Source organism: Buteo buteo, chromosome 10 (genome assembly GCF_964188355.1).
Source record: "Buteo buteo chromosome 10, bButBut1.hap1.1, whole genome shotgun sequence".
NCBI classification, from domain to species: Eukaryota; Metazoa; Chordata; class Aves; order Accipitriformes; family Accipitridae; genus Buteo; species Buteo buteo.
In genome coordinates this window covers 13009003-13153181 of record NC_134180.1, presented here as the reverse complement: position 1 = coordinate 13153181, position 144179 = coordinate 13009003, and the positions used below count along the sequence as shown (strand labels likewise).

The 144179-nt window shown below is 39.1% G+C and overlaps 3 protein-coding genes across 8 annotated transcripts; 2 read left to right on the top strand and 1 right to left on the bottom strand.

The window, feature by feature from the left end:
• The first annotated feature begins 70514 nt into the window (after positions 1-70514).
• On the top strand, positions 70515-74028 carry PDC (phosducin). Its single transcript, XM_075038707.1, has 3 exons — positions 70515-70790; positions 72563-72723; positions 73427-74028. Exons 1-3 carry the CDS (start codon positions 70733-70735, stop codon positions 73958-73960), a joined length of 753 nt encoding a protein of 250 aa, XP_074894808.1. The 5' UTR covers positions 70515-70732; the 3' UTR covers positions 73961-74028.
• Positions 74029-77774: 3746 nt separating this feature from the next.
• Positions 77775-96022, bottom strand: ODR4 (odr-4 GPCR localization factor homolog). Of its 4 annotated transcripts, none has more exons than XM_075038704.1 (14): positions 95621-96022; positions 94676-94810; positions 94107-94238; positions 93572-93667; positions 92320-92426; positions 91561-91597; positions 91297-91437; positions 90580-90675; positions 89991-90056; positions 88494-88622; positions 87718-87808; positions 85908-86093; positions 80788-80880; positions 77775-79585 (listed from the first exon to the last, which is right to left on the bottom strand). In XM_075038704.1, exons 2-14 carry the CDS (start codon positions 94772-94774, stop codon positions 79518-79520), a joined length of 1341 nt encoding a protein of 446 aa, XP_074894805.1. In that variant the 5' UTR covers positions 94775-94810; positions 95621-96022; the 3' UTR covers positions 77775-79517. The 4 variants fall into 4 exon arrangements, with proteins under 4 accessions (XP_074894805.1, XP_074894803.1, XP_074894806.1 ...); XM_075038702.1 differs by having other exon boundaries at positions 95657-96022; XM_075038705.1 differs by having other exon boundaries at positions 95525-95641.
• Positions 96023-96173: 151 nt separating this feature from the next.
• Positions 96174-142127, top strand: TPR (translocated promoter region, nuclear basket protein). 3 transcript variants are annotated; one of them, XM_075038701.1, is made up of 51 exons: positions 96174-96384; positions 98105-98209; positions 98666-98739; positions 101254-101350; positions 101709-101812; positions 102465-102629; positions 103363-103455; positions 103578-103658; positions 105108-105195; positions 105699-105839; positions 106852-106943; positions 108335-108532; positions 109062-109169; positions 109716-109942; positions 110655-110818; positions 111215-111354; positions 111436-111584; positions 111884-112046; positions 112473-112607; positions 113403-113543; positions 113713-113881; positions 114377-114543; positions 115507-115659; positions 116349-116465; positions 117562-117765; positions 117855-118039; positions 118530-118677; positions 119073-119210; positions 119915-120046; positions 120310-120440; positions 120812-121022; positions 121395-121541; positions 121970-122168; positions 122857-123062; positions 123768-123829; positions 124765-124973; positions 125284-125556; positions 126373-126515; positions 127387-127470; positions 129308-129508; positions 130892-131023; positions 131549-131639; positions 132114-132298; positions 133141-133209; positions 134373-134467; positions 135776-135882; positions 136651-136746; positions 136951-137107; positions 138681-138799; positions 139346-139444; positions 140410-142127. In XM_075038701.1, the coding sequence occupies exons 1-51, from the start codon at positions 96234-96236 to the stop codon at positions 140463-140465; spliced, it is 7101 nt and encodes a 2366-aa protein (XP_074894802.1). In that variant the 5' UTR covers positions 96174-96233; the 3' UTR covers positions 140466-142127. The 3 variants fall into 3 exon arrangements, with proteins under 3 accessions (XP_074894802.1, XP_074894801.1, XP_074894800.1); XM_075038700.1 differs by having other exon boundaries at positions 126367-126515; positions 134376-134467; XM_075038699.1 differs by having other exon boundaries at positions 126367-126515.
• The last annotated feature ends 2052 nt before the right edge of the window (positions 142128-144179 follow it).

The window sequence follows — 144179 nt, the reverse complement described above, 5'->3', positions numbered from 1 at the left end:
GGAAGGTGCTTGTCAGCAAGTTGGATACCTCTAGCACTACTGAGTTTGTCACCAAGCCACTCACCATACGGACCAGAAGCAGTCAGAGCTCAGCTGTGCTGAGACCCCGGATACGCTCTTTGGAAATTTTCCATGCTTTGGAGAATTGTCTCCTGAAGGCTGATGCAGCTGAAGTGGTGTTCTTTGTGAGTCAATCAAGATGAAGCCTTTTGCATTGGCTCAGTTGAAAAGTCGTCAGGAAGAGGTGTGCCGAGCCCCTTTCTCCCCCCCTGGGAATGGGGGACTCCAAATGGCATCTGCTCATCGCCTTGTATAGGCACCATGGGAACAGTCTGCGCTGGGGACATGAAGTTTCACTCTTTTTTCCCCAATTTGCAAACATTTTTCCTAGGAGAAAAATTCTCGTGCATGACTGTCACCACAAAACTTCGTATAAGATATTGATGTTGTAATCCTTAAGTTTAACCCAAAATTCCTGGAAGTTTACTGTAAATACAGTAGTGGGGAAGTGGAAACACCTTAGCTGACATGTTGCCAAGACAAAGGGGAAAACCACTATTAGCAAGTGGAGGATAATTGTTGGGAACTGCCACAGTTCATGCAAATTTTTTCCAATAGGAAGATCCCTTTATAAGAAAGGTCTTTTAAAACATTCACTGAGGCAGGTCACCCCACAGTTTCTCTACATCTGGGTCCACCCCTGTCATCCTGTCTTTCCAGGAGCTCTCTTCACTGAGATAAAAGATGTTTTTCTCAAGGAAAATGTGAGTTATCCTGCTGTGAACATGCAGTGAAAGTGAAAATAAGGTGTGTAAAGGTAATGATTAATAAACATTAAAAAAAACACAAAGACAACCATTTAACTGGGATGCTGCCTTTTTGGTAAAATTCAGACTAAAAGCTAGATTGAGAACTTTTCAATGGTAACTAAAGTAAAGATATTTTGAATCAATGCATGTTTTTATTGTAGAGGTTTGCTTGCTGTGATTTCTAATGTGTAGGCTTTTTACCTCCCATCTGAGCTTAGATCACACACAAATACACATGCATGTGTATCAACAAGTGACAACACATTAAGCACATCAGGGAAGCATTTAACTCAAAAGTTTACAGCCAAATGTGGATTTCAACCAACAACAGCTCCCCATTGTTGATACCTACAATGGTTGGGGGAGGAAGTTATTAAACCAAAGAAAGATCTTTGGGCTTCTGCATCAGTTTGCCTTCAAGCTCCTTATTCAAACTGTTTCAAAGTTAAAGAATGTGAACCAATCAAATCAAAAAAGGGTTTGCACATTTATGGGGCACTATGCAAAAAGAAATTTGTTACTATGTAATACCAACTGTTGAATAGGACCATTGCATTGCCAATCACCCATGACAAGTGCTGCACAGATTTTCATGTCTCCTGGACTCACCAGGAAAAAAAATCTGGCAGTCAAAATAATTCCATTTACATTCCTATTATCCTCCTCACCTGGAATCAGGTGAAGAAGAAAGTCACCTTCTAGTGCCTTTTACTTTCCAATACCACCAGCAATCTGGGTTGTCTTTGTCTAACATTGTATGTCTGAAACGGCCTCAGCTCCTCAGGCAGATGCCCTCACAGGTCAAACCGATTTCTACTCATTTTCACCCTCTCAGAGAAGAGAAAAAGCTTCCTTCCATCGGTGCCTCTACATGCACCTGCAAATGAAGTTATCCCTCACTGCAAGCATTTGTGGAGCTAAGACTGTTATCCCTACAGGCCTAGTTGACTATTTAATGATGGGGGGGGGGGGGGGGAGTGTTAAATCTTTTAAATTCAGTCCTTCATTCTAAAGCTCAAACTTGGAGGCATGGAGCTATATGATGACTCCAAAGCCATAGGGAAAAAAACCCAAGATATATAGTAAAGTTATTTGTAGACCCAAACTGCTCAGGGTGGGATTTATGGTCATAATTTTTCAGAACAAGACTGAACATCTGAAGTCCTGAACTCCCTTTCACAGAGTGTTGGCTTTGGTGTAAAATGCTCAGGCATAGCGGTCACACACCCACCAACCTTGTGATTTATCCTGCAACCTCCATCCTCCAGTTAGCTGGCCTTCTTGCAGTTATCAACATCTTCCAGCCATGCTGAAATAGAATACAATAAATATCAGGTAGCATGACCCAATTTCCTAACAGCTGGCATAGACAAGTGGCCAGAGCAATGAAAACCTGAAGACCTCTCTAATTATGTGATTTGATTCATATACTACATGTGCAGTGTGTGCTGAAGAAAAAACTTCTGTGCTTCTGAGACATTCATCCATCATATACCTGTTAATCCAAACAGGATTGTCAGGATGTACCAACTGCACTTCCGTGGTCTTAAATTGCTCAAGTTGTGCTAGATTTAAACAGTGACTCAAAATGTAGACAATGACTTCTTAGGTACTGAAAATGCAAATGGGGAGATGTCAAATGATCCTACACCTGAGTGCTCTTATCTGGCTGTGGGTAGGGTGGCTTAACCTGGCAAAGCCTCAAAACAGCAAGGTAGTTTGGATGGGTAGAGCATGGAAAAGGCTTGTGGGAGATGAAACACCAGTCACACCTACACAGATACTGAGTTGTCACAAGCCTTTGTTGTCCAAATTGATCCAAAGTTTCCTGCACCAAACTTTTCAGGGACTCTAAACTCCCTGGTCTTGGAAAGCCATGGACAGGAACAAGACCACCTAATAGTTTTCAACCACCAATACTAGCTTTCTTCTGAGAACTGGACACCCTCTCTGTCCAGTTCTACCTCTCTTCTGAGAACTGGACACCCTAACTGGTCAGACTGGAAAGCAGAATGGTTCCAGCCTCCAAGTCATTGCCATGACAGCTTTCCCAAAACCACAGGCTCTGGTCATTGGGATTCCCGGTGGCTCCCTCTCCCAAGGGCAGGTAACCAGGCAGGTTTATACCAAAACCCTGGCTGCTTTGGCCATGAGTCTCTCAGAAATTACATCTTTTCCCGAATTATTTTGCATGTCAGGAGCTTAACATCATGCCTTCCTTCTCCATTATGGATTTCTTCAGTTGAGATGCGTCATGGATGCCTGCCTCCTTTCTTTGACAGGAGTCTTCAAAATTTTTCTAGCTTTCACCCCCCAGATTTTTCCCTTGAAAGTGGACATACCGTTTCTGAAGATACTCCTATATTCCATACTTATATGCCATAGAAAAGGGATTGTTTCTACATCTCCCTTGTGCTGAATGAGAACCAAAATCAGAGAGGAAGAAGCTGCATGACCTGCAATAGGCAATCTGTGTTGAATAGCTTTGCAGAGTCCAAAAAGAAGCTTGTAACAGCCCAGCTTGTATTTCTGGCCGATAAGAAAGAAGATAAACCTGGGCAGGATGTGGTTTCTCTTCACCTCCTCTCAGAAGATACAAACTTTGTAAAACATAACCCAGAAAAATATCCAAAAGCCCCAAGAAATCTAAGGGAACCCACAAGGAAACAAATGAAGGAATTAACTTTTTTCTTAATAAGACATTTGATTAGCAAGTTGTGTGCAACACCCCCACCATATCTGTCTCTGACTATGTCTGACCCAGAGGCACTTAACTGTATCAGAGGATTAAGATATGCCTGCCCACATAAAAATGAAATAGAGAAGTCTGCTTCAGTGTCCATCACTTATTTTAGTAACAACCACAGTGAAATAATGCTGCAGATGCTAAAATGCTCTTTGACTAGCATTACCTCAAATTTGTCATGGGAAAGGAACAAACCAATGTGAACCATAATCTCATTTACTACCTGTTACCTTTCCTTATTCAATTCAGAGCAGGGTTAATCTTCTCATCTGTATATATTTAACATGCAGTATGAATGTAAAAATACCAATAATCTAATGTAACCTAGGTCAAAAAATATTTTGTAAGGATGGATGATTTTACATTTTACACCTTGTCCTGGTTAAACCACAACACACCTACAAGCATAACTTCAACCCAGTAGAGTGAAACCATGCATCATGACCAAAAGCCAACATCAAAACCAAAATCTGCAGCCTGGTCAGTGCTGTATCTGGTTGGAGAAGACCTTATTCTCCTCTTCCTGGGATTTTAGAGTGCTCTGGAAACAAATAAGTATAAAATCAAGTACAAATTATTTCAGGTGTCTCATTCAACTTCAGAGTGCTAATAAAAATGCAGGAGGGAGGAGAATTACATGCTATACTAGTTCTGCTTTCAGGTGATCTAGGAATAGCATGACTGACTATGATCAGGAAAATGGACAAAAGGTCAAATCCTTCATTACACTTAATGGTTTTAGGATCAACCTTTTACAAAAAAAGGAAGTTGTTGGGGTTTTTTAATGAAACCACCTTTTTCTACTGTATTGCTGGCGTTTTCTGTTTCCTGAAAGTGATTTTTGCCAATTAAACTAAAGGGTAAAATGATGGAGGGAAGATGAGGAAGACAGACACTGAAACGGGCATAAGGAACACTTGAAATTTCCAACTATTTCACATACTTGGAAAAGTATTTTTTTAAAATCGTCCCCTGCCACAATTCCACCTTAAATAAGTCCAGCTAGTTTGATAATAACTTCAAATAAATAAATCATCTTCCTCTCCTAGAAAAATCTGAGGTCAAGCTATCATTTGCCATTTTACGGTATCCTGACAACCTTAACCTTTACGCGTAAGAGTTCAGGGAAAAAAAAAAAGAAAATTAATCAAAATATAGAGCATCCAGAAGGAGGAAGCTATTTTTCAATGCTCATCATATTAAGTATTAGTCTTAATAGCATACACAGAAGAGGAAATCTGGGAGCTGAAATTGCACTTTAGTATTTCAAACTGATATACTTCAAGCTTCTGTTTCAGAATCACTGGGTTTGGCGGATTCCACACCCCCTAAACTGAAGGTAGAAGTTATGGAGTTTGCTTTATTTGTGGGTTTGGGTTAATTTTAAAGCAAGTATTTAAATATAATTATGGACCAAAACAACTTGCTACAAATCAAACTGATTTTGGTAGATCCAGAAATAGATATTAATTTTATTTTGTGTAGCTGCTAGGACACAGAAGTACGACCCACCCAACCCTACTTTAAAAAAGCACAAATAGCAGAGCTTCAACAAGATGGCTCAATGTGATCTAGATCAGGGCTGTAGAAACAAGCAGGTTTGCTTGGACGGCTCCAGAGGCATTGGGAGTCTAAGAACACAGATCAGCTTGTAGGATCTATACAGGAGAGCCTGTCCAAACTCGACAAAAAATACTATATAAATACAAGCTGTAACAACCTTACAAAGTTCAGATTTACCAAAGAGGGCTAATTATATCACTTTATTTCTCAACTACTAGGGAAACATATGATTTGCATATGAGACAGTCCTTGCATCATTGTTAGCCAGTGGGGTCAGAGAAGGACCTTCCTTCACTCTCACAGCCCCACCAAAAATAATGTAGCTGAGGCTTCATTTTGTTCTCCATAAAGACTCATTCCATTTTTATTCCCAGCCCATGGCTGCAGTCTCTACCCACAGCACAAATCAACGGGAGGCGCACACATCTGAGGAGGTGCCAGAGGTGTTAAGGGAAGGCAGGGCCATAGGATGGGACAGAGCTGGTGGCATAAACTGCATCATCTGGGACTTCCTCAGCTCCCTGCGGCATCCCACAGGAGCATCACCCCAAACTGGTGGAGGGCCACTCTCCACCAGCCACTGGCAGGGGGGAGAAAAGATGCCACCAGAGCAGTGGAAATTAATTAGACACAAGCTTCACTGAACATTGAAGGTCTGACAGTTTGCTGAGTTGATGCCTCCCATGTCAGCCTCTTGGCCCTAGGGGCAAGTATGAAGGGAAGGGCTGTGGCTTTTGGCAAATGGTGTGGGGCCAGGCAGCGGGAGGAAGGTGGCTGATCAAGGACCCTTTGTCTTAGTTCTATTAACAATTAGTTAAGCCATATTTATTGTGTCATTATATTCAGGTGCACATGGTATATCCCATTTAATGTGCGTGATATGAAAGCAAGCTTTTTAAAGGTTAGCAGCATCTCTGATATTTTATCTGCATTAGAAACTGTTATACACATAGCAACTTCGGTTTACTCTGTGCCTCGAACAGTATTTTCTTCGGAGAGTGAGAAAGTTAATTAAAAAGCAATTTAAATGGTAGGGAATGGAGACAGCTAATTTAACCCATTACAAAGTCAGCCTTCAACCCACAAAAGAGGGAGAGCTCAAACAGCGAGATGTTAAGCTTTACCATGCCTGACTCCAGTGTTTCAGCCCACATGTAAAATGAGAAAAGTTTGTATCTCTGTTTCGCAGATGCATGCCCAGTGTCTCCCTAGATGACAGATATTCAGCATGCAGTTTTCCTACTGTCCCTCTCTCCTTCCTTCCCCCAGTTTCAAACAGAAACACCTCAAACCATCTGCTTTCCTAAATGTCCTCTGGCCAGAGAGGCAAAAAGCACAGGCTTTCCACCAGTCTTGAATTAAAAGCATTGAGCTTCTTGCCAGAAGGAGCCCCACAGACAGCGAGATGGATTTCTGCATGGAGAAAGATGTGAAGTTCAAGCCCTGGGGCAAAACAGATGTTTTTGTTCCAATGAGCCAAGTTTAGTTAATATAGGCTGCCTTAAATTGTAAGGAAAGTGCAGCTCTGTAATGACAGTTTTGAGAGGGTCTCTTTGCAAAGAACTCAAAGCAGCTCTCTGTCAAGCAGAAGTGGCTCCAGTGCTCAGTGCACACTAGAAGATATCCAAACATGTAGAAGAAATGCACTGTTAGTGCACATGTTGGGTGAGATTCAGCTCACCTAACTTTATCAGTGCAAAAGTTAAACAATTTGGTCATCCAGGCTCCATCTATGGTCAATAGATAAGAGAAGGATGTGTTCAGAGGATGAGTCATCCCTCTCAAAGACAGATATTCAAGATGTGTGGTACGAGCCTCGTTTAGACAAGACTTTCTTTCAGATGGCTAAATTTAGACTAAATCAATTCTACCCAACCATTATCTCACCCCAAACCTGTGAAGTCTTGCCCTTCTTACATTAAGACTGCAGAAGATTTGCTCATATTCAGATGTTAGCATTTCATCATCACTGAATAATCTGCTCAAAATCCAGTCTTAATTCCATTCATGCCACATGCCATTTACCATTGGTGAATTAGTCATGCTGAAGATTTCTGAGGCAAACACCAAATTCCCCTTTTCTACACCAGCATGCACCAAACTGAACTTGATTTCCAGGAATATTGACTATCTTAATGACTCTAGATTAAGATCTTTAGCAAGCACATAATTTGTTCAATTCTGGAATTATCACACATGCTAAAAAACGTAATAACCACCAGCTGGATCACCCAGGACCCACCATCACTTTCCTCTGATAAAAAACTGCTGGAGGAGCAGGCCATTTTCAGGACTAAGGCTGGGTGAATATTTTCATCTGGATTCCTGGCCCAGTCAACAGTGATAAGGGCTTGGTATTCTCCTCACTATCTCAGCAAACAATACATCCTTTTATTGAACCCAACCCTTTCATGAAAATGGTTCATTTCAGTGAACAGCCCCCAAAGCAAACCCAGCCCAGGGACCCTCACAGCTTTGAAGCCCCATGACTGAGCACACAGCTCACCGTCTTCAAAATGAAAAAGAAGAGGAACAACTTGGGGGGAAAGGAGGAACTTTCATTGTTTTCTAGTCTGTATCTGATTAATAAAAATGTCTTTTTCAAAGAGCTCAAGGTTTCCATGGAAGACAATGGCTGAGTTTTAACCCACTCTCATGGGCACTTTGATGTGCGAGTGCCTGAGGTGCTCCAGCCTAGCCAGGTACTCCTCTTGCAGTGAGTTGCTTGAGGGGATGTGAGGTTTCACCTTTGTTTCATTATAAAATTGAGTTTCTTTAGTGCAATTGATTTAATATAGCACTGAGAAAACACCAGAGCTTATTATTTCTTTTAACCACTAAATACTTTATAGAAGGCCTCCCAGGAGAAGAAAGCAAGTCTTCAGTGAGAATAAGTGACAGATGATTTCTTTCTTTCCATTCCTTCAGAGGCCTCTGCCAAGTTGCACAATTAGGGTAAGAAATGCCGCTGAGAAGAGCAGGGGCTGTTGAACAGAGGCTCCCTGCACACTGACACAAAAGGAGGGTGGTTTTCCCCATCAAAAGACGATTCTTGGCAGTGGGGCTATGTACTGCAGTGCCACATGCAGAAAACCAGAATTAAAACTCTTCCTGACATGGCTTGCACCTACCCTTTCCTGCCCCAAGCTATCCAGCAGTCTCTTTGGATTTGTGGACACTGTGCCACTAGGAAGCAGCTTTTTCTAACCCCCTCAGTTAAAAGTTGGGTCCAGGTCATCACACCAAGAATGCTGAGAACCAGAGCTGCGTCTTGAATCCGTGATGGATCATGCTGAGCACCGAAGAGAAAGTGCTCCCACCCATCCCCGGGGTGCGGTCGGGGCAAATGCACAATATCACACAAAGATCAAATCCATTTCAATAAGTTATCACCTCTACTTAGCATATCAGCCTTTGAAAGGTCTGCTGACTCCGGTGCTCAGCCAGAATCTGGCTGGTGGTGATGACTGCAATTTCTCATCTGAGCACGTAGAAGAATCTGGCTGGTAACTGGGAAATTGTTTCAGTGAACAGACAGCAAAATCTTATTGTAATTTTGCTCAGAGCAATTAAGGAAATGGGTTAATTGTATAAAATTAATTACTAGTGCTTGAATCATTAAAATCCATGTTGGGAATATCAATATAGCTATGAGATATATTGTATTTCGCATCCTTTCATTGCTTCCCTCTCTGGGGAAAAAAAAGGAAAATTAAGTATGATACAAATGGCCAAAAAAAGAAACTATCTAGTGTCAGAAAAATCCAGTTCTGGAACTGTTTTGGAGGGAAGTCATCTGAGGAAAAGTTATCTTGAGTCAGCTTTGACAATAAGAATAGGCAGTAACAGGAAGGTGCTGCGCTGCTGAACTTGAGGGTTACTCTGACTTTCCCAGCTCTGTTGTTTGTTTGCTCAAATTACAATCCTGTCAAAACCAAAGCACACTCGTGTCGACACATTCATCTGTACCTCTTCAAAGTATTTTTTTTCCTTCTCCCTTTCCCTCCATCTTTTCATGGCCTCAAGCTCCAAGCAACATGCTGTTTATTCTGGCATTCCACCACCTCCTTTCCTGTTTAATTTTTTTCCCCTTAAAAGAATGTGTGCGGGCTGAGAAACAGACTTTCTCGGATGAGTTTTACAGAGTTTAGTCTCTGCCAGGGGCTGGATCCTGCCAGTTTAAGAGGAATTTTCTCCTACTCATTTTCCCATCAGCTGGTCCGCGAGTAACTTGATGACCGAAACACCCACTGCCAGAGGAATCAAGGGGAGAACTCCTATTTTATCATCTCCCTTGTTAAAACAAACAAACAAACACACACACGCATCGGTGAGCTGTAGGTTAAAACTGGTCAGACCCAGTTTGCTTCCCCTGTGAGACCAGTGCTGTTGGAGTCATAAGGTTTCCGCACAGACAGCAGTGCACGTACGATATGCCTGCCTGCTCTGCCTTCCCACAACCACATCATACCCCCTCCCTGGGCGTGGAGGCTCTCGCGTTGCCCATACGAGCAATGAATTAAGGAAACCCCAAGTTTCCCCTGCAGCACATGTTGCTGTGCACTAAGGACACATTCCCCCCATCACTAGGATTAAATAAACGTAGCCCCCTTCCCTAAATTCATACGCTATGCCAGAGCTTCCCGGGGGTCTCTGGGCATCTTGCAGTTTAAGAAATAAAACTTTACAGTCAGGGGACCACACTGAGAAAAGACGAGGAAAAAAGGGCAAAGGGATGACAACTTTCTCTTAGGTAAATGTCCCCTTAAGGAAACAGTTTTCTGCTAAGCTAAAGGTACTCAGATCTATAAAGCACACATGAGCAGCCAAATATTTGCTTGTTCCCCCAACAGAGATGCTGAGCCTAGGTTGGGGGCTCTGAAGTTCACTGCCTCTTCTGTTCTCACATAAAGTCCTTACAGCAGACCTAAGGGGCAAGGAAGGGAGGTTTTTCCTCATGTCAAAACACAACAGGTTTTTTGTTAGTTGGTTTTTTTTATTTATTACCTTAGCATGAATTTACTTATATCACATGTTTTGTGGCAAGGACAGGCTCTTTGGAAAAGTGGTGAACTGAGTAGGTTCCCATACTTGTGGGTGACTGCCACACACAGTAGGAGCACTCATCCTGTTTTCTTGCAGTGACTGTGAAAGCAAGCACCCATTTTTCAGCAGTTAACATAGAAATACATCCAGCAGAAGCAGCAGCTCATTTCACTGTAAACAAAAAACACACAATGCATCAATATATGCTTAATTGTGAGGCCCCAAATGAGCAGGCACAGCAGAACTTGCCTGATCGAGTGGAGGCTGAAAAACACCTCTTCGGACACAGGATGAGTCTGGTGGATCTCATCCATCTCCTGTGAGATATTTAGAAAGAACTGGTGAATGGCAAGCTCTTCTCTACTTCTGGATGTATCCCCCAAGCTATCAAAATTGCCAGCATCATCAGTCCCAACTCTACAAATCACTCAATTGCTGTAACAGTATTAATGCCTGCAGTTGATTATGGTACACCAACTAGCAATAACTTCACACTACAGCCTCTTACAGGCTTGAAACCTACCAACTATGAATGCTCCTGGCAAAGAAATGTATCCCCTCCTTCTGGACACAACCGCAGACACGAAGAACTCCCAAGATTTGGTTCAAGTGTTTTAAAAAGTCATTGTACACTTTGAACTAAAAAAATGGGAACAGCATTTAGAAGCCAGGGTTTTTATTCTATTGCAACTATAATCATAGGGAAATTTCCTATCATAGGTCCTGTGGTTGCTAATAAACCAGTTTCTGATGAGGGGCAAGCACAGATGAAATACAAAAACCAGCACGAAACCCAAAACAGATGGACTTTGCCAAAATTTCATGCATGGAGGAGAGCAAGGAGTTGGCAAGAGCTATCCTCACTGAAAGTGAGAAACCAGATGCATAAGGGAAAGGAATGGTGCTTATTTCCTAAGTGACACTCAGCTCCAAGAAAGCTAGACATGGTCCCTCCTGCTGCCCCAAGCCATGATCGATTTGACCCAAATAATTTGACAGATGCTGGTCCAACCTACTCTTAAACACATCAGCAGTGGAGATACCACACCCTCAGACCCATGCTTTGCTTTCATCAGAGAAAGGCAGTGGAGTTTCCTATTGGAAATTAAACCCACAACTTCTTGTTCTATTGCCTGTGGCCAGGAAGAAACAGCTCATTCCTTTAATCCCTGCAAGAGACTTTTTCAGACTAGAGGATGTCCTTCTTTCCTCCAGATTCCAGAAGCCTGTCCTCCATAAAACACAACTTAAAACTAAGTCTACAGAACAAAGTCCATAAAATAGAACTTGGAAAAGCAGGACTATAGTTACAGGACTCATGATCCTCCATATCCATTGAAAAAATTCTTGGTTCAAAAAAATTTAAAAGCAGGATGTAGACTAATCCATGTTTCCATTTTTCTTTGGTGATCAAAGTTCTCCAGACACTGCTCATTCTTGACAACATCCTCTCCACTTTAAGTGAGCCAGACCTTCTTAGGATCACTGGGCCAAAACACCCTGAGCACCCCAAACACAAAAGGCCCTATCCACCAGTGAACACCTAACACAGCACCAGGAGCCAGCCAAGAAGCCCCTTTGGGAGACAGCTCAGGAAATCAGCCAGCAGGGCCAGGGAAGGGGTCCGACAGTGCCACCGCAGCAAAGGATGTACCTCTCCACAATAGGGCTTCATAATCCTTTTTTCTTCTCCAGTCTTTACCCCAGAAACACATGATTTTTCAGATCTCAACTAATTGGCACACCTAGGATCAAACTCGAATCAGAACTGACGCTCCAGGGCTGAGATTAAACGGAGCCCTGGGGCCATGGGCAGGAGTGCAGGAGGACCCAGCTGAGGCCACCCAGCGCCCTGACACACATCACCTGTGAACATATTTATTAGCTGTTAAATTCAGCTTTTACAGGTATTTCCATCTTTCTTGGTATCTGGGGTTTATTAATTTAAATATCCCATCTGTGTTACTTATTATAGCACCCTATAAAATCTTTCTTTTCTTGAAAGCATTTGCTACACCCACAAACATATTTTTAATTTTATTTGGCCTGTCTATTAAAATTCATCAATGTTAATGCTTAAATCATAAAATAACAGTCACGGATGAAGAGCTGCACTTAAGCTGAAATGAAGCTTTCAGGAAACAAAGTGTTTCCATTTAAGAAATGTTTAAAAGAAGAGCACTGGGAACAGCAAGCTTAATAATGTGCTTTGCTGTACTATTATTTATTGTGCTTTAGTCTCACAGGCGGTTTTACTGGCTGACTTGTCTTCAAAGTCTGAGCTAGTCTGAACTCACCCTTCTAATGGGCTCATAAAACTTGAAGCCAGCAGGTTCGTATTCCATAAAAATCAAACTGCCTTTGAAGTACTGTAGGACCATGTCTTCTTCTTCATCCTTCACCTGCTTGTGTCCCAGGCTGGCAGCACCCATCCTGTTAGAATGGGTACTTAAAAACTCCTTTTGATAAATGGAGGTCTGCAGCTCTAGGAGAGCCACAATAAATCACATGCATACAGTGGCTTTCCTTGGAGGAAATACTCCAAAGCAGTGATCAAGGCCGTTCTCCACAACTATTTATGTGTGTGGTGACACCAATGGAAATGTTGAGGCTGGTGGTCTGGGGTCCTCTCCCTTAATGAGGAGATCTTGGTGGACCCCAGGACATTTCTGAACACAGCCTCAAAGTGAGATCAGGTTGCTGTGAGCCTTCCCAGTCCAGCTTTTAAGATCTCCACAGATGGAAATTGCATGGTCTCCAGTGCTAAACTATTTTCGCTATGAAAAACTTTCCCCTTGTGCCCAGCTTTCCCCTGTTGCAGTGTGTGCCCATTGCCTTTTGCCACCATGCTGCACAGACCTGAGGACAGCAAGGAGTTTCTCTTTGACATGACCCTCTGCACACCCTGCGAGAGGCTGGCATCCCAATCTGAGATGCCTTCTGCTCCCCAATGGATGAGGATTCCAGCCACAGCAAAGATCTCGGAGTGAAATGAATGGGACAAGAGGAATGTGCTGAGCAGTGCTGAAAGAGACACTGGCAGCTATTACCACACAAAGACAAAGAAGGAATATTTTCCAAGTTATTTTCTCTGTGTGTCATCTTTCTCTCCCAGACAGCCAGGGCATTTTCCTATTCTTTTGCACCATCTACGAATTTGGTGTCTCCAGTCACACTCTGCCACATGGCTTACTCTGGTCATCTCTTCCTCTGCCCTTTATACCTTTTTTTTTGCCTTTCCTGAGCTATCTCTGGCCTTCACTGAGGGAATCTCTCTGAAGCATCAAGAAGCTTGCTGAAAATTTCAGGTCCATAGGTGTGACATCACTGTAAGACACAACCACACAGGGAAGGCTCCAGACTTACTCAAGAGTCTCCCATCTGAATTCAGCTTTTGGCTTATACTGCTGACAATAAGGTTTTAATGTATCTTATTTTATATACCCTGCAGAGTGAACAGGTCTGGGTAGACTGAATTTGCAGTAAAGGAGAGTCCAGCCCAGTTACCTACATCCAACTGGACACCAGTAACAAGAATAGTATTGGTACAGAGTCTAGATACAGTCTTAAAACCTGTATTTTTGTTAAAAATCACCTGGTGGTGTAAAGGAATGTTTAAAGCCTGCTTTAAAAGAAGTTTTACTGAAATATGAAATGAAACTGTCTTTAGCAGAAAAGGTGGCTGCATCCTGTATCTATCTGGAAACAAGCAGTGGATCAGCTAATACTTCCCATGAGTATTGGGGCATCCTTGCTACAGCTCAATCCTCTTGCAACTATTTGTAACTCGATGTTGCCCATCCAATGTGTATGTTTTATTCAGAGCTGTGTATATGAGGCTGAATGTGTGTGTCTGACTCTGAATCATTTGTTTAATACTGCATTTATTGAGGTAGTCTCACACAAGCTAAACAGTGCCACAGGTGTGAGAGGGATTTTCTGGAAACCGATGATTCAACTGGAGTTCATGCGTGCATATGGAAATGTAACTTGTGGGCAGTTTCTCAGCTTTTACTAACAAAGCTCAAACAGGCACAAAATAAACTGATGCTTCCAAAGACCCTGCTAAAAAATACGCTGTCCACTGGCTGCTCAGTGCAGTACCTGCCCAACAGTGTTTGGGCTTGAATCCACTGAATGGCTATGTTTGTCTTCTTTAAAGATCCATTTCAAGCAAAAAAAGACATCAGCAGGAAAATAAAATCTCTTTTGAGCACATAAAACAAAGAATTAAATCTTTCATTCATTTTTTCACTGTTTCAGCAGCTATTTTTCCCTCTCATTTTTAAAATCAAATGCAATAAACCCCTTCAAACTCAGGTTTTGTTTAGCTTGATGAAACAGCTAAGGAAAAAAAAATTGATCATTAAAGCTGCAAGGCAGGGCTGGGCAGAATAATCATCTTTAAATATTTAAAGACTTATTTAGATAAACACTTGAATTACTTAAAAAATGGATTAGAATTATGCTGCATAAGGAGAAGCAGTGGGAACAAGCTGGAATATCAAATGATTCTTTAGCAATTTACTAAATATTTTACTTTAGCTTAGTGTTAGATTCATCTACATTCAAGACAAATATCATGATGACCCTGGAAATCAGTCAGGAAAATAAACAGGATGCTAGCAAAATACAGGTAGCTAGCCATGTACAGAAGGCTTGGGGGCCAAGGTATCGCCCAAAAAAAAAAAGGTCCTGTGATGAAAGCATGATCCAACATTTGGACTAGGTAGGCTTCAGAAAGGAAAGGGAAAATGTTACCTACAATTAAATCTACATGTAAATTAGTTGATGTCAGTCATAAATCTAAACCAATACTGTATGCTGAAAGGCATGCAAAAGAGAGCAAGCTCAGAGACCAGGCACAGAGTCTGGATTGCCCCCAGTGAAATAGCTGCTAGATTAGAAATAAAGCTGGCTGAAGAACAGGGATTTTGTCTTGTGACAATAATACAAGGTTTTGACATTCTGTGTGAGCATGCCTGCACGTGTACATGTGCGTGTCCAGCTCTATTTGCATGTGTGCCAGGCTAGCTGCCCCTCCCCAAAAAGACAATGAACCCACTGCTGTGGGCACCTCCCAGTTGAGGTTCTCCATCGGGTTGTTGGGAGGTCGCTCTTCCTTTTGATTGGGAGTGGGGATGTGAATCTCTGTCTCTTCTACGTGCCAAGGGAATCAAATGCAGCTTCCAGTTGCCGGCAATTGCATGTTATTGAAAAATATATCTTTTTTTTCCTATTCCTACATGAACTTGCCACATCCCCCAGCCCACATGGTCCATCAGGAGCCACACTGGCTCCTCCCTGCCCGTGCATGCGTTTTCTTTCGGAGGAAGGCTTCCCCATTCCCGCCCTGGCTGCTCATGGAGAAAGACGCTGCATGGCCCTGAAAACCCCATCCAGCCACCACGCACATCTAGGGAGAAGGGCTGGATCTCACCTGCATCGCAGGGAGCATGCAGAGTCATGGTCTCCCCATGGCACGACCATGGGGTTCGTCCCGCTTTTGAGGCAATTCTGAGGAGGTTGCAAAGGACACGTTTACGAACATGTCATTACGTGTCATTGAAAAAGAATCCCGCATTTTTTTTTCTCCAGAAGCAATGTGCTGCCTGCTTAGCTGTGCTCCACAAACAGCTGCTTGCCAATATGTGGACAAATATTCAGGTGAAAGAGAGAAAGAGGAACTTCTCCAGCTTGCTTGAGTTGAGCACAGTGATTATTGTAAAAAAGGTGAATTTCTTGAACGATGAAAAAGCTTCCTATACCTAAGTTCTGAGAAGTGGTTATGAAGAAAACCTTTCTCAGAAAGATTTCCAGAGCAGTACTGCATTCTGGAGAAGCTAGAGTAGGGTCCAGGGGTACATGAAGGTTCTGTGCTCCAAAACCTCCCTAAGACCCCAAAAGCCAGGATTGCTTTCCTGGCCTTAGCACTGCTCTGCAGTGTAAACCCCCACAAATCACTGCACCTTCATTTCTCGGCTTCCAAGTTGTAACAGGGAGCAACACTGGACTTCCTCGTGAACCCATGGGGACCTATGTACCGGTGGTACTCCAGTGCCACCACGCGAAGCTGTATGGGTAGATGGATGGAAACAGCTCTTGCAATTTCTGTAGGCCATGATGACATTACACCATTCAGAAGATATTAGGGGGGAAATAAAACTCAAAAAATCAGTTTTCCACACAAAAACTCATTTGGAGTTGTTCACCTTGTGTTGTGGACTGTTCAAAATGGCAGGGGCAGGCAGGTTAAATGAAGGGGAACCCAACACAGACTCCACGCTCAGAGCTGTTTTGGAAGAGTTTAATTTGTTTTTGTGGTTTTTTCCTCAAAATCTTCCATCTGAAGCGCAGCTGATCTGCAACAACTTTATTCTGCTTTGCTGGCCCCTTCTCCCAGAGGGAACAGCACCGGATATTGCTCTGATTAAATCCATTCCACTTGGTATAAGACTCTGGAGGTTATAACTGAAAGTATAACTTTCAGTTGTACTTTCAGCCTTCTGGCTAGTTAAGAGATTTATTTAAGTCTGGTTTTAACCATAGCTCTACCTGACTTTGCTGTTGACTTTACCATGTCATGGTGAAAACAGGGTTTTGCACTGAGACACCCTCTTGATGTGAGAATTGTTAAAGCAATGGTCTGGAGGCCAAAGGCTGGTGTTTAATTTATATAGTGCAAGGAATACAAGTGCTGCAACCCTCCTGTATCCCTCATCCTTAGCAGAGATACTGCGACCAGCACTGGGGCGAGGTGAATTTTTTCTGTTCCCAGTCATCACCTCCAAGTTACGATTGCCCAAACTCTCCATCACTCTGCAGCACTACGACTTGCACCATTCGTGCTGCCCAGAGGAACACACCTTATATAAAAGGGATCTTTCATTAGCCTAATAAAAATTCTCCAAGTCTAATTGCAGAGTTACTGTTCATCCTGTTACAACAATGCTAACGCTTATGGCATCTCCCGTCCTGCGCCGGCTCTCCTCTGCCTGGGTCACTGAATAACCAAATAACCCCTTGCTGTCACTACCTGCCCACTAAGAAATACGGCCACGTGACATCACAGTGCATTGCAAAGCTGGACAAAAGCTACAACAATGCAAAAAGTATTCACCTGGTCCATGGAAACTGGCTTTTTTAACAGGCTGAAATCGAGCTCCGGGCAGGCCACAGTGGACCTGGATGAGGTTGAGAGGTCGGTCAGTGCTTAGCACAAAGCCTGTTACGAGCGGAGATGACCGCACATTTAACTGGGCCATGAGAGCTCGTAAGAGCAGAAAGGCCCTTGCAGGAAACTGCCAATTAAAAATTCCCTCACTGACTCATTACCCGATGCTGTATTTGAAGTCCAAAGGGGAAAGGGGCTGGGGCTGTTCCTGTCAGGCTTCATCTGCAATCAACAGAGGTCCTAAGAATTTCTGTTTCAGAGAAAAGACATTCTTTTGCCCTTTCCAATTCAGAATAACAGAGACCCATTAAATACAGGCATTATGTGGTTTGTTGTGTTCTGTGTTTTAGTATTTTATTATTTTTATCTTAATGATGCGTGCTGAGTAGTGTGTGATATACCAGATCAGTCGAAGACACAAAGAGAAGCTCTTCAGATAGCAAAGATGCTCCAGTCTGCACTATTGGCTGCCTTCCTTTGTAAAATCTAACTAGGTGAAAAAGGAAGGCATTAAAACACATGATCATAATAATGAGAAAAATAAAATTTCATTGCTGCCACCGACACATCATACAGAAAATAAAAAATATGAACATGAAGAATGACTAAATTGAACTCCACCTTTTCAGTCTTACATGAGTTATCTAAAACTTTTTTTCCCTTTGCAAATATTTTCCCCGAGGAAAAATGCAAAAAATTTGCAATTTCACGCAAAAAATAAAAAAGGAAAAATTAATCAAGACAGCATTTAACAAACCAATTATTTCAGTAGTAACTTCTCGGCTGGGTTTCGAAGTGGGATTGTTAGCAGCCCGAGCATTGCCCTGCTGGCAGGTGCACCCTGACGCTTTGCCATGGCCGTCCCGCGCCCTCCCCCGTAATGCCCCGCGCCACAGCTGATGCACGCCAGCCCTGGCTCTTCGGCCTCGCCAGCAGGATGGTGCTAGCAGGGCGCAGGGAAGAGTCAAGCTCCAGACCACCCCGCTACTAGACATCTTCCTTCTCGCGCACCCGCCCCGCTCCGTGGCCTCCCTCCCTCCAGTGACTACGTCCCTGCCTGGGATGCGAGCCCTGCCAGAAAGCTGCGGGAGGGCAGGGTTAGCATCAGAGGCTATAATTAAACTTCAGAGCTCCGTGACACCACGCTCCAAGCATGTCCGACAAGAACGCTGCTGCGGGTCCTCCAGCACAGAGTGGCTGGAGACAGATATTTCCGACGGCACCTCACAGCGGGACGAGGTTGCGCTGCAGAGAGCCCCAATGACGTATGTGGCTCTTCAGCGAACTACTGTCATTATGGGCTGCCAAGACTGTGAAGTCAGTGCAATGCTGCAGGGGATTTATTTTATTTATTTATCTTATTATTTTAATTCTTTTTTCTTTTTTTTTTTTTTTCAAATGGAGAGTGTGAGTCTGTCAGGGAACAAGGGGTATGTTTTGCAAGCACGGAGCAAGGGAGGTTGGGCAACCCAATTTAGCCTGGGACATGCCTCAAAACGGTTTGCAGAGATGTATGAGGCCACTCACTTGTAATTATGTTTCCTGCATTTACGTTTAGGTTCCTTGTGGCGCTCTGGTATTTTTACACGTCTTGGCCCAGATGGGCAGGTGGATGTAGCTCTTTGTATGCACAGCACAAGGAAAATGCCAGACTTCGGGGGATATAAATAAACGTCAGAGCTGGGCTTTGGTGTTTCTGATGCTCACCTGAAATACTAGGAGGAGAAAAAAGGTGTCTGTCATCACGTTTCATTCATAAATGGCTCTTTTACTGGAGAGAGGTGGCAGAGGAGTGAAACAGGTTTGTGAAAACCAGCACATATATCAGTTTCTTCACTTTCTTCCACATATCAAAGAAATTTTATGCATTGCTGTATTTTGACCCATTTCTAGTGCTTCTCCAAGCCTACACAGTTCTTCCTGGTCAACCTGAATCAACCAGGAAATCTTGTTGAAAAATACCCATCCCCTGAAAGGTCTCAGCATTTCCCACATTACACTGAACAAATATCATCTCGCCCCGGTGCTTCTCACGCCATCCCCCTTCACAGCCCCAGCAACAAGGAGGAGCCTGTGAAAATGCAAATAAGGCCATCAGGAAAGATAATTTGTTTTCAGATCATGTTTTGGGTGAAGTTTGCAGTTTAAAGCTATCCGATTTCTTCCTCTTTTATGTGCTACTCCACTGAAATTTGGAAATTATAATGTGCAATCATTTCTAAGGGAGATAAAAATCACACATAAAGGAGGTACTTTTTAGTAACGTAAGTGAAACGGAGGCAGGAGAGTGAGAGAAGATATCCACAAGAAAAAAATCTATCTCAGTAGTTTTATTCTAGATTGAGATGGTCTAAATACCAGCCTAAGTACCTGGTGGCCTCAGAGGGTAGAGGTAACTGGACAACACAAGAAATAAAAACCCCGCTGCAAATGCTGTGCCTCTCCACACCATGCGGTCTGCAACCACTTGTACACACACCATATAGTCAGCACATCATCATCCCACCATTAAGGTACTTTTCCCTGTATCCCTGTGGCCACACCACGCTATTTGGAAAGGCGGGCATCAGCGTGACGGCCAGGCGCGCCGTGGTGTCTTTGGGCCGGATACTCCACATGGGGCAATGGCATTTCCCTCAAACCACAGGCTGGAGTCCAAGGGGACGATTGTGAAAATGTTTTGTCATCTCCAGCTCTGCCCCAGGCTGGGAATAGCCCGCATTACAGAATTCAAAGCGGACGATGAAAAAAAAAATCATCAATAACATTTTATCATTCTTAGCAGGAAGACTGTATTTTCAAAACAGCCTACTGCCCCTAGCAATTGAGGCTCAGACTGAATAACTCCCATGACAGCTTATCTCATCCCACCCGTCCTGTTTTTGCTGGGCAGGTTGCCTGCAGGACACAGGCATCCCGGAGAACCAAGGCAAGCATACAAACTAGGAGCTGCCACGCACTAACCAGTCTAGAGACCTGAAAAAGCTGATAATGAAATGAGACATTTTCTACTTCATTTTTTTTGTTAACTTCTCTGGAGGACCATTCACATTCTACCAAGTAGCACAAACTGACCAGAGAAGACAGAAGCTTCAGGATGCTGAAAAGCCAGTTTCCTAGAAACCAGGTGAACGAGTATCTCCCTTTTTATATAGTGACCACAGAAGAGAAATTGTCTGGACAATGTTTTAGGGAAAGAAATGCCTCAGACTATGCAAGCCTCATAAGATTTTGGATAGATTGTGCTACAGAGGCAGTACCACACTCCTCAGGGAGGTGTATTTTTCCGCAGAGACGAGCAATTCTGGCTGCGATGTTCCACCTGCCCCCTCTTCTCCCTTCTCTTCCATACTTCAGCAACCATCATCTCCACCTCATCCTCTGTCTTTCTCTCACTTGGGATACACCAGCTCTTGAACTGTCTCATCTCTTGATACCTGCCCCCAGCGTAGCCTTTATATGCACCCATTAAATCAAGAAAACTAGCCCTGGAGCAGACTAGGAAGTTTCAGAAATCCCTGTTTCTATATGATTAGTCAAGAATCTGTAGCAAAAGAGTGAACTTGTTGCTATCATCACCTAATTCTGCATTTGCTGAGCCTATGGTACATGGTATGAACAGATTTTCGAGACCAGATCCAGGTAGAAGCTGGAGGTCCACCTGGGTAAGGAACGTGGATGAAAGAAGACCCCTGTGTCTCATAGGCATACGTAGAACGTATATGTGTCTCAGACTCCAGCTCACTTCTCCCTACACCACTGTTCCTGTTCCCAAATAAACAGGAAAGCATATATGAATGCTGTCTATTTGGAGACACCGTAAGTCAGGCGAGTTGTTTCTCTGCTTTCTCTTCTTGCTCAAAAAAGGCTCTTGGCTTCTTGCCCACCTCTCTTTCCTATTTCTTTATGCTTTATGTTGCTCTGTACAATGAAGGGGGTGAAGAGCTCCCTGATTTCACTGTTCCTGAACAACTAAGAATAGAGTATTTCTGTCCTTGATATGAGCAAGAACCCGTTAAATCACATATATTTGAGTATTACAGTTGCAGAATCTGGCATCCATTTACTAGGAAGGCAGGAAGCCTTTTTTTTAAAGCCTTCCAACATTTTAACTGTTAAACAGGAGAATGCTACTCTTGAATCACGCTGGAGTTGAGGCAAAATAAACAATCTCTTACATAAAGTAAGAAAGTCCAGAGGGAAAGCTAGCGTGAGTAGAAAGTAAACTTCCTTGTTATGCAATTCATCTTGCCTAACTTTTTCAAGAAATCTTAAGAGCTGAAGCTAAAACGGCAAATGCAGAATGATCTTATTTCCTGTTGAACATTTACTCTCTCCAGCCACACAAGGGCTGTGTGCAGCTGATCATCGACACAGACTGCTCTGGCTTGCAAAGCAGCTCTAAGGAATAGCTGTGGCTGGTTCACATCACAAATGGAGGCACTTCATGCATGAACAGCACGCGTTCGCATACAGCCATGTCAACATTAATTTAATTGTGTCACCATTTTAATGCCTTTTTCTTCTCTCCTCCTGGAAAGTTGAATAATTCCACTTTTTTTTCCTAAGTGCAGTACATTGCTTGCACACATCTCAGCAAACCATTCGAGCAAATCCACTTACAAAGATAGCATCACTGCATCGAGTGTGAAGAGTGAAAGTCTCTTTTCAAAGCCATTCAGTCCACGTCCATGCACCAGGTTTCTCACAAGCATGCACGTGCCAGCAGGCACCGCTCACTGACTACCAGAGCAGAGCCAGCACCCCCAGTACAGACTGCCAAAAATAGACTGCAAGCACATTTTGAGTACCACATGGCAGAGCTGGATTAAAGTCAGGAGTAGTGTGGTTTTCCTCTTTATACAGGGTCTGTGAGAAGCAGGGCTGGGGAGATACCGTCCTGCTCCGAAGGAAGGTGCTACCCGTGAAGTGCCTGGAAGCATCTTACCTGTTTGGGATGGAGCATCTCCCTGTCTCTGCTGAATTTCCAGCAGCATGCTTAGCATCTAATTTGAGAAAGGAAAAATACAGTCTGGCATGCCACCCTTGAAATACAGCCCACCCATCTATTATGCCAAAGCTAGTGTTTATAGTTTCCCACAAAAAAAGATCACCGAGTACTACACAGTACTACATAGCGTGGGACTGTGTATCCACATGGGATGTCAGAAAACTCAATAAAATGGGAACTTAGTTCTATGCAGAAGAACCATATTTCTGCAACTCACATAACCTTCCTTAAAGCTACGGATTTCCTCCTTCTTATATTAAGCAATCATAGAAGTCCTCTAGATCTCCCATGATGTCCTCTACAACCCAACTACCCTACTGAAGCCTGTGAATCATAACAAAGTCAAATGAAGCACTTGTGATGTACTGACTTTAAAAAGCAACATGAAGAGCAAATTTTCTAGAACCACTTGAAAACAGACTTCCCTGGTATTTTAATACCTGTACAACTACAGCAAGAAACACAAAGACTGCAGGCTATGTGTATGGCCTCACAAGCTAGCTGAAAAAAGTTGATGTTTAATATTAAAAAATTTAAAGCCTTGAATTTGAACAGTGAAAATGGAAACAGTAATTTGCTAAAACAGTTAAAAATTTCAATTTGGAAAATGCAACTTGCCTTTCAATGTGACTAAAAAAAAGATATTTGGATATACTTCTCCACAAGGCTTTCATCACTGTGCAAAATGTTCATCATCATCATCTTCACTTTTTGCCTGTAGCAAGTCAAGGTATGGAGTCGCCCCATCCGGCTAGCCCAGAAAGCACTTCTCCATTAAAAGCCTTGGTCCAAGCCATTAAAACCCTTGGTCCAAGCCATTAAAATGCATGAAAGTCAAGCTCTATCTCAGACCATGTTTTATTGTCCATAGATTGAATGAAAACTGGCCTTGGACTAGATAACAGAAATGGTGGTAAGACCCCACCACACTTCCTACAACATCTGGGTCTTGTTGGGATCATGATGGAGCTCAGCCTCATGTTCCCCAGCTCTTTGGGGGACAGAAATGGCATGGGCTGCCTACACTGAAGTTTCTCAAATACTTCCCAACTCCTGCAGACCTTTGCCCACCTATGCCCCCCACACTGGGCCATGCGACCAGCCCCCAGGAAGAATGGTCATTTCCCATTTCATCTTGCTTAGAGAGTCCCTTTTCAATTAAATGACAGGGTTTTTTCAGTCCCTGCCATCAATCAGGCCCTTTTACTTTGAGAAGCGAGGTCAGGAGAGGAGAAGGGCTCCCAGCCACAACTCCCCATTTCCGACATACTTGAATGGTTTGTGGGTTCTTTGGTTCCCCTGGCAGAAAATCACTGTAATTAAGTGTTAGGAGTTTGATGAGGAAACCTTTCCTCACACCAGAGGCAGGTGTCTTCACCGGCCTCTTTCTCTCACTTTTTGACAATGCACCAAAGTCACAACATAAAAAGCCTTGGAATTTTCCAACATTTCTGTTTCCTTTAAAGGCAAGAAAAGAGCTTTTTAGGAAAAAAAAAAAAATTACTTTAGTCCCCAGACATTCAAAATGCAGCTGGAGGAATAATTTTTACCAGTTTCCCTCCAGCAAGCAACTTGTGTCAATGGAATTTTTGGAGGAAGAAGGAGCACAAAAGAATAAAAGATATTAATTGAGATTAAATAGGTATTAGCTGTTGTAACACAGGAAACCCAACCTTATCTTGCTGCCTCTCGGCTGTCTGATTTATCACACATATTTAGGCAATAATGCTGGGAAAAGTGGCTGAGGGAGGGGGGTTGCTTTCTGCTTTCTTTGGTGTTTGGTTTTGGGGTTTTTTTCTCACTTTGGAGGCATTACCAGAGCTTTTTCTCAGCAACTGGGAATGGGTTCCCAAACCTTTGGAAGGGAAAATGTGGATGAGGGCATGCGTAATTCATGGATGCCAGGAGTAACAGTTCTTCACACATGGTGCCTTTTGTAGACAACTGTCTACCTGAAGAAACCCATAATTTTGCACCCCAACTTGTCACAACCCCCTTTCATTTCGCAGGACCCACGACAGAGCAGCATGATGAACCAGGCTGTCACCAGCTCCTCAGCAACGAGAAAACTTCCTGTGAAATTTTTTAGCAGCTCTTAGAAATACATCCCTTCTGTGGTTTCTCTTCTGCCTTTTGAAGTTCCTTTCCTCGGTCTGAAAATTCAAGTTCATGTCAAGTTCACTTTTTATTTCAATATATTGACCTCAAGCCAGGAAGTGTGGCAGGGAGGATGGACAGTGCTATAGCACCACAACACTTAAATTTTCCACATTTGGTGCAAAAGTGTAAAGAAGAGAAGACTGCTTACAATCTCTTACACCCTTGCTGCCATACACAACTTAATCTTCAACTGTAATCTTCATATGAATTTGACAGAAGGTCCAACAAAAATTCATGAATATGAACATACAAATAATTGGAACATGTTTAAAATTTCCCAGCAGTTCCAATAGAAAAGCAACTTATCAAAAGCAGTCTTTTCACCAAAATGTGCAAATCTTGGGGGAAAAAAAAAATCAGTTCTAACTTAGCATTTATGGTCAAAAAACTTCCCCACCAGCTAGCAGCAGCCAGGTCTTAGGTATTCTCCTGTCAGTCTATCCCAAGCTTTCTGCAGGAGCTGTTCCAAGATGTTTCAATAATTAAGCATTCTGTGAAGCAAGAATTTATACTTTCTGTATTCCATGTAAGGACTGTAACCAATAGGCTGTGCACTCAGCTTTCCTTTAATCCAGCCACCTCACCACAGACAGAGCCACATTAGAAGTAGAAATGACCCAAAAGCTAGAGCACATGTTTAGGATACAGAGATTTGAGATTCAAGTCCACACCTACATAACACGGGAAAGCTCCAAAAATGTTTGTTGCATCCCTAGATGAAGGATGAAATTTTTCAAATGCAAAAATTTGCAAGAGATGGGAAAATGGATACCTCTCCACTGAATCTTTATGACCAGACACAGACAACTATAGATTCAGTAATCTCCTCCATCTGAAATACAACATACACAAATGACAAGCCCGAGAGAACAAAAACTTAGCGTTTCCACCTCAGGTCATAGCTCAATTTGATAATGAACACCATGTTTGCACCCAGGGACTCTCTCCCACTCTGCAGCCTTTCCTGTGTGATTCATTATCCCATACAATTGACAGTGTCTTTACAGTCCTTATTTTACCATGAAATATCTTTTACCTTTAATCATGCATTGGCATGGAGCATATGCTACTGAGTACAAATTGGGCTGTATTTAATAGGCATGCAAACACCTGTTTGTTTTTGGTGAAACACAATGAACTTCCAGCCCCATCTATTGGTGTAAGAGATGTTATTTAAGTGAAATTTAAGAGCCGCCATAAATGCCAAGAATGGAAGAACTCATAGTGAAGAAATACATGATCATCTCAGCGACCATCTCTGTAATTCTTCAAATTGATCAAAACTTTTACCATCAAACAAAATCATGAGAATTGTGGTTTGTTTTGAGGGAGAAAAGAGAGGAAAGGATGGCTTTTGGTTGGGTATTTACAGCCAAAGATGATGCTCCTAAGCAAACATTTGTCTGAAGTTATACATGCCCAGATTTTACATGTAAAGGGAACACAAATGTAGATGAGTAGAATGAGAAACATTCATCAATGTACAGAAAGGAAAAGGCAGCTACGGTGCTGAGCAGAAGTGGCTCCTGGAGAGAATTAGGGAAAAATGTAGACTTTCTTTCTGGTTCTTCACCTGGTGAAATCAGGAAAAACGTTTATTTGAGGTATTTATAAGAAGTTAAATGGAACCTTGAGTTAGCTTCAAGTATGTTCACTTGCTTGGATATTCATTTTTTTTCAGATGAAACAGAAATTTTAAAGAATCTATGAAAAAGAAACACCTTCCACTAGACCAGGTTGCTCAAAGCCCCATCCAACCTGACCTTGAACACTGCCAGGGATGGGGCATCCACAACCTCTCTGGGCAACCTGTGCCAGTGTCTCACCACCCTCACAGTGAAGTTCTTCCTTATATCTAATCTGAATCTACCCTCTTTCATTTTAAAGCCATTACCCGTGTCCTATCACTACATGCCTTTGTAAAAAGTAAAAAAATATTTTGCTCCTATTTTATAAAGGTGGAAAACAGGGAACAGAAGCATAAGAGGTATTTTAAGATTTTCCCAAAGTCCAAAAGTGACAAAACAGAAGAGTTAAGACAACTAGGTAGAAATTGTAGAAGTTCAGTCCCACCATACTGATTCAATGATCCAAGCACTTCAGCAGTCCATTCTGTTCAGTGACCACAATGTACTTGTATTAAGCATCAGAAAATTTCTGAGAAATAAATATCTTTTACCCCTAAGACATTTTTCAAAGATGTCAAGCAGTTCACCCAAGGATGGAGCAGCGGATGTGAACAAAACTAAGCTCCACAGAAAACCAGCAGATCATTTCCCTGGACTTTGCAAAGAAAACAGCAGGACAATTGGTCTCAGGGGAGCAAGGGAGACATACAGACTGACATAGTCATGGACTAGTTATGACAGGCTGTTTTAAAAAGAACTGTTCCACTAAGATTGTATTTTATGGATTAAAGCTGCATTTATTATTTACAAGTACAGAAAAAAGATCAAAGTCAGGCTGCACACCACTAGTACCTCAGTTGTGGTGTCCATTACCCAGAGATGATGTTGACCATGTTAATTTTCAGTATGAATTCGAGTTCTAATAATAAAATCAGGTACCTTATAAACTGATAGTCTAGAGATTGCTTAGCTCTTATACCAGATAAACTAAACTACTTGTAGAAAAAAGGAAGCCCTGGCTGCAGTTGGTTAGGAACACTCGATAAAGCAAATTAGATCCAGGCTTCATATAGAGGTGGTAGACACCCCATCCCTGGAAACATTCAAGGTCAGGTTGGACGGGGCTCTGAGCAACCCAATCTAGTTGAAGATGTCCCTGTTCATTGCAGGGGGGTTGGACTAGATGATCTTTAAAGGTCCCCTCCAACTCAAACCATTCTATGATTCTATGATTCTATAGATTTTCTTAATCTTTTTCTAAAATACCCATTTCCACACATGACACTTTTATCTTGCTCCTGAGGTGTACGGGAGAGCACCAGACTCTTTGATGCCTTCTTGTCACAGCGATCCATTATCCTGGAGGGCAGCAGAGGCCACACCGTGGAAAGAATGTCAAAGCTGACATACACACATATCCTGACATAATTTTGTAGTATTTCTAGCTCTTTCTCCTCAGAGACACTTCAAGAGTACCAGCTCCTACTGCCATTCAAATAAAGTTGTCCTCTGAAAGGTCTTACATTATATTTATCCTCCAGATATCCATCTGGAAGCAGCACTCTGCCTTTGACTTATTGACTTAATTTCATCACTATCAAACAACTTCTGTTTTGCATTTTCAAAGCAGACGTTCATCCCAATGGAAATTAGAAGTTCTTCAGGGGAAACTGCTCAAAGTAACTTCTCCCTTGCAAAATGACCTGCCCAAGATTTAATCTTCCTCTATTACAATTACGTCTGTTTCATGAGAAAAAACTCATAAAATTGTTATAATTGATGCTAGCTCAAACCACACATTAATTAAGAAATGAAGGAATATTTCTATTAATACTGCTTTTGTAATGCAATGTCTGTCTCCTGAAATGAACTGCAAGCAGCTAAAAATAGCAAAACTAAAAACCTTTGGGGCAAGTATTGCCTCTGAAGTATAAACAGCTTCAGATTTTTATTCAGCACACAAAATTCCTCTGCTCTAACCCCCTTCTGTTTATAGGCAAGGAGCCAATAAGAAACAGATTTGTAATTAAAATCCTTAGATTTTATGCAGTCAAGTTATTTATTAATATCATCATTTTTAGACATTCAGTTAGCACAAGGACACCACTGTTCAAGCTTTATCACCATATCTTTTAATTCTTCTGTATGCATTTAGCTTTTCCAACCATTTCCAAATTTATAAGCTAATGAAAATTGTTTTATTAGTGGAGAATGAAGGTGCCCACACAAATATTTTGTTTTAAAGAGTCTAATTTTTTTTCATACTTCTCAAGAGTTTCTTTTTTTTCCTAAGCCATTTCTTTTATGTGTGGCAATTACACAATTGCTTATTCAGTTTATTATTTTACTTTTCTTGGAATTCTCATAAAAAAACCAGCCTTTTCCAATAAAGACTTTATTTTTCTTTTCCTTTTTATTAAGAGATTTCCAACCAACTTGGAATCAATATACCAATAGATTGTTAACAAAGAAGAACTGTTTGCAGCTGTAAATACTAGCTAGAAATGCATAACAGAAATGTAACTGCACAAATGAAAAGAGAAAGTCATAAAATATAAAACTTTTCACAACAGATAAAAATTAAGTTGAAATGGAGTTAAGGTGGATATTCCAATGCTCTAACTTTGTGTGAAAGATGTTACCCCAAAAGTAAGCAAAATCAAATAAAGAAATATAAACTAACTAGCTAAAATAAATAAATAAAATTTCTTGATTATAAAGAAACAAAGAAATTTGTAGTCCATTTTAACACAAAATTCACACATCGTAAGGCATAAAAAAAGAATATATGTACTCACAATTATACTCATGCCTGTGTTTGAGGCACAAAACCTCAGTCCCAAATCTCATAGACATATATGAAGTATTTTTCCACATTTTCCCCTCCTACAGTATCCTTCCAAGGCAGCTTTGGGTTGTTTTGGTGTACAGACTTCACCCTTCCTGGGAACAAGACATGAGGAAGAAAATTTCTCTAAGAATTTTACAGACTACAGAAAAGAGGTTTTGGTTTATGAAGAATTATGGCTAGAAAATCATAATTTTAATAATGTTTTAAAACTTAAGTTAGGCAAAGGATTGCCATAAATTGGACAGGAAATTTGAACAGTATCTTCATTACTCCACCAAAAAAATTGGCTTGATATCAGTAACTGAATTTCACAAAGCACTTTCTTTTTAATAAGTTTTAACAAAGAAAAATGGGCTTTCCTATGAACATGTGGAAAACTGAATAAACTCTGAAAGATGAAATGCTGTAATTTTGATCACAATACACTATCTCACTTAAAGAAAATGAGGTTATCTCATCTCTATTTCCCACAAAGAACTGCTTTAACTATGGAGCAGAATCAGCATAACCACAGCACAGTCCTCCAGCAGCACTTGGTCAGGATTAACCTCCTCTGATGAATAAGGTCAGAGTGAGTCCATCCAAAGTACTTCAGCAATCAAAGGCAAAATACAAAATAAAAACCAAGAGACAATGTTCATTTCTGCTTACTGTTGAGTATAATTCACGCTCATGTGTGTGAATGTATAGTGGGATCCCTACCATGGAAAACTTGCCAAAAGGTTGATTCAAGAGAAAAGATTGTAACTTAGGAGAGTTAAAAAAGAAAACATTGTTCTCTTCTCTTACCCAGTAAAACAATGAAACAAAAGACTTGTTTCAGCAGATTTTGTTAAGAAATGCCATATTGAATCATATCAATAGTCCTTTAGAAAATTTTAGAATGATTATTGGTAAAGGAAGTTGATTCTTAATTTCTTCTGTTAAAGAACTCCAACCTCAGTCTTCATAGTGAAGCTACTAATAGCTATCCAACCTTCGAGTAAGTACTTCCAACAAATTTCCATCAGTTTCAACGAAGCAGACAAGAAATGTTCTACCAAAGAAGAAAATTGGAAAATTTTACTGCTATATGTTCAAGATGTTATTGATACCCTATATAAACATCGTACAGCAATGGCAGAAACATATGTAAAAAAAAAAAAATCTACTGTTAAAAATGTTCTTTAACTTAAGACAACAACAAATAGATTAGCAGCAAGTGAATCAAAATTTGATCCCAGTTCTCTATGCTTTACAAGTCTGAATAACATTTGGCATTAAAGAATTCACATTGAAACCAAAGGAGGAATAAAGGCAGCTGTAGTGAAACTGCTGCTCTCGGTGATGCCCGGGGATGGCCCTGGGTCAGACTTTTGAGAAGAAAATCACCTCCTTGTTTCTCTCTAGACTTCCTTCAAAATCAATTTCTGCATGTCTGTAGGGAGGATAATAATATCCCTCTGAAATTTTATCAGGAAATTATCAAAACAAACACAAATACTTCTCAATGTTGTTTTCTCAGTGGTGTTTCTAAACAAAGAAAAGATGCTCAAGCTGGCCTCATTAAGCGGCTGCTTCAGGCCTGTGAGATCTTTACCATATATATGTGCCCAGGCCGTAAAGAAGGAAAAGAGTCATGGAGAAACAACTGATGAAATACAGGGTAGGGCGGTTCATTTTAGGTTACATTGCCAGGAAACTGAGACAAGATTAAATATATATGGATTATGACAGAAGGAGGGTCCTGCTCAGGTAAGCTGGTATCTACAGGTCGCCAGATCTTAAGGACATGGCAGATTTGCTGGCTCTACAAAGGGACCCCAGCAGGTACAGGTGTCCCAAATACCTACAAACAAAATACCTACTGCAAACAGCAGCAGACAGAGTAACATCAGTTGCGGACATCAGCTCTCTAACACCTGAAAAAAGATTTGTGACTACGATGTTAAATATCTATAGTAAGATAGACATTAAAATAAATATTCGGGGAAACAGATTTACAGCCAGAGTAGCATAAATGCACTGTGCAATCTTTCTTTACTGAAAAATGTAATTGGAGTCCTTTGGTCTCATACTAAAATGGGATTTGCTACATTTCAGGGAAGGGTTTAGAGTATAAATCCTAACTTACACAGCGACATGAACACTGAATACATCACACTGCTTTATTCATGTCTTTTCCCACATTTCTTCTCTTTCTAGTTCTTCTAATTTGAGTTTCAGAGTCAAATAGCTGCAATTATGGAACAATTCGATCACAGGATGAGGAAAAGAAAAAAAAAAAACCACCAAAACGTGGTTTGGCAGGGCATGTTCTGTCTTTAAACAAGGATTAAAATGAGAAGGATTGTTCAAAATCACATAAATTTATGCAAACAATTAGTGCAAATTCCTATAATCCTGGATTATTTCTCTTTGTTACTATTCAGTTGCAACAGGCTAGTCAGAACAGGAATTTTCCTTTTTATGGGTGTTGTTCAAGACATCCGTACAGACACCTAAAAAACTCACTCATCACAGTTACCAAAGTTGCATCAGGCTGAAGTTTAGACTGAGAACCAATCTTAAAACCAGCAAGAAGGCTACTTTACTAGTTCTCTTGTGCGAAGTTGAGTGCACATTAGAAGAATTTCAAGAAATGAAATCTGATGCAGACTGAAATTATTAGGAAAAAGAGATTTATCTTCATCTTGTTTTCATAATAGCAAACAACCCTCTGACTGACATTTTAGAAAATTCAGCCCGTAGTCTCAAATTCTTAGAGACATTGTGGAAAAAAGAGTGATTAAATTCAGGTTTCCCATGTGAGTAGGAACCATTCAATCAGGACTGCAGTGCAGGGATTTCCAGGCATAGGCCACTCAGATCAGAAACGCTGCCCCTCCAGCTTACTCACCTTGAGTAAAACATCAGGGGGCCAATATGATCCAGAAAGCTGATGCAGAGCTACCTATAGAAGATCCCTGAAGATGCTACCATGTTATCAGATTCCCTTGCCCTGCATGCAGGAGGAGGCAGTAGTACACCCACAGGACATTTGCACATCACCCATCTACTGATACCAAGACGGATTGACAGTTCATGTAATTTGGGGACCTTTCAGCCTCACAGCTGAAAGCTGGAATCTAGAAGAGGGTTAAAACTATGCCTGCATAATGTTTTCTAAATCAGGTACAGACACCCCAGCAGCAGTGAAGAATTACTATTTCATTTGGTTTCAGACATATTACCTTAGCTTTTGGTAAAGGGTAATCAAAGGTTAGTCTTGGCAGTTAATTATTTGTTTGGAAGTATTCTATTAAATTAGTGTGAATTGTTTCAAATAGGTTACACTCATAATGCATAAAATACATTAATACAGAACAGGTAGAAGGTAACAAAAGGGAACCTGGCACCTTGCGTTTAAGATTTCATTTGCTGAAGGTGTTACTGTAAGCCATGATTGAGGTCAGGTTTCAGGTTAGGAACACAGTGTCAGAAAAGAAGAACAGAAGCACCTGCATTATGTCTGTAATCCTCCTGATGACAACTGTGATGACTGATGGACCTTGTTCAGCCTGCCTTGACTACGAACAAACACCCACCCCCCAAAACAAAAAAGAGGTCTGAAATCAAAAGAAATAAATAAGTGAAATTTTATTAATAACTTAAGTTTTATTAAGGAGTAGCTCACCTAGCTATGCTCAAAGCTAAGACTAAAGTTAGACCTGGAAGTCCTAAGGGACCTCTATTAGCCATTAAGGCTTACATTGCAAAAGCCAGAAAGTCATTGGGCCACCGGAGATACAACTAGGAAGCATCAGAGATTACCCAGTTGCATCCCGGTGGGACTAACAAGGCTAGAACTTGGCACTGTGAAACATCTCTCTGGGCAATCAGAAATCTGATCATAAAAATGTTAAAGCACACATGGATTAAAATTAGTTTCATCAAACATTTCGTAACAGATTTTCCCCTGCCTCTCCACCAGTTACCCTTCTACTATCACTTTTTTATAAGTTTGGGGTTTTTTAATAACATCACTTGCCAGGTAATTTATAAAGCAAAATGAGCAACAGTAAAACATTTACTAGAACTATTGCTGAACAGGGAACAAATTATCTGCTGTGCCACGGTAAGACAAACAAGTTGGACTGAGTAGTCCATACATAAACGTTAATGATTGCATTAACTCAATCTATTTTATTAATCACTACTACAGTAAAGTCCACGTGCTTGTTATGTCCTCTTCTGCCTCTGGATATACTGTTCCTCTGAAAATAATGAGTTCAAAGCTATCCTCTTTAAAACCTGTTAGTGGTCGCCACCTGGCTTGCTCACACTAGATTCTTTTGAAAATTTGGAGAGATACTTTACGTATCACCCTACTAATTCCATGAATTCAAATAAGTCCCCATTCTCTGAAAATAAGTCATCAGTATTAGGTCCACCATCACTGTTTCCAGTCAAAACATTTGAAAAGGAAATTACAGAAGCCAAGATAATCAAGCATTGAGTTCTTGGGATGGATATTTTGACACCTTAAATTTTACCATGGAAATTTGTTCTGCTTGAATGAATCAGTAACCTGGAAAAAAACCAAAATGAGTAAAAAAATACTACAATAGATTATGATTCATTTTTTCACTGTTAAGTAGCTACATGCATTCTTATCATGCTGAAGGACACACTGTGAAGAAAAGCACTGCAGCTAGCAAGGAGAAGAAACCAAAACTAGCATATGTATCAGCAAATGAGTGTGACACATCTACCAGGTTTCAGAGCTCCGTCACTGAAGTGGTGCTTTGACACCGTAATGATGAGTCCAGGAGGAAAATAAGGGGACAAAGGAAGAAAGAACAGCTGAAGTAGCCATCTTTTCACCACAGGAATCTCTTCCTAGACATTAGGCAACATGTTTTAAGGGTGACGCTAAGTATTAAACGTAGTGAACAACAGGGCCTAGAGTTTTTGCAAGCCCCATTTGGCACTTAAAATGGTAAATCCTTTCATTTCAAGCCTGGAACAGAGTACAGGTAGACATTGACTTATCAACGTGGAGCAACTTTGTACTGGCCAGCAAGATGCAGGGAAGTGAAGAGGCACGCTGTTGGTAGAGACGGCATAGCTAACTAATGGCACCTATGTCTGAAGCAAAAGGATTTACCATTTTCCCTATTAATAGCAATGATATCATAGTAGGTAAGGAGAATTTAGAGAATCACTTTTGCTGGAGACAAGCAATCACTCTAAAAGTGCTTTGCTTATACCATTTTGAACCCACATATTTTAAAGTGCCTACTTGTGCAACAGAGGTTGGTTGTTTTGTATCATGACATGAAAGCACGGATCATCCTTTACTACATGATGTAATTCAACAACAGTTGGCAGCCAGCTCTTGCAAATATCCATCTGCCAAAACATCAAGGTAATCACGTCAATCACTGGCTGCATATGAACAAGTTCATGGCTGGTGGTAGTGAGGTCTGATGACGGTCATGAACTAGTTTACTTATGAGACAGTGTCTCTTAGTCTATGGACTACAGTCACATCCCTTGCAAATCTGTATAATTTCATTGATCTCATCAAAATTCCATCTATTTGGGGCTGAATTGGACCTGCAGTGAGGCTCATGCAGCACAGGGAGATGCGGTGCTCACGGTTGAACCATCAGACATCCAGAAGATCTGCCTTCTGGGCACACAGTGCACACCTATATGTGTCCCTCCTGCTTCCCCGTGCCCCTTAGGCACAGCAGCCAGCAGGTCTCCTTGGAGAAGGTCAGACCTCAAATGTCAGACCGAATTAAAAGGAAGTCAATACAGAATACGTTGGGCCAAAAAACATTTGTAGACTGTACGCACAGCAACATGAATTCCACCTCCTCAGTTTTCCCCAAGGAACAAAATATAAAATAACTTTAGAGTGAGGCGAGGATTTAAAAATGCTCAGAATTTTGGGTTTATTTGTTAATTATATTCACTTGGTGGGGGAAAGTAGTTAGAAAGTTCAAAGCCATTTGGACATTTTTAACTGAAAAGTTTCACTTCAAACACAGCAAAATCTTTAAGAATTTTTTTTAAAGTAGTTAAAATTAAAAGTTTATCCAAGGGCATCAGTAATTTCAAAATTAAATAAGACATCTTCATGTGGCACAGAGTTAAGCCAAAATCACTTTTTAATGTTTTCATTTCAACAAAAAGCATTGAACTTTTAACTCAGAAAAAGCTCTTTTTGCAAGTTTCAGTTACCTTGCTGAACCACGTCACTCTTCTGCCCAACTCTACGGAAACAGGACCTGTAAAGTCCATACAGCATATAGATTGGAGCAACTAATGTAGCGAGCATGGACTGGATTAGGGGTTTTCCAGCAGGAAAAACAGAAGTGTTGCTTCAATTTCAGAAGTTCACAATCAGCCTTCTATAAGGGGGAGAGAATAGACAATTAAATCTCCTTATTTTAACAAATTATATGTTCATAATGTTTCTTCAGGGATCCATCTGGCATGCAAGACTGGATTCATAGCTAAAATGGTTGCACTGAATTTTCTGAAGATACTAAATTTTACATACGCTCTGATGCAGGATGTTTTTCTGAGTACAATGGCGTTGCTGTTTCTTTGCCCGATTGTTTGCTGATCAGTGGTGGATGGGGGGGTTCTGTATGTTGCAAAATGTGTGAGAAATTGCTTTTGGATGACCTTGCAGTTTCTAGACCATCCCTGATGAGCCCCCACTGAAGAAGATAAGGACTTTAACCCTTTTAGGTAACTTAGTTTAGAAGTATCCATGTGAGTTATGTCAAAATGTAAGCATAGATAATAGAAGCACTAACGAGCATTCTTTAGGATAAGATATATCAAACATGCAGAAGATCACACCACCCAGAATCATCCAAGAAGGGTCAGGTAGCGGACAAGTGAGGAAGACTATGGAAAACCACCAGAGGACTCCTGAAGACCACCAGAGACCTTCAATGAGCCTGTGTAAAGGACATTTGCATATGCTAATAGTTTCCCAGAAAACTAATGAATATGCATAACATTTCTCAGAAATCTAGTGAATATGTATGTAGAAAATGTACTTAACCTGCACAATTAGGCCTGACGGTGTGCACGATAGGTGGAGCGATCCCCTGTGCACCCAGCGCTGCAATAAAGAATGCCTGCTTTCTAAAACTCCAAAATTGAGTCTTAGAGAGTTTCTTCAGCTTTTTTGGTATCAGCTCAGGTAACCTAGGACATTAAAGTACTATTTCTTCAAAAAGAAAACCAAACCAAACCAAACCAAACCAAAACAAAACAAAAGATGTTTTCAGAGCACAAGTGTTTCTTTTATTTCAGAGACTGAAGTCATAGCAGGTCAGTAAGAAGACAAACAAAAATAGAAATCTCTATTTTTCCTCAGACTGGAATCCTAAACCACTGTGCTGAGGCTTTACAAGTGAGCGAAAGAGAAAGTTTCTTTATTGGGGTACTCTTCAGCTGTAAGTATGAAGTTACATTATCAGCCTTTATTGATCATTGGCAATATCTGCTCCAACGTTCATGTGCAAGGATTGCAGGACTAACTGTTTCTAATTTTCTTATCTGGAAAGTAGCTCTTCTCCACAGAGTTTATAATAGTTCAGGCAATTTTAAACCCTTCGACAGGCTCAGCTGGGAGGGCTGTCCAGGGAAAGATGCTGCAGACATGGCCATGCCACTCCTCGTCCCCACGCTCTCCGTTACTAACAGCAGCCTGATGCATCACAGCCAGGCAGACAAGCCACGCAGGCATGACTGTACTGTGATGTGCTCTAAGGTACTCACATTTTTCTGTATGCATGTGGTACAGAAAGGCAAGGAAAAAACATTCTGGCGTTTGACATTTTGAGGAGTGGGGAGGAAGGACTGCGGTTTCGCGGGTTTCCTCCCACCCCTTCTCCATCAGCCCCCCGCAGTCTGACACCAAGCCTGTTTTCCTACCGTCTGGATATCAGGACGGCAGACATGAGCTCCAGACTGGTTTATGTTTTGCCTAGCAATTATCTTCTATCTTTCGATAACATGCTGTACCTTCCTCTTTTGCAGTCAAGCACTGTCCTGACACAGACATTCTCTGAAGCAGCTCTGGAAACTGCTATCCACTCCAGCTTGGGGTTTCCGTCCTTTTTCTTTAAATATTTATATTGGAACAACCTGTTGAAATATGCAAGTGTATACAGAAAAAGCCTTGAAACTGGAGAAGACAGCCAGTTCTACTTCCTTCATCTACTTGTTTTCTTGCTGGAGTAGAGAGAAGCCAAAATACAGGGCTGGAAGGAGATCGGACTTAAACCACTGGAACATGGTAATGAGTTTTTTCCACTACTAGATAGAGTTTTATGTATCGGTTTGGGAAACATTCTCAAACCCTGCCAGTGAGAGGTTAGGGGAAGGTCAGTAAAAATGAGAGAAAGCCTCCTTCCAACAAGCCCCTGCTTCAACTATTTCATTTTATGACACTACACAACAAACTCTAAAGACAGAAAAAAATACAGGAAAAGATAATGACCTCTATCTTCAGTAACAGCTGTGGGACGTATTTAACTTGGAGAGGGGTAATGACATAGAAGAAGCTTTAAGCCATCTTCGTGGTCCCCTAAGCTCAGGCCAGATGTGCCTGTTCAGCTGTGTAACATAACTCACAGCATCCTGCTATAATTTAAACCAGTTACTAATGACCCCAGGGGCTGCTGGAGATCATTGCAAGCAGCAGGTGTTCCCTTGCAGCATCACTCTCTCTACCTGTTGCCAAGATGCAAAGAGAATGGAGGAGGAAGATGATGTCTTTTTAAAGCATTTACTCTATTTTCAATCTCTTGTAAACCTGTGATTTTTTATTACATCTGGAAAGAGCAAGATACATTCATTTCACCGTAAGCCTTCATTTCCCTTTCATCCTCCTTTGAGGTACTTGCATCAGCTGCACAGTATTTCCTCATTAGCTACCTTTCACTTGCTACTTAGAAGTCCCATTCCTTGTAAGGACTACATCTCTGCAGCATAATTTCATTGATATTTGTCTTGAGATAAAAATGATCACTGTCTCATATAAACCAAAAGTTTACACAGTTTTCTCTCTCCTTCAATAAAACATTTGCAGGCGCTCAGCACACCCAATCCAAGGTGATGCTGATACCTCCCGTTCAGCTGATACACTCTTTTGAAGCCCTTTGATCGTTAACTGTGAAAGCAGCTAAAATCTGACTTGACACTTTCCTCTTGCTCCTGTTAGAAGTGCAGTAAAGGAACAGTGCGACATTAAACTCCTACCTCGCTGGACTTCTCCCTTCAGAGCACCACAGCATGACTGTACAATGTTTTACATATTCAACTTCTTCACACACAAAAGTACATGTGCATATCCTGGTGAGATTTCTCTGAATGTATTTACTTTACTTAGGGTACTCTGGAGTTCAGCTGTACTGCATGAATCACTATTTCTTATAAGAGATCAATGATGTGAAGCATTAAGCATGTTCCTCTCTCATCTAGCAGCTAATGATGATGATGAACTTCTAATTCATCCATTTGATTACATAGACTGGGATTTCTCAAAGGAGGCTAAGAGAGTTAGGTGGCAAGATCAGTGGATTTTGATGGGCAGTCAGCACCAATATTACACACACATCTTATATTCTTTGGTATGTCCTAACCAGACTGCCATTTTAGAAGCAAATTCCTATTGCTTACATCATATGCTTCAGGTTCTCAACTTACGAACAACACACAACAGCCACATAGATCATACACAGCACAGAAATTTAAAAGGGCAACTCCTCTTAATATCTAAATCTTGAGGTGGGCAAGGGTCCAACTTTTCCTGAGCAAGCCAGCTTCAGATGAAAGGTTGCCAAAATAGACAACGCCATCACACTTGGGGATCCTACTCCAAGCTAAAAGAGAGTCTTGACCATGTATGTCCTTCTGTCTTGTCTATTTTTATTTTAAACTGTCTGGGCAAGAGATCTGCATATCTGATCCAACCCGGCAAGATCAGATCCACAGAAATATAAGCAAAAAGTATATAAGTGTATATGAAAAGCAAAGCGCTCCAGACCCTTTCCTTCATGCTGAATGGTAAGCATCTTTTTTTGTGGAAGAGAAACTGAGATTGAAATACTCAGGGTGATTAGCCAAGCAATCACATTTGATAAAATTATAATGACCACAGCAATATTTCTCAGCATTTCCTTGGTTAATGGAAGAAATAGTGCCAAGACTGATTCCAAGCTGCATTTCTACAACCTCTTCAGAAAATCGTGTTAGAAGGACCCCTGTCAGATATTGACAGGTGCATTTATAAAAATCTATAAAACATTCTTGATATGCATGACCTTAGCTTTTTAAATAAGATAGGTAACCAGGGCTATGTTCAGAAATTTACTTCAAATCATTCTCTTTCCTCAGATCCAGCATGTAACCATTCATCTAAATAAGATGTCTTGATATATTCTGCAGCTGAACACAGCCTGCTGCAATGGCTCAGGGGAGGATTTCTGAGCAGAGGAGCATGCCACTCCCACTGTTCCCACTGTTCAGGAAATAAAACTTTGTGAGAGACATTCACAAACATGAATTCTCACATAGAAATGTAAGTGTCCTCCACAGCCAGTGAAAATAAAGTAGCTGGGTTTGTATTATTTAACATAGAAGTTTTTAGAATGACAATATTGTAAAACATAATTTTGATTAGGCTGCAGTGCTGGTATAGAAAAGATCCAAACCAAACCCTTAGAGGCTTATGGAAAAAGGAAAGAGCCTTCAGCACAGACATGTTAACATCACATAAATCAGGCAAGAATGGGAGCCAACACAAGTATGATTTAAGAAATGCATTCGTTCAAATAACAGAGAAAGTGAAAGCCCCAGGACACAGAAAGCAATCTCTTCCCCTTAAAATTCAGAATCTGCCAGATTATAGTGCTTTTAGGGCTCAGTGCCATTAACACCATGCCAGACTAGGCAAGAATCCTCCTCCTCAGGCAATGATTGGCAGGTTCAATAAAGGCACTCTTTCAAAAGTCAAATGAGGTAATACAAATACCCAAAGAAATCAGAAAAGGCCAGGGGACTATGTATAGCCCGTTCATATCTTTTTAAGTTTGTGAATCTGACATACCAGTGAGTCAAATGAAGTCAGTTAGCCCATTACATTAGTAGTACCAGAGCAAAGCCAAAAACTATGCTGAGATTGCTTGGACTGATCAAAATCGTAGTGTTATCTCTTGATCAATTATTGTGCTCTCTACAAAGAACCACGCACTTTGAATTCCCAAAGCAAAACTTAATTATATCTTGCCTCCTTTTCTCTTAGATTAAATGCAATACATTTATACAAGATAACATCCAGCACATGTGGGTTTTGTACCAATTTCTCATTCTAATTGAAATAACCTCTTGTGTTCCAACATTTCATGAATAAAATCCCAAAATTGTCTTCTCCTAACACAAATTTGCCCTATAGTTTTTGCTATTATGAAAAAAGGAGACATTGCATATCCATGAAAAGGGGTTAGTAAAAGGAATATCCAAGACCCTTGTGAAGGAGAGAAAAGCTACCCAGAAGACAGCCACTCTGATGAGAAACAATTCACCCCAAGAAAGTCCGTAAGAAGTTTTCACTCAGAAAAGAGCGGAGCCACAATGCAGCAACTAGAACATGAAAATGATTGTCTGCTGCAACAAAGAGAGCACAAAGCAGAGATGATTGGGTTCTGCTGCCTAGAGTAGCAGTAGAGGGCTGACAGGGTACTGAGCCCAGGCAGGTAGTAAGACCAGACCAAGAACTCAGGAGCTGCCATCATAGTAACATCAAACCAAGTCCTCAAAAAAGGCTACAGATGCCTGGATGCTAGTGCAAAGGCTATCAGCCAAGCCTCTTCTCCATCTCTGGCTCTGTCATTATACCAAAACTTAATAGATGCCAAGAGTTCCCTTGGGTGGTACAGGAATGGGAATTTGGACACCGACGTGCTACAGGAAGGGAAAACGGAACACAAATGAAGGAAACTTAACTTGAAGTTAAGCTTGAAGCTTAAGTTTATAGCATGGAACCTCATGATCTGTTCTTTATCCTTAAAAAGCAAACTTAGCACATCATCTTACTCCAGACTGTCTTTGTACTGTCATGTCTTGAGCTACAACTACTTTTAAACCTCAGTCTTGTGGGAGAATCTGGTATGGGTGACCTCAACACCTACAGAAGGGCTTAAGCATCTGGCTTAAGCCAGAGATGATAACTAAGAACTGAAAAAAAAAATTCCTTTTGCAAGGAGGGAAAGGTGACTTAAGCAAAACAAGATAAGAGCTTATTGATGTGAGCAGAAGATTATCATTAACACATTACCAAGATTATAATAAATGACTTGCGCAGTCCTCATGGTAGTTGAGCCTCTCATGTGATTGTCTGCAGTTGAGAGAGCTGTAGACGTCCCATAATACCACAGCACAGCACTAATCCATTTGCAGCTTCAAGATGGAAAATACACATTCAGTTTAGCATAAAATGGACAAGTGCAAGTCAACACCAGGCCTAGCAATTCTTATTTTACAACACTGCTTAGGTTCAATAATATATCTGTGAAAATTCTCTCTTCTTCCTCAGCTTTTACACAGAAAAAAAAAAATTTTCCTCATATTTACTACATTTTCCATTACATTTTTAAAATTTATATAATATATTTTATATTGTTTTCTCACAATTCATGTAGGAAAGTATTTGCACGACCTAAGACTGAAGTCTGATTTGCTGATGTCACAAATCACTTTTTAGCAGGATGGTTGTCACTAACCAAGGGTTCAGAAACATCCTTGGCAACATTGGATCAGACTGTGAGCTGGTGTAAGTGGTAACCCAGACTAAGTTAGACCCAGTGACTACCAAACACTTATTTTCAAATATGTCTCATAAACAGCACATAATACTTCTCATTATGTATCTTAATGGTTCCATCATCCTAAGTCCCACCTCTTCACCAACATGAGACAAGTATAGCTCAGAGGAAATGATAATGAGCCTGAAGCCACACAAATATTTGTAAAAGGTATATATAATAAAGCACTAGCATAAATCTCATGCCTTGTGTGCAGAACACCCTCTCTTACATTACCCACTTCAGTCTGTTCAAACTCAGGTGAATTCTGCTTGATTCCATAGACTCCCTCAGACGCCTCGCCATGGACTGCAATGACAGCAGGAGTGATCTGTTAACCTCACTCACAGTACGGCTGGCAGATACAGAGAGATGCAAACTCCTTTCTTTGACCATACGATATATAGGACTTGTGCCCAAGTTAACCTGAGCAGGTTCAAACTTACTCATTCTGAGCAAATTCAGAGATATTATTGTCTGTGTAGATACACCTTTATTTTCTACTCTCCAGTTGATAGGGACAGCATCCTACTACTGCTTTTTAAAACCTTCTAAATAGAAAAATAAGACCTAGAAGCCAAGAGCCAGTAATAGATTTTGCAGATGAAAGTGTTGATTTTATTCTAATGTCATTTCACAAAATGTCCAAGAAATGCTGTAAATCAATCCAACTGCCATCACTAGCCCAGAAGCATCATGAAATGTTACTGTCATTGCTAAGAAAGCCTAGTTGACACAGTCAAGTTTAAAAGTATTTTGAGGAGATCCCCATCTATTCATGAGAACATAGTGTATTAAAAAAGAAAGATTTTTTTAAATTACATTTCTTAAGATGTTTTGGTTTTAAGTTCTTCTCTGTTGAGACAATGAAAAATTAATTGATAAACCAATGCACTTAGCTTTAATTTTTAAAGTCTTTATGCTCTAAGGCTTCTGTTTTCATCATAGTGTGGGGAAAAAGCACTTAAAACACTTGCTTCTGTTGAATGCAATAGATCAATTGATCACTATTATCTTGAAAAGATATAGAAAAACATAATTTGGAAAGTATGATTCGGGGCCAGAGTTTATTTTTAATATCCACTCAATCTGCACTAATTTCATAGCGCAGAAGCAGAGGACTTAAGTACACAGAAAAATGCCTGGCATTTGCCGTAACAGATTTAAAAATCCAGAAGAGAGGTATGGTTATTTGAACTAAGAAAAATGACTGGTTTGAACATGGTTATTCTGAGTGTCCTTCACAGCAGACCCTCGTGGAGCATACTTAGTTGGAAAGCTTTGTGTGTCTTTTCTCTGTTTCTATGCATAGAAGAAGAGTTGTACCAGCATCACGATGTTGGGCCCAGGTGATGCCTCACTACACTCCCAGTTGCCAGAAGTTTGCTGGCATTAGCCAGTGAACATACCCTGTGCTGTGTCTTCCTAATGGGGAACTTATGCAAATCAAAGAGGAATCAGATTTGTTTACTCAATCACATCCGCAAAAAAGAAATTTGAATCTCAAATACCCAAAGCAAAGTGTGCACAAAGGATGTAAAATCACAAAAATTCTTTGCAAAATCTTATCTAGGAACACACATGAATAAGGCACAGTCTGTTCAGATAATTCACTGCACCAAAAGGACAAATATTGATTGGAAAAGTAATCTTCAATGGATTAAACTTTTTCTGTAATTTTTCACTTCCTCCAAGGAAGCAGAAACAACTCAAGAACTCACAATCTGCCATGTTTAAATGTGTGTGGAACATGAACATATACAGGTGACATATATATATATATATATGTTTTATGTTGCCGAATATATATATAAGTATATACGCATCTGAGACAGAGCTTGCTTAGTAAAAGGCTAAGACAGAAAAAGCACAGAATTTCAACTCCCGGAGGACATTTTCCAGGACTCCTGTTCAGGAAACAAAATTACAAGTTTACTTATCCACTGAAAATACTTAGGGGAAAGTTACTGAGAAGTGGTAACCATGGAGCCCAAATTATGTCATTTTTTACTGTCATTTTCCAGAGTTCAACAACATTACGCTACAGTGCTTTTGTTTCTAATACATGGACAGTGCAGCAAAGCTGCCAAGAAACATCTTCGCTGGACATAATGACTACTTGGCCTCCATCTGAGGAGGAGTGGCTTAGCATAATTAAACTCTTCCATGACGCAGGGGAGTAAACCTGATGACCAATGAAGGGTTCCTTCCAAATATCTTTCTGTGATATGCTGATTAAATACCTGTGTGCATTGCCAGCTTATTTCACCATTTTGCTCCAAATTCATTGGATCTGCATCACTTTATGACGTCCAGTATTATATCAGAACCTATGAATAACTGCCCACCTCCTTTGTGTGTCTGTCCTGGTCACTTCTGCTTTTTTTTTTTTTCCTTCCCCCTGGTTTCATAATAATTTACTATTTCCGTGTTATAACTGTAGCCCTTGTGCACAGACCTCCCACCCAGCCCCTGTATGCAGAAAGCCAGCACAAGCAGTTTGACATTCCTGTGGTATATTCTTGGAAGATCTGCCAAAAAGATGCCCTTGATAAACTGCAGAAAACTCACAATATTATCACAGGCAATTAGAGTTTCACTGCTGCCCAGGACATTCAACTTTAAATAAACTTTGGAGGAGCAGCTGGCCATTGGAGAGAAATCTGAGAAGGAGCTTAAGGAGACCAGCAAGCACTGCATTTCTCTCGCTGTTAGAAACATTTTGTTTGGGTTTTCTTCAAAACAGGCAAATAGGAGAGAGGTCTGAAAGACCTTTTCTGGGGTCCCAGTGACATTGCTCAGCGGGTGACTTACTGTACAGCCAGTGTGGCTCTCCACCGTATGAGCCATGCATGCTCTGATTCTTGAAGACGTCGTCCAAAGTAAGGGGAGCCAGGTAGCCTGGCACTAGGAAACAGCTGTTTCACTTGCAAACTCTTTGGACTGGGAACTCTGATATCCTGTATTCAGACACCCACTTACTTACTGCCTGCAGCTTGCTGTCATCTTAACAATTGTCTACATGGTAAGTCAACAGCTGCATGAGATCACCTGCGTTGCCTGGATTCTGCTAGAGGAAAACTTCCTACTTGCTTTTAAAGCCTTCACTGAACCCTGCATGAAGATCTGGTTAATCCCTGGGAAGGAAAACAAACACATGCAAGCTGTCTGCACTTGACTGCTGAAAGCTTTTGAATAATGGGGTGACTGATGGGTCAGTTGACTCAATTCAGTTTTAAACCTGACCCCTTTCTCCGTCAAAATATTTTAATCATGTTACGCATGTTTACAACAGATTTCTGTAATCCATCCTCTACACCTAGCCCATGGCAAACACAGTGGGACTCCCAAGTTGGTAACATCCTAGATGATACCATATTGATCAGGTTCAAGACCATCTGAAGAACATGGACATACACAAGTCCATGGGACCTGATGAGATGCATCCCAGGATCCTGAGGAAACTGGCAGATGTAGTCACTAAGTTACTCTCCATCGTATTTGAAAAGTCATGGCAGTCAGGCAAATTCCCCAGTGCTTGGAGAAAGAGAAACACCACCCCAATTTTTAAAAAGAGTAAAAAGGACTCTGGGAACTACCGGCCACTAAGCCTTACTTCTATGCCTGGTAAGATCACAGAACCAATCCTCCTGGAAGATATGTCAAGGCATATGGAAGGCAGGGAGGTGATTAGAGACAGCCAACATGGCTTCATCAAGGGCAAATCGTGCCTGACTAATCGGATGGTCTTTTACAATGGAGTGACTGTATTGCTGAGTAAGGGAAGAGTAGCTGATGTGATCTATCTTGACTTCTGCAAGGCCTTTGACACGGGCCCACACAACATCCTCCTCTCTATATTGGAAAGATAGGGGGTTGATGAAATGACTATTTGATGGATAAAGAATTGGCTGGATGGCCGCATCCGGAGAGTTGCAGTCAATGGCTCAATGTCCAAATAGAAACCAGTAACAAGTGATGTCCCTCAAGGGTCCATACTGGGACCAGTACTATTTAATATCTTCATCAACAACACAAACAGTGGGATTGAGTGCACCCTCAGCAAGTTTGTGGGTAACACCAAGCTGAGTGGTGCAGATGATTTGCTCGAGGGAAGGGATGCCATCCAGAGGGACCTTGACAGGCTTCAGGAGTGGGCCTCTGCAAACCTCATGAAGTTCAACAATGCCAAGTGCAAGGTCCTGCACCTGGATTGGGCAATCCCCAATGTCAATATGGGCTGGGGCATGAAGGGATTGAGAGTGGAGAAGGACGTGGGGGTACTGGTGGGTGGCAAATTGCACATGAGCTGGCAATATGCACTTGCAGCCCAGAAAGCCAAATGTGTGCTGGGCTGCATCAAAAGCAGCATGGACAGCAGGTTGAGGGAGTTGTTCTGGTGAGATCCCACCTGGAGTACTGCATCCAGCTCTGGGGTCCCCAGTACAAGAAGGACATGGACCTGTTGGAGCAAGCCCAGAAAAGACCACAAAAATGGTCAGAGGGCTGGAACACCTGTCCTATGAAGAAAGGTTGAGAGAGTTGGGGTTGCTTGGCCTCGAGAAGAGAAGGATTTGGGGAGACCTTATTGCAGCCTTTCAATAATTAAAGGAGGCTTAGAAGAAAGATGGAGAGAGATTTTTACCAGGGCTTGTGGTGACAGGACAAGGGCTAATGGTTTTAAGCTGAAAGAGGGTAGACTTAGATTAGATATTAGGAAGAAATTCTTAACTGTGAGTGTGGTCAGACACAGGAACAGGTCACCCAGAGTAGTTGTGGATGTCCCATCCCTGTAAGTATTCAAGATCAGGTTGGATGAGGGTTTGAGCAACCTGATCTAGTGAAAGATGTCCCTGCCCATGGCAGGAAAGGTGGAACTAGATGATCTTTAAGGTCCCTTCCAACTGAAACCACTCTATGATCATGTTGAGGAATGGCAATATGAGGGACATGTATCACTGTTTTGGAAAAACATATATGGCAAATCCCTACGAGAAGACAATAGGAGAATTGTTTCATCTTACTCTGAATTGCCATTCAATTTTAGCAAGCAAAGGCTACCACCAATATTGAAAGAGACAGAAAAGTTTTACTACGTGGCAGCAAATTAGTATAGAGACTGCAAGTGTGTTGTTAAACAGATCCTAGACTCACCCTTTACCCATTGTTCTGGTGAAAGAATTTGCTGCCTACATACACCAAGCCAGCAGAAACTAAGGGGTGAGGGGAACACTACTATGCCTTAGGTAAGAGTGCTCCCTTCTGGCTATAGGACTGAAAGAAGAAAATCTGAAAAGAAGGAATCTTCGTTTGGCTAGACATAAATTGAGAAAGTCATGCATCACATTGTCCTATGTGCTTAATTTAAAAAAAACCCCAAAGTTGGGACACACACACCTGGGTGCAAATGGAGAGGGAAAACACTTTTTAAGGAGGGAAAAAGAATATCGGAACAGATGTATAAGCACTTTCAGCTGAACATTTCCACTAATACATTTCCAAAAGCACTAGTTGCACCATGCTTTCTGCAAACATTTCATTAATAATCTATCATTCATGTAAACTTCACAATGAATGGAATACTAAGTACTATCAAATTAAATCAATTGTTTTGATTTTTGTAGAAGAATGGTCACTCTTCAAAGAGGGATTAGGGCAAATTAATTAGAAGAACACACAGAACTATTAATGGTAGTTTTTCTTTTATCAACAGGCATGAAACACAAGAATTCAGACTATTTTGCAGCCAGGCATACTGCTCAAAATCATTCCTAACCGTCACACCTGATGAAGCTAAGAAATGCTTATTTTAGTAAACAAAGTTTCCATGTCTTGATATTATAATCTAAGAATTTTATCCAACCAGTAAATTCATTTAACAGTTCTGCTTAAAAAGCATTTAGACAGTTAAGTAAACTGCAGTGCACACAACCTAGGGGTAGTTAACAAATACAGTCGAGATGAAAATGAAGCATGGTGCAATCCATGTGATTCTTACCTCACTTTCCATGTGAAAACATAGAGAATCTAATTCAAAGTAATATTTTTTAAACATGTTTAGGTAACATTAGCTACAGTTCATGTAAAGAACATTTGAGAAGACAGTCCTTGCAAAATACAACCTTCAGTCATTGTTTTTTGAGTGACTGTTTTTATACTTTCCTCATCCAGAGCTCACTCAAAACCACTCTACAGACTTTATTTCCCAAAGTATCTTCCATAATCTCAGGCAACTAATTCACGTAATTACTCTCATACAGCCACAACTGTTACTACCATTGACAAATAATGGTAGATGGGTCTCAGGATAAAGAGGGAGGGTTTCATTCTACAAGCACATCACTGAAAACATTTCATGTTTTCAGCCAGAAAATGACTGCATAAAATATACGTAAGATGATAACTACAGATACAGTTCTCACTCTGAATCATCCTCTATTCCTCTTTCAGCTATGGAAATATTTTATGAAATGTCAGGTTGTCGGGGTTTTTTTAAATACCACGTTTGATCTTTTAAAATGTGTTAAAGATAGCAAAACTTAATGATGTACCAAAATACATGCTAACATTTTCCTTCTCAGTCACATCTTTAGAACCTCAAAAGAGATCAATGTAACGTTATTTACTGAGGGAAATGGGTAGAAGCAGATATGAAAGCCAGCTGCGTGTTATGTGACAGATATTACAGTGCTTCAGGCATACGGCTCTCCTTTTCAAAGGCAAACACCGACCTCTATGGGCAACATGTAATGGAGCAAAATACAGTACTAAAGAAAGGCCAAATGTGCATGCAAAACAATTTCAAAAAGCTTTGTGCACCTCTCTGTAAGACAAAGTCATTACACTGAAGTAGGATATGGATAAGGATAAGGATCCTTTCTCTGGTTGCAATAATGAACTTCAGAAGCAGTTACATCCCTCACCAAATGGCTTTTGTCAGTTCTGTGTCATCCTTCAGTGGAACAGATTTTGCCTGTAAACAGACTTAAATCAACATACAAAGGACTACTAATACCAAGGGAATGACTCACAAAAGCACCCCCCCAATGCTTGAAGCACTCCGGATCACAACCTCGCACACTGCAGGTGGTCCTGGGCCCCCAGGACAGCAGGCAAACATGGGTGCCTCGACTGCATGCCAATGTTTGAGATCCTCCTTGCCAAGGCTGAGACAGTGGTCCCGCCCTGGCCCCGGGGTCACATGAAGTACATAAGGATGGGCAACCAGGAGGAAGGAGCAGATGTCACGGTGCTGGAGGATGGCCAGTTGGGAATATGGCTTCTCCTCGTCCCTCTTCAAAGACAGGGCACTGCCAATAGGTGCAGAACCGTCGCACTCTGTGTGACGGAGACTCAGGCCACACCACAAGAAAAACCAAGACAGAAACTATGACACCAAATGCAAAAATATGAAAGAGCAGCGCATGGCTGGGCAGTGGGAAGATGGGACAAGGCTCACCCTGACAGTATGAGGAGAGACAGATGTGGGCTATCCCCCCGCACCTTCCGTACTATCATCCAGTTGCAGGAGGCTGTTCTGATCTCTTCAGTGAAAAAATAACTAAACAGACCAAAATTTTAAGGTTTGCTATGCCTCAGAACTGCAACAGGGCAAGCCACTGCTGCAGCTCTGTGATGAACGGGACATGGGAAACACATTGCTTCTCTTCCTGCTCTTTATTTTAATCTTCCTTAAGTTAATGACAAGGATGCAAACAAACAGAGTTTTCCTAATTGGCTTAGGATCAGTTTCCATGCCAAGATTTAAACCACCTTTTTGCAGCAAAGGGCTTTTTAAGCCAATGATAAACAACTGTAATTTTGTAAATATTCTTGCAAGTACAAATTCTTCATCATTAGATATAAAACTATCACAAAATAACACTAGTAATCAATTTCTAAAATAGATAATTTTCTGAAATTGTGGCACGTACACTACACCTTGCTAGGAGAGAAAGCGTAATTTTAAATTAAAGACATTAAGGGCATGTTTTAACCTAAAACTGTAGAAGTGATATCTCATCAAAAGTAAGGAGGAAAGAAAATAAAGAGAACACCTAAACATTTAAGAAAATTTACCAATTGCAGCAGGCTGTAAATTGTTTCAAAATGGCATTTTTAGACCTCAAAAAGCTTTTGGTCGTGCTAATTTAAAAGGCTACCCCCACAAGGTATACTGGGTTATTTTTTTTTTATGTTTTTTACATTCTTGTGACTTGCAGTAGGGAAAAGCTAGAGGGTGATGAAGTTAAGACTGAGTGATGGAGTTAAGTCGTATCCAGGCCTTGCACTAAAATAATGCTGTCACACAGAAGGAAATTAATGCCTACAGTCTGAAGTTGTAAAAATGGATGAAACAGATAAAAGTAGAAGGTTAAACATTTAGAAAGAATGATATTCAGTATCATACTCAAATACAAAGCAGCCTCAAATCTAATGTGACCCCTTATCTTCAAAGAACTGGAAGTTGAAAAGCTTGTATTTAGAAATCCCCTGCTTGCCCTCTTTCCTATACATATGTCCTCCTCCTGTTGGGCCCGGGAAAAGCTCCATCAGCTACTTCATGGCTAAATTGAATTCTGTCTACATGATGCTGTCTGAAAACAGGGATGTTATATGTTTTCAAATGTTACGAAATTTCTTGTTTTGCCCTTTAGAACAGAGCTAAGTGAGCTTCCCAATTTAATGGGATCCTCCACTAAAAATTAACAACTATCTCATAAAAGACATTTAAATATTGCATAAGGAAGTGAGAGAAATGAAGCACCTGAAATCTTTTGACAGCTAGTGCATGTCAGGTAGGAAATACCTCAGGGCAGGATTAGCAAATAGAGACATAATCAAACAGGAAACAAAAACAGGCAAGCAAACAAAGAACAAATGTATATAAACTTTTACATAACTGCTAGAAGTTGGGGGAAAAATGTCACTGAACTGGAATGCCTGACTGTAAAAGGAAATATTGTAATTTCAGCTTCTCAAAACTGTGATTTTTTTTTTTAAATTGGGGCACCATGCTTGAGATCTGTGCTCCTTACGCTCAGTGCTGCTGTTACCAGGATAATATCCCATCAAACCTACATTAGAAGCCCCAGCATTTCCTCCTGGGAACGTTCCTGCATTCTCTACTTGGCATCTACACGAGATAGACAGCCACTGTGTCAGCTGTCTGCAACTTAAATTTTGAGACATAGAAAAGCCTACAATAATGCGTAGCTTTGTCTTCCATGGCAATAATCTCAGTGAAGAAATCTGGCAGGTCCCCAACACATTTACAGTATGATTTCTAAGGATGAACCAACCTTTAATAAGAAATTGAATTTATTGATACAGGGGAAAACTTATTTCTGTTGCTCTTCTCTAAAACCGTATTTTTAAGGAAACAGTGACCCCATCTTTCAGTAATTTGCAACTGATCCTTAAACAACTGTTACACTGTTAACAACTTAAATAAATAATGACAGAATAGCTGAGGCTGGAGGCACCTCTGAAGATGGTCCAAGTCCAACTCCTCTGCTCAAGCAGGGTCAACTAGAGCAGGGTGCCCAGGACTAACCTGTGGGGTTTGAGTATCTCCAAGGACGGAGTCTCCATAATTTCTCCTTCGCCAGTGTTCAACCACCTTCGTGGCAAAAAAGCATTTTCTTATGTTCATAGGAATTTCCTGTCTTTCAGTTTGTGTCCGTTGCCTCTTGTCCTGTCACTGGGCACCACTGCCCAGAGTCTGTCTCTCTCTTCTTTACACCCACCCATCAGATAATCATAAACATTGATAAGATCCCCCTTGAGCCTTCTCCTCCCCAAGCTGAGCACACCCAACTCTTTTGGCCTCTCCTGTACTGGGGAACCCATGACTGGACACCGCACTCCACATGTGCCTCTCCAGTGACGAGATAAGTGGCAGTGGCCTCACAATGATATGGGCCAGCTCCCTCGGCACTTGTGGGTGCACCCCATGTCCCATGGACTTGAGTAATTAGTTTAAATGTTCCCTAACCTGATCCTCCTCCATTGTGAGACAGAGACTTCCTTGTGCCAGACTTTCTGGGCTCAAGAGGATGGGGCTTAAAGAAGGCTGGTTTAATGAGGACTGAGACCTCTGGTGAGCTTTCAGTTTTATCAAGGGTCACTCCTAGGTGGATAAAAGCAGGACTGGCAGTTGACTGAAAGCTGGTCATTACTATCACTAATATTAGTCACAAATTATACAAAACCTTGGTTAACCTAAGCTACCAGATGGCCACTCCAGCAATCCCTTCAGAGCCAGGTTTCCAAAAGGTCTTGCTACCCTGTAAGTCTTGCTCGCTCTATGCAGTAACCCTCACATTGCACCTATGTAGCACGTTCTCCCTCTATACGTGGCTTTTTTAACTGCATCAAATTTACTGATTTTGGTGCTGCAGTAAACTAACTCCATTACTGCTGCATAAGCACTTTGAATAAGCTGAAACAAAATGATGGACTGAAATAGTGCGGACCATAAAAGGAATGCAGTTCACACTAACTTTTGGGATTTGCTTTATTCCAGCAGACATTATGAAACTTAGAGTGGGATATACCCACCAGCAAACTCAGGGTCCGAATAGAGAGGAAGAATTCCAAAAGAAATGTGCCACAAGAGAGAGCAAACAGCTTCAAGCACAGCAGTTCCCACCATCCCATGGGCATCGGTGGCAGCATTTCCCAGTTCTCCTTGACTGCACATCCAAAATCAGACACGAGCTCAAGGGGAGGAGGACTGTCAAGGTACCTCACTGCACTTGGGTCATTTCCACACTGCCTCACCAGGAGATGCATGGGCATGGACACCGAAGCCAGGGTCCCCTTCCCTTCCCCACCTCTGTTGGCGTTCATTACTTGTCAGTATTTCCACAGAGCCACCCCCCGTAAGCTTGTCTGAGCAACAGTGTGGGTGAGAGATGGGACCTTCTTGGTTGCAAAGCATCCAACTACGGGTAAGAGCCACAGCTGCAGATGTTTAAACACAAGTCCTCCATTTAAAGCTGCTCTGAATTTAATGCTTCTTAATGCCACAAAAGACATTTATAGTTTTCCATAGAATAAAACACTCTCTCCCCCTTTTTTCATGTGCACTCTGTAAGTACTTAATCTTTTAAATTAATGAGTAGCAAGGTATGACTGGGTGATTTATTTAAATATTAGCATCATTTCCATGAATAGTTTCATCCTTTATTATAAACAGGAGTCTTATCACAATTCAGAAATATTTAAAAGGCCATCAGGGTTGTAAGGGTAGCTTTCGTGCATACAGTAATGGGTTCTTATACTGTGCTTATAATCCATCTATGTATCTTTAGCATTTTTATTACACCCTGCTCTGCAATACCAAGGTGCCATCTGCATCTCTTCTTCAGGCTCAGTTGTTTTTCTCCCTTCCCAATTATATCTATGCAGTAAATCCTTTAAACCTCTATCTAGCCTGCAATTTCATTGGCTCAAACTAATGAACAGAATTTTCTAATTCCCTTATGATAATCCTATTACCTGTCCAAAGCTATTTCTGCAAGGGTCATCATTACACAGAGATGTAAATCTGAGACCAGGTCTATCTGTGGTCAGTTGTAATCCAGTTTCTCTCCTGGAAACCACCAAGGACATTTGTCAGCACTCGGAAAAAGCAGAGCTGAGCAACTGAGCCTCTCAGGTAGAGTGATTTATATGTGGATTGCCTTTCAAGCTTTATTTTAGTAGGGGAATAAAATATGGTGTTTCAAAGATGGCCACAGCTGCTAAAATTTATTGGCTGTGTATTAAACGTTCTAATAGATAAACTTAATTGATACAGTCTCTCAGAAGAACCTCACCTTTGGCATCAGGCTGATATGTAGCTGTTGAGATAAAAACTAATGCCAGATTTCCAGTTATGAATTTGGCAGGCTGTTTTGATTAAGCTGAGAATAACAAGCTATGAGAACTGTCATTATTCGCGCTTTAAATAAATACAGGTTTTCCTCTAGCATGGACAGTAAGTGATGCTTCACTCCAGATGGAGTCATTTTGAGGAAGAGGAAATATATTAGAAATCTGATCCCTGAGCTGCTGCTGATGGTGTGTGCCCAGACTATCGTAAGCGACACCTATATCTAATTTAACAGAGCTTTTATATCCCTTGCATAGAATCCTCTCTCATTTGATTTTGTCATTAATTGAATTCAAAATGGGATTTCTGCTCTTTTGTAACCTATCTTTGAACACTAACCTGTACATAAGAATCTGCAAGCGAATATAAACATGCCATTTCTTCTGCCTGTACTGGGATGGAATTCTGTGCTCTGGTGAAGGGTGAGTGAAGGGCTCAAATGTCTGGGATAATCCCCAGAAAATTTTCAGGTCTGGGTCCATCATTTTCAGAGCTTCCAAGAAACTCTAAATCCTAACTTTAGAATAAATCCTTCTTACCCGGGTATCTAATTTCAGGCTCAGAATTGTTTTCTTGCAAAAGAATGTTTTGGTAAGTATAAATATTGGTGTGAAAGAATAATAAATCAAATGTACCGGACAAGAAATTTTGCTCTGTAGCTGGTGTGACAGCATTAATTTTAGGCAGGTTACCAGTACATAACTAAAGGTATAAATGACGTGTTACCTGAAAAGATGAAGAAAATGTCCCCATCTAGCTGGTAAGCCTACCTACTTTGAGGGCAATCTGCCATTGACAGCAATGGAAAAAATCCTCAGATCCACACAGTTCAGTGGAGATGCAGAGACTGCTTTACTTACTTATCAGTATTTTGCTCTTCTCCGTGGCACATCTTTGTCATTTGTACTCAGATTTGGATTTGGCAGTGGGCAGAACAGCAGCCATATTTAGATAGATAGATAGATAGATAGATATGTCAATCCTTAGAAAATAACCATAAAACAAGCAAATAAAGAAAACTTAGTATATATAACAGTCCACTAAACCCCCATTTTTTGATACTGAAAGATTGCTTTCTACAGCTGAGATCCCCAGAAGGTGAGCACATTGTGAATTGTACAAGTCTAAGTGGTTAAGAAACCTTGGGGCAACATTACATTTTGGATTCTTGCTTCCAACCTGCTTACACAAACAATATGATCTTCACAGTCAACAGCTTTACAAGTTTTCTGCAAGTACCTGAAATTTTTTTGACAGAGGGGAACGGTTTGAACATAAAGTCAGTCTGCTGGAGCTGATATATACCAGATTGCTAGAATTATATGTGAATACTTCATCCTATTTCAGAACGGGATTTCAAGCTGATCTCTGTTATAAATATTAGCGTCTAACCCTAGCAATTCTAATTACAGCACAGCTAAAATCATGGGACAATGCATTAGGGAATGAAAGATAATATTCAAAATAATACAACTTGAGAGAAAATTGCATAGCTAAAGATGATTGCTATATGCTAGTATATGCAACTACTGGTTTCTAGTGATAAAATGAATTCATCCACTAACAATGGATCTTGAAGCCATCACAGGGTTCCCTTATTCCTAATTTACAAAGTGCAAAAACCCTACAGGTATTTTACATCTTCAAAATGCTCATGGTTTGATAGTTGAGATATCCTCATCTCAGCTGCAAAGTTTTTTCCTGGGTAAATTACATTATTAAAGGGCATCTCTGCCCCTTTCCAGCCCTCCAAAAAAAAAAGCAAAGGGAGGACCAATTCAGAAAAAAGGGCCTGACCAATACAATCAGTAGCTCCACCTCAGTGGGGAAATAATTCTTAATAAATATTGCACTAGACTGGATTACAGGGATTAGTCAGCTCAGTTGTGCAACTAACTGCAGTTACAGGAGGCTGCGATTCTCATTATATGCAAAAGCTGTGCAACTTCAGAATAGTCTTAAATGCACAAGATGCAAGAACTTATGAAAAAACTACATCACCCTTATATTTCCACCCCATCTTTTAGACCTATTGTCTTCTTACACCACTTTCAGATAGCCAGTGGTATAAAATCAGAATAACAAATCCATATTCCACAAGCCACCTGTGGACAGAAAGCTCTCCAGAGACTGTACAGCACTCTAGTCAGACACTAGTGAGCAAGGAGAGGAAACAAAAAATCAGGTTGCGCCCGTGATTTGATACGGTTAACATGGCAAAAAGATGCAGGGAAGTCAGCTGGGAAGTCTGGTAACTAGCTTTCAGTGCTATCCCATCTTAAACCACATAATAGGCTTCATTTTAAGGCATATGGCTAACCACAGTTAGACTGAATTATAACCTTAGTTCTGAATTCCTTGAAGGAGCACAAAGATTTAGCCTGAGTACCAATACAGTGAAATGTTTCTCACAGATTTAAATGTAAGCTGGATCATGCTACAAATCAACACAGAGAACTCCATTATGTTACAATAAGCATACACCACAGTTTTTGTCTTTAATGTTCCACGCCTACAGAGATCGAATGAAAGCTGTAGAGCAATTTTCACCATCAGTATCCAAGTATAAAGCAATTCCTATTCTGCTGCTTACTGGAAGGAAGATATCAAAGAACTAGGAGTAGAAGAACATAGAATGAAAGAGAGAAATGGGGGTCTACCCAATACCAGGTATAAGCAGAGCGTTAAAGATTTTTCAAATGTGGGTTTCTCTGGGTTTGCTTTATTAACAACTCAGAGTTGGGCCACCACCACAGTGGATGGCAACCTTCCCAAAATTTCCCAATCTTATATACCTTTTTACCACCCATTGTCCCAGTTCAAAGTCTTTGTAATTTTCCAGTCAGTCTCTGTTCCCATGTCGTTATCATTCATCACCTTATCTCATCAGTTCTCATGTCCCAGTTCTTCTGAAGTTAGTGGTCATAGGCAGAAGGTCTTTGGTCACCACAATCACTTATCTTCTTACACATCAAAGATTATCTTTGAATTTCTGAAAATCACTCAGGCTATTCTATTAATTTATCTTGTTCTAAAGTTAATCACTTACTCCCATGTCTTAGGTCTAAAATGTATGATCCTTCTTCTGTTGATTCAGCTTGACTGGGTTTCAAGCCAGCCATGGAGGGGGAGACACATAGGACAAATAATTAGCTTATGCAAATTATCTTATAAGCACCTGCATTCTATTAATCATATCTAAAACAATTTCTAATCATTAGTTATATGTCTAATATGAATAGTCTTAGAAACAATAAGGCTTAAGGCCTAGTTCCTTTTACAAAGAATTGGCCAAAATTAGGGGAACAGCACTTTCTGGGTAAAAGAACAAAAATCAAAACAAAACAAAACAAAAAATCTCTTCCAACTATTTCAAATACAAGACTTTGTGAATTTGTGTCATCTCTTGTATTAATTCTTTTTTTTAAGTTGAAATGAAACATTTCAATTTTTCACGGGCACTTTCATTTCGGACAGACATGCAAGATGAGGGCAACAACAAGTAGAGGAAGTACGATAAGCCTGAAAAATAGCTCCATATATTTGCCTGCCAAAACAAGAAACTGTTTTTGATGACCCAGAACCCCTTCCACTCTAACAGCCACAGGTAATAGAAGAGAAAGAAGGAAAATACAAGAAATCATAGTGAGCAAATGCCATATAGTTTTTCTCACTGCATTCAATCAGAGGAAGGGATGGCAACATTGCGGGAACGGTGATTTCTGCAGAGAGCGCTAAGCTGGGCTTTCACCAGCCATCTCAGCTGCTCCAAGCAAAGTACCTGCTGCATTACGAAACTCCACATGGTCAAAGGCCCTCCAAAAAATTTCCAAATTACCACTCTTGTTATCTAAGCCAGCCATCCAAATAAGGCTCTGAACTGTAACAGCAGCGGTGATGTCAGCCCAAATGCAGCCACGTTGGGAGGCAGAGTCAGTTCTCAGTCTTTCTCAGCCTCATAAAAAGCTGCTGGCTAACAGATCTTGCACAGAGCCAGGTGAAAATGTGTTATCGAAGTTGTTCTTAACAAAAACTATTTCACTGATTTTTTGGGGGGTTTTTTGGTAATTGTTTCAGTGTTGATGAGAACCTCCACAAAAGCAATATCATCGTTTTGAAAACATTAAAGTAAAAAATTCAAATGGCATCTTGAAATTAAATTTGTTTCTATTTGCATACCCTTGCCATTTCAGTAGTATAACAGTCATTCATAATATGACATCATAATTAAAATATGCTTAAATGATTCCACTTATGCAATATCTTAAGGAGAGTTGCTTTGCATGGAATTAAATATTTTATCTTAATTTGAGATGAAAGCATGTTATAATAAAGTCTTGTCATTTTGACACAAACTATCAAATAAAATAATTGTGGTGCTCAGTCCTGTCCTTCATAATTGCTGGAATCCTATTAAAATAGCTGCCTCCAGCAGTACTCAAAGATAACCACACATTCCCATTTCTCCTTATAGCAGGGATACTGTTCAGGCTTAAAGCAGTAAAGATACTAGCTATTCCTTTTCTCAGAGGTCCCTTAGGGAAGGCCTTTGAAATCTTTAAATAAAGAAAACAGAGACTGTTTTGAAAGAAATGATGAGATAAAGCCTTGGATCTCGCCTCTTTGAAAGCACACAATAATGAAATACCTTCACTGAAAATTTTAAGTTAAATCCAAGCATATCAAGGTTGTTGACCATTAAGTTTGGTGGTGGTGTCCTTCGAAACCAAAATGACATGCAAAACGGGTCGTGGGGAGACCTCATTTCTTTCTTGAGAAGAGAGCCCAGAAGACAGCATTTGGCACCTTCATTCTCTTGCATGTTGGATGCTGTCTGGGTTTATTTTGTTACATCTTGCATTTGGTCGCAGGCAAGAGGCACATTTGAAAATACAGCCTAGCTAAAAATAACCTTGCTAAGCCTTAAGCCAAACAGGATGAATTAAACCCTCAGAAAGAGTTAGGAGAAGTGAGGCTCTATCAGATGAGGAAACATGCCAGCCATTGACCATCCAAGGTCTAAATAAAATATAGTGCCTTTAGACCTTGGGGACCTCCTCAGTGCCCACACTACAGCTACCTCCAAGCACTCTTCGCTTTTCAAGAGACCGTCTCTCCCTATGAATGCAAATTTTTGTTCCTTCCTATTATCCATACCTGCATCCTCTCAAGATTAGTTAGGTCCCGTGGTTCATCCAAAAAGGGATTCAGGCCACTGAACCAAGTTGTCTTGGAGATGTCAGTAATCCACAACTTATGGTAAACAACACACTAGAATGCATTTATTCAGATCTTACTTAATAAATCATTTTAGAAAGTGGCTGTTTATTTAAAATACAGTAACAATCATTTTAGGACTTTAGAATTTTATTATACTCTTCTGTTTAGTATGAATACTGATGCATCATCCAAGACTCTCCTACAATATTTAAAATGTAGGGACTAATATGGACTTGCTGTCATACAGACCAACCTAGTGTTTATCGACTGTTAAATAGTTAAATGAATTATAATTTGATTTTTTTTTTTAGAGACCTTGTTGGATCACATCAATAAAGGAGGCTTTTACAAACAGATTCACATTTGAACTGTTCTATTGGGACAGTTAATGCTGTTACAGTCATTTATGATGTTAATCCAAATAACTGACATCATGGTAATCTGAAATAGCATGTTTTTTCTCTGATTTATGATACTCTCTGGTTTTGCACCTAAGTCTAATTCTCCCAAAGGGAGGGTGAGTGCTCTTGCATGCCTTCACATTCTATTCTTTAACACTGGAGAATCCACAAAGAGAGCCCCTTTAAGTGCGAAAGCCACAAAAAAAGCTTTTAGACACCAAAATCAGTAGAAAAAAAAAAATCTTAGAAAAATCAGATTTCATTACTTCTAATGCTCACAGAATTCCTCTCCTTTCCTAAATACAGCACACTACATATGGCTGCTACTCCATCCCCTTCCCATGTCTGCTGCAGCTAATTCCACAGCTGCAGCCAAGTTCCTACAGTAGCTCAGGTTTAACCAAATGTTACACTCTGCTCCATAAACAAATATGGAGGGAGGAGAAAAGCCACCATCAGAACACCTTCAGTATCTCTTGTTTTTACTTCTCTTGATCCTATGGCCAGCTGCTGCAAACAGAAGAGGTCAGGACCTGGCTTATCTTACCATGTCAGCCACAACAGCAGTGAGATGGGGCTGCTCTGACACTTTGCAAAAGGTACCTAAATCCTGCAGCAACTTCCTACAGTATGAGGAACATTATGTTCAGACACTTACTCACGCTGTTGGTTATATTCTCCATTTACCCTTAAGATTAGCACTGAGGAACCAAAGGAATTCAGGCATCTTCACCCATACCTAGGACTGCAGTATCTGTGACAACTGTTATTTCTTGGGTTTCACGTAAGCATTTTCACACCACACAGGTGATAGTAATGCTTCACCTGGGCTTTGCTCTAAATCTGTCCCTAGGAGGTAAATTGGCATTTAAGCGCTATCTTGGTGTGCACAGAAGAAGCAGACTAAATGAATCAGAGTAAGATCTTTTTCTTTAAGATCATTTTGTTCCCTTTATTTTCTTTTTTCCCTTTCCCTTCTCCCCCCCCAGCAAACAAGCTTCCTGGTACCTCCTGCTGCTTGTTACAAGCAGCCCCTTCCTGCTGATGCCAATGCTCTTTTCTTCTGCTCTGATGAATGTTAAAAGCTTTCAAGAAATTATCACTCTTAGATGGCTGGAGCTGGGCTGGCTTCTTATGGGGTAATACAACTGTAGCCCGACCATGGGGAAGGCTAAAGTATTTGGAATTGATTTCATGATGGACCCGTGGCAGTCCCTGTGAAGGAGTCTTAGAAACAACTAAGTCTATACAGAAAAACTGGCCCAGAATTTGCGCTCTGGTTTCTACATAAATAAAAGCAAGTTGCAGGGAAAGGATTTACTATGCTGTTTATCTGAGCTATGTTTTGAGGCAGGATAGGAAAAGCATGTGTTTTAAACCACTGGCCTTTTCTCCAAATTGTGACATTTATTTACACATTCAGAGAAACCTGTGTAAATGCCTTAGTTGCTGCACAACTGCAATCCCAGTTTGCTTAGTTTTGGTCTGCAAAGGAAGTGAAAACATTAATTCTAATTTTATGCAGTTTTACAAGCCACATGTAAAGCTGTTTACAATTTAGCTGGTGAAAGTTCACCATTTATAATTAAGAGTCAATCACAGGATCCAAAGAAAAACACAAAGCCTCTGGAATGACACCAAGGGTATAAAAGATCTGTGCAGGAAAGGCATAAACCAGGAAGCCACGGACCCAACATAACTGCTGTAGGAATTACAGCCCTCCAGGGCTCTCTGCGGCCACACGATATTAATCAGAAGATGAAAGCCAAAGCGGACAATAAAGGTAACATGAGGAATACATTCCTACTATTGCTTTTACTTCATGCAATTGTAGTTGCCACAGGGATGTCAGGATCATACAGTGGAGATGATGTTGACGTTATTTCTGATATCACAAGCAAGAGGGCCAGGCAACCCTGTAGCACACCCTGTGAAGTTGCAGCTGGTGGGAATGGGACTTGGACATCCATCATTTAATCAATTACTTTATAGACAGTTACTGCATTTTTTGGTAAATGGCCAAGTAAAAAAAAATTAAAAAATATCTTTTTTAACACTTCCAGCTGGCAACACCTTTACAGTTCTACAGAGGAAATTTTTTTTTCTTCTAATTCATCTAATTTGGATATACTGACCCAACTCAAGATTGCCTGTGCCCTCCTCAACAATGTCTTTGCTACCTTTTGACAAATACAGATACATCACTCTTACATATGGGTCTTCCCATTTAAGATAAATACGGAAATTAACCCCCCAACTAGCAAGTTTCACTTTCTGCTCTGTAATATGAAAACAATTTTGCATCCAATAGCTGCACATGTAACTATTGTGTAAGTGTCAGGACAGAAGAAAAACATTTGTTTATTCCTATTTCTGCACATGTAAAAAATATTAGTGGATGGTTGGGAGGAGAGATCACAGAACACTAGAATCATCTCACCTCTGGGCAGTGGGTCTTCCCATATTAATAGAGTGGCTGAAAGCTATTAATACAGAATAAATATCTGCTTGATAACTTAACAGCCAGGAGGATGGGAGATTCACCCCAGCCTAACCCAGCCACCTATGTTACACAGGCAGGCTCTCCAGCTGGAAAAGGCAACACAGACTCATTTTCTGCAAAGCCACCTGGAGGGCTTACGCCCTGCATTGACCAGATAAAGTTGGGAAAAAACAGCGTCCCGTTGTCGGTGCCTTAAGTTAAATGCCTTTGTAACAAGGTCATGTGAACAACTGATTCTGACATGTGTAATTCTAATTAAACTGCCAAGAAGTTAATAAATACTCCCTGTCAAGAGCTACTGCCCTAGCCTGCCCAAAGTATTAGATGCTGCACTCCATCCAACCTGGGTGAGTAGGTCCAGTAGTAGAGCTGCAGAGAAAGGTACTAATTTGGTGTTAGAGTGTCAGAATTGGAAGATAACATAACTTTTCAAATGATGGGAAAGCAGCAAACAAAATCTTCACACATCTCAGAGCATGCATGTTAATGCTCAGAGAAAGCCAGGAATGAAGAATACATGAATTTGAAAGCTGTCATTAACAACTTTTTTTGTAAAATTGCTTCATTCTCTCAAATGTGAGAGAAAGACTGCTTAGGTAGACCCTGCATTTATAGGGAGCCTGTTGGCTAGGTCAAGCCTGCCTTTTGCAGATAATGACAACAAAGTGTAGATAGGAAGAAAGCAAAAGCAAGAATTCCTGCCAATTTACTTTTACAGTTACAAATACATATTTGAAAAAAAACTTCAACCAAGCTAAGAAAAAAAAACAAACAACCCACACCAGAATTAAATATTACTATTTCTGAGGCAAATCTATTCTGCTAACTGTTTTCTGTGGGCAATTTTTTGCATATCCAGAGCCTTAGGAGGCATTCTTGGACAAGACCTACCCCAAAACAGATGGTCGATGTTCTCCCAATTTGACAAGTTTTGATTCCTCCCAGCCCTCCCCTGCAGGCACCTTTCTTTTTTTTTTTTTGATGGAAAGGAGCAGTAGGAGTCTGTTTAAAGTCCCTACAGGGTACTACTTCTTCTAGATCTTTAATTAACCTCACAACAAATTTAAATTTCTTCCCTTTTCCATAAAATGCTGGCCATCAACCTCTCTAAACACCTGTCTCCAGTCATTGCTAGAGTTACAGCTCTGACATAAGTGATTTTTGACAAATTACAGGGATTATACGCACTGCCAAACATCTGCTGAGCTCAAAAAAAAATATATGAAATCCCTCCCCTGGACTTCTGCCATTCATCATGCCTTTGCTAATTACAGCAATAAAATCCAACCAAAACTCTGAAGGACATGTCAATTCTAGCAGGCATACAGATGTTTACTTAGAGTTCAGAAATTAAGCATGTACCTAAACATCAACTGAAACTCTGTCCTGACTTTCAGAATACTGTGGTGAAATGCTCAATCCATCTGACAAATTGGGCCAGACATTGAGGTTAAACATGGATTGAGGTTTGTGTCCTTAGATATCTGCATTTGAAAACGTTGACTGTTCTGCTTTCGCTTCAAATAGACATTTTCTTAGCATCCAACCATCCTCCTCTTCCACCCTACTTGAGATATGCAAGGTTTTTTAAAAAGCAAATAAATGAGCAATAGGTTTCCTGACAGAATAAATTAAAAAAAAAAAATTAATTCATCACAATAGTAACAACTATGTAACCACTCCAACAAATACGTAACATGTTCCAAAAATTTGACTCCTGAGTTTCAAAAGACATTCACCACTTAATATACAAAATTAAGCTTTTTCAAATAAAAAGATAAGGATTGATTAAGGATAACTGAAATTTGACATTATTAATGTCAACTGGTATTTTTTCTGAAAAAATGAAACAAGTCCTGTTTTAAAATATCTGCATTCTGCCTTTCCATACAAAACATAGTGGCACTGTGGTAGAAGTAAAGCTTATTGATGTGAAAGATGTTGAGCTAATTTCCCATTTCAGAGTGAAATCCAGAAAAAAATGTGCAATCTATAAAAGATGAAAAATTTTGGGTGCATAACTATAGGCCAAATTTTGAAAGACCAAAAAAAAAGAAAAAAGAGGAAGAGAAAGGGATTTTTTTTTAACCCTATAATTTTTAACCTAACATAATGCTGAAGCCAGGGACAGTCACAGAGGGAATTTCCTAATTGGCAAAGCCTTAAGGATAAATTAAACATTGGACTGCATCTATTTAAAATGTTTCCATCTCACAAATACAGAACAGCATAACTCTCCTAAAGCGGATAGAGCGAATAATCCAATCCCATAACCCTCTCATCATAGTGACCTGCAGCAAAGCTGACAGCTTTCTACGTCAACCCATCCTGGTTTAGATTTTCTTCCTATCGTATGACCTCTTCTTTAAGCAAATAAAGTCCTGTTCTGGTGTTTTCAAATGATGTTTTCTTCCCCAAAGACAGCGATGTAATCGCTACATGATACAGCATGTTTTTCCCTTAGGTAAGCCCAGGAAATTTCCATTTATCCGTATAATAAGCCTGTCTTCGCACAGCTGGGTAACACAACACTCGTGCAAGCAGTCAACGCAGGCGACTGCAGCTCTGAAGGCTGGCTCTTAAATCTGTATTTACCCACTTCAATGTAAGGGACCTGACTGTCTCTGAGTACAAAGGGAGCTGCAGGTACTCTGTGTTTTCGATGAGCAGCTATCTGGCTTGGTGCCTGGCAGTCATCATTGGGAGCAGATCACTAAAGGTGCTTACAGCTTTCGGCTTCCTCCGCAATGCAATGCTCTGGCACCAAGCCTGAAATTCTGACCTCTGACCTTGACATTGATTTTGCTTATGTAATGATGCTAATGCCTCCTGCAAATCCAAATGCATACCTGACCAAGGATGGATAGTGCTCTTGCTCCCCCAACCCCCTTTCTTTTTTTAAAAGGGACCAGATGAAAAGCACTTGGTCCTTACGATACCGATGCACTCAACGCCCTACCCAGTCTCTTATTCAGAAAATACCCATTTTGACTAACAGCAAGAACTACACAACATACAGAACATGGCATGAAAAATGAACACTCTCTTGGGAATGTAGTGCTTCATATAGTAGCTATGGAACAGATCATGGCTGGGGCTGAAGCACCCACATCCTAACCATGTAAATCATGCAAATACCCATTCAACCGTTTCTGCTCAGTGCTGCAGATCACACCCTGCAGTGCACTGAAGTTCCTGAGAAAGCTTCAATGACATTGGTGAGCTCTGGATTAGGGTCCTTGGAAATCCGTCCCTCTTGCTAGCAGAGGAGGATGCCTACCCTCCCAAGAGTAGGTGCAGAGCCTCACACACAGAGGACTCAGTTCTGCTACACTGGGACATTTCCACTGCCTAGGTAGGGGTGAACGATGCATTGTTCCAGTTCCATGTTCTTTTACCTGATTCCCCCAAATTCCAGCAACCTGAACATTTAAATCCAGAGTTGCTCTTTCTCTTGGCTTGCTTGCTTAAGAAACTGCCCATCCACCGGTTGAGTTTGGTGGCCGTTATCATTTGACAGAGGGGACAACAATAAACAGGGAAGGAATTCTGCAAATGGAAACAAGGAAAAATGGACAGAGAAGCTAGATTCAAATTAGCGCTTGGGTAAAGGGAAATGCTGTTAAAATTCAGACACTTTTCCCAAGAGGCAAGAGCCAAGGGGACACTCTGGGCACATGTATCGGCTCACCAACCACCCACACATAGTTTGAAACCTAAATGTGCAATCACATCTTGCTGACATTTTCATTCTTCCACTTCCGTAAGTACCCAAAATTTCATACTTCCCAGTTCATAGGCAATGTCCTACCGATTGCTGGGGATGAGCAGCATGCTGCTGATTTATAGCCTTATGTAAGCCCAGACAGAAAACAGCATTTTCACTGGGATTTGCACATATGGACAGCAGCAAATTTGTGCCTAGAGCATGTTTGTAGTTTGAGAAAAACATTTCTCATGTTTGTTTATTGGACTAGTAGCAAAACCTCTTACTTTAGAGAGCAAGTTTTACTTATTGGCTTTGTCCTTTACAGAATGCATCTTGAGTTTTACAGTTTGTTTAGAGATTGTTTTTAATTTCCCTCTCTTCTGTAACTATAATTTACCAATTGAAGACACTGTTTTTGTATTTACAGCTGCAATATATTACAAGGATTAAATAAGTCTTCATTACAAATACACAGGTACAGTGCTTTCTTCCTGAGCTCTCTCAGAAATCCAATATGCATAAGAGAAAATAGTAAAAAAAAAAAGGGGGGGGGGAACAAAACAGTAATTCCAGGTAAACAGAAAACTCTCTGCAAAGGCCAAAGGCACAAAATATTTGTTACTAAGTAGAAAGCATTCTTTCATATTGGATAAAAAGAAACACTTTAATAAATGGTCATTTCTACCCTGTAGTAAGGCTGGCCCATCTGGTCTAACAACAACAGAAGGATGAGCATCAGTAATAGGAACTGTTTTTCTTGAGCTACAACAGATCCAAAGCTCATAGAAATTAAATTGTAGCTTCAGGCGTATACTTATGATTTGGGCTTTTTTCTTGCTGAAGAAGTGACTTTTGGGACATAGGAAGGTCCCAAATCTCCATGAAGAAATGGTAATTTTTGCTTCCTTCACTCAGAAAGTCTGACATAAAGACAAGAAAGTAAAGAAGTCATAGAATAATCTATCTCTTAAAATATGTTTGTGAAGTCACCATATGCATTACAAAATACAGTCTAATACCTTTATGATCTGCAGACCTGAAAAGGAAAATTTTTTCTCCCCATTAGCACTTTTCAATAAAAACGTCAGGAGCCACTTTCAGTTGCCAAAACCAATGACAAAAGCTAATGAAATTGCAATATATTTTCTAAATCAGCAATTTTTTTCCCCACAAAGATTGCTCTTCATCTGGCATGTCACATGCTGTTAAAATCGTGCAAAGGGAAAACGTGAGATCAGTAGCAATGCAGCTGGTGTCCTGAAAGTCTGTCAGTACTTCCTTAGAACTAATAGCTTTAGTAATGACATATATTATCACTTTACCATCACTGCGCATCATCCTGCATTGCTGTTCGACTTGACTACCCTTTCAGGATATTCTGCTCACACTGCATGCTCTTACCCTGAGCAAGTATTTAGCAGGATTGTGAGCCTGCAAATTTACATTAAAAAAAAAAAAAATTCAGATGTAAAGCAGTAAGAATTCTGTAAGAGATGGTTGCAAAGGCCAGGTATGTACGTTCTCCAGCATGCAACACCATCGCTATCGAATGCAACCATCCCCACACAGCTAAGTGCTGCCTCTGACCTCTGCGTTCCATGATGCTCTCAGGCTGACTCAGGTTTAAGGGGGTTGTATTAACAGATGACCTTAACGAATTTCTAAAAGACAGCACTGTCAGACAACTAACTAGGACCCACTTGCAGCTGGGCAGATGAACATGACCCCTGCAGTCCGTCTGCTGGGTTGCAAAGTGTCTGGCACAGAGGACAGCTTAGCTGTTCCCACTGCTGGGCACACCAGATTTCAGTGCACCTGTAAAGCCGGGGAAGTGGCAACTTCAGATCCAAGTCACCTTGTGATGGGTCACTACAAACTGCTCCGTGACACTATCTGCTTTACTGTCCCAGCAGCATGCACTGACATTTCCTCATGGAGGCACTTGCACAACATGCTCCGGAGCTGGTAGCACCCATGTTTCTCCAAATACTAGGAACCTAATTTTTTCTTTGGAAAATGCTGCTTGCCCAGCATATAAAAGAACACCCCCTCACCACCCCCCAAAAACCCCTCCATCTAAACCCTTCACAAGATGTGGGAGAATTTCCAACCCAGGTGGTTGCCCATTTTTGCCCACACACTAAACATAAAAGCTTACACCTTTTTCCACTGTGCTTTCTTGAAAGGAAGAGCATGTACTACAGAAGAGCCAGCTCATCCTATAACTGAGCTTCTCATGGATCACCTTGCACTTACATGTTCATATGCTCTTGTCCTCGGGTGCCTAATTGGGAAACACCTGGCTTGGAAAGCCTAATTCTCACAGCGCCAAGATAAGAACAATAAATATTTATAAATCCACTGAGCAGAAAGGAGAACGGTTTGCGTGACTTGCTCCAGGCTCACAACCTGACTCAGTCACAGGGCCAGGATTAAGTTTTAGGAGTTCCTTCAGTCCCAGATCCATGGTCAGTTTACCAGTCTGTGCATCAGCGGGATTGTTGCCTCATGCCACGCTGCAGAAGAATGGTGAAATGCAGCTTTCTGTGCTGTTACAATTCACCTATTCTTTTCAGATTTATTAGGTACAACAGATCAGTAACTTAAACTTTAAAGAGAGCTTTCATTTATTAAGCAATCAGTTCCCATCTCTAACATTTCACTAAAAGTGTGGTCAGTTTTCTGGTTCAAGCCTGCAACAGAATGCTTAAGTTTCATATGCTGTATTTTTAGTGCCTTTCGGGGCTAAAAGCTACGGAACAGTAAAGCATACAGAAAATCAAACTCCCTCTTTCCTCATTGTCCTGGTTTCAGCTGGGAGAGAGTTAATTGTCTTCCTAGTAGCTGGTACAGTGCTATGTTTTGAGTTCAGTATGTGAAGAATGTTGATAACACTGATGTTTTCAGTTGTTGCTCAGTAGTGTTTAGACTATAGTCAAGGATTTTTCAGCTTCTCATGCCCAGCCAGGGCACCTGACCCAAACTGGCCAACGGTGTATTCCATACCATGGGACGTCACATCTAGTTTAGGAACTGGGAAGGGGGGGGCAGGGAATCGCCGCTCAGGGACTGGCTGGGTGTCGGTCGGCAGGTGGTGAGCAATTGCCCTGCGCATCATTTGTACATTTCAATCCTTTTATTACTACTGTTGTAATTTTATTAGTGTTATCATTATCATTATTAGTTTCTTCTTTTCTGTTCTATTAAACCGTTCTTATCTCAACCTAGGAGTTTTACTTCTTTTCCTGATTTTCTCCCCCCTCCCACTGGGTGGGGGGGGAGTGAGCGAGCGGCTGCGTGGTGCTTAGTTGCTGGCTGGGGTTAAACCGCGACACTCATGGAACAAAGAAAATCCTCACCATCAGCAGACAGAAGAGCTTTTTGTAGATGTCCATGTAAATCACAGGAATGACTTACAAGGCTTTGACCCAGTGTATCCACATAGCCGTCCATCCCTGACATGGCAAAAATTTTTAGTTTTGCCTATGTGAGAAGGGATTAGCTTCATATTTCCATTTCAGAATTGATTGAATAGCAATTGATTCAGTAATCTGGATCTATACGCTGACAACAATCTACCTACAGATCTATTTAGCGAAAGCATTTATACAAATAAAGTATAATTCATTACCTGCTTTTCTTCCAAACTTATTTGCAGTGCTTCCCACAAGTTTTGATTAACTGCCACGAGTACATGTATGGAACAATTTATTTGCACATTTACTAATCAGGTTTAGTCCCAATACTCACAAGAATTGGATCCCTTGTGTCTTGCTCAGCTGTTATTCCACTTCATTCTTCAATGCTGGTATGTAAAAATGAAGGTGCATTTCCTCCTGTGCATACATGCTACAACACTAACGTCACTCTAGTCTAACACAGCAGCACCTTTTAAATACAGCATCCATGATATAACATCTTAGCAATTGCTTCAAGATGGGATTTACTGTGAAGTCAAATAAAGCTTACCTTAACATCTGAACAGCTAAAACTAGTCTAGAGTACATGGGAGCACTCAAATCATCTGCCTTAAGACTCCTGTGGACAGTAACATTTTATCACGTTAGAATTACAATTTTCAACTAAAAATTAAATTTATGACTGATCCGCAACATGAGAAAAGACTCAGTACTGTGTGGTGGCAGAGCTCATGCAGAGGGCTATGTAGGTGTCTGTCAGCAGTGTAGTAAAAATGCATGTGAAGAATCAGTACTTTTCTCCCCCAGTATATCCTCCTGAAACAGATAACTGACCTTCTCAAGAAAGCTGCAGGACCCCAAGAACATTTACTGTAACTTTTGGCAACCAGCAGAACATCAGCCTGACCCTGAAAGCTTTGTGGTCTGGCCAAACCCTGCTGCTCTGTAATGCTCTGGCACCACGCAGTTGGGCTCATCTTGTTGGTGGGAATACATGAAGTAAAACCTCTCCTCTTCCCTCAAAGAAGAGTGGTTCTACTTCACCCTTCAAAACCTTCACCAAAAAGATTAAAAATGTGTTGCTTGAGTACTGCTGTATCACAGTGTCCTGTGATTGCTGTCTGGCTCCTTGGATTGCCTTATTTATAGAATGGGTGGAACAAGAAAGTGATTTTGATTTATAACCACCATAATTTTTTGTTTTGTAACAAACATGGCCCAACCCGTACAAGCAGTCTCACTCCAGGATGTTCAGAGGTCTCGCCCAACAGGTTCAAATACAAATGAGCAGTTCAGGCAACCCTTAAAAATAAATACTTACAGCACACGGAAAATTAATAGGTTCCCAATTCCAAGGGGGATTAAAAACAAAAAACAAAAAACAAACAAAAAAACAAAACACTGACTACACATTCCCATTGCAGAAAGTTTTACAACCATTGTTTCATACCATGTTCCCAGTATTCTCTGATGACTGAGAAAGAACAGTATAATGAAGAAACCCTTGCCTAGGCACTTTCAGTAAGAATCTGGTCAGACATCTTTTTAAAGAGACTGACATATAACCTAATTTCTTTCTATGAGACAGTGAGAAGCTCTACAATTATCATGTGTATTTTGATCTTCAGTGACACTTAACAGCTGCAGGAAATTACAGTGCACTGTACCTACTGTAAGCTTATCCCTTTTCTATCCTGTTATTAACTATTCTCCTTTTTGGACCTGCAGCATCTCCTACTCCAGCCACGAAAATGGAAGAAAATGCCAACAGCTTCGAAGAAGATTTTGAAGGACAGGCGACACACACAGGCAAGGAAACTAACTGCATCTTTTTTCTAAAAATAATCTAAACTGTCCCTGTTGACAAGGGAAGCCCAGAATTCAAGTAGATCCAATTGGTTTGCCAAACCCCTTGCACAGAAACATAGGCTCCAAAGTCAATGAGAATATATTTTGGAGTGACAGCCCTCATGTAAGGGCAGGTAACACCAAACTGATCTTTGTGCCAATCCTCCTCATACCTGGAGCAAATGGCAAACGCAGAGGACCCCTGAAGAAGCCACCAACAGCATTGGCCCAATATATCCCTTGTTGGTTTGTTGCTTCAGTCATGAACAATGGCATTTCTTCTTCTGGGGAAGAGAGAAGAAAACTGCAACAAAACCCAAACACACTCACATGCTAGAATTAGGTTATAAAGTTTCACTATAAAGGCTGAATTATTTCTTCCTTCTTATAGAAGGAACGTTCAGTGCTAAAAGTGAACCTATAAATCCTTTTGGCAAACACAGCATAGCATTTAAAAACTTTAAAAGCATCCTTGCTCAGAATCACAATTCTTTTTAATTCAGCGCTCAATCACCAATGATTTTTATGAGTACTGACATTGTATTCAGCTCTACAGACAGGTATCACTTCATCCCACCTCACCAACAGGTAACTATATGGCAATCATTCCCTCCCTGTGCTCCCAGGGCTTCTTTTTCTTTGTGCTATAATAAGTGTAGCTCTTGTAATAACTTTCCGGGGTTCTTTCCCAACCAGCCTTGCTGCTGACGGCTAAGATTATTACATATATGGGGTTTTTTTTAGAGATCCAAATGTAGGGCACTACATCCACACCTAGGCTTCAAAATAGTTTTGGAAATCAGGCTACTGTACTGTTATCACTATGCCAAGAGGTTCAGGCTAATTCCTGGTTTGGAATCTTGTTTGCAAAATATTAGGTCACCTTCCCTTTCCACTGAGGGGTGTAGTGCCTTTAGCCACTACTTCAAGATGTTGAAACTTAATCCAAAGCAGAGTCTTGGCAACTGGCAACACCACATCTCTCTCATGAGAGAGAGTGCTGCTTACCTAGCCTTTTCTAAATTTTCCATAGAAATAAACTTCACCTCTGAAAACACTGAAATATTCCTTGGTTTTGCTTTATAACCTAAGATACAGATTAAAATGTTTCATTTTGAAAAACACCACTGAAATAATTTTTTTTTCCCCATTTCAAAATTTAACTGCTTTAATCAACCAGCTCCAAAGACTGAGATCTGCATTACAATCAGAATTATCACAGCATTTGCCTTACACACTACTCTTCCACTGGAACAGCTATGGGTTTAAAAAAAAAAAACCAAAACAAAAACAACCCCTCAAGTGTCCTGTATTCTTAGTTTTACTATAAGTCCTTACACATTATGTATTCAAATACACTGTCTATAGAGAAATGCAAATATACTTCTGTGAAACGCTAGCTTTGGCCAACACGTCAGTTTTAACAGGTTTCGACATCCTCATCCTTGTTAACTACTCATGTAGCTCACCAAAATCCTTTTACAGGACCCTGATGGGAACCAGACCACCAAAGTGATCCAGGTTAGAAAAAAAAACCTCTTTCTTTCTATTGGAGGCTAATGTAACACATTTGTCCCAAAGCTCTGGTTTTCAGGACTCCTGGAGAGCGCTCTGGAAGGAAGAGAGGCAGACAGATAAACTGTGGCATAGAAGGACAAACCAGCAAAGAGCAGAAACTTCTTAAGACAACTTCTTGTGGCAGCTAGTTTCTCATCTAACTTCATCTCTCTTAGGGCCCAAAGGCGTGATCAATGACTGGAGGAAGTTTAAATTAGAAAGCGAAGATAGAGACTCCTTATCCTTGAGCAAGAAAGAAATTCTTAGACAAATGTCTTCACCACACAGATCTTTCAGTAAAGATGATAAAGACACCAGACAGAGATTCTGCCGTAAGGTAAGAGAAGAAAAGCAAAATAAATTAATTTTGATTCTATATAAAACATACCAGTTATAAGCTAGAAAATCCTGAATTTGCCAGACTCAACCCCTTTGCAACTTCACAGAGCTCACACAATATAGACAGAACAAATGCACATGCAATCATCTATCTACTCTTTTCTCAAGCAAAGTCTAACTTCAGTAAAATAAGCAGTATATTTCAAAACAACATATCACAGAGCACAGTTCAACCTTTCTTCCTCCCTTCCCTGCCTCGATGCTCTATCCTTAGTTAAGGCAATGGAAAATTGTTAACATGTTTAAAAACCTACTAGTCGGGGTAGAGCTCTGAGCCTGAATGTCACTAATTACCATTTACCAGTTCTGAAAGGGGGGGACAGGACCCAAACCCCAAAAACCCACATGAATTAAACTTTGACACCACCACAGTCACTGGCAAAATTCCCACCAACTCTGGAAGATCCAGAAGTTTTCGCCAAATATGGCAACTGTCTTCAATACCATTAAGTTGACATGCAAGTGTGGAGACAGGACCTTCACCCATCTCTTGACGAGACCTTCCAGAGTCACTGCAGGAAGTGACTGCTCTTCTGGCTAAGCTTTCAATGCAAAGTTCTTTAGACAACAACTGAGTCTCTTCCTGTTTCAGTGCCAACAGATTACCACTTATCAATAAAATATTCTCTTAATATTCACAGATGAGCATGCAGGAGTATGAATTAATTCATGATGAGCAAGAAGATGAAAGTTGCCTACAAAAATACCGCAAGCGCTGCATGCAGGATATGCACCAGAGGCTGAGCTTTGGGCCAAAGTATGGTTATGTGTGTGAGCTGCAGAACGGAGAACAGTTCCTGGAAGCCATTGAGAAAGAACGTAAAACTACCACTGTCATTGTCCACATTTACGAAGATGGCATCAAGGGCTGTGATGCTCTCAACAACAGCTTGACCTGCCTGGCAGCCGAGTACAGCACTGTGAAGTTCTGCAAGATCAAGGCCTCCAACACGGGGGCTGGAGATCGCTTCTCAAATGAAGTGCTTCCCACTCTACTTGTCTATAAGGGTGGTGAGCTCCTGAGCAATTTCATTAGCATTTCTGAACAATTCAATGAGGAGTTTTTTGCTGTGGATGTGGAATCTTTCCTAAATGAGTATGGGCTGCTACCTGAAAGGGAGCTTCCAGCACTGGGAAATGGTAATGGCAACATGGATGAGCAAGATGTTGAATAATTAGAGAGCCATAGTCCTCACTATCTCCCGTTCCTCTTCAGTATGTTGTAAATCAATCTCAGTAACACCCATCTCTTTTAGAGAAGGCTGTCTTTGCTGACTTATTTGTAAGATACACATATATAAAAATGGCTTGACTGTTAGTATGTGAATTTTACTTAAAAACACATACAACTGGCAGTCCTGTACATAATTATCTCTATGCCAGCCACAAGTAATAGGAAGAACAAGAGACAATACTGGTGATCTCTAAAAAATTAAGGAAAAAAAAAAAAAAGAGGGTTCATGCCTGTCTCCACAAAGCACAGGAAGAACTTCATTTCAACAGGAACAGAACTGATCCATCCCTCTGCATACACAAAAAGCCATCTCCGTGCTCTGGAATTACAGCAAGTCCTGGCTCCTCAGATTCACTTCTACCAACTGCAGTAGGAACAAGATCTCATCCAACAGTTTTAAAGACAAACAAATAGCCCAAAGTCCTTGCATTCCTAAATGGCTTAGGTATCTAGGACATTATTTTAGGCTTCTGCATTTAAATTTCAATATTCATGAAAATACAGAAGTTAGCTCAGCGCTTCTAAGTTTGTCATCCAAACAGCTAACACAGGCACATTATCAGCTAATTTCAGTTCATTGTTGCTCCGTATTTTGAACAGTAATATTTAAAATGTCTGCGAGTTGCTGAAAAAGTATATTGTGCTTATGTAATAACTCTGAATAAAGCTTAACAAACCTACCAATTGGAACTGTGAAATATATTAGTAGCACATAATCTTAAGAACATGTGAAATATTAGTAAGCACTCATTAGACATTTACTAAACTGAAAGTTTTAAGTTTTGCTAAAGGGATGCTGCTGAGAACTACAATTTAGCCATCTGTTTGAGAGGAAGACACAGGGTAAACTCACTATAAACCTTCCTGTCTCTCTCTCTGTAGGTCTGAAAAATCCACCTCCTCTAGTTCTGATACAAGACAACAAAACATTAGAAATGTTCCAATGACTTCTTTTGCACACTGGCAAAGCTGAAGGCTGAATTTTACTCCGAGGACAGAAATATCTCTATCTTAACTGCACACAATTTTGCTGATAACATTTGAGATTATCAAAATGTTAAAGATTTTTTTTAGTACTCATATGACTCACCAGTTTTTACTTGCTTTGATAATTTCACGTTTTGTTCACTTTGGAGTGGGAGCTTTCAGTTTTGCTTCGGGTCAGGATCCCACCATGGAAATGTCACCCTGCGAAATTCTGCATATGAATCAGTAAGAATTCAAAACTGAGCAGCCAGGACCAGGGAACCATTGCAGTGACATAACCCACACATTAAAAGCAGATTCCTACCACTCTTTTAAACGCATTTTTTTCTCCACTTTTCATACACATGGAAAATTCACAGGAGTAGCTGAAGGTTGCACTACTTCCCAACAGATCTGCACAACAAAGTAATTCTACTCAAAATTATTTGGGAAATATAACCCTGCAAAACATTACTGAAGGATTCATGAGATACCCTTTCAGACAAAATAATTTCAACACAACTTATGCCTTGCTTTAAATAATGGCCAAAAAAAAAAAAAAAACCAAAACCAAAAACATGTGTCTTCTTTGTTTGTCCAATTTTAGGGACTATCAAAACACTACTGAATTTCTCCTTTTAATATCGTTTTGCCATGGATTCACATTTTAACAGACCACTATAAACCTCACCTCACCTAAGTAATAAGAATGAAGTTCCTTATCATCTCTTAACAATGTACAATCCTCTTTAACCTGTAAAACAATTCATGATTTTATTCCACCAAGAATTCAAATAGCATCTTCCCAAAATGTTATGATTTCTGTGTTGTACATTTCTGAATGCAAAACTGTCATAAGTTTTTCTGATGGAACTCCAGGTGGAATAAAGCTTTTCCCTTAAAGCAGTCCTTTTTCCCCATACTCAAGCATGATGTTTACCCCTCAGCTAAAATCACCTTCATCTTAACATTTCATTTGCATCTGTAGGTTGACTCTTTGGAAAGCTATGATTTGCAGATTTACCTAACATTATGAAAATCTGATGATCTTGTAACAGTTTATGTAGAAGATAATGAATTATCTTCCATCTACCACAAAAATAATCAGTTACTTGAGTAGCAGGACAATATTTATCTTGTATTTTTTGATGAGATGTTTTAAAGAAGAGGCATGAAAAATTTCTGTCCTCCACACACCAGAAAATCTCCACGTAACTGGTGGGAACTTAACATTAAGAACTTTCCTTCTTTATCAAACTTGTTTCAAAATTTATTAGGCTGCACATCAGCAGCCTGATCACATAAGCTTCATTCCTTTGAGAAACCAGGCTGAAAGCAAAAAAACCCTAACAAACAATAACCACCACACAAACTACATTTATAACTAGTTGTAAGAAATAAGCTGACACTCCAATTTAAAAGACAGATTAAGCATGCTTAAGCAGGATTTCCTTCAACCTGTAATTTTACAAAAAAAAAAACAACAAAGAAAAAGAAAACACACGTGATACCAAGCCTCAACAGAAGCTCATGACTAATGAAGTTGCAAATAAAGCTCTGATCACAGCAGTCATCCCCTTCAAAAGAAAAAGCAAGACTTGACTCAAACATCGTAATACTGTATGAAGATTCCTGAATAACAAAAAGTAAATGCTTCAACAGGCACATGGGAGCAGTCTTCCTGCTACCATCGGCTATGGATACTCTTCCTTTTGACTCAGTCACAGAGACCCTGAGCATCCTCAAATATTCTGATGCAGACAAAAATGGAGGAGGGGGGGAACTAATTATCAGCGGTGTCACTGCTGACTAAACTAAGAACAGAAGTTCTAGTAGATGTATATCTGTTATCGGCAAGCTGAATGCTACCCCTCAGATGTACAAGGTTTATAATTCCTCACAACACCACTGACGCTTTTTAAAACTACATTTTAAAACTACATAGCACAGAGAATAAGGTTTCTGTAAAGCTATCTCATAACATCAATTTTAGAACTGCACTTGGAAGAGCCAGATTTCCAGATGTGGAAGTCCCAACTGTTCCTCTAGACTCTTACATATTAAAATAAAAATATATCTGAAGTCATGGATACAAGTTAACAAAGCTCAGTTTCAGTCATGATGGAGTTTTCACCAACTGAAAGCTTCAGAAGATTACACAGGTAGCAGGAAAAGGATAAACCTATATGAAATCTGTGCAAAAGTTAAGCAGTAGTCGAGAAATAGACTTCTAAAAGGTTGCTTTCCTTTTTTCTTAAACACACCTTTTTGTTTTTCTTAAAGAACTCATTTTCTTATGTTATCAATGGTTAACAGTACAAAAAGGATAGGAAACAAAACAACAATGAAATCCCCTCTTGGTTAGTTCTGTAATTCTTAGGCAAGCGAGAACCTGCTTTCTTCTACATCCACTATTTCCTCATGGCAGGATGACTGGAAGGCTCAATCTGTAGATACAAGTCAAATTACTCATTTTTTTCTTCGACAGGGTTATTTTCTTACTGCACATGGTAGTTAAATGCAGTCTCCTGTATTAAAGCAGAAATCTCATGCAAAGCAACTTCTTTCTTTGCCTTCTTCCAACCTCAAATTGGAAAATTAGACTTCCACAGATCCTTGATAGCTAGTTAGTTATAAGCTGAAGGATTAATTTGACTGCCTGTAGAAACGCCATAAAGAAAAGGTTCATTTACTAAACACTGAATAAGCTTGCAGGGCAGAAAGAAAAACAGAGTTCTTTGCTAGGGAATAACACCTCCAAACAAACTCTAATTTTTAGACCACAGGTGCTAACCAAGAACTACTGGAAGACTGTTTCATGACAATTTTCTTCTCTGGTGTAAGATATTTAGCATCTCAAATGTTCTTCATGTCTATGGCTGAGTTTCAAGTAACAGGCAACTACAGAATAACCGTTTTGTATTTTACCTTCGAAAGCATACTCCCCACCCCCCCAAAAAAAAAGAGAAAAAAAAAAAAAGAGACAGAGACAAAAGACAAACTTCTTTCTTCTCATTACTCCCCTGTTCCTCCTTCTAATAGACTTTAGCAGAGCAATTTTTAAACCAACCATATTTTGAAGCACATTGCAAAATTCATCTTCTTCTGGACAGCACTCAACCTCTCCTGGAATCAACTGCTTCTGCATAATGACATCTTGCCTATTGATTCCACCTGTTTGCACAGAATAACATGCATCTATAAAACATGCAGCAGCTGAAAACAGTGCCTCCATTACAACATTCACTTTCCTCTCAGAGGCCCTACTTGAGCAATACTAAGCACAAAAGATCAACACTGTGTTCCAAAATAGTTACTATACTAAAAGCAGCTCTTTCTCCAAACATGTAAAAATGGAATACCCAGATGAGACAATAGTATTTAAGACACCTTTCTCATAGTTGCCTTTTATTAAAAGTATCCCAGCACATCCTTGATTATGCTTTACAACCAAAATGTTTATGTTTTTTCTTAGTGTTCCAGTGCCTTTATACAAAAAAGAAATTTGCAGTGGTATTAAAACACCCTAAAATCTGGAATTCTTTTCTATTGTAGTTTAGATCCAAGTAAACATCACATTTCATGCACAAATTATTCTTTACTAACCTTACCAGAATTTTTCCCTCCTCCCACTCTCCTCATGGCAAGTAAACAATCATGTTATCGCCTAACATACCCAGGAGAATATCTCATAATCAAGAGCTATCTGTTTATAGGCTAAAAATCCTGATTAGCAAACAGTTTTTGACAACTTGCATCCATCTACAAGTTAATCCACAACGGCTGCCTAGATGTAGCTGTTGCTGAAATAGTTAATATTCCAAGAGAACGATGATTGAATCGGAGCTGGACAGAGAAGTCCTTATGAGTCACTGAGGAAAGGGTGGTGTATACACATCTCACAAGTTCTATGCATTTTACTCACTTCTGAGTTCTCCAGGTCTTGAACTAAGGTATTTACAGGCTGAATTGGTCTAGTCTTGAAACTACGAGAAACTATTTGTATACCTATTATGCTAGTTAACCAATATTATCTAAACCAATGCATATGGTGAAATGCTGGCTGCATTAAATCTAATTTTTTCCCCAATTAACTTTAATGAGATAAGAGTTCTCTTAGCAAAGGAACCGTTAAAGGAAGAATTGTCACACCAGGTAACTATGCTAGTCTTACCAATAGCCTGAAAAACACCAGTGATAGCATTTTGCATTAAAACAGCAAGTAGGAAGAAGTTCTACATTTACTTAAGGGATCCTTCTAGAAAATAATACTATTATTCATTTATACAAAGCAACAGGGTTAGTTTCTTGTAAACTTGATTCACCTTCTACTTGATACTGTAACTGCATGATTCTACTTGATACATAGTAAGTGCATGCTGGAACAAGGTAACTGAACCTATCATTACAATTTATATTGTACATCTAACTGGCGATATTTAGGCAACAATTCTTAATTACTAATATATTAAACCCAGATGTTTCCATCTTGTAACTGGCCAATACTTCCATGAAGCTCCAGTTGCTTGAGTTTAATCACTGAAGTAATTGAAAGAGAAGATCGATGCAAAGACTGCAACAGCAGCTGCTATTACCACACCTAAAATAACAAAGGAAATGCATTCAGTGAGTGACAAGGGCAGCACAGTCATCAGCAGCTAGGGTGTGGAGGGCAGGGTCCAGGTGAATGGCAAGCAGGAGGAGAAATAAAAGCCACCCCAAAAAACATCTACCACTGTGAAGCCTAAATCTACAGCTACGATGTCAGATAGTTAAATTATAAAAGCTCCACATGACATTTCTAATCAGAGCAGGATTCTTCCAGAAATCCAGATGACCACATACTTCTGTAGTAACTTGGCCATGTCCTGGCCCATAAAATAACGCACTGACTCTGCACTACTGCTTAATTCTAGGAATCAGGCTAGGAAAAATAGCAAAAATTTTAAGCTTTAAGAAACAAAAGCTATTAAGTTTTTTCTTGTCTGTGTTGCACTACATCTACTCTGTAAGTCTTTGTAGCACAACAGTCATTTTCCTGTTGATTAACATGCTTGTTACTGATGCAGCTGAGAAGATGACACAAAAAACCAGAACACCTGAGTGATGATTCAAGGGAAAACATTTTTACATCCAAAGCAAACACATATTTACTGCTACTACTCTTTAATCTTCCAGTTACCATGTTCTACTTCTAAGCATTAATAGAAAACAAAAGTTACTGTTTTGACGACTGAAGTGTATTTTAATATGAAAAGACAGTCAAAACTCACAGCAAAGAGAACTGTACTAAGTGCAGACAGATATCTGAGAGCTGGACTATGGAGTATCATGGAGAAGTTGTATTTGAAAGAAGAGTTCTGCGGCTGGTGTTCCCTGAATTATTGAGGCTGACAATTAGCACCCAAGCCCATATGTATTTGTCAGCTTCGGAAGAAGATTTGTGAGTCACTAGCCGATTTATGGATGCCTACTTGACAAAGCCATTCAACTGTGGTTTTTTTTTTAAAGTATGGAATTACAGAAGTGGTGGCTCTCCAAAAAAGAAATAAAGCTACATGAGCCTTTTTTATTGACTTGTAGGCTGAACGAATGCAAACACCGGTTTTGTTCCAACAGCAGGCTGTGGTTCTTTCTTCCCCAGAAACACCCTGCACCTACAATACTGAAATGGGGACTCATTTTAGAAAAGTATTGTATTAATCTCACCAGTCTATTAATAATGCTGTGGAATCTAACAGTACTGAAAGGGGCCATTATAATTTCTGGATTGCCATAGCAAAAATCAGGGAAGTAACGTACCCATATTTTGTTGAAGTTTCAACAGCAGTGTTGCTTTTGTCAGTTGTTGCTGTTGTGTGTCATCCATGTTGTCAGTAACTGGACAAATATCAACTGCATGGAAATCAAGTGAAGAAGTAAATATCAGGTGAAAAGCTAACAGTTGTGTCTTACAGTTGAATTAATGCAAAAGGCCAAGAACTTCCTATCAACTTTATAAAGTACATTTATGGTAGAAAGAACAGTTTATTGCAGTAGAAATGGTACAGTAGCAACAGCATAGCACTAAACTATTCCATATGGCTGGACGAGAAAAAATAAAGAGAAAAAATAAAGAGAAAAAATAAAGAGAAAAAATACATTTGGGAAGGAGCTCCTCTTCCAAAACTCATTTTCCACACCCTGCATCCAGAGTAACATATCCAACCCCCTTTACATAACCTGAGGAGAATTTCACTACTCTGAGCGGGAACCACCAAAATGAACCATTAACCACCTTCCAAGATCAAAGTCTTTCCTTCAAAGCCATCTGTCCAGAGTTCAGGCTACATGGAGGGAGCCCAGCATCACCTCCCTACCCAACAGCCATAGATGCTTTTTTTCAAAGCACAGAAATTCCTTTTTGAAGATCCGCTAAAAATACACTTGCAGAGCAGGCATAAAGGACACATTCCCCTTTGGAACAATTACTAAATCCTTAGACTGCTCAGCCAGGATGTGAGAGAGCTTGATTCTATTTCCAGACTGATGGGATTCAAATCTGTATCTATTTCCTTCCCAAAGATTTCCCTAATCACTTGGCTATATCCAGCTTGTTAGAGAGGGGGAGGAGAGAAAGAAGGGGATTAATCTTAAGTCCTCTAGCTGCACTTGTTCATGTATTCAACATAGAGCAAGCATGCTTTGGACTACCTAGTTCAGTGATAAGGCTGCTTGATGGTGGTAGGCCAAAGGTCTTCAATTTGCATTCTTGTTCCCAGGATAGTTTGCTAAGGCATCACTTGCCAAAAGTTCTGACTACAATTCAGTAGCTACTATTGCAGACATCTTCTGGACAAGTAAACAGTAGGAGAAAGTGTTTGTGCTATTGCAGTGAGATCTGGATGTCTTCAGAAAGAACAGAATGGGCATGCTGAGATAAGAAAAAAAGCCTAACAGATTGTTCTTGTCCAGAAGATGAAGAAGAAAAACCCACAGCAGTACCAGATATCAAGTTTTAGCAGCCCATGGAACACTGATCTAAATGAAAACAGATCTCCCATTCCCAGAGTGGGGCTGTCAATCACCTATAAATTACAAATTACATAGTTGAGTAATAAGGCACACCCCTTGTATGACTCATACGAAAATGATTCATGGAAAAGTACTTTCTCTATCATATCATTAACTATGGGGGAAATGTATAATCTAGATATGTGATCAGAAAGGTTGCTTCTGTCATCTAAGGTGAGTCATGTGCATGATTGTCTTCAAATTCTTTTTAAGTCAAACTTGCACAAGATCTGTTGTTACAAAAAAGCACTCAAGCTAGACATTTAGGATCTGTCTTTAGCCATTTTTATCCTGAACCCACTGACTTTGTATACGATGTACTACAGAAGAGCAATTAATAACTGTCTGATACAAAACTTACCAGGCTAGAAAGATACATAGATAAACACACAAATATATATGCACACATTAAGCATAAACATGGCTTTGAGATCTCCCTGCAAGCTGCACATACATGTAAAATAAAAATAAGGACACAACATTTCAATGCAAGGGGTGCTTTTTTGAAGATAAATTATCAAATATCTCTGAAGCCCACTGGTCCACAATGAGGCCGTAGTTTCATCGTTATTTTTTCTGTGCAAAGGAAAACACACCCTCATCTGCCTAAATTATGAGCAGATATCTTCAACTACAGTAAATGAATTATTAATTGTTGCAAGATAGCTTTTTAAGTAAGTATCTTAACTAGCACAGTAAGAGCACCACATTCTCTCCAAACTACAACGGTTTTCAATTCCCTAAAACAACATAACACTTTTAGAGAAGCTGACCACATTTCTTGGGTCACCTCTGAAGTCTAGATCCAGCAGGTTTCTTCCTGCTTTAGTTTTGATGAGCAAGTAGGATAGTTTGTGCCCTCTAACTTTATGTTTCTTTGCACCTTTGTAAGAACTGTTGCACATTTCTGAAGGTAACTTTTGAAGCTGCACATCAAGGCAGCAATGCTCGCTTGCTCGGGGAAAAAAAGAAAGAAAGAAGAAAAAAGAAAAAAGAAAGAAACATCTTTGAGCTCTTTAGTTACCAAAGGCATTTTTGTCATTAAGTTATGGAAGACTTGCATATGATGCAGCTGTAGTATAAATCACACAAAGAATTTTTAAAAGCAGATGCTTTCTTGTACCAATTATATGAATCCTTAATTCTTCATTAATTCTTCAATTTGTTAACAAAGATAGGGGAGTGATTACCACTACTGAAGTCTTATTTATGTTTATCCACTCAGGGTATTTAACACACCACCACCACCACCCCCTGTACCAAGAAGGGGCATGGATTTAGTAACGCCAATCATAAAGGCAGAGCTATAAATTGCTTGTATTAAAGCACTAAATACCTTGACGCTACAATGTTAGAGCTATTTATATCTTTCAATTATAAATAGGTCAGGTTTTACTTCCTATTTTCCATGTAACAATTTTAAAGCATGACCCAGTAGTGACCTCACTGGAGAGTTGTACAAGGGATCAAGAGAACAAAAGCGTAGGAGACAGCAGCAGAGGCCATACTAAGCACACGAAACTGACCTTCTCAAAATATCTTTATTTCATATGTTTTGACTAAAAGCTGCTTAAAAAAATAACTCTTTTGGCTGTACTGATTAGATCCTCATCTTCTCAAGTGCATGTTTTAAAGAGCAACAAAAAAAGAAATTATTTCAAAAGCCTGCTCAAGTTCTTGAATTTTAAACAATTCTTTTTATCAGCAAACTTTCCCCAGAACTTCACTATGGATAGCATTTCCACTTAATTCAAGGTTGGTGCCTAAGACCACAGGAATCATGATACAAACAGAAAGGCTAATGTCAAAATTCACTACAAACCAATTTTTACACCATTACTGAATATTGACTATTATTAATAAAGATAATGCTAAGCTTTGAGAAACAACAAATGCTACCCAAATTGGAACAATGCACTGAAAAAGCCTTTACACAAGGGAAACCCCAAACTCTCATTGCGTCACAAAAACACATTTACAGCAATACTTAGACACTTCATACTAAAGTACCAATAAAAATCAAATTGCAAAATTAATGCTTTTCTTTACAACGCAGAACACTTTTCTTACACAGTTAACAAGTCTAATTTCTAAAACAGCCTTCCTGGCATCAATAAAAGCATATACATAAATCACAAGTTACTAACAGAGTAACAATGATTACCAGAATCTAACACTGTTGTGCTGAGAGCATTATTATCATCATCGCTACTAACAGAACCCATTTTACGGACAAATTTCACGGTGTTCACTGGGACAAGGCCAGTCTCAGTTTTGACCAAAATCCTCTTTGTATGTTTTCTTTCCTTTCCTCTGCTATGCACTTACTTAAATTTACTTTTTTTTAAAAAAAAAGAAAAATAAATCCCACACTCCTAACTCTATAACCAGCAAGCTACAAGAACATACAAACTCATTTTGTGAGCTACCTGGACATCATTTTATGCCTATTAATGGCATCAAATCTTTGTGACGTATTGCTGTTAGTCTAAATCATGCTTTCTTCCTACCTCCAGATCATACATCCTTACACAAGCAATGAAGCTAAACTGAATCATCTTCTCTTTCCCTCCCACACCTTTCTCCACTGTTACAGAAATATTAATTTGCTTCCCTAAGTTATACTAATTCCTTAAAGCTCAGTAATAATTAGCTTTAAGATTATAAAAGTTAACCTTATAATGCAAGAGAGATTTTTATTGGCTTTCCTGGTTTTGTTCAGGTTCTTGAGCTGTGTACATCTTTTACTTCTTGAGATAATGAATCAGATTCACTACTAACAGCTTTAGTTAAAGCCTGGGAAAACTGATCAATTTAGAAAGACATAAGAATTTATGGTTAGCTCTGAAATTAAGAATTTTATTATAAACCTGTAACCTGCAGCTCATTCACACTTATGGGGCAAAAAAGGGAATAAAAGAAATCTCTTTTGTAAGATCACAGGAAGTATTATTGGGAAGCATTTCAACTACAGGTTTGACTCCTACATTGAAATCAAAGTTGTTGGTGGGTTTTTTTCTTCCCATACAGGAAATTATATAAACCAGAAATATTCAGAAAAAAGTCAGTAACTAGGTTATAGCAAAATATTTGTATTAAAACAAATATAAAAGTCTTATAAGTTTATGAACTGATTATAAGACATGCAGTAGAAAAGGAAAAGCTCTCTCTATTTTCTTCCCATTTTGGGTGAATCAAAATTTCAGTTATGGGCACTGCATTTGATACATAAATTAAAACACTCAGAACAAAGAAAGGTACTTTGTACTTTTGAAAGGGTCAGGTTTTAGCATGACATCTTCCTGAAAGACACATTAGACTATATATGTATTTTTTAATATTTAGTGATAAAACAGTAGATTTGACTAAAGCTCTCAACTTCTTATTCTAGCTTATTCGATGTAGTATCAGAACTACTCAGCATTTAAACCAGCAAAGTTGAACTACTAAAAAAGTAATCAGAATATAAAGCTTTACAGGTTTTTTTTACAGTTTATTTGCTAATGTACGATCACCTTTAATTCATGTGCAGTGTAATGTATGCTAACCTTGTTAAGCCATATATTTATGTATCTACTGTAGTGCATGAGCTGCAACCACGATTGCATAGATAATGCAGTGAAAGAGCAAAATATCTGAGAGAAGAGAGAAAGGTCTGTTACAAGTCAAATACAAAAACTGCAAGAACCCTTACCACTTTTCACAAATATATTTAAGCTGTAATTAGATTGATATAAACCCTTAGAGCTTGATATGAAGTAAGCCAACCTTAAGCATATCCATATCTGGGTAAAACTGGCCTATGCCATTAGTCAACATTTTTGTAATCCATGATGCAGTCTATCCTGGTTCTCAGATACTGTATTTACCTGTGTTAATTTCCTCTGCTATATGGATATCTTCAGCTTGCACAGATTGATCCAACATCTCAACAAAACGTTCCTGAATTTCTCCAGTGGCCTCATCACCAAACTTATAATCACTGAGCATCACACTGGATCCAGCAACAGGGACAAACAGTCTTTGAGGTAAGACATGATACTCCCTCTCAAAACCTGAAAGAAAAGGGGGGAAAAATACCATCCAAATAAAAGCCTTGCCAGCTATGATAACATTCCTTATTAATCTCTGATCATAAGATAAAGCTATTGCAAAAGAACTGCTCAAGGTTTCCATGTAAAAATCCTGTTTTCAGGCATGGCTTGTTTCATTGTTTCTGTTTTATGAAAGTTTTGGCTGCTATTATACTGATTTATATTCTTACATTAGTCTCTCCAGAAATACCTGAGACCTCCAAAACAGACCATAAAATGTTAAACAGAACTTTTTTCATGTTTAGAATGACTAGAAAAGAACTCTAGGAAAGACTGCACATAAGAGTGTACACAAAACAGCACGATTTCAACACCACAAAGCATTGAAAACATTTGGCTGCTTTATGCCATAAAGCCACAAAGTACGGGTGCCACCTAAAGAGGAAATGGAAAACTGCATGCAATTGAAAACAAGTTTAAATCATGCAGGTTGGATAAAGCCAGCTAACACCAAAACAAACCATGTTATCCTAAAGTAAATAGTAATTCTGAACATGAATAATTTTTCCTTACACAATCAGTTGGTTTCCATTTCTCTTCTATTTTTTCTAAAATCACTATCGAAGATAGTATCTTTTAAAAGGCTTTTCTTTTATATAAGATCTTCAAATCAATATTTCAATTAACCAATAATATTTGGTTTAAAAAAAACAACAAAAGAACAAGAAGATAACTTGATACCATTGCAGTGACTCAAAGAAGTTTAAAGAATCACGCAGCATGAGCTAGGAGATCTGGTCTCAGCATATAACCCCTTAGTTTTTAATATAATCATGATAGGAAGTTTTATTTTCATCAGATCAATTTGCATTGTGTTCTGGTCGCTGCATGGTGCTCTGTTAAATTCAAGATAATGCAATCCAGCAATTATTCATGGTGCTGAAATAAGATGTATTTCTTTAAAAGACACAAAGACTGTAAAATAGTATTTGATGAAGAGAAAGAAGTCCAGGGGCAGAGATAACACAAAATATATATTTGTACAGTTAGTTAGAAAAAAATAATCAGGATACTTCTGCACATAATAATCACCACATATAATGCCATAATTAATTTAATGGAGATGAACTATTAAAACTTCAAAGCTCATGTCCACTATCATTTGTAACATAGGTGATATAAGAACATGGAAGGCCATGCCCAGCTGGTTCTTTTAATCCTACCAAGTTTTAGCATACTTGAATATTAATAGGAATACCGTACAGTGATTTAAAAAAAAAAAATAAAACAAACATAAAAATGTAAAATGTGCAACTTACAGTTAGAACTTCAGTGACGGGAGTTTCAACTACAGTATTTTTAAAAATTACAAAATTTCTGATCAGTGAGAAAGAAGCTGAAATTGCATTTTCTGGTCATGAGAACTGAACACAAACTTTGTATGAAAACTGGGATGCCAAAGAACCTTTCTGCACTTGACAAAAATTCTCATGATTCAAGAAAAAGTCAAGGTTGCCAAACAGAAATTATGCTATTTGCTTTCTATTCTGCTCTAACCAAACTGGAACTTCAGTACCCTAGCAGAATTTTCTACAAGAACCAAAATTCACTGCAGATGTAAGCTGGTTTTTCTCCGAATTCCTACTTTTTTTGTGAGGTCCTTCATTTATAATGAGATCTTCAAATAGTATTTCACAGCGATCACTCAATGTGTTTATTATATCTCTTTTCAAAGCCTGCAAAGACAAAGCGAAGACATCAGTAATATAAAAACCATTTGTGAAGTTTCTGACTAGTAAGAAACAACAAAAGAAGTCCCTTATAGGGTTTAACCCATGTTGAAAGAACAGTTTTTCCAGAAAATAAAAACTCTAAAGAGAATTTTTAAAAGTCCAATAAAGAGAAGCTAACATCAAAAGAATTAAAATCAAAAAAGAAAATAACAAAACAAAAATTAAAAGCTGAGGAGAATGTTAGTATTGTTAGAATAAGAACTGACAACTTCTAGACATTACTATTAAAAACAAACAAAAATAATCACAAGGCATTGACTCAATAACAGGAAAAAAAAATAACTGAACAAATAAATCTGTATTTTCCCCCTATACATACAAAAATATAGCCTGTAACCTTTTCTTAATTTTAAGAAAATTTGTCACAGCCTAATCACTTTGACAATTTGTGTAAAGTTTCATCATGGAACAGCCTTAGCAACAGGACACATGCCTGCTAAAAGTGAAAAAGGAACTGAATCAATCACACACACACAGATGGATTCTAAAAAAATCCATATGTTCAAGGGAATGAACATCTGAACACCAGTTTAGACCATGTTATTTTGGCAAAAAAAAAAAAGCAGTATGACAAATTTCTTGTATTTCATAAAAATGTTTCTGATTAACTAAAAAAACTTATCACTACCTGAATAGCTTCTTTAACTTTTGGCTTGTTGTTATGTACATAGGCTCTGCATTTCACAGCACCTTTGAGATTTATGGAACCACTGCAGACCTGGACTGTAGCTGTTGATCTATGACTTGAACCCTGGGACTGAAAAATAAACATGTTTCAGTTTTATCTTGTTACATAGGCACTTGCAGCATGAGTAACAAAAAACAGAAGTAGGAAATTAGTAGCATACCTTAAGATATTTACATATAGCCTGTTTTCCCTCATAATTAATTTATTTTTTATTTTTTTTTAGTTTTGTTAGTTAAGACTGAAAATCTCTCTCCTTTTCCATTATGGAGAATATATATACTTTTCCAGACATTCCATTTCTTGCAATTTAAATATTTGTGTCTATGAGACTTCTATAACTTTTCAGGCAAGTAGATTGTGGCTAATTAGTACTGCAATCTATAAATCTTTTTAAGATTTTTTTTTTAAAAGATGAAGTTTGTATTTTTACTATATAGTAAGCATAACCTGTGGTATCCTGAGTGTCATCTCATCAGTCAGTACTAAATTATAAATGTGGTCATATTTAGAACTGTATCAAACTGTTGCCTAGAAATATTCACCCTAATTACCAAAACAATTACTGCGCTGCATGAAGCACTCTAAGACAACACCTGGAAACACAGGGATGCATAACTTCCACATGAACTGCACAAACTATCTCTGCCAAAACAAAAAGCTTTCCTTTCTGAGGCAATTAACCACTGGAACAATGTAACAACAAAAGAAGCCGAGATACTCACCAAGTCTTTAAAATGGCATTTTATACATTTCTGGAAGTTTTGCTCAACATGACTTTAGAGAATCCAGGAACTACCTGACAAAACGTTATGGCCTGTGCTGTGCAAGAACAAAACAATGCCTGGACACACTTGGACCTTTAGGACCTAGACTGGTGCACCTAATTCAGGGTTCAAGTCAGCATAAACTTCGATAGAGAGGAAACTCCTGACACAGACCCAACAGCTCCAGCTTACGATTCAGCTCCCAGGGTCTGTACCTTAATCCAGAACTAGTGACTGAGCTTCTGATGAAATCATTCAAGTAAATGTCCATAGCTAGCCATGGCAAGCTGAAGTGTGGGGGTGATTCTGAACTTCAGAATGATGCGAAGTCACCTTGAAATCAATGTACGCAGGTATGTACAGGTATCCTACTATCAAATGAATTAGTTTAAAGGACTTTACTTCTATCACCAGTTTTTCAAATTTTCCTTGCAGCTGTACCGTGCAATTCTTAGACAACGTGGTTATCACACCACAAGAATTTTTGAAGACACAAAATATGCAGATCTGTCCACAATCAGTTTCACAGTCAATATCCATGGGGGGAAAAAAAAAAAGTCTTAGGATTAAGTAATCTGGATTTCTAGACAATAATTCAGAATGCTATTTCATTTTTTATTCTATTTTATAAGATAACAGCGAGGTTATACTTTACAAACCACTGAATACTTACCAGCTGTGTCAGAACCTTGACATCAGAAAACTGAGTGCTGGATTGAGTATTTCCTCTTAACTTTTTCTGAGGGAAAAAAATTCTTTGTGTCATGAAACAAAAAAAAAATATCCCAAATCAAAGTCTCCTCACTATGGTATAAAATGTGTCCTAGTTCACAGCTTTTAAGAAAGAACAATGGCATATAGAAAACAGCCATGAGAATATAAATACAAAACTAAAAGGAAATGAATGTATCAGCCAAACAAGGTGCTTCCACTCTTTGTTAAACATTTAGACATATGTAGGTCTTAGAAATCTTATCACCTACATTCACACCTTACTCATGTTGTTTACTGAGGAGACAGCATATAGAAAAATTTTTAGTCAGACTTCACATATAATTATTGCGTTCACATTGCCAGAAGAAAAACAGGCAATCTGCAGCAATGAAGATGGGAACACAAGCAGTCCAGCATATTAGTTACCCAAAATAGGCCAATTAGATCAACAAATGTTGTACAGAAGACATCTCAGTCAATGCTTTATCACACTGGAGGTTCTAACTACACATCTAACAGAGTTCAATTCCTTGTTATTTGGTACTCACCTGCCCTTCCAGTAGTTCTGTATCATCATCTTTAATTTGTCCATTGATCAGAAAAACGCTGTCTTCTATCTGTTTTGACCATCGATTTAACCCATTCTTTAAAAAAAGTAGAAACACAAAAATGTCATAATAGGTAAGAGAATTTCACTAAAACAGTTGGACAGTATCATGCTGAAATTATAGACAAACATGTTTCAACAGTTACTCAGAGAGAGTTTTAAAGTCTCTGAAAAATCTGTCTTATGTTTTTCCAAAGCTAAATCTTAAAACCAACAAGTTCAAAATATATCCATTAAGAAACAAGCATTTCAAAATATTGAAGTGCTACCCCAGGGATCTGATTTTTGTAGAGGGATGCAGACTACTGACAGTCAATTCATATTAAAAGTACCCCATACCTCTGTTCTAATTGGATGTAACCTTTCACTAGGTGAAGCAGGAGACTTTAGTTGGAATACTCATGACAACCGCCAAATAATTCTGAGCAAAGGAAACTGCCACATTAAGCACAGCAGAAGAAAAGCTATCCACTTTTTTTATACTATGAATGCTTCATAGTAACTTCAAATTACATTTAAAAGAGGAATAACTGCCAAACATTCTCCGCTGATTAGTCCTACTCCTCTACTCACACTATTCAAATCTTTCTCTCTCATTTAATTTTCAACAGAAATAGTGTAGACACCAACAACAAAACTGATGCAGCCAGTTAGTTACCTTGGTATTTTTCTCCAAGTCATGGTTCGGTGAAGTAGCAAGAAGTGGAATGTGAATATTAACATTTACTGTACAGTTCAAAGCCAACCAGGATGCAGACAGAGCACTCTGGTATTTCCAATCTGCTGGTTTAGGTGAGCTCTGAGAACAGAAAAAAGCAACAAAGAGTCTATACGAAACACTATATAACTCAAATAGAGATTTTTTTCTTGAAACTTTGCTTGTCATGCATTAAAAGCTGTACACACAGGATTATGAGCTTACCTTTGGATCTTGTACATCATAGGTTCGGCAAACTACTCTTTGCTACTTAAAGAAAAAGATCCAGTGAACAGCAAAAAAACCGAGTAAGAACAATTCACAATTAACTTTGTCCTTTACTTTACTACTGAAGAAAGTTCTCACCTTTCATTAGTGTAAAAAAAGTGGAAAAACATTTGACTGTAAACTCCAACTACCATAGTGATGCTATCCCATCTCTTACAAATATATTAAGATCAATAGGTATTCACAGGGAGAGCCACCAATGCACCAATTTGTAATTTGTCTTTGTCTCTCTCACCTCGCCATGGAAAAACCTTGCTTTCTCTCCTTGTATTATCTCATTATCAACAGACCCAGCATTTTTCTGCAGCACTAGTACAGATCCCACATGCCCACTACTTCCCCACTTCCATGTAGAATATCATTGGTAATAGCAAGCTCAAGAAGCTATACAGTTTTTTAGATGTTATCTTAAATTTACCCAAATCAAAACTGACTGGGGAAGGCATAATTTGATGCCACCACACAAACAAGCCTAACAGTAAGAAATTTTGAAATTATGAAAATTTTGCAAGGATAAGAGGGTCAATAGTCTTACTCATGGGTAATCAGAAAACTTCATGATTTCAACTTACTGATCTATGCCTATCTAAACTGAAACAACTTCTTCCTCGCAATTTATCATTTATTCAGAAATAACTACAGAAAAGAGGTTGGGGATAGCAGTCTCAATCAATAAAGCTTGTTTATAAAGGATACTTTCTTGTAGCAGAACAAATTTGAAGAGCTGCTCTTTCCGAGACCTCCTCCTCAGCAGGTTTCCAGAGTCTTCTTTTAGTCAAGGACTTCTCAACTGAGAAGATTAGCTAAAGACGAAAAAAGCATAATGGATTTTTTCACAAAAATAATGCATTACAATTTCTGGAAAATCGTCTTGTACTGAAGTTCTAAGTCCAAGCGATATCATAATTATGCATAAACAGGAAATACAGCTTCCATGTCACAAAATGTCACGTTAAAAGAACATTCAACAAAGACTCATAGGCAACCCCTCCAAAGCGAAAGTCACTTGTGAAATCTTAATTCAGCTTCCTTGTAAACCAAACCAAGCAACACACATTCACATATTCAACTTGTATGCTTTTCTCCTCACAAAAATATTACAGCTTTATATCTATCAGTTGAGGATCAGGAAAGACAGCTATGCAAAATAGCTACTAATTAAAAAAACAAACAAACAAACAAATTTTAATTCAGCAATCACTGATCACCTGGACACAGCTCACCTTTTTTTGTTGGCTACTAGTTTCAGTAATCACAACTGAGATGTGATTGTGTTGCACTGCCAAAACTGAATCTTGGACCTTAGGCTTTAGAACCTACTTGTGTTTAAATCATTCATCACACTTACTTTATGAAAATGATAAAATGAACCTACATCTACAGAACAGAAACTCAATGTGGCACTAGATGCCCCAATACTGAAAAAAAAATGCATTTTACATCTATCGGACAGCAGCACATTCTAAGTAGTTTTTAAATATAACCCCCCACACCTAAGTCAAATACTACTAGTTCTACACAAGATATCCATTTTAGAGAAATCAGAGCTGTAGATCTTTCACTACTATAAACATCTCTAATTCATTCAGACAAAAAAAGCTAACATGCTACCATTACTAGCAATTGTGCCACAAGGATTTAGTTTAACATTAACCTTGAAGATGTCTTCCTTAAGCCTGAATGTCCACTTCCAGTACATACAGTAAGATTTGCTATTACAGTAACAAACATCACAAGAAACAGAAAGTTAGCAAATACCAGGTGTGCTATAGTCCCATAGGACAACAATTTCTGATGTTTCAGTCTCAAAACCATACCTCAAACCAGAACATTTGTGCTTTTAGAAATAAAGCAACAAAACAACCATATATATTCAAGTCAATGATAGAAAATTACTCAGCTACACACCTAAAGATATTCCTGTCTTTCAACCAGGAAGTCTACTTACCTTGCGCAAAGCATTTTGACAATCTTTTGACAGTTCTGGAGTTGCAATAATAAATACACCTAGAACTAATAAGCCTCCAGGAAGCATTCTAGAAACCTTAAAAAAAACAAAACAAAACAAAAAACAAACAAACAACAAAAAAAAAAAACAAACAAAAAAACAAACCAAGAACATTAATAGGAATCAGAAATCTAGCAAGCATGTAACTTGATATATCAAAATTTTCTAATGACGCAAGTACGCATCAAGAGAAGAAATGAATTAAGCAAGACTGTTCTTCACTTATATGTTCCTCTGAAATGTCTAAACGCATCTTGAAAACGTTCTTGCTTCAGTCCTATCAAGTCTCTGTTTCATCACAAACTTTGAAAAAAATACAGGTATTTTGCTTTAAAATATCTGTGCCTAGCATGGTTAGGAAGGTTCTTTTACTTTGAGAAAAAGTCTTGAGACAACACAAGTGATGAGATAGTTTTTGTCAATCCTACTTCCTTTCTATTCCTCCCAAGCCCTTCATTAATTCACACCGTGCTACCTGACTGGCATGCGTAGTTATCCATTCTTCATCGATGGATGCCAGTTTTGAAGGACTGATGTTATCTTCCTTCTGCTCTTCCTTTGGAGGCGTTCGAACAGCCTGAATTACGTAGTCTCTTTGTGAGGAACACTGTCAAAAACATCAATATAAGCAAATATGCCATGAGGTTGATATCAAGTCTGAGACTATACTGCATAAGATAGTAACTGCAAGGGCTGCCTTATACTAGGTATTGTTAAACTCTGTAGTAATCTGTTGCAAAAATAATTCCCTCATGGTTTTTTTTTGCCTTTGCCTTAATGCCTTGTTCAGTGATAAGTTTTATTTTTATGATTTTAATCTCTTTTCTACGTGTTGTGTCTTTCACAAAAGGATTTTAAAAGACTTGGGTAGTTGGTTGACACTGCAAACCCTCTGGAGAAGTCTCTTCTGGTCATATTACCACCCTCCTGCATCATACAAGCTCAGTGTGATGTTAATAGGTTTATCCCAGATGATTAAGGCCAAGGGGGTTTTCCCCTATTAACATGAACAAATGGAACAGACTTCAGATATTACACACTTACCTGCCCTATTAACAGGCCAGTGACATAAGGCTTTAATTTTGTGCTGAGGTCTGAAAGATACTGCCCAATAGCTTCCTCAACAAAGTAAGTTCTACCCATTACTGCAGGTTTTAGACTAAGTACTGTAGTTTCAACCTACAAAACAAATAACGTATAAAGTCAGAGAAGTATATATACTACACTGGTTACATGAAAATTAGAGTCTCGCACAAAGATGCTGAATGGATTAATACTTTATCTGTCAACAAAGGCTAGTTAAGTAGCTTTACGATCTGCAAGTTTGATTTTTTAAATGAAAAACATAGTTCTCTATACTAGAGGAAGTATGTAACCCTTATTTGAAAGAAAGCTATTTTAAATACCTGCCACTGAAATGACATGGCAAGTAATGCAAGCAAATGCTAGGAAAAACATGTCTTCAAGCAACAATTTCTTGCTACATCATGTTTCATCAGAGGCCAGAACGTAAAGTGCGCATTTTTGCATTCACATTCCTCTTTGAGGAACTTGCTAAATTCCACACTTGTACTTAAACATGCCACGCAGATTTTTCATTCCAGTTCCTAAGGCATTAGAAGTACAGCATCTGGGGACTATCCAAAAGGCCATCCTTGCAGCTCCCATCAGTAGCCATGTGAAGCCAGGGCATGGGGACTGCCACTGACACCCCTCCCTTCCACGCAGACCTATTCTGAAAACTGCTTTACACACCGAAGACTTTCACAAAAACTAAATATGAGAAAGCGACGGGCATTCTGAGTCTCCGCAAAGGTGCCTGCTGGAGAAAGCTGCACAGGGACGGCAGAGCTGAAGCTCCGGACCAGGGCTTGGAGGAAGGTTGTCACCCACCTCACCTCAGCCCACCCAGCCGGGCCAAAAGCACCTCTGCACCCGCACTGGAGCCCGGCCCACAGCTCGGCGGTGGCTCCCGCGCAGCTCCCTCACCGCCTCGGGCCGCCACCAAGCGCTCCCCGCACTCGCCTGACGGCCGCGGCCGCCGCCGGGTCCCCAAGCTCGGCCGCCACCACCTCAGCGCTGCCGCCACTACTGCCGCCGTCTCAGCCGAGCACGGATGCGAGCCGCGTCACCGGCAGGCGCCGCTCGCGCGCCGGCTTAGGGTGATGACGCACAACAACCCAGACCCGAGCGCGGGAAAAGGGCGCTCAGAGGGAGAGCTCAGCGCCAACGCCGCCATGCTTTGAGTGGCAGAAGCCGTGACGCCTCCTCCTGCATCTCCCGGGTGCGCAGGAGGCCTTAGAAGGGCGAGCGGCCTCGTGGCGAGCTTCGAGACGAAGGCTTCGGGATTTCTGTCTCAATTTTAGCGGCCCTCATGTATCAACCCGCAACTCTTGCCTCACTCAACATGGCGGAAAGAATGGCCTTACCGGAAACGGAAGTGCTTAGTGGCGCGCCGCTCCTTGTCTGGAAAACTACACTTCCCATGATTCCGCGGGGGGGCGGCCCACCTGCACGCGCATGCGGCAATGCGGCGCCTGCACCCTTGGGCGCGTCGCGGCCGGTGGCGGTTAGGCCGGAAAGCGCAGCGGTTGCTTCCAAGATGGCGGCCGTGCTGCAGCAGGTACTGGAGCGGGCCGAGCTCTCCAAGCTGCCCAAGCCGGTGCAGGGGAAGCTGGAGCGCTTCCTGGCCGATCAGCAGAGCGAGATCGACGGGCTCCGAGCCAGGCATGAGCGCTTCAAGGTGGACAGCGGTGAGTCTGGGGAGGGGGAGGCTGGGAGGACGGGAACGGAGGTGAGGGGGCAGCGGGAACGGGGCAGGCCCCGGGCTGCTCCGTGCCGAGGGGGCTGCGCTGCCCAAGGGCTGCGCGGTATCCGCTCGTCCCGGTGCTCGGGCAGAGGCAGCGGGCCTGCGGCTCGGGTGCGAACGGGTGGCCTGGGGTCGGGCCGGGTGCCCCTTCCGCCGCCGCGCAATGTCGCGGTCCCTTCTGATGAGAGGAGGGAGGGAGGGAGGGAGGCTTGGGCCTGACGGGTCGTTGTTGTCTTCGAAACGCTTTCGGGGGGTGACCTGGGGCCTCTGAGGTGGGGGTGTGCGGCCTCTGGCTGGGAAGGGGCCCTGAAGTGGGGGGCATGCCCGCTGGCTGGGAAGGGACCCTTCAGTTGAGACCTGATAGGGTTTTTTCTCTCACTTTCGCTTGGTAAAAGGAGTCTGATTTGGGGGGTTTTTTTCTATTGCAAAGGACTATTCAGGGTTAAAACTACATTCGAAATGGGTTTAAAGAACAGCCTTTAATCACATTTATAACAAGCATTGGTATGCTTCAGGCCATGCTTTGATCCTAGTTGTGGAACAGAAATAACGATTCGTTTACCCAACTCTCAGATAGCCTTAGGTTTATACTTTTGCTGTTAAATTCCATGTTGAAGACCATAACCTCTCCATATAAAATGTTCCTGATAGAATCAACGTTTTTATATTGATTTGGAGGTTACTACATCACAGAAAAATAATACCAGTAGAGAACTGGAGTAGAGATGAGAGAAGAGTGTAGATGAGTGTAAGCGCTGGGCAGGCTTGTGAATATGAGTTAATTTATTGGGTAGGTGACATACGTCTGATGTAAACTTTACTTCCACCTTTCCTTCAACCTTTCTGTGTCTTTCATGATAAAAATCTTGCTAAAGTGAATTAATAAAGTGTACTGTAAATTAAGGTAGCCCACAGATTTTAGCAGGTTAGTCTCTTTCAGGTCCATTCTTCTTATATATGGCTGGAGGGGCAGCATTATTTGAAATTGTAAGATATGAAAGGAAGCATAAGATAAATAAAAGTTTTTCAGTGCTTCCTTAGAAGCGCACTGTGCCTGAGAGTGAGAATAGTTCTGCTTTTACTAAGTATTTTACAGTTAAACTCTATGACACAGTTACTGTTTCAGATAACCAAAATTTAGATGTAATTATTTTTTCCAGTGCTATGGGATATGCAGCATAGAGCACAAGAGTTCATTTTAAGAAGTGTTCATTAAAAATTTTCTAAATCAAATCTTTGATACCTAGGGTTATGTGGATTTTATTGTATGTGTATAGAAATATGCTACAGGTAAAAGAAGTTTTAAGTTGGTGAGACCACACTGCATAATTTGCTGATAAAATGTTCTCTAGCTACATCAATAATGTTACAGAACTATTAGAATTAGTTAGGCTGTTAATTTATGGATCATTGCTGGAAACATACCGCTTTCCACGCTAACAAAAGTATTTTAAACAATGTTAACTTAATGTGGAAATGTATCTTTTTTACCTTCAAAAATACTTTTTTCTCCGAATTCTACTGTAGTCTTATTATTTTTAGATATTTTCTTTATAAATACTGTTCTTTAATAAAGATGTCCATTAATAAGGATCCTTGATAAAGGTGAGAAAGAAAAAGAAATGTTTATTAAGTGAAATTGAGATAACATTGTTATTTTGCAGAACAACAGTACTTTGAAGTAGAAAAGCGTCTGGCTCAAAGTCAGGAGAGACTTGTAAATGAGACACAAGAATGTCAAACTCTCCGTGAGGAGCTTAAAAAACTTAGTAAGTATAACTGCACATTCTGAAGATTGGACAGGATATTAATTCCTTAGTCTAATGGTATGCTGAAACGCTTTAAGTTTTAAATAGGAGTTCAAAATCCGTCTATCAACTACATTTGTTATTTCTGCAAGTAGAGAGATGTTTTGCTTTTGTGTTCAAATCGGCTTTTTTTAAATGGAACTTTTGTTCTAATGGAAAAAAGAAACAACCTTGGTTTCTGATTTTTGTAGTAATAGTAGTACAGTGAGTTATGTATTGATCTTCACAATAAATGCCTCTACTCTAAGCATTGCCTTAGTTTGCCACAATACTACCTAGTCCATCCACAGCAAAGTCTTGAATTCTTTTTTTTCTTATGTTGTTAAGGGAAATTTTGGCTTAATTGCATCTGGAGAGTGAATTCTGTCATTATGTTACAGTGGAGGTCCCTCACTGCTATTTCTTTTTATCCAACAGATGAACAGTTGAAGTCACTGAATGAGAAAAATAAAGAACTTGAAGCTGCTCAGGATCGCAGTGCAGCCATTCAGGTACTGGAAGAGCCTGACAATAAGTTGAAAGGCTTTGGTTCACCTGTCTCATTGCAGAAAAGAATGCAATCAATTTCCAAACTGGGCCGTATCAATATCAGTATAAATATGTACTGGTGTATGTATTTACATGTCCGTATGGCTGTGCGTACAGGAAAATTGTGTGGATTTTTTAAGTAAATGCTGGTGGTTTAGTAAACTGAATTACAGGTGAACATATGTCAGAGTAGGTGCTTTTATTTCAGTCTGGATAGATTGTTTCATTCTAGCTGAAACCTGTTGTGAGGTGACTTTAAGCCGAACCTCAAAAATTGGACAAAGGTATGAAGAAGAGTTGTGGTTTTTCCACCATCCTTTCCCACGCTCTGGCACAGTTTACCTTGCATTATGCTCAAAAGTCATGGGGTTGCAGGATGAGTCACTTCCACTGACTGATCCAGCAGACCACTAATTTTGAAGCAGGAAGCAAAAACATTACTAGAGTGATTTCTCCACAATGAGAAGACAGATCTGATTGTTTCACCAGAGGGGCTTACCTGGGCCTAACTGAAGTGGTTTGTACTGACACCTTAGAAGGCAGAAGCAGTACTATAGCCTATAAATGATCCAAGAATATTGACTTTTATTTGATTTTTTTAATTGATTTTTTGCATGTGTTCATACTTTGGTTACTCTTTTAACTCTTATATTTAGCGAAATAAAACTGTTTCAGTGAAGTCTTAACTATCAAAGCTGTCTTTCAAAGAATATTAAAATTAGATGCAGTTTTGAACAGATCCGGTTGCTTCTTTTGGATTTCTATTAGGCCTTCAGTTCATTTCATCTACTCTAAGTTCAATGATTTTCATTCTAATCTTCATTCAAATACTGCTAGAACCAGAGGGAGTCTTGTGGCAGTCTGGACTTGTCTATGCCAACTGAAAAGCAAAGGCATGAAAACTACCTATTCAGTATAGAATCATAGAATCATTTAGGTTGGAAAAGACCTTCAAGATCATCAAGTCCAACCATTAACCATGCCACTAAACCATGTCCTGAAGCACCCCGTCCACTCGCTTTTTGAATACCTCCAGGGATGATGACTCAACCACTTACCTGGACAGCCTATTCCAATGTCTGACAACCCTCTCAGTAAAAAAAAATTCCTAATATCTAACCTAAATCTCCCTTGCCTCAACTTGAGGCCATTTCCTCTTTCCTATCTCCAGCCACCTGACAAAAGAAACCAACACCCACCTCACTACAACCCCCCTTCAGGCAGTTGTAGAGAGCTATAAGGTCTCCCCTCAGCCTCCTCTTCTCTAGACTAAACAGCCCCAGTTCCCTTAGCTGCTCCTCACAGGACTTGTGCTCCAGGCCCCTCACCAGCTTGGTTGCCCTTCTCTGAACATGCTCCAGCAACTCAATGTCTGTCTTGTAGTGAGGGGCCCAAAACTGAACACAGGACTTGAGGTGTGACCTCACCAGTGCCGAGTACAGGGGAACAATCACCTCCCTGGTCCTGCTGGCCACACTATTTCTGATACAGGCCAGGATGCCATTGGCCTTCTTGGCCACCTGGGCACACTGCTGGCTCATATTCAGGCAGCTGTCAACCAGCACACCCGGGTCTTTCTCTGCCAGGCAGCTTTCCAGCCACTCTTCTCCAAGCCTGTAGCACTGCATGGGGTTGCCGTGACCGAAGTGCAGGACCCGGCACTTGGCCTTGTTGAACTTAATACGATTGGCCTCAGCCCATCGATCCAGCCTGTCCAGATCTCTTTGTAGAGCCTCCCTACCCTCAAGCAGATCGACCCTGCCTCCCAACTTGGTGTTGTCTGCAAACTTGCTGAGGGTGCACTCAATCCCCTCATCCAAATCATTGATAAAGATATTAAACAGAACAGGGCCCGACACCGAGCCCTGGGGAACACCACTTGTGACCCACCGCCAACTGGATTTCACCCCTTTCACCACAACCCTCTGGGCTTGGCCATCCAGCCAGTTTTTCACCCAGTGAAGAGTACACTTATCCAGGCCACGAGATGCCAGTTTCTCAAGGAGTATGCCATGAGAGGCAGTGTCAAATGCTGGTCTTGAAAGCTGCGTGATACCTCTCTCATCTTTGCTGTCTGATATTATGTGATAGTGGCATTTCGCATTTAAGAGCAAAGGACCAGCTGGACATTAGTATCAGAGTGATTTACAGGGAAAAACAAAACATTAATTGAAATATGTTGGCTGTTAGGCACTAGAAGAAAGAGGTACGTTAACCTGCCTTTGTTTGAATTCCATACCCCAACATGATAGAAAAAATGGAAGCAGCCATGCTTTCATACTATGTAGTTTAGACTGATTCAGCTGCCCACTATAAAAGCCTCTTATCCCAGTTTTCAGTTGGCTGGGGTAACTTACTGTGGTTTAGCATGCTTCTCTGTGATGGTAAGTGTACCAAGGTGGTATAGTGACTATAAACTGTTATAGAAAGTTGATCACATTTCTTTATTGCTCTTTTGCTGGTTTCTTTTTTTTCAGAGCCATTTAAGTAGAGAAAAAGAAGAACTGGAAGCTGAAAAGAGAGATTTGGTTCGAACAAGTGAAAGACAATCTCAGGAAGTTGAACATTTAAACGGTATAGCCAAGAAGATATTAACAAAATATTTCATGTGATTTTGCTAAAGACATGCTTGAACAATTGAACTGATATGGAGTATCCAGTTTGTATAGGCAGCACCAAGTAATGGATTAGCAGGAAACAGTATTTAGAGAAAAGGAAACAAGGAAGGAAATTACATGCTAATTGCAGAAAAACAGAGCAGTTTGATGCTTGGTTTTGTAGATATAAAAACACATTATACAATATTTTACTGTACAGTATAGAATCACATACATTATGTCTTGCTTATTCTCATTCTTTACAATTTAGTTAAGCTGAGTAATTAAAGCTGTTATCCAGTTAGCTTTTTTTAACACTGATTTCCCTCCTCCAGAGGATGTTAAACGCTTAAATGAAAAGCTTACAGAAGCAAGCACAGAAAAGGTGAAACTTCAGTTAAAGTTGGATGAACTTCAAACATCAGATGTTTCCATGAAGGTATGTAGTACTTTATATGCATAGTACATGTTAATGTTCTACTAAGTAGTTGTTAATATGTGATGTAATCATCATTTTGTCATTATTGTCTTTGAAAGTAGGTCAAGTGTACTCCTGTTATTTATAACAAGTTATTTTATTATAAAATTGCTGGCTGTGACTGGAAATATGATATATATTTATAGAAGGCAAGGGGGCGTGAAGTTGGGCAAGCATGTCCAAGCCTCACTGGTGGCAATGGTGGCTGCTCCCGCACACTAGGAAGAACAACTCCAGGTCTGTGAAGGCAGGTAGAAAGGAGAAGAATAACTGTGAACCTGCACCATTTCTCTGTAGGCAGAATAAACTCCATAAAAAGCTGAAAGAGAGGACAAAAGAGAAGGAAAACTCTGATGCTTTAGTTTATTTCCTTTAACTAGATATTAATCTAGTTAATGTTCCCAGCTAACATAAACTTTCAGGAAACTAACTCAAGTTTCAAGAGACTGGTAAGTCAGTATTACCAATGTAATAAGGAACACTGCCTGTCATTTGGTGCTATTTACTAAATTACAGTACATTTTTGCTACTCCTACTCTGATCGTACTACTTTGATTAGCTTCTTTATTTTCTGTGGAACCAGTAAAATTACACTATGCAATTTTCTTTTTAGTACCGTGAGAAAAGGTTGGAGCAAGAAAAAGAACTACTACAGAATCAAAACACGTGGCTGAATGCTGAGTTGAAAGCCAAAACAGATGAACTTCTACATACTGCCAGGGAGAAAGGCAATGAAATCTTGGAGCTTAAATGTAATCTGGAGAACAAGAAGGAGGAGGTAGTGTAATTGCTGAGTGCTTTTGCCATTTCTTATAAATTATACCTCCTGATTAACTGTATTAAACCAAACTGAGTACTTTAATAACTGTATTCAAATAAAAAATAAATGTTTTGCAATTAATAAGGAGGTGTTTTTTCTTTTAACTTGTGATTTTTAAGGAATATGTACAGTTACCATTATCTTGATTAGAAAAGTCAAAGATTTTAATTATAAGCTAGATGTTTTGGAGTAGCTGATAACAAAGCTATATAACAGTATAATGCTATTAAAATGTATGGGAATACAGATCTTAATAAGGGAAGGGACAGAAGGATCTGACTTAACATTCTTTGTGGATTGGAGTGATAATATTTTTATTTCCCTGCAACAAAATACATGGCAGAATCAATGGCTGTATTTTGAAAATACACAGTTTCAGTGAGCTTCTGTTTGAGTACCTGAGCAGTTTCTTTAAAAACTGACACTTGGTCAGGTTTTCTGTGGCACTTAGCTCCACTGAGGCTTGTGGGTTTGTTTGGTTATGCATAATTGGAGCAATTTGGAGACTCTCACTTTTTCATTTAGCTGAATGCGTGGGAGCAAAGACTGTTAGAAAATGTAACCATTTATGCTCTTTCTGGAACTTTTGGGGTTTTTTAAAGTAAAAAAACAATGAGATGGGTATTTTCCAAAATAAACTGGACTAGAAAGACAAATCTATACATAGTATTCTCATTTATTCTTTGAACAGGTTTCCAGAATGGAGGAACAGGTAAACAGCTTAAAACAGTCAAATGAAAATCTTCAGAAGCATGTGGAAGACCTTTTGAATAAACTGAAGGAGGTAAGATGACTTGAAGTATACGTGAAACAGCATTACAGTTGCTTCTACAAATTAAAAAACAAAATGTGTGAAACAGAAATAGTGGAATGCTCCCCCACCCTGTCTCTTCTTTAATTTACTAGGCAAAAGAACAGCAAGGTAGTATGGAGGAAAGATTCCACAATGAACTGAATGCCCACATAAAATTATCCAATTTATATAAGGTGAGTTTATTGATTCTGTTATAAGCGTATACTAGTATTACTTGGGGATGAATCTTAGCATTAAATGTAATGCAGGCCAGTTTCAGGGTTTTTTTCCCCACAAAATGTGGATGTGGGAAGACTACTTTCCACTGCAAAACACTGTGAAACATCCAAAAGGTTGTTTTCTTTGCTGCTGTCTTAGGCAGCATTTGAAATCTTACGTTGCTTGGATCATTTTGTAAATTAAGCAAAACTGGGGTTAAAATAGTAATTTTATGCTAACTGTTTTGAGGCTTCATGTTGGATGAAAGTGATGTGTTGGGAGGTAAAGGTTTGTATGTAAAATATGACTATGCAAGAGATTTTTCTGAGTTTAGTTAGTAGAACTTCATTTCAAATAACACTGCAAGTGTTAGCGATCTGATTAAGACGCAGCTGAATGTCATGTATTGTGTCAAATAAGCACCATCCGAAGAAGTAATTTTTGTTTGTTTTGTCAGCTCCAAGACTGAAAAATATCCTGTAGCGTATTGAGTAACACAAAGTCAGCTAAAGAGGACAACTGATTGCTCTTTAGTTTACACGTATTAGATACATGGGTTAATGAGCTCTGTTTCCTGAGTTTTCTTGCATAGATACTCACATAAACATTCTACCCTGTTTAATTGTGAGGTCTACATTAATACTTGTCTGATTAGATGTAAACTGATGTCCCTTCATTGAACAGCAAGTCAATAGCTAACTTTTCTGGAGCATAATGCATTATCATTTACCTTTTAATTTGGTTTGGTTTGGTTGGTTGTTTTTTTTACTCCTACTCATTCATGCTTTTATTATAGAATCACTGATTTGAAGGAGCTTGAAGGTTTGTCTTCCGCTTAACATAGGGTTTGCTATGTACTTGTAACTTCTGATGTATTTGTCTGACCTGATATTAACAGCATCAAGATTGAGTGCCCTTCCATGGGAGCATTTCTGAGACTTCACTGATTAGCAGAAGTTGAATCAACTTTATTTCAGTTATCTCTAATGGATTTGAGGAATTGCTAAAGTATTGTACAGTCTTGCACTTGTGAGATCACTAACTGGAAGCAAAGCAAGTTTATGTAAGATTCCCTAAAAATACCAAATTTTTCAGAATTATTAAAATTGAGTACTCAAAATTTCTCCAAATTTTCTTTAGTGAAGAGAAGGAACAAAGCCAGCACCAGCTATAAAGCAGCTAAAGGGCGTACATTTTATTTGTATTCGTCATATCAAATCAATGTCTGACACTTCTTACTCTCAGATGGGCAGTTTGCATCAAAGTGAGACTTAATCCAAGTGAAAAGAGAATTGTCCAGTCTAGGTGAATCTTCTAGAATTTTACTCAAAAAACTACATGTTCAAAATTTTTTGTAAGTTTGAGCTTTCTTATAAAAATATAGTTGCTATGTACTAAAAGGTAAATAATATGCTTTTATTTAGAGTGCTGCTGATGACTCAGAGGCAAAGAGCAATGAACTGACAGGAGCTGTAGAAGAGCTGCACAAGCTCCTGAAGGAAGCAGGTGAAGGTAAGCTGTGAGTAAGAAATGTCAAATGGAACAGAACAGTTGCGCTCCTTTGTAACTGTCTTGTTCAATTGAAAAATAGATACTGAGCATTTATGAAAGGAACTTCATCAGGCTTTTGGGATGGTGGAAATATCAGTTACTTTGTAACAAAAATTTTATGTGACTATTTGAATTTACTTGGGGGAGGAACTATTTTCAAATATACCTGGAATTTTACTTTGGATTTTGATGAGAGGATTTAATTTTGCAAGGTATGTCTTAATTTTAGTTTCTTGTTTTAGATTCCTTTTCACTGATAAAAGGACAGTAGTTCATATTTTAGCCCTCTCCTAAGCAAAGGTGATAGGCAGCAGTTCATGCTTCTGTCATGCTACTGAGTTTTCTTATTAGCATGAACTTCTGCAGATCATACAAAGTTAAATTTAAGGTACATATGCAAATTCTGATCTTTTTAGAAGGAAAAAAAACCCAAACAAACCACCACTTGTCTGATTTAATTTTAGCTAATAAAGCAACCCAGGAGCATTTGGCCGAGGTGGAAGAGTCAAAAGCTGTAATGGAAAAAGAACTGAGAGAGAAGATCAGTAAACTGGAAAAGGAGCTGGAGAATGCTAATGACTTACTGTCCGCTACAAAGCGCAAAGGTACAGATAACACTGGGAACTAAAATACGGAAAGCCTCAGGCTTTCTATCATCTTGCATGAAAATACTATGCTGAATTTCTGTAGTAAGTAAGTGCATTCATCTTAACTCATCTTTGGTCATTTCTAATCATGAATTTTAGAAGCTTTTTCATGTATATGTATGTGTATGTGTATATATATATGAAAATACATACTTCCCCCCCCACCAGAAAATGCATTTCTATCAAAATGGTTTTTTAAGTTTGTTTGTTAATCTGACTTATCTTTTTAAAGAAAAGGGAGAGGAAACATTTCCTTAAGGCTGAATCGTCATGCTTTTAATTATTATCTAGAGAGGGGAGTAGGGATGATAAACTATTCTTATTTTCCTCTTAAAAAAAACCAACAACAACAACAAAAGAAAAAAACAACAGAAAAGCTCTGTCCTTAAATTTCTATCTAACATTAAATCTTGCTCAGTATTCACTGTTATAGTTCTGTCATTTTATGTTCAAAAAGAATAGTTTGTTTGCTATATATAAGTAATTTCTAAAGGAAAGAGAGAGCAGAGCACAAAGGAATGGAGAGGCATGAAGTGTGTTTGCTGTATCCCTATGTTAATTTATGAAAATAAACCAGTGCCCTGCCACTCTAGACCCCTGGCAGTTTGCTGAGAAATCTGATGTTAAGCTTTGCTCCCGCTGTTTCAGTTGCTTACATTCAGAAATGATCTAAATTTTAAGAGTCTAATAGCAAAAGCTTTTCAGCATTTCAAATTAAACTAGTAAGAGACACTGATAATGTATGACATGGAATACTGTATGTAATACCAGTCACTTGCACATGTGTCTGTATATTAAAGATTACAGAAAGCTCTTAAACCAGTAACTTTAAGGGCTTAAAATAGTAATTTAAAATACAGTAGTTAAAAAGCACAAAGGTGAATGAAGACATTCTTTGTATTAATAAAGAATATTTATGATGGGAATTATTGCAGCTTTGTAATGGTAATTGGTGGGATTATATCTTCAGGAGCCATATTATCTGAGGAGGAACTGGCAGCTATGTCTCCCACTGCTGCAGCAGTAGCTAAAGTAGTCAAGCCTGGAATGAAATTAACTGAGGTAAGTGAGAAGAAACTTTGGTTTCAAGGCCCTTGAAATGCCAACAGAGAGATGGTAATCATACAAGGGTGCAGACTTCATTGACTCTTTTGGATTTGGTGTAATGCCTGACTGAAGTTGACGAAATCTTTTCATGTGTTTGAGGCAGACTTTACTGGCTAAATTATTAGGATTTTTTTAACGTACCTTACAGTTTTTCTTTAGTAGATCAAAACATTTGTAGGCTCTTTAAGTTCTTTTTCTGAAATACAGGGGGTTTTGTGCACATAAACTTATTTTCTGTATGCATTTTTGGCAGGAGCTTTTTTTTTTTCCTTATTTACATAATTTTTTAATCTGTACAGCTGCACATTTGGCTTATACTTGCAGAAAAATTTAACATAATCATTGAATGGTTTGGATTGGAAGGGACCTTAAAGATCAACCCCCCTGCTGTGGGCAGGGACACCTTCCACTAGACCAGGTTGCTCAAAGCCCCATCCAACCTGGCCTTGACCACTTCCAGGGATGGGACATCCACAACCACTCTGGGCAACCTGTTGCAGTTCTTGCCACCTTCACAGTAAAAATTTTTTTCCCCAATACCTAACCTAAATCTACCCTCTTTCAGATTAAAACTGTTACCCCCCGTCCTATCACTACACTCCCTGTTAAAGAGTCCCTCCCCAGCTTTCCTGTAGGCCCCCTTTAACTACTGGAAGGCTGCTGTAAGGTCTCCCTGGAGCCTTCTCTTCTCCAGGCTAAACAACCTCAACTGCCCCAGCCTTTCCTCATAGGGGAGGTGCTCCAGCCCCCTGATCATCTTCATGGCCCTCCTCTGGACCCACTCAAGCAGGTCCATGTCTTTCTTCTGCTGGGGGCCCCAGAGCTGAACACAGTACTCCAGGTGGGGTCTCATGAGAGCAGAGTAGAGTGGGGGAATTGCCTTATAATGGTAGGTCATACATATTCCATGGTTTTTTTACACTTCTGTTTATACAATTTGTATTTTCATTTTGTTTGTTATTGGTCATTTTGTCCAACCATTAAATTACTTTCTTCTGTGCTTGCTGCTTTCTTTTGTGATACTAGTTTTGATATTTCTATTATCTTAAACTTGCATAAGATTTGTCCCTTTTACATAGAATTCTTCTATTGCACACAGTTGAACTATAAAAGTTTGCCATTTTTAAATTTATAGGGATAACTGCTTTGCCATGGTATGAGTCCTAAAAACACATTGTTTTGAAAGTCCAACTTGTTTCTCTGAATTAAGTTGTATGACAAGTTGTATGAAATTCTACTGCTTTAAGGTATGAATTGTATACTTACCAGTGGCTCTTTTTTAAGACGTCTGTCCAGGTGTATCAAAAACAAACAAAAAAACAAAACCAAAAAATCTTTTGTTGCAGCTGTACAATGCATATGTAGAAACTCAGGATCAGTTGCTTTTGGAAAAGCTGGAGAATAAGAGAATCAATAAATATTTGGATGAAATAGTGCAGGAAGTAGAAGCCAAAGCACCCATCTTAAAACGTCAGCGTGAAGAATTTGAGCGTTCCCAAAAAGCTGTTGCTAGTCTGTCTGCAAAGCTTGAACAAGCTATGAAGGTCAGTATAAAATAAAAGTGCATGTAAATTTCTGGAAAAAATGTATTTTTAATTCCTTAATCCTAATGGCTGTCAATAAATGTATAAAATTGATCTTTTAGTCAACTTTTATTGTGAGGAAATATCTGTTGAACTTTCTAGCTTCCAATTTAGTGGGCTGTGCAAAGAATTTTACAGAACCAACATTTTTCAGAATTTTTTACAGTGAAGGCTTAAATGTGGTGACTTATAATCTCTGATTTTCTGAGAGAGTAGAATTCTTTATAAACAAAGATTAGTATTTGTCCAAAAAAATAAAATCGGACTTCGGTGCTCACTTCCCATTAACTTTAAGACATACATTAATACAGCATGAAAGAGTGTAGCTTTTGATTCCTAAACATTTGGAGTTTATCCTTTGGAGTGTTACTTCAAAGTAGTAAAGTGCAGTTTTATTCGCAAGGCATGTCTCTACATGACATTATCTCTCTGGAAAGGAATGTGTCAGAGTTGAATTGCTACGTGTTCCTTAATGTTTGTATCCTCACAGGAAATCCAACGATTGCAGGAGGATGCCGATAAAGCCAATAAGCATGCCTCTCTGCTTGAAAGAGAAAACCAGAGACTGGAAATACAAGTAAAAGATCTTTCACAGCAGGTAGAACAAATGTTGCTATGGTTAAATGTACTATTTGCAATTTATTTATTAATATGGTGCTGTATTTCTGAAGTTTACTTTGAAGTTGTGTTCAGCCACAGTCATGTAGACTTTGGTTGTCATAAAAGTCTTAGTGATGTTAAAAGCTTACCCTTAGGGCAACGTGGTATTTACATTTCTGTTTACAAAGTTAGAGTAAGTTTAGCTGCATAGAAGTGCTGCTGCTTTGCGATAATATTGTTAAACATCTGACATGGAAAATTCAGATACAGATAGATAGCTATATAACTTCTTTGATTGGAACATCCTGTGATCTGTTCGCAGAACTGAACACAGACTATCTACTTCTGACCTTGATGTGGTTTCCTTTTGTCAGACTGTTTTTTCTATAATGTAATTATCTTACAAGTTTTTATTGACTGTAATAGTTTGTATATTGTAGGAAAAAAATACTTAATTTCCAAGTACTTTATTTCTAATGTATTGTTTTTCAGAGTGAACTTTTGAGTCTGTGTGCAAGTCTTACACTGGAATGTTCTCTTTCAGATTCGTGTGCTTTTAATGGAACTTGAAGAAGCTAGAGGCAATCATGTGATTCGTGATGAAGAAGTGAGCTCTGCTGACATCAGTAGCTCTTCTGAAGTGATATCTCAACATCTAGTCTCTTACAGAAATATTGAAGAACTTCAGCAGCAGAATCAGCGTCTCTTGGTGGCTCTTCGGGAGCTGGGAGAAGCTAGAGAAAAAGAGGAGCAAGAAACAACATCATCAAAGTAAGCTATCTGTTCCTTCTAGTAAACTGTTTATACTAAATAGTAACAGGGAATTATTCAAACACTTTTCAGTTTTTTTGCTTCTGATTGTTATTAATTGTGTGCACCTGCATATGTAAGTGCACATATGCTCGTGAGCAGCTATGTAAGTCATAAAGGCAAATTGTTACTAAGCAACACTGTCTTCAGGTTTAGATTAAAATGGCTTCATAGCTATATATCTTGTAATAGGTCCTCTCATCAAAATGCAAAGTAAAAATAATTGTCGGTCTTTTAGTGAATGTGATTTCACACAACAGAGCTGTTTTTCGAAAAAGAAAAGTTTTCATTGCCATTAGCTGAACAAAAAATTACATATGTGCATGTCTAACTCACTAGCTGTAAAACCCACAGATAATGTATTTCTGTATTAAAATAAATAATCAGCAGCCTGATTCTCTGCTTATGCTACTGACTGTTGTTTGAAGTTATTCACGTGAATAGAATTGTCTCTATTCTGCTTTTCATGGAAGAGGCCTACTTCCTTTGTCATCTACAAAATGGCAAGCCCAAAGGCCAGTCTTCCTATAATTTTGCTCAAAAACCTCAGTGGTGCTTAACTTTCAAAGATGCAATAAATGTACACTGAAGGACTCTGACAAAATGTAAGGGTTGTGTCATTTTGGTATGCCTTGCTGTGTGTGTCACTGAAAACAACTGTTGTTGGTTTCAGAATTTCTGAGCTTCAGAGTCAGCTTGAGGAAGCTCTTAATGAGCTGGAAAAACTGCGTGAATCGCGTCATCATCAGTTGCAGCTTGTTGAGTCCATAGTTCGTCAGCGTGATATGTTCCGCATATTGTTGGCACAGACCACAGGAGCTATCATTCCCTTGCAAGGTAAGCTTCATGTTTCTGCACCATTGGAAAAAAAAAAAAATTGTCATTTGTTATGAGTTTTCAGTAATGGTGCTGTAATGGTACTAGTAACTTCTGTTAATCTAGTATTCAACTTTTACCCTTACTCACTGGAAAACCCATGAATTTGGATTTAGACACATGATATTATTTTTACAGTATAATAACTTGCTACATAATGACTGACATGTAGTGGTGACGACATGTGTTCTGGTAGCATACTGTAGGTATAAAGAATTAGTTGCTTAGGAGAGCCCAAGACTTTCCTAGCAATACAGTATTTTTCTAGCCATATTTCAGTGTGACTGTATGATCTTCTGCTTTGGCAAGCATTCATTCAATTGTTGCCTTTAAAATTCCCTTTATCTTTTTTTTTAGCTTCAGGTATATTACCAGAGGAGATTTCTCTTACATCTACTCCAAAGCGTCCAAATTTACCTCAAGCCATATCAACTCCTGCTCCATTGTCAGTGACTGAGTCAGTGGAGACTGTGGAGGCTAAGGCTGCACTTAAGCAGGTATATTTTTCCATAAACACTGTAGAAAGCTATCACTATTTTTAGTCTTGTCAGCACTTTAATGTCTGTTCTTTGATGTAGTTGCAGGAAGTTTTTGAGAACTATAAAAGAGAGAAGGCAGAGAATGACAAGTTGCTGAATGAACAAAATGAAAAGCTTCAAGAGCAGGTCACAGACTTGAGATCACAAAATGCAAAGATATCCACACAGCTGGAGTTTGCCTCCAAACGGTAAATCCGTTATTTAATTTCATTGCCTTATGTGTTCTCTGTCAACAGAATCATGTTGATTGCTTGATATCATTTGCTCAGGAAGAGTTGCCAGTTAAACATTAATATTGTCTATTCTGTTAAAGAACACAAAGGAAATAGTGAAGGAGGGATCAAGAATATACCTTCTAGTTGAGTGAGCCACATGTGTGAAAAGTGATGCACAAGAACATGAAACATACAGCTGTGTTCATATACCTCTTGCAATTAAACAATTTAATGTGGCAAACGTAAACTTTGCTTTGTTGTTCCATGGGAAGTTATGAAATGCTGCAGGATAACGTTGAAAGTTATCGTAGAGAAATAACATCTCTGCATGAAAGAACCCAGAAACTCACAGCAACAACTCAGAAGCAAGAGCAGATAATTAACACTATGACTCAAGACCTGAGGGGAGCTAATGAAAAACTGGCAGTGGCAGAGGTTAGTAATACAGTGTATTATACTGCTAGATATTCCACGTTAGCATGAGAGTTTTTCTTACGATTATCTTGAAAGCTGTCAGAACTTGAATGTGTGGCTTTTTGAGTGCATCAGCTATTAAATCTGTAAAAGCTTGTGTGCATGTATATCTGGTCCATTTGTAACATTCCACAAAATATCTTGAGTACAGAGTGAAGATGCAACAACATTCCGAAGGTGTTTCAGTTTACAGAGAAAACAGAATTTGATTAGTCAAACAGTTGTGTTCTTAGTGTTCTTGGCTTAATTTGCATGAATTTTAATTTACAATCTATAAAAAGCTCTTTTTTAAAAACAGTATTAACTAATCATAAAAAGTAATATTAAAATTAATGGACAGATTTGGGATTGATAACAAAGTTCTTGTTATTATTTGCTGTCTTAAAGGTGAGAGCAGAAAACTTAAAAAAAGAGAAAGATATCTTGAAGATGTCAGATGTGCGTTTGACTCAGCAACGTGAGTCTTTATTAGTTGAACAAAGAGGACAGAACTTGCTGCTTACTAATTTGCGAACTATTCAGGTATGTGGTATTATTCTTATGTCCAAGTTTGGTCTGTCTTTCAGAGTTTTCAATAAATACCCATGAAATGGAATAAAACAGTCATGGCATAGGGTCTTAAAAATGGATTTTCTTTTTTGTTGTTGTTACAAATTGACACTGAACTTAAAATACTTGAGCAACTTGTTTAAGCACGTTTGTTATTTGTATCCTAAATTATGATACTTTGGTATTTACCTGGGCAAAGTCCTGATAATTTTGAGTTGATGAGAAGGGTTTTCACAATAAAATGGGAACATAAAACATGGAACAAAGTAAAAGGAAAAAATCTGTATGTTAATTTTTATGATGGCAAAATATACCAGTGCCTGCCTTGGTAGTTTATTTTTCTATTGTTTTAAGGTATATTTACTTTTATACTTTTATGTCGTCTATTATAAGGTATATTGACTCTTAGAGTATATATTTATTTTTATATATGTATTTAAGGTTGCACACTTTATTATGTGACTGAATTCTATTTCTATAGTAGATCTTTTGGGTTTTATTAATCCCTGGAATTAGACTGCATGGGTAATAGATTTTCTTCTAATAATACTTATTGTATCAATATTATTGAAAAATCCTTCAAAACTAAGTCATACATTGTAAGTGCTACTTTTCCTAATTTTCTATATCTACCTATTATTGCTTGCTCCCTGCAGTAATTATCTTGTGATGGGAGAAGTGTGACAACTTTGTACGAAGTGCTGGAGTAAAACAGAAGAAATTTATTAAAGTGTATTGTAAGCATAGTGCATTGTGCTCTTTTATCAGGGAATACTGGAGAGGTCTGAGACGGAAACAAAACAAAGACTCAATAATCAGATAGAAAAGCTAGAGCGTGAGATATCTCAGCTGAAGAAGAAACTAGAAAGTGAGGTGGAACAAAGACATTCCCTTACCAAAAATCAAGAGGTAAGTATAATTATAAATATGCTAAACTTGTTTTAGTGAAAATAAACCAATAGTTATGTGGCTTCTGCCAGCTTACAGTGCATTGTTTTTCATACGTGAACTTTATAAACATATTTGGTCTTTGTGCCATTTGTGAATAATTACAAGTTTAAGAACCTTGTGTTTTCAGGTTCATATCCTGGATCTTAAGAGGCAACTTGAGACTGAGACAAACCGTCACATTAACACAAAAGAACTTTTAAAGAATGCCCAGAAAGAAACTGCTATGTTGAAACAGCAGCTTAACAGTACAGAGGCTCAGCTAGCATCTCAGTCATCACAGAGGGCTCCAGGGAAAGGTAAGATGGTTTTCTACGTTGAATTTCTCTTTGTTAAACATTGCTGTCTGCAGAAAGGTAAAATTCATAATTCATAATAACTTAGATTAGGAGGACAGTACACTAAATAATAAACCTCTTCACTATTACAATCACATATTCAACCAATTATAACCAGGGTGATTTGTTAAAGTAAAATTAATGTCCAGGCAGTCTTTGACAAAGGGGAAAAATAAAGCAAAACTTAGGAAAGGATCCCTTTTATTTTTATTTGAAAGAACTTAAGTCTGTTAGGTAACTTGTTTTTAAATAGCCAATTTTTTTTTGTCTGAATCAACAATGTTTATTGTAAGCCACTATTTTGGTTAGGGCTAACAGTTTTATTTAGGGAAGCTTTGTGAGAGTGATTGTTTTTTCCATGTTATTATCCTAAAAAGACTTCAGTTTTCAACAGAACAGTGGTTTGAAAAACTGAATTAAACTTCATCAGTTAATGAATGTGTTCTAATATTATAGGTCAGCCTAGTACAAGTGAAGATGTGGATGATCTTGTAAGTCGACTAAGACAAGCTGACGAACAAGTTAATGACCTGAGAGAAAGACTCAAGACTAGTTCTAGTAATGTGGAACAGTACAGGGCCATGGTTCTTAGTCTAGAGGAATCCCTTAATAAGGAAAAACAAGTAAGTAGTTGCCATTGTTTATTAGAGCAAAAACAAACAAAATGAAGGATTTTTTTTTTGTACTATGGTACAGTCTGTAGGATTATGGGAGGAATTACAAAAAACCTAAAGTTAGTTTAGAAGGCATTAGAAGATAATGTAGTAAGACCATATTTTGGACAATTTTATTAAAAACACTTTTAATCATGGAAATATTAAACCTTTTTGCAGAATAGTTCTAAAATGTTGCATTGTAAATTTGATTCAAAGCTGTATTCTGCCAATGTCTTCCTTTGAAAGAGGGGAATTGACTTTTAAAAACTCTTCCTTATAACCCTGTGATCAATGATTAAAAATATTAATTAGCTCTCAATCAAAAGCAATTTAGTTTACACCTTCTGCATCAGTAAGGTCTTCAGTGATGCAAAAGAACACTCTATATGTAGTATTCATGGGAAAAGTTTAAGAATGACCTTCTGATCTGTCATACACTCCACCATGTTAATAGCGAATGAAGCCTGTTCTTCCAAGCTGTTTAGCATATCAAAATAAGATAAATTGGGGAAACAGAATTCTCATCTTCTACAGAAGTTACAGCATCAGTACATGATGGAGTGCTGTTTGTCTAGTATCCAAGTTCTCTGCCTGTGTTCTGTTACTGTAAAAACTTCATCGTGGCTTGATATGCTTTAACAATATTGCAGATTCTAGTGTGTGATAAAAAGATATGCTGGCTACTGCACATTTGAGTGCAGTCCCCTAAAACATTTCTTATGTGTACTTCATGAGGTATTGCAGCTTTGAAGGAAAAAAAAATAAAATTCAAAGCTGTTCGTGATTCTCCACATTTTCAGTGTTGTTATTCTACATGAGGTGCTACAAATACCTATTCTGGCTTTGAATTGGTAATAAAATACTGGTTTCATATCAGAATACCCTATTTAAAGGGAAAAAAATGATCTCTTATGGTGGATTTTAATGAAGGTGACAGAGGAAGTTCGTGCAACAGTTGAAGCACGTCTGAAGGAGTCTTCAGAGTATCAAGCACAGCTAGAAAAGAAGCTGATGGAGTCAGAGAAAGAAAAGCAAGAACTGCAAGAGGAGAAGCGTAAAGCTGTGGAGAATATGGAACAACAGGTGTGTGCTGAATGCCCCCTCCCTTAAACTCCCTTGTAGAGAGTCCACAAGAATGTACTTTTACATAATTCCCTAAACTTCAGTTTGTTTTCACAGTATAGTAGTGTGCAAAACTAAATCTTCTAGAATGTACAAAAGGCTAACTAAATTTGTGAAAGGTTTCCAAACATGAGTAGTACATTAACCTTATAACTCTTCTAGGGTGATTGTGTATTTAAAGCTGTCACTATCTTCCTGAACTTAGAGCAGAGATTGCAGAAAAACATGAGTAAAAGCCTTTGAGAAAGGTTTCAGAAAACCCTTTTTGGAACATGAGCCAAAACCAAATCTGTAGCATGCATGTCTTTTAAAACCAGAGTGGTCTATGACCTTGTTTGTCTAGTTTATATTTGGGCTCTTACTGGGGTTGAAAGAAACAAGGTGACTGCAACTAGACTTACTGCAGGTCCAACTCTGAAAGAACAGTAATAGATTTTTACCAGGAAAGAACTCTGTATATTAATAAGTCAAAATCTTGAAAGTATTTCTCTTTGGATTAAAATTAGTATTTAATAAAATAAAATAAAAAACCCACCCTTCGGTTCTACATTATTCACAACTATCTACATTCAAAGCCTTGCTGCATTAAATACTTTGCCATTTAGTCTTTGTTTTGTTTTTTTGTTGTTCGCCCTACCCCATCACTGTAGCTCTCGGAACTAAAGAAGAGTCTGTCAACCGTGCAGTCAGAAGTTCAGGAAGCTCTTCAGAGAGCCAGCGCAGCTCTAAATAACGAACAACAAGCCAGACGTGACTGCCAGGAACAAGTATGTTTGTAGTATTTGCCTATTTTAGCCAGAGGTAGTAAACTTAATGTTAGTTTTTCATTGTTCTTCAGCTGAACTCAAAACATTTTTTAAAGGTAGTGCTGCTCATCAGAGACTTGTGGAGGCAAGAAAAGTGCTGTAAGAGCACTTTCTCTGTTTTGTAAACAGCTGCTTATTTAATGCTTCATTTTTCTACCTGATCAAACATTGTGGTAATATCAACTAAACTGACTTTGAATATAACATTGTGCTGCAAGCACAGTTTTTGTCACATTTAAGAAAACAACAGAAGATATGATGGCTTACTGTTTCTAAGGTCTGTTTCATTATGTAAAAAATTTTATTGGGGAATGCAATTAACTGTTTTTAATGAATTGCTACCTCAATCTCCTGAGGGAGGAGCAAAAAACTCCTCACGACAAGGTGTCTCACAACAAGACAATGGAGAAAATATCTTTCTAACCAAAACATAATTGTCATCTTTTAAGACTATGGGGCAATATGATGTTTAGTAGCAGCTGATAAGACTGTATTGTTACCAACTGCTTTTTAAAGAAAATCTACTTTTCTGCAGGTGAGAATTCCAGCAACACTGATCAGTGTAAAGAATGCAGAAAAATTTTTGGCTGTTGTTTAATCCAGCCCAAAACTTAGTAGACAGGCATTTCCTTTTTTTTTTCAGCTAATACAGTGGCCATATTCTGTCCTTAGCTTTTTAACCTCATGCAGTAAGTATCTTTGCTCATTCACATGTGGAAGTAACCACTGGATGTTCTTGGACTAATACCTGCCTGTCATCAATGCAGAATCTACAGCAAGAGGTTTGGTTGTTGAGTAACTATAGAGTGTGTCCTCCTGCTAGCCACTCAAAGAAAATTATTTCAAATTCTAATTTTTCCTAAAAACAATAATTTCTTCAAGGGAACCATTCTAAGCTTATCAATCTTTATTGTATTTGAGAATGAAGAGGTTTTGGCCAATGGTTTTCTTTTTGATTAGCGGTCACTGATTTTGTCTAGAATTTGAGAATCTCTTTGTACATGTCAAACAGGTAACATTAAAGGTAACAGAATCTATTTTTTATATTCTTCTGCAGGCAAAGATGGCTTCTGAAGCTCAAAATAAATATGAACGGGAATTAATGCTTCATGCTGCCGATGTTGAAGCATTACAGGCTGTTAAAGACCAAGTTGCCAAGAATGCAGCAGTAAGGCAGCAGCTAGAGGAAGCCGCTCGGAAAGCTGAGTCTGAATTATTAGAGTGCAAAGCGTCCTGGGAAGAGAGAGAGAGAATGATCAAGGTATTATTGTTTTTATGGTTTCAGTGGGTTTTTTCAGTTAACAGAAATTCAGCCACAGAATTCACAGCCATTAAACAATTTTCTTGTAGGATGAAGCTTCAAAACTTGCATCCCGCTGTGAAGATTTGGAAAAACAAAATCGATTATTACATGAACAGCTGGAAAGTCTGAGTGATAAGATGGTGACTTCTATGAAGGAAGCCATGCCAACTGCTGTGAATGTTTCTCTCAATGAGGAAGGCAAATCCCAGGAACAAATCTTAGAAATCCTTAGGTAAATTTAGCTCTAGACTCCTTCTCTCGGTGGCTATAAATTAGTTGCCAAATTAAATAGTTCTGTATTACTTTGTATTTGAAGGATAATGTACAAAATTTAAGTGCTTTTTTGCAAGGTAGGAGGTAGTTGTACTACGTCGGTAACTAATAGAGGAGGTTCTACTCCTAGGAAAAAACTGAGAGACAATTATGACAGGAAGCTAAATCAGATTTTAGCAAATGTAATTGGCAAGAAAGATTCATAGAGGTGATTTTTTTCTCATTGTGGTTTTTAGGGATTTGATGTAGATTTTCAAGAATTTTTCTCTAGGATTTTCTTTTTGATCTTTCTGAACCAATTTCTATACTCAGTAGACCTTCAGATATAAGATGCTTCAACTTAAAATGCTTTGTCTTGCACTTTCATTGACATGATGTGTTGTTCATTTTCTTACTTTATACGTCGAGATTTAGATAAGATTTATATTATATATATTTATATTATTTAGATTTATACGTCGAGAAAAGGAGATTGCAGAGACTAGATTTGAGGTGGCCCAGGTGGAGAGTTTGCGTTACCGTCAGAGAGTGGAGTACCTGGAAAGGGAACTCCAGGAACTGCAGGACAGTCTCAATGCTGAGAGAGAGAAGGTGCAGGTATGGTTGGATATTATTGTTTATGATTTCAATAAGTAGAGAGGGCTGTACTCTACGTTCTACTCTTTGTCTTTGCTGCCTGTGCCCAAAAATGAAGTTTTGGAAGAATCGGGAACTTTTAAACTGGGGTTGCTATATAGCCAAATGGAGGATCTTGTTTTGAGTCCTGTGAAGCAGTGTGGCAATTCCAAAATCACATAAATAGGGAAAATAAAGATAATTTCTTTAAGTTTTTTCCCTATCTCCCATTTCTTAAGTGATCTTTACTTGTTTTAAATGTACATTTGAGATAATCAATGCCATGGTAGCTTTCCAAGATGGTGTTATGTCAGATCCAAGTAAGTATATGTGCATGTGCAAGCAAAACAAATGACTGAGTTAAATCTTTTCAAAAGGTAACAGCAAAAACCATTGCACAGCATGAAGAATTAATGAAAAAAACTGAGACCATGAATGTACTGATAGAAACCAACAAGATGCTGAGAGAAGAGAAGGAGAGGCTAGAACAAGAGCTACAACAAATTCAAGCAAAGGTTAGTCCTGAGGTTCATGTAAATTTTTCGATACTCAAGCTGATGAGTTAGTGTCTGGACATACCATTGCTAATTACAATAAATACGTGATTTAGATTGTGATTATTTCTTTACATCATACACAAATGAGGAAACTTTCCATTTAGAATTTTAGAAGACATTGGTCTACCAAGAACATTGGAAAGTTTAAAGTTCAGTTTCGTTTAAATGAAACTGAAAATCAGCATTTATCCTTGGCTAGAGATATACCAGTAACAACGATATTATCAGCAGATAAATGAAAAATGGCACAGGAATACATGCAAAGCAGACCACAGGTTTATTAAGAGTTTAAAAGGGAGATACTCCCTCTTCCCATTCCTGCACACCAGTTATTTTAATGGAATCTGATGCTGTGTTGCTTGGCTTCTAACACATAATGAATGATCTGTTTCCTTTACCAAAGTACAAAGAGTGAGAATCTAAGATTGTGAAGTCGTAGGGGTATTTTTTCTCTCTGTAGGATCATCCCCTGCTCTTGCTCCTCATCCTTCTCCCTGCCCCCAGCTGGCCACTGGAAAGCAGAGAGTCAGAAGAGAAGCTATGTCATGACTTCCTGAGGGTGTTGATTTTGCTCTTACTGTCATTGTTCAAGGCCTACCACATTCCATTTCCTTCAGTGTCATAACATCCAGAGAGTTTAATCCCCATTTGTGTTTTTTCAGGTACGCAAGCTTGAGGCAGACATTCTACCTCTCCAAGAGTCTAATGCTGAACTGAGTGAGAAAAGTGGAATGTTGCAGGCGGAGAAAAAGCTGTTGGAAGAAGATGTTAAGCGCTGGAAAGCCCGGACTCAGGTGGGGAATGCATGTTTTCAAAGAAGATTTTTGGGGGAAAAAAAAAACAAACAACCAAACTAAAAACCTAAATTTTCTTTAAAAAAAGACAAACTAAGAAATGTATTTGAATTATAAAACATTGTTTATGCAGCTTCAAAATAGGCTTTTCTAATTCATAGGCATTCCAAATCAAAATGCAAAAGCAGTAGCCTTAATTCAAAGAGATTTTCTGGATATAACTGTATAATCATCTTACGAAAATGCAATTCTCAACCTTTCAGCATTTATTGAGTCAACAGAAGGACACTGATCTCGAAGAGTATAGGAAGCTGCTTTCAGAGAAGGAGGCAAATACCAAGCGTATACAACAGATGAGTGAAGAAACAGGCAGGCTTAAAGCAGAAATAGCCAGGTGTGGTATAAGTTAATTAGTAAAAAGTGTTTTGAAAAGCAAAGTATTTTAAATAAAGCTGTATCTGGAAGTGTAATTTCTTAACTGTCTCCATGTAACTATGAAACCTTTGGTATTCCTACTGCAGCTTGATAATACGCAGGTAAAATGAAGTGAGAACTGTTTTGGAAGCTGTCTTTTAGCTGAACTTATTCTAAACTAATGTGTTGAAGAATAATTTGTATTCTACAAACACTCACTTGTATTGCAAAATCCTAGAAAACAATTCACTAAAGATAAAGCTTGTGATATTGCATAAATGAGCAATATTGAAATGTATTGATTATTTCAAACATCTCATTTGCATCTTCCTCTAATCTCTTGTTATTTAGAACTAATGCATCCTTGACTACAAGCCAGAATCTCGTTCAGAGCCTGAAGGATGAAGTAACTAAAATAAGAACGGAAAAGGATACTTTGCAGAAAGAACTAAATGCTAAAGTGGCTGACATACAAGAAAAAGTGAAAACTATAACACAGGTCAAGAAAATTGGGCGCAGGTACAAGACTCAGTACGAGGAGCTGAAAGCACAGCATGATAAGGTAGACAGAATTTCTTGGCAAATGAAGAAAAAGTGTATTTTAAAAAGTATGTTTTCATCTAGAGTCACGTATAATCTAGCTAGCGGTCTTCACGTTCCCTTAGTATAGTACTGTATGAGTACTTACCTGTGAAGAGAAAAGCAGAAAATCACATAGTTTATTCTGCAGTTACCTCAAACTACCACAAAACATGAGCTGCGTATCTCTTAAAATTTTGCGGTATTCTTAACAGAACTTTAGTATTCATTAGAATTCCTAGGTTTCGCCCAGAACTTTTTAAACAATCAGTTTGCATGCAAAAGCAACTTGTGGAAATAATGACGTTCTAATCAGATAGTACTCTTTAGCCTGATACCACTTGACGTATTTCAGATGGTTGCAGAAGCATCAACTCAGTCTTTTGTAGAACAACAAGAAGAACAGGTTTCTGTCCAGGAAGTACAAGAGCTGAAAGACACTCTCAGTCAAGCTGAAGTGAAGACAAAGGCTTTGGAGGCTCAGGTTGAAAGTTTACAAAAGGTAAGAACAGAGTGAACAAGTCAAGAACAGCGAACAATTTCAGAGTACTGCTGCAATCTTAAATGCGTAACTGTGACGAATGTGGGGGTGTTTTGCTCTGTGTGTGTGTGTGCACGCGTGCACGTGTGCACAGAAATATCTGAAGTGACTTATTTGTGCCTCTACCTTGTTGGGAAAGAGGGACCTCAAACCTGGATTAAATCCTGTGTCTAGCATGTCTCGTGTTGTTTCTTGGAATCGATAAGTGGGAAAGAATGCTGTTCTTTCAACTTGCATTCAGAGAGGGCTTGCACTCCCTTCTTGTTGGTTAGAAGCCTTTTAACCCTAATACAGTGGTCAGCTAATACTAGGTCCCTGGATCTTGTTGGACTATATATTTGCCAAAGTAGCTGGGGGTTGTGGCCAATAGTTGCACTCTCTCTTTCTAGACTATAGCAGAAAAGGAAACTGAAGTTAGAAGTCTTCAGGAGCAGATAACACAGCTACAATCAGAACTTGGTCGTTTTCATCAAGATCTGCAAGAGAAGACTACACAGGAAGAACAGCTCAGGCAACAGATCACCGAGAAGGAAGAGAAAACTAGGAAGACCTTGCTTGCGGCCAAGCAGAAAATTGCACAGTTATCTGGTATTATAGTATTTTTTTACTGTCCTTAAGGTGTTTTCTTCTGTTTGGGTTTCTGATTATTCCTACGGAAAAGCATTTAGAAAGGATGGTTTGGAAAATAGGTCTTTATATTTTACTTAAAAGTTTTTTCTAGATTAGATGTTACAGGAATTGTTCTAAAACTTAAATTTTAATTACTTCAGGAGTTGATAAAAGTATATAACTAGCTGTAGACTGGAGCTAAAAAAAGTTTTGCTTAGTTTTGGCCAGCCAACATGATAACTCCCATTTTTTATCCTTCTGTTGATAAAGCAGATTGACCCTACTAACAACTAGGGTAATTCTCCCCTTCCCTCTTGCCTTCCCTAAGTGGACAGGTGCAAAGCATGCTGCATCCTCTATTTTTAATTGATGTTATGAGGAATGATGGTGTAAGAACTTGCTGAAAACATCTTGTTCTTTTGTGACCATTTCATTACTTAATATATAGTTATTATATAATTTTACATTTATTTTTATTTAATTGCAATTAAATAGAAAAAATAGCATGTGAAAGTTAAAATTACCTCTAAGAGCTCCTTTGATAGCTTAATGGCTTTAAGATTTCAAAATACTTCAGTAACCTATTAAAACAGCCAGGTATTCAGCATGCATAGCCTTAGTAAGCAGCTTTACAGTGGCAACACTGAATTCTTTCCTATTCAATTAGGTACAAAAGAACAGCTAACAAAAGAAAATGAAGAGTGGAAGCAAAAGAGCAGCTCATTAGAAGAGCAGAAGACTGAATTGGAGGTGCGGATGAGTGCACTCAAATCACAGTATGAAGGTCGAATCTGCCGTCTGGAAAGAGAGCTTAGAGAGCAACAAGAGCGACACCATGAACAGCGAGATGAGCCACCAGAGTCTACAAACAAGGTACAAAATTTTTCTAGCTAGTTGTGTGAGAGGAAATAAACAGCTTACATGTCTCATGACTGAACGAGAACTACAGCTGTCAGTATGAGCACCATTGTCCAACGTGGTTTGTTTTCATGTAAATGGTAGTTAATGCTCAGGACTGCAGTATGTGAAGGTGCTTTCTCTAAACATCCTAAACAGCAGATGGAAATTCTTGTCATAGGACTCCTACACTTAAATAAAATCAAAAAAATCAGTGAGCCCAACAAACTGTGCGCTATTCAAAGTCCCCTGGTTTTGGAAATATACAAGTTGGCTTTAGTAAGGATTCAGAACTTAATTTAAACCTTATTTCATGCCATAGTCAGAATTCCCAGTGCTAACAAGCGTTCAGTTATATCATTCACTGTGAATTAGCCAATGAGCTGTTTGCACTCTGCTCTGTATTTTTGTATTTTTATCCATGCATTCAGTATAATGGGTTCTAGCTGCTATTGTCTCAATAGCTTCAGAAAATACCTGAGAAATTACTGCATTGTTTTACATACTTGGTATGACTGGTATGATTGTTTTAAAGAATTTGTAATAATCATGGACCCTGACCAGGTATGCTAGCAAATCTGTTAGAGAAATGATTGTTAGTAGAGAGATCTGTCTGCTGAAGTATTTTACCAAATTACTCGCTCTGTTTCATGCTTACATGACATGTTTCTTTCTTAATAGGTCCCAGAACAGCAGAGGCAAATCTCACTCAAGTCTACTCCAGCTTCAGGTGAAAGAGGAATGTGAGTTGAAGGGTTTGGGGTTTTTGCAGAGTTTCTATGGCTGGTGGGTGTTGGGTTTGTCTTCATCTAGTTGCTCTTCTTTTTGGTAAACCACTGGCTTTTCACAGTTTTTCTTAAGCAACTTTGAAGATATTGATTGACATAATATGTTCTTCCTGTTTTCTCAGCTACATTTAGTCAATAAAGCTTTTAAGCTGTTAAATTGTCATATTAACCACCAGGAACATGGTGGCTGGAAAACAAAAGATTTTTAAAATGTTTTCAGACCTCAAGATTCTTGAAGTTGTACAGTTTTGATTATTACCTTTAACCTTTTTGGTTTTGTGGGGGATCTTCCTTGTGCAAGAATCTCAAACACAAGAAACAGACTAAATAGATGGTAACTCTAACAAAAGATAAAATAGTCTAATGACTAAGCTCTAAAATGGGAAATATTACTGTATTACTAAGTTTAGGTAACAAACTCCCTTTCAGTTTTTATGACAGCATCCTTTTGAAAGCAAGGCTTTCAAAAATGCCTCTTAAAATTTGGCTGATTGTTGTCTGAACCAAGAGGTGATGTTGCTCTGGATTGAGTGAATCAGTTAGTTTTAATGTAAGATTTATTACTTACTATAATAAAGACCCAGCACAGCTAATGGCATGAGCTACGTACTGCTCCTTTTGATCTGCTTACAAATTTCTAGTTGATTACCTTTGAAGAAACCTGTAAAACCTCTGGGCTGGATAAAATGCTACTGATGGCATAGTGGGTCTGTCTTTTTTTTCTTTGTGAACTATAAACAAATTTTGGAAGACAATTCATTATGCCTTTGTCAGGTTTAATTTTAACCTTTAAAAATCAGTATTTCTGGCTAAGATAATGTATTTACATTTGGTATTTTTAAAATCTGCTTTCTGCACTACCATGATGAAACTAATATCATGTTTTTCAGTGCTAGCACTTCAGATCCACCAACAGCAAATATTAAACCAACTCCTGTTGTGTCAACTCCAAGTAAAGTGACTGCTGCTGCAATAGCTGGGAATAAGTCTACTCCAAGAGCCAGTATCCGTCCAATGGTTACTCCTGCTACAGTCACTAATCCTACCACTACTCCAACAGCCACAGTTATGCCTACAACACAGGTGGAGACTCAGGAAGGTAAGCATTTTAGTATAGTGTAAGGATCTACAGTAATCATAAATGCTACCTTTGCCTTGAAATCTCAGTAATTATTAGTTTGACAGTACCTCAAATAGTTTTATTGTCCCTGCATCTCTTTCAATATTGCACTTTCATGACCACTTCTGTTGCAACGAAGTTCATGATTCATCAACTGAAGATGGGTATAAGCAATGTTAACTCAATCTGCAAAACGTTGAATTGCTTATTTAGGGCATTCTGAAATGATGAATGTGAACTGTACTAGATAATATGAAGACAGTTGAATGTGCTACTGTTTGCCTTTCAGCTATGCAATCTGAAGGACCTGTTGAGCACGTTCCAGTCTTTGGAAGCACTAGTGGGTCTGTGCGTTCCACCAGTCCTAATGTTCAGACATCTCTCTCTCAGCCCATCTTGACTGTTCAGCAGCAGACTCAAGCAACTGCTTTTGTGCAGCCCACTCAGCAAAGTCATCCTCAGATTGAGCCTGCTAATCAGGAGCCATCCCCTACCATTGTAGAAGTTGTACAGAGCTCTCAAATAGAGAGGCCTTCCACTTCTACAGCAGTGTTTGGCACAGGTTGGTTTCATTTTATAGGCCTACCTTTTTGAATAGTTCCTTTTAAGTAGCGCCATTTGAACCCTTATCAAACCAGGCAGAAGAATTTGTTCTTTTCCCTAACCCCTCCCCCCCTTAGTTTATTGCACATTTCACAAACTTCTGAGGTTAGGCTTCTTTCTTGAACCTTCAGAAATGGTACCCCTGAAATGCTGTTGTCACTGCATTTCTTAAAGTAGAAGATAAAAACTCATGGGTTTATCTATTCAAAGCAGCATTGGGCTTCAATACGTTAAACCTTACTGCCTCTATTTCCACGGTACTGTTGGAGCAAAGTTAATTTTAGGAGTCATGAGTAAGCTACTTAAGTTGTAATATAAAATATAGAGATGAACACTAAAGCTACTCAATGTGATACACTGCACATCTGTTTGCCCTGCATAGTACAGATTTTGGTGTAAAATGTTTATTCCCCCAAAATACACTTTTGTAAACTGCTTTTTTTGTTTCCTAGCTGATCTTTCCTTCTGTTAGACTTGTAGATGAACTTGTCAGAATGGAAGATGTGAGAGAAAGTATTTTAATTGTACCCCGAAGCTTACATTTGGGTTCAGTCAGGTCATGAATATAGGTCCAAGAACATAAGACTTGTAACTAAAGGGGCTGATGTTTTCATGTCCTAGGAAACAGCACAAAGTGATTCTATATGATTCTACTTGTTACTGTTCAATGCAGAAACAGAGGCCGATCTTCCACAGTAAAATACCAAACCTTTTGATTTTCTGTTTTGTACTTTTTTTGTTTTGAAAATAACAGAGAGGTTCTTTTAAGTTTCAGCTACCCCAAGTTCTTCACTGTCTAAACGTCCACGAGAGGAGGAGGAGGATAATGCTGTGGAAAACTCAGACCAAATTTCAGAGGAAACAGTGGATGTACCTCTTCCAAAAAAACTGAGAAGCGTACAGAGAGTTGGACCTGAGGTTTGTCAGAACACAAAAGGCTACTACTTAATCTGTCCCTTTGGAAGACTTTAATGGGACGAGGGAGTATATTACTTCAGAGCAAGTCAGTTAATTCTTAACATCACTTTTTCATCTATTGCAGAGGCAGCAATTATGTTTGGGTATCATAAAAGGCAGAGGTTATACCAGTTGCAGTGAATGATGCAAATCTTGGTAAACTGTAGGATGGAAGAGAGAGGGCCATATCCTAGCATTGAGGGGGAAGAAATCAAAACATTTTTCAATGTTGTCTGGAAGGTCATTATCTACAGTTATTCTGGAATAAAATATAGTGTACTTGAGGAGATGCCAAGGAAGTAAAAATGAGTTCCATGGAAAAGCTTACAGGAGATGCGTGTGAAATACTGGTGTGAGGGAACTGGGATGTCCTGCAAAAAAAGAATGAACTTGAGACAGAACCTCACAGCAGGCAACTCACAAAAAAATGTTAAGGAAGTCAAGATGTTTTATTCACTCTGTACAAGAGGAGTGTTGCACAACAGAAGAGGGCAAGGTTGTGTAAGAACATTATCGCTTACTGAGCTGAGAGGCTGGAGGTGGAATGGGAAACCTTGAGGGTTCTTTTTTGGTCCTGAAAAGATTTAGAGATGCTGAGGTCCAGTGGACTGGAATGGGGAAATTGTATTTCTCCAGGGCAGAGAAATCTGGGGTGCTAGATAAAAGCAGAGCTAAGGAATAATAGTAAAAGGGGAACAAAATGTTGCCCATGAACTTTGTGGGGAAAAGATAATTTTTTTTAACAAGTTTAAAAAAAATCTCAAACATCTTAAAGAACCAAACTTTAGGGCTAATGATGTGTTTTAAATGAGAAAAATACATGTTCTTTTAGGAGGAAGTGACAGCAGAAGAGAGCACTGATGGTGAAGTAGAAGCTCAAACATACAATCAAGACTCACAAGACTCAATTGGAGAAGTAAGAGTATTTGAAAAGAAAAATATCTTCATTTCAGCAGAAATAGCTATCTTTTTTTTTATTTCAAACTCTCAAGATTTTTAGAAATGAAATCTCAAATCAGATCTTGCAGATTTTCAGTGGAAACCACTTATAACCATTTAAAGTTTAGACTTGCTCTGTTCAACTATAGACACTCGATTCTTGTTGCACTCTACACATATCTATATAAGTAAAATCCAGAATGTTAATGAAGCTTTGCATTTTGGAATTTTATTTGATGGGTTGATCTAGAAATCTAGTATCCTTAACCCCAGTTTTATATATTGAAACTGAATTGTAAAGGTTAAATGAGTTGTAGTCTTAAAACAGAATTTGAGTTTTCAGTTCTTCGATTACTCCTTTGGAGTACTGTCTTTGGTTTCTGGCTTTTTCTTTTGCAGAAAGATTTGACAAATCCTTGAGCAAGTTTAGTGTTAGATGGATCATGATGTAATAAGCAGGAAAAAAAAAAGTTGGTTTTTTTCTAGTTCTGTAAAATGCCTGTTGTAGCTGTGTTAGGAAAGCCAAAAGTAAGTGAAAACCATGAATCTCCTTTCACCTCAGAAACGAGCAAAAGTGTTATGGTAATTCTTTAACTTGGCAAAACCTCATGTTGAGGTGTGGAATCTATTTTGTTTAAGCAGTGGTGGGTACTGAGTCTTTAGTCAGTCATTTTTCCCCTCATATCCTTCACATGTTTAAAAGGTATGACGAACGTCTTGCCATTAAAGCCCAGCTGTGTGCTTTCTATTTCACAGGTATCTTTAAACCTTCTTTAATTAACAGTTCTAGTACTCAATGTGATTATTTGAATCCCGCTGCCAGACAACCATTTGCAACATTAAACTGACATGTTGTTCAGAAAATAACAGAACATAGTTATTGTACCTAAACCGAAAGTCTTGAATGCTACAAAATGCATGTGGTAGAGTCCTGATTTCTTTTTTTTTTTTTTTTTTTTTAAAGAAGTTGTGGGGGACTCTCTCTGATGTGTTTTTTTTTCTGAACGCTTCTAGTCATACTTGTCAGGCTTGGTTCAAATGTTTTGAATATACATACATGCTGAATGGAAAGAGAGCTATTTGCTACCTGTGTCTGGCTATCATGTGAATTGCATTACTGTTCTTCCAGACCAAAAGAACTCTTAAAACAGCAGCTCAGGGTTCATGCTTAGAAGAGAGATGATTGTTCCTTGATTGATCCCGGGGAGACTTTTAGTTGTCTGTAGTTGATGGGTGACAATCAACTGTAGCATTGTCTTTTGTCCTTTCATGTCTTGGTTAGTTATTAATAAACAGTGATAACTAGTGTTTCTCTTGTAAGCATCGGAGTTTGTTTCTCTTCTTGTCCCATCACCAGTCTTGTGCGCTGGCAGTAACTGCAGTGTTGGTGGAGTGCTCAGAGAGTGCCCCTCTCAGTAACCAGGCAATTGTTCTGGCTGGATGTGAAGGGCAGAGTGCTGCCTCAGCTGTCAACAATGCTCCATATATCTGTATTTACTTATTGTGCAGGTGTTGGCAACAGCTCTTTGGTTATCCAAAGTAGATGGCTAAACATTCAGACAGCAGATTTTCATGGACATGCATTCAAATACATCATATATGAATACAGTATCCCTAGTGATGGCACCCATCCCAAATCAGATTTGGTAGTGAAGGATAAAACACTTGTGTTGTAGTGCAGGCCTCCATTTGATTGAGATTGAGAGCTAGGAGCATTTTAGAAGTACAGTGCACACCTTCCTGATGTACACTTAAAAATTGTGTATGCCACATTTAATTTTTTTTCCTCTGGTAATTTGCCTTTATATTTACAGGGTGTTACACAGGGCGAGTACACTCCCATGGAGGATAGTGAAGAAACTTCTCAGTCTGTTCCAATAGATCTTGGACCTCTTCAGTCAGATCAACAGAATACTTCTTCATCTCAGGATGGTCAATCCAAGAGAGATGATGTCATTGTAATTGATAGTGATGATGAAGATGATGATGATGAAGAAAATGAAGGCGAGCAGGAAGTATGTATATCTTGGAATTACTCTATTTATTAACTACTTAATTTATGATTTTATCTTTGATCAGATGTAAAGCTCACTGTGCAGAACATTTAATTTTATTTTTTTTTTACTATATAAATGGTCTGTATTTTTGTAGTCTGGACTTTCTAGTGTTTTAAAGATACTTGCTAATTGAGCTTGCGTGAGGGTTTTGGGGGTGGTTTTTTTAAGTCATAAAATTCCACAGTGTCTCTAGTCTATCTCTGAATATTAACACACAGGTTTTTCAACATAAGAGGGTGGTATCTGTGAGGAGAGGCTGGGGGCTGCCCCATGCCAGACACAGCCTGTTCCAGCTGGCTCTGCAGTGGCCCCACTGCATGACACAGCTGAGCCCATCAGCTGGTGGAAACATATAAGAAAGGGCAAAACGCTGTATGGCAGTGTTAGTGTGAGGAGGGGGGGGCGGGGGAAATGAAAGAAACAATCCTGCTAACACCCAGGTTGGAGAAGAATAAGGGGGAGGAGGTGATCCGGGCATCGGAGCAGATATTCCTTATAGCCCATGGAAGAGACCAAAATGGAACAGGTATTCCACTGCAACCTGTGGAGAGGACCATGGTGCTGCCAGCGGATATTCCCTGAAGGAAACTGCAGCCCATGGAGGAGTAGGCTTTACTCCCAGGAACTGTGGCGCATGGAGAGGAGCCAATGCAGGAGCAGGTTTATCCTGAAGGATGGCAGCCTTTCAGTGGGAATGACCCACTGCTGGAGTAGTTCTTGAAGGACTGCAGTCTGTGGAGAGGACCCATGCTGGAGCCAGGGGGGAAGTGTGGGCAGGAAGGAGTAGCAGAAAGAAACTGTTATGGACTGACCACAGCCTCCCATTCCTTGTCCCCTCGGCTCTACTTGGGTTGGGGGAGAGGGAAGAGGAGTTGGGAATGAGGGAATGAAGTTGAGCCTGGGAAGAAGAAAGGGGTGGGGGGAAGGTGTTCTAGTTTTTGTCTGTTTCTTACCATCCAACTCTATTTTTAACTGTCAACAAGTTAAATTAATTTTCCCCGAGTTGAGTCTGTTTTGCCCATAATGGTAATTGATAAGTGATCTGGCTGCCTTTATCTTGTTCCTCAAGCTTTTCCATCTTGTTTTTTACCCTTGTCCTGTTGGAGAGAGTGAGGGAGTGGCTGGGTGGGTGTCTGGCAGCCAGCCAAGGTCAACCTACCACAGCAGGCAAAAAATATATACAGTTCCTCTGTGGGTAATAAATGCTGAACATTTTCAGAAAGAGATCCACAGACAGACGTGGTCTATGTACCACAAAGTGAAGTCTACCACTTCAACATGTGAAATTATTCCACTGCCCTTTCCGCACTTCCCTAAGGTTTTGTTATGGTCTTGTCATAGGACTATGAGGATGAGGAAGAGGAAGACGAAGATGACGATGAAGACACAGGGATGGGAGACGAAGGTGATGACAGTAATGAAGGAACTGGTAGTGCTGATGGTAATGATGGATATGAAGCAGATGATGCTGAGGTAAGATATGTACGTTTTTTTAATGGCCTGTTAAATTTCTTGGAATAAATTAGTGTTGTATGTGCACAGATTTGAGTACTTGAAAGAGAAACTCTTAGTATGAATTCAGAAAATTGAGGTTGCTAGTAGGTGATAGTAATTTCTGTGTTTTCACAAGAAAAATCAACTTTGAATGTTTAAGAGGGCTGAATGAAAATGCAAAGTACAGGAGCCAGCAACAAATACTGTAGTTGCAAAGCTAGTAAGGCAGTTTCTTCAAAAGCTCGGTATTTCATTGTCTATTATTATTAAGTGATGATGGCTACATTATTCATGTTTCTGTATGTACAGATAAGCAAAACTTCTGAAATTTCATACAGTTGTACACGTTTACATGATTTTGTAGATATTTACAGAAATATTTTAAGATTTTCATAGATTTGACTGTTTACTTTCTGAATACTTTTTTACTGCTTTTATATTCTCTTTACAGCCTATAAGTTGTTTAGTGCTAAGTCATACTATGTTTATGTGGGGATTTTTTAGGGTGCTGACGGTACAGATCCTGGAACAGAAACTGAGGAAAGCATGGGAGGAGGTGAAAGCAACCAGAGGGCAGCAGATTCTCAAAACAGTGGTATGGTTATTCCGTGTTTCTTCAAAGTCTGTGTCTGTAAGGGGGGGAAATGTAGAAGCTGTTCTGCATGTGTTAAAATATGCACTTAAAAGTAAGAATATAAGGTGAAATGCTAAAGACCATTTTAACCTGAAATGTAGATTCTTTTGAACTTTTCGCTTCTGAATATATTCTACATTCCTTTGAAAACCCTCAAGCTCTGGTTGCTATGGAAACTGCTGTTGATGGCTCAGTAGATTAATCTTTCTCTAAGTCAGCACTTGAATAATCAATAGTTTGTTTTCATGCTGGTGGTGATGTAGCTAGCACAAGTCCTCTTTTAAGCAATTTTAAGTAACAGTACTGAGCTGTCCCCACTCTTGCAAGAGTAAAAATGGCTGTGTTAATGTGATAGCAGAATTTGAAGACTTGCCTTCATGTTTTCAACTCAGTTTGGAGAGCATGGGTTTACTCCTATACTTCTGTATGTTTTAGGAGAAGGGAGTACAAGTGCTGCAGAGACCACTTTTCCTCATGAAGGTTCAAGAGAACAGCAGCCATCATCTGCCTCAGAGAGACAGGCCCCTCGGCCCCCACAGTCACCACGCAGACCACCACATCCACTGCCCCCACGACTAACTATTCACGCTCCTCCTCAAGAACTGGGTCCCCCAGTACAGGTATAAACCAGCGGTTTAGAAGACTTTTAAAAAATTACTGTATGATTTCTTCTAAATAAAACCTAAGTACTCTGCCTATTGTAAAAATAAATTACATGTATTTAGCATCCTAAAAATGGTAGCTGAGCAGACTGACTTAACATGTCTCATCCTGCAGATTATGGCCGGACAGGGAACATTAAAAGCAGTAAAGCAGTCATGATGGATTTGTATCTTGAAGTTACTATACCAGTGTTGTTTCAGTCAGTGACTGCTAATATTTCCACTACAAAAGCTGTTCTAGAACAGGTTGTAACTCAGACAGATCGGCAGGGGTTTTTATTAGTCTCTGCCCCAATGCAGATTGGGCAAAGGATTGTTGCCATTCATTTTCTAAGTTAAACCTTTCACAGTTAGTGCCTGGCGCATGGTTATGCTTTGACGTAGACCTATAGAGTTTTTAAATTAAAACGTCACAACCTGAATTTTGTGAAAATATCCTGACTGAAATTATCCTTTACCATTAACTTGTTCTAAGGCTTGTGGCCACGATACTTCTGTGTTCAAGTTTTCTGTCCTCAGTAGAAAGCTGAGTAAAATAGTTATGTCACTTAACCAGAATTTAAACCTACATGATTCTTTTTCATGGTTAGACCAGGCAGCAGATATGAGATATGGAGTAGCTGCTGCCATGGTCTATTCTTTAAGAAGGTATGATGCCTGTACTGAGCAGTGTTTTACACTGACATGTAATTGTTACACTTAGTCATTTAGCCACTATCCTTGGCTCTGATTGAACACTTGTATGTTATTAGAATTCCAGGAAAACATTCACACTACTTCATTTTTTCTTTACTGTAAAGAGGATCCAGATGACTCGAAGACAGTCGGTGGGGCGTGGTCTTCAGCTAACTCCTGGTATAGGTGGGATGGTAAGTATATGAAAGTCTACTACTAAAAACCTGCATTGAAGGAACATTCATAAATCTTGGGTTTTATTTTGTTTTTTAAAGAAGTCTAGCTACTGACTTCAGACATGGGATGGTTTCTCTAGCCTTGCAGATAATGCCTTAGTCCTGTTAATTTCTGTATTAATGGAAGGCAAATACTAGAAAAGTCCCAGGAAGCTAAAGCACTTCAAAAGAGATTGACTTGATTTTGTCCAAGTCAGTTTTAATTACTTGCTTTTAGAATCAGTCCTTAAAGTGGATATATTAATGGAAAAAAAAAATTAATGTTTTCATCCTCATCCTAAGGGAACAAGGCTAATTCATTTATGCTTTCTGTCTGTCTCCTTCAGCTAATTTTGAACTCTTTATCCAATTTTAAGTGTACTTGACAGAACAAATGTGAGTTCAGTAAGGGAGGGGAGAAAGACTCACTGACTAAAAAAGTATCTTCTCTGAGATCAAAGGCATCAGCTCAGTGTTTGATCCTGCTTGGCTTGCATGCACCTGTCATTTGATGTCCGCTTGGAGCTGACCTCAGTACCTACTGATTTTTGCTTGGACATTTTCTGAGCACATGGGAGGGAGCTTAGGAGTATTTTGGAGAGAAAGGTTTGAAAGATACAGGAGGAAGGCAGAGAGATAAAGAGAATGCCTTGTGAAGGATGAGAGGAGAGGTTGCTTGAGGTTTCTGGCTTTATAGGCAATACAGGAACAAAGGACACACATCTGTGGGGAACAGATGATTTGATATGTGAAAAATCCCTTATGGTAGGTACATTACAGCAATCCAGATTGAGACAGATGATTCCTACCTAAGTCACCCTAATATTCCTTTGTAGTCAATGGGGAGATGTGGCACTTTGATGGTACGATGATCCCATGGAGTAGATGTTTAAAAATCCTTTGAAAGATGGGTGCCCTGCAAGTGTATGGTTTTTCATTTGGTTTGGGTTTCTTTATTGCCTGCGAGGGTGATCTATATAACTAGCTCAGATTTAGATATCTGAAATTAGACAAGAATGTTGTTAGAGCTAAATCTATCTTTGTTTTGCTGGACAATGTGGTAAAGCAAACCAGCTTTTAACTTGGCTTAGTAGAAACTGGAAATACATTATAGCGTCTCATATCGGTCTCTATTTTTCCAGCAGCAACACTTCTTTGATGATGAGGACAGAACAGTTCCAAGCACACCAACTCTTGTAGTTCCACATCGTACAGATGGGTTTGCAGAAGCCATTCAGTAAGTAGATGTAAAGGAAGAAAAAAGGCATTTATTTCTTTCTCTTTTTCAGTGGAATGAAAATAAATTCAAATGAAATGAACCTGTAATTGGAGTAACATGCTAAAATATGTTAAGTAGTATGATAGATGACTGCATCTACAGATAAGTAATCATTATTTGAACTGTGTATCATGAAACTTATCAGCAAATTACGAAAGTAGGAGACAGATCATCTCCAATGTATTTGTTGTGGTTTAACCCCAGCCAGCAACTAAGTACCATGCAGCCGCTCACTCGTTTTCCCCCCACCCAGTGGGATGGGGGAGAAAATCGGGAAAAGAAAAAAAGTAAAACTCGTGGGTTGAGATAAGAACGGTTTAATAGAAAGAAAAGAAGAAACTAATAACAATAATCATAACACTAATAAAATGACAACAGTAATAATAAAAGGATTGGAATATGCAAATGATGCACAGTGCAATTGCTCACCACATGCCGATTGACACTCAGTTAGTCCCCAAGCAGCGATCCCCCCATCCCCACTCCCCCCAGTTTATATACTGGGCATGACATCACACGGTATGGAATATCCCTTTGGCCACTTTGGGTCAGCTGCCCTGGCTGTGTCCCCTCCCAACTTCTCGTGCCCCTCCAGCCTTCTTGCTGGCTGGGCATCAGAAGCTGAAAAATCCTTGACTTTAGACTAAACATTACTTAGCAACAACTGAAAACATCCGTGTTCTCAACATTCTTCTCATACCTAACTCAGAAACAGCACTGTACCAGCTACTAGGAAGACAACTCTGTCCCAGCTGAAGCCAGGACAGTATTGTGACTGACTTAAGAAGAGATTAAGTAAAAAAAAAAAAACAGGTTGTTCTTTTTCATTTCCTTCCCCGCTCTGTCCCGTGTCATCACCCCCACTGCCCCCTAATATTACCAATAAAGTAGGAAAAGTTATCTCCATTTCTGGATTTGGGACAGTTCTGGACATGTTCAGCAATCCACTTAAAATTGTGAGAATTCATAGGATGAATAAGTAAAGAATATTCTCTTCAGGACTGCTTATACTAATTTCAGATGCAGTCCAAATATTTTTGAGAAACTAATTGCTATTTAATTAGCAGTAGTTTAGCTGATTTTTATGGTCAATATTAATTCATTTTGTCTCATGCATAATTTGTTCTCTTGTTTTGGTCAGAAAGCTGTCTGGGGGTGTTTTGCCTTCTCTTTTTTTTTTTTTTTTTTTTTTGCCTTGTCTTTCTTTTTGTTCCCTCTCCAATCATTGGAAAAATTGCAGAATTCCTGAAATCTTTATTTTGGTAGTTCCCCCCAGGTAGCTGGAGTTCCTAGATTCAGATTTGGACCCCCTGAAGATATGCCACAAACTAGCTCAAGTCACTCTGATCTTGGTCAGCTTGCATCACAAGGAGGTAAACCATTTCTGTACTTTCTTTTCTGTGGTTGCTAGAGTGGAAAACAAATAACGCAGTCAGTAAAACGCAATTCTACTTCAGGTACTTGTTGACGTGTGGAAACCTGCGACTCTTAATTGTCAGCAGAGGGAGACTAACAAAGTAAAAAGGTGTTTCCTTCAAGCTGTTTCACTTCTATTTGCAATATGGTTTTAAAAGTACAATGCTTCTTTAGGTAGGAGCAACAGGCTTGTGAACCGGAGAAGATGAAATTTTATGTAGGACAAATTGCCTGCTGGGCACAAGAAATTTCATTTAAGGAAAAATGAAATATTGAAGGAATGGCTTTTAACTTTAATTTTACTGTTGATTGTAGTTTTCCAGAAGTAACGTAATAGGGGAAAACAGCAAATGCAAAGAAATCCTTGGGATATATCCTTACCTGCTAAGAGCTGGCCAGGCAGTTTGTCTATACTGGTTTTGCTGTTGTGCTGGATCAGTCCCTTTCCCCTGCATCCCTGTCAGCATGGAAGAGTATGCTGTTCTTTGAAGAAAGCTCACAGCACAACAATGGCATAAGAAAAGGATGAAAGTAGAACAAATAGAAATATTTTTATCAAGGTTTTACCTTTCAATAAATTATAATTAGCTTTGGCAGTAAGTCAGCTCAGCTTAAAATAAGAAAAATCTCTATGTTTAAGTACAAATCAGTGGATTTCATCAAGTGTACAGTTAATCTGGTTTTCAGCTGGCTATTCTAATTGTCAATAAAACTTTGTGTTGCAGGTTTAGGAATGTATGAAACCCCACTATTCCTTGCTCATGAGGAAGAATCAGGTGGTCGTAGCGTTCCCACAACACCATTACAAGTAGCAGCACCAGGTAAGTGGCAAGAAATTTTCAGGCTGAAGTAAAGGTTGGAAACCTTGACGTTCCAGAAGAGAGTTAGATTTTTGCCATTATAGTGCTTATTGCTACGTCAGGAGTATTCAGGAGACCTTTCCCTGACATGCCTAAGATTTCCATAGATTTTCTGTAGGAGATTCAAACTAACTTGATGTTTATGAAACTACCTTTCCTGTACAGTAACAGTTTTTACTGAAAGTGCATCAGCGGACGCTTCAGAGCATGCTTCTCAGTCTGTTCCAATGGTTACAACATCTACTGGCAATCTGTCCACCACTACAGAGGCTGGAGCGGGCGATGATGGGGATGAAGTTTTTGCAGAGGCAGAATCTGAAGGGTAAACTATGACTTGTTTGGTTCACTAAGACTTGATGTCATATTAGTTTTAATGATTTGTTTTCATCTAAGTGTGCCTGTGACTCATTTTCAGTTTAACCTGTTCTAGTAGAATGGACATCTCAAACAGGATTTAGTAATTTTGTGAAGTAGTACAATCTGACCTTTTCATCTAAACCCAAAGGTTTTCTTCTTCTGATTTAACATAGCTAATATAAAAGTCACAAAACAAAAAAAAGATTTCTGTATTTTTTCAGAATGCAGAGGGCTCTGTAGTAGTCAAATACTGATGGTAAAGACCTCAGTTTGAAGGACTGGGCTTTGTAGAATAAAGGCTAAAGCATTCCTCTTTGTTAATAGAGAAAATCACTCCTCATTACAAAGCAAGCACGTATAATGACGTCATTCAGTTAAGGCAGTGCAAGTACAAAAAATGTAGCACAAAGGAGGGGAATAAGCAGTTCTTAAGAATTTGATACACAAATTATTTTGTCTTCCACTTTGCAGGTGCAATTTTTAGTATTTATAATAATAGCTACATTTTGTATTATGATCCAAATACATTACAAATCTAAAAGGGGATAGGTTATCATTTAATGCTGTATTTTACTCTTGGTTTTTATTGGTTGCATAATAAAAGATGTGTAGTTCACAATTTACCTAAACTTTTATCTACTGATTGCAGGAGGTAGGAGGTTTGGCCATAAGAAAATGAAGGGTTAATGCTGCAAGTTAAATATGCCACACAATTTTCTTGATGCAGCACCAACTTGGACTGCAATAGTCTGCCTATGAGTAGATAGAACATAGGATGGGTATTCTAATGTTAAGGTCTCATATTTGTTTCTTACAAAACCATCTAATCTTTAGTGAATGAGAAGTATATCCATAGAGGAAGTAAGTGGTTCACAGAACAATCTGTAGTTTGAAACAGGCTTTTAGCTTGATAGGAGAGCAAGTCAGTGTGTTGATAGTAGAGAACAGGTATTTTGACAGTTTTTGAGTTTCAGTTATCATCTTCTAACAGTTTTTATATACTAGTCAAGGTAAATAAAATGTATACCAAAAAGTGAGCTGCATTTAAACTAAACTGAATGTTTAATTTTTTTCCAGCCCTATAATGCTCTTTGGTTTTTGTCTTTTGAAGACCGAGCCCAAATAACTTAGGTATTGCACCAATGAGTGATCTTTAGGCATAACCGGTCAGTGCGGTCCCTCCGCTTCATTCTTCCCCTGTCTAAACATAAACACCACCAACCATCATGTTAAGTTTTTTAGTTATTGTTACTAAATAGCTTCTATGACCTTCTCTGAAAGACAATTAGTATGTTGAATATTCATCTGGAGTTGGGCTGCATATCAAGGAAATTACATTGTTATTTTTCTAAAAGCCATATAAATCTTTCATGATTGGGGAAGGGGGGACATGACAAAACAATAGAACAGGTGAGAATTTCTGGGGAAAGGCATTTGCATAGGAATCTTTCTGCTCCAAGGTGATATTTTTTTTCTTGACCTTTTTGAAACTATCTGAAGACACTTAAATGTTTTTCCTCCCCCTCCCCCACTTCTAGAATTACTTCAGAAGCAGGCCTAGAAATTGATAGCCAGCAAGAAGAAGAATCTGTTCAAGCATCTGATGAGTCAGATCTTCCTTCGACTAGTCAAGATCCTCCTTCTAGTTCATCTGCAGGTGAGGTTAATTGCTGGAAAGTTATTTCATACCATTTCATTAAGTGTGGGAACTTTTTGGACCAGCGTCACGCACTGCTGGTAGCCAAGATACACAAAATAAGATAGAACTCTTAGAGCAAGATCACATTTTGATGCCTATAGTCTTAATGGCAAACAATTTTTACTTGAACCGCAGTAACTAGAGTAGGCTGTAGTAAGAATAATGCTTCAAGGAGCACAAGTTTCTGATACTTTGGTGATTCTGTCCACTGTTATGTTTGATGTCAGATTTAAAAATACATTTTCATTCAATTAAATCATCAGAGAAGAGTAAGTAAATTACTCTTGAGTTACCAGTTTATCACCTAGCATAGGTAATGAAAGAAGTCCCAAACTTACTTGTTTTGAGGCTTTTATTTATATCCGAGAAGATGTCGATGAAGTAAGGATGCACCTCCATAATTTTAAATTCAAGAGCATAATGCGTATCAAATCATGTAAACATTAACAGTGAGAAACTGTACTATACACAGACATTCTTTCCTGCATTTCCACTTCTTCACAGACACAAGCAGTAATCAGCCTAAGCCGTTTCGACGTGTCAGACTTCAGCCACCAACATTAAGAACTGGTGTTCGTGGTCGTCAGTTCAACAGACAGAGGGGTAAGTGTTCATGGTTGCTCAAATTCAGACTTTTTCAAACAAGTTTTTAGCACTTTCTTCGTGTGGGGACCATATATGAAGTACTACTTTATACGCCTGTGTTTGCTTGTAAGTCACTGACTAATACAGCATCCCTGCCCTAGCTTTCAATATGTTACCCTAAGAGCTCTGTAGTTTTGTTTTAGTATGTTAGTCTGAGCATTTTTTAAATAGGCAAACTTTCTTCTTATGTGGCACTTGGTTCGTATCAGTGGAGAGAAAGTAAATGGAAGTAGATCTTAAACTTCGCAAGGTTTTAAAAGATTTTTTAAAATGTTAGGATATAAGTTTAGAAATCTTTAACATTACATATCAGTTTCCCATTTGGTACATTAAGAGTTCCAGTTATATCACTAAGTCTTAACACTGATTTAAAAAAAACAACAGAAAAAGTTTATGGAAGTCTTACAGACTTTTGTAATGCAATATAGAGTTGAACCATGACAATAAATTATTGTTTGCAACTTCTGTATTAAGAAAGATCCTTACATGAATTGTATTCAGTTTGGCATTATATTAATATTGTAGAAGACTTGATACTAGCATTGAAACGGAGGTATCTGATATTTTAAAGAAAAAAAAAAAGTGAGGAGGTGGACCTGTGATAGATTTTTTTTCTTTCTAGCTGATCACAATTTCTTTAATAACAAAAGGGATGGACCAACTTATTTCAAATATGGTGTAAGAATTCTATACTTGTTCTTTCAGCACAGGGCTTGAGATAGGATCACAAGTCAACAGCACCCTTTTAAATGACAGAAGTGTAATGGAGGGGAGGGAGGGGGAGCCCTGAATTTTACCAGAAAGGAAGTGCTCCACTGCAGTAGCAATTCCTTACAGAAGAATGAAGCATCACATGTATCAATGGTTGATTAAAAGGGTGAAAAGGATTTACATTAATGCATTTGTTTTCTTTCCCAATGCAGGTGTAACTCATGCAATGGGAGGCAGAGGAGGCCTGAACAGAGGAAATATTAGTTAAATGATCTGTAAAGTAATTACAGCTGCGTATACAAAAGTGCCAGTTTGCCTGTGGTTGCTTTAGTGTAATGAAGCCAGAGCTTAAAGCAGCATTTTATACTTAGATTTGTGTGCACACATTTCAATGTCTTTATTAATAAAATTAGACAAAATGTCAACATTCAAATGGCATCTTTTTTTAAAATCCTCTACTATGCATCACTTGCTAGGACAGTTGTACCAGTCTTTAGATACAGTCTTTCCTGTGAGAGTGGTAACAGGTCTTGCTATTCTTCTGCCAACATCCAAACTGTAGTACCGATCTGAAAAGAAGGTATGTCAGAATTAAATTCCAGGAACTACATTTAGTACATGGAAAGAACCCTGAAGTTAAAACCTTCCTTCAATTTCATTTAGGCAAGAGTAACAGATTTTTCATTCTACATACATAAATGGAGTTGAGAGGCGCTAACAATCAATTTCTGTCCTCAACTTTTTTACATGTCCTTCTTTGTGTTTAGCTAAGTTTTACAGTACTGCTAGTAATTAAATCTGTCCCAAGAACAGGGAGTAGGTAAGAATAACCTTATACTGCTAGAACACAAGAAATAGACGTAAGAATTTGGAAATCAAATGAACTAGAAACAAAACAATCCTGCACTGTCTACAGTGGGAACTCTGTGGTCCATGAGTGTGAATTGGCCTATGTTAAGGTTAGGAATTAGGTCATACCGGTAGAGACTTACTTTAATATCCCGCATGTGGATACGGCTAGTTCTTAGAGCTTTTTTTTCTGAATCATCCAGAAAATTCTGAGGAATGCTTTTACATGATCCTGGCTAGAGTGAAAGGATCTACCTAATCTGGAATCATAAATAAATAATTTTTTCCTGTAAAACAAAATGGTTCATGTCCCTCCTGTTTTTGTTTTGTCAGAAACATAGTTCCATGGAAGCCAGTGAAAAAACTATCAATGTATAGTGGTCAAAGGATTTCAATCTATCATTAATACAATTCTGCATTTAAGTGTCAGGTTTTTTGTCACTTTATAAGCCTGAACTCTTACAGCAATGCTTTCTGCAACTGGCTAGTTTGAATCATTGTACCTGGTTGCTGCTAGTTGTCCTGTAACTATTGATTATTTATTTTTTTTTAATAGAAACATCTCTCGATGACAGGCAACAATTTAATTCTCAGGAGTTTTTAGTAGTTCTTAAAATCAGTCTTGCAGAACCACAAGTGGTAACCTTCATGCTTTGGAAAGCTGAGAGGTACATGGGCTTCTTTCTTCCCCATCCCTTAGTCTTTTGAGATACATAGTAACTTGTATTAGCTTTAACTTACTGTAAGAGAAGGCATAATAATCATAGCCATCTGGCTTATTGTAGTTGGGTAGTGATATAGTTGAATGAATAACTTTCGGGAGCCCTCTCCAGTAGGCAGTCATTTTGATTTCCTTATGCAAAACTCCTGCAAGCAAAAGAAAACTTCACTTAGGAGGTGTCACAGTGTGTCTGCTGTAAGCTATCATTTGCTTGTATAATCTACAGCAAGCGAGATCTGTTGGATTAAAAAACTTTAAAAGTACTATATTTTAAAAAAATGGAACAGAATGTTGTGTTTCAGAAACTACTAAGAGTAAAACGGTTGTATAAAAGAAGCTTAATAAACATAAGTTACCAGATGGATACGGGTTGATTCTGACAGTCTGAATAATGGTTGGCATTCTTACTGCACGTTGAAAGCGTCTCCTTATTACAAGTCTTGGGACATAAGCTGGGTATCTTATGGTAACCTGGCTTCTTCTTTGACACTTCTTGGCTGGTTCTTGTTTGTACACGTACTGTTGCATATTGCCATCTAAAATAGACATTTGTTTCATTTGGTTAAAAAAAACCAACCACAAACCACCAGCTAGATCAGATATGAAAATGTCACTGATATCCATCTTGCATGCAGGAGAACAATAGCATCATTTTAATACATCTACAACTGTGGCAGCCTTCAGCTTTTTGTATCTGTTCCTACATTTTGAGATAAAGCCTTGCTCTCTAAACCCAACATGTGTTTCTAGATGTGATGATACCTTCTGCAGGTTCATTACAGTTACTGTTCTAAGTAGAATTCCAGGGGAACTGTTTTTGTTGCCATCATTCCGATTTATCAAGGAGACGGTTAGATCATCATTTTAGGCTGCATGAGAGGAGGCCTAGAGTCCAGAAAAGGATTTGTGCTTTGTTAACCTCTACTTTTTAAATTCAGATAGCAATTCTTATGTTGGCAGTACATCATTCATATAAGGAAATTACATTAATTTAAAATATGAAATAGGAAGGGAGATTGCCATACACAGTTATGAACTAGTAAGATTAAAGCCTTCCCTTCTCTAATTAACTTGAGACCAAAATAGTTTTACCACCAGATAAAACTTACTTTAATGTTTGTCTGGTACAATGCTGGATTCTGTCCCTTACAGTCCTGTCAATTTTAAAATGCACTTAAAAGATCTGGAAGTACGAACACAAATTTTTGACCATCTAGCACACTCTGACATCACTTAGGTTTGTTTTTGAAAGAAATACATCTTTCACTCAAGAGAAGGAGTGTTTTATTCCTAAGGCAATTCAAGAACATTTTGATCATCTGTGAACTTCTGAAATATGAGATGTACCTTTTTTGATAAAATAAACAGATTCTGGTCTGTTGTTGTATCTTGCCACGGGGAGGGTTGCTACTATTTTCCCACGTAGGCCTGCAAATCCATTTGCAAGAGGTTTGGGATAGCCTTTATCCATAACACCATTAGTGAAACGCCAGTATTGGGGACCCTAATGATTTAAGGAAAAAAGGACATTTAGAGGAAATTCATTCTTGGTAATTGAGCTTCAACACAGACGTGAAAAATAATCATAACACTAGCATTTTGATGACTACATTGTAAAACTGACTGGAACCACTCCTACATCCATTAAAAACAGGAAAAAATATTACAACTTCATAAAACACCTTCTGCAGTCTTTTAACACTGCCTTTGAGTAGGGATAGAATATCTTAGAAATGAACTGTTAAGAGCGGTTACTGAACAAAGCCATTTGCTTTCTAAATCTGTAAGTTCTCACAGATAGAAAAAGCTGCTTGAATTCCAGGACTGAATGATCAATTGGGAAATAACCATACAATGTCTATAATGAGGTGTGTGCATTTAATAATCTTTCAGGAAGGGAAATGTGTTAGGAACAAACTTAGGCCATGTTTGGGCGAGGGAGAGACACCATGAAATACCCGTATTTTAAAGAGTTGGATTTTTCTTCGAAGTGTGGCTCATACGTAGTATCAGTTACTCTGCCAAAGCTTTGTCTCCTAGCCAGTTACAGGGGAAGAACGCACTGAACTGAGGTTTTCCCTGACAAGCACCATCTCAAGGCAGATGAGAGGGGGGAGCTGGGGAAGAGACACTGAACTTCACCTGCAGAGTTTCAAACCCACCGCGCTGTTGGAAAAGGCCATTTTCTCTAAAAAATGCACAATGCGGCCCCCCAGAGCACCGCAAGGCTCCTCTTCAGCGGGGCTGCCTTTCAAAACCTGCGCCCTCCCTCCAGCTGAGCTGCCCCTCGCACCTCCTCGGCTGCCTCCCGCCGCGCTCGCTCCCCACCTTGATGAAGAAGGTCTTGCCATCGCAGTTGCACCTGGAGAAGACGGCGTCGATGGGGGACGGGATGCCCCAGCCGTCGCTGAT

What these genes read in the sequence shown, in the direction of transcription:
- PDC (XM_075038707.1), top strand. Translation starts at nt 70,733, where the DNA reads ATGGAAGAAAATGCCAACAGCTTCGAAGAAGATTTTGAAGGACAGGCG. An exon ending in AGGACAGGCGACACACACAG is followed by an intron (nt 70,791 to 72,562) that starts GCAAGGAAACTA and finishes CATCTCTCTTAG; the next exon opens with GGCCCAAAGGCGTGATCAAT. An exon ending in GACAGAGATTCTGCCGTAAG is followed by an intron (nt 72,724 to 73,426) that starts GTAAGAGAAGAA and finishes TAATATTCACAG; the next exon opens with ATGAGCATGCAGGAGTATGA.
- ODR4 (XM_075038704.1), bottom strand. Translation starts at nt 94,774, where the DNA reads ATGGGTAGAACTTACTTTGTTGAGGAAGCTATTGGGCAGTATCTTTCA. An exon ending in GTCAAAATGCTTTGCGCAAG is followed by an intron (nt 92,427 to 93,571) that starts GTAAGTAGACTT and finishes TTTCGTCTTTAG; the next exon opens with CTAATCTTCTCAGTTGAGAA. An exon ending in AGCAGAGGAAATTAACACAG is followed by an intron (nt 80,881 to 85,907) that starts GTAAATACAGTA and finishes ATTTCCATGCAG; the next exon opens with TTGATATTTGTCCAGTTACT.
- TPR (XM_075038699.1), top strand. Translation starts at nt 96,234, where the DNA reads ATGGCGGCCGTGCTGCAGCAGGTACTGGAGCGGGCCGAGCTCTCCAAG. An exon ending in TACAGAGAGTTGGACCTGAG is followed by an intron (nt 126,516 to 127,386) that starts GTTTGTCAGAAC and finishes ATGTTCTTTTAG; the next exon opens with GAGGAAGTGACAGCAGAAGA. An exon ending in CTCCTGGTATAGGTGGGATG is followed by an intron (nt 133,210 to 134,372) that starts GTAAGTATATGA and finishes CTATTTTTCCAG; the next exon opens with CAGCAACACTTCTTTGATGA.